This window comes from Pavona decussata, unplaced genomic scaffold (assembly GCF_977016875.1).
Source record: "Pavona decussata unplaced genomic scaffold, jaPavDecu1.1 SCAFFOLD_233, whole genome shotgun sequence".
Classification (NCBI taxonomy): Eukaryota; Metazoa; Cnidaria; class Anthozoa; order Scleractinia; family Agariciidae; genus Pavona; species Pavona decussata.
In genome coordinates this window covers 1,724,784-1,868,962 of record NW_028145638.1, presented here as the reverse complement: position 1 = coordinate 1,868,962, position 144,179 = coordinate 1,724,784, and the positions used below count along the sequence as shown (strand labels likewise).

Genomic DNA, 144,179 nt, shown 5'->3' with positions numbered 1-144,179 from the left:
TCGAAGGACTAGCAGGAAACGTATCCTTCAAATTGGTACATTCTGTTCACGAACTAAACAGTATGGCCGGACGGTTCTGACAAATAAAAAGCGCCTTTAGTCTGTACTTGAAAATGTCAGCTGTTTCCTCCTCGACCACAACCCACAGGTCCCTAAGGCTGACATTTCAGACTATCTTATCCTTTTCTAAATCTATCTCCATGGCTCCCCTCCCCCCTGGGGTGTAATCCCTTTCTCACTTATCTGACCTCCTCCGGGGCTGCCTTGCTCTCACTCCCATACATCCCCCCTTCAAGGGATTTTGTCATATATCTTATCTGGTCTGCCTCAGACTCATATCCCTGGGAAATTAAACCTTTTCTAATTGCCCTCTCGTAATGTACCTGTTCATCATTCTTAGACTGGTCCACCGATCGAATAACATTAACTGCAGTACCGAACACAGCTTCCGAAGCTTCCTGGATTTTCTCGCTCGACGCTCCTTCCCCACTGGCCTGTTTAAAAATCGCATCACCGGCGTTCTCGATGAAAGTCGAAACTTGTTTCTGTTCGGAGAAAAAGATATGAAAAGAAAACCAACACGTTTGGTGAAAAAGGTGCACGATCTAGTACTCCCTTTAAATCCATAGTAAAAAACCCATGTTAACTGAACGCCACTCAAATTGAAAGTTTTATGTTAAAACTGACATTCATTTGAGTGATCTGGTCACAGTTTGGAATATTAAAACATTATTGACTACAGCCTGTTATCTTCAGCCTAAAATTCTGGAGTTTCTTGAATTTCAAATATTTTTGAAATTTTTTGAGATCAAATGCGCGGGGTTTTTCGTAAGCAAATACTGTATTTCAGGCCTTGTCTGCTCCATTTCAAAATGACGGATTCCATCTTAGGTGAAATCAAAGGCCTCTCATTTTAGAATTAGTGAATTGTATTGTTAAGTTGAGGAAGAACTAAGCAATATTGGTTCTGGTTTTACGATGCTCAATCACAATCTTCCGTTAATGAGTTGTACTAAATTAATGTGTGTCTATGCATCATCATCATCTTCATTTTAACACGGTATCACAATCATTTACAAGTTTTCAAATTAAACCCTAAAATTTACTGAAAGTATTTCAGTCATTTCGTAAGTACGATTTAAAACTGCTTAAGCTACCCTGAACTCTTGCTTCGACACAGAGGACAGAGGACAGATCCTCTATAGTGAAGGCTTCATTTAACAATCTCCAAATTAGGTTTAGGAATACATGTGCAAATTAATTGATGAATTTCTCAAGTTGTAGGAGTGGACATCTGACACCTGATTCTTTAGTGAAAAGTGCAAGGTGAATGTTCTTGGTGAATGTTCTCGCCAGCATGAACCATTAATCTCTCCTACTTACAGTCATCTCGTTACTATTTTCCTCAGGGACAGCGGTGGCTGCGCTTATTGTGTTACACATTTGCGCCAAGTCCGCCGGGCTAGTTTGCTCCGTCACATCCGCGTTACTCACCACAGCTGTGACAAGCTTTGCCCTCAGCTAAATATAGATAGAGAGAACCGTAATTTGTTAGTATGGGTCTTAAAAATCGGAAGATAAAATCAGTAAATAAAAATATCCGAATACCTGCTCTTTAAATGACAACTATCGCCAAACAAAAACACGCATGCATGAAGAAGTAGAAAAAATTGGCCAATTTTTACCAGTTGCAATACATTCAATTCTTGCCACCCGAATCCAGAGGTAATTAATGTTAATTTCCATGTACTATTACGGTTATTGTCAACAAAAGTGAATCATAATCTTTACGTTCCCATCGATACAAATAAAGCGGTTTTCAATTTAGTGTCGAAAGTAATTTCGCGTTTGCTTTGGTTTTGCATTACTACGCTCTGTGATTGGTTAAGAAAACTCGCGCCACTTTCTCAAACAATGAGAATCCAAATCAAAACCAATCGTGTTTTCGCTGCACGCGTTTTCCCGCGCTTGGCGCCAGTTACATGTATTTGCTTTGAATTCTGATTGAATCCAGCCACTAACACTGACATTCTGCCACCACTAACTATTACACTAGATGCACCACTGCAACCATGCGTCTGCTACAGATTGAAACGTGAATTATCATTTCTACGAAATGGTCTCGGTTGTTTTCATTCCACTTCATTCCTTCAACTATAAGTTTGCCAAATCTGTATTGTGCGCTAGTTTTCTGAGTCAAAAAAAACCTTTAAGCGAGATCATAATTTGCAATAGCCGTGTAAACGTGAATTATAATTTGTGAGAATTTTTGCATTCGTTATTTATTCTATCTAGTTTCCATTTTATTCCTTTAAGAATAACTTTGCCAAATCTATAGTGTGCGTTAGTTTGCTAAGTCAAGAAAAGCCCCCTTGAAGCGAGGTCATAAAGATTGCATTGCCGTGTATGTGTGTACCTTTTTGCTTTCCTCTATGTCGTTTGCGCTTTTTTCTTCAGCCTTCTGTTCATTTAATACCGTTGCGATGGTGGCGACCACATTAGCGGTTTCCTTCACATTTCCGGAAGCAGCTAATTGGTCCAGGTCGTTAGCTTTGTCTTTAAGGTCTTCAACAGAGAATTTGACTTCTTTCACCTGAAAATAAACGATCATTTAATGCTACGTTAGATTTTTAGAGCAACATAAACAAAAACCCCACAGGCAAGGAGGCAGGGGGCAGGCGGTTGAAAGGGGGTGTCCGCATTTCTGTTCCCGTGGGAGGGGTGTGGGAATCCCATGTAAAAATGACGGGGCGAATATCGTCACTTAGATTGCTAATCGGGGAAAAAACATTTGACAAAACAAGCAAAATGAGGGACTTAACCATTCTTTAATTTGGTTCAAGAAATAGAGGAAAGCAAGTTCCTCTTGGCGAGTTTCAAGATAGTTGAACTTTTCATCCTTTTAAGTGACCGCGCGTTAATTATTTTTCTCACTTGTATCTACACATCATCCAAAGAACTTCTGCGGGAAAATGTTTCAATTTGCAGAAAACGCTATTTTTCACAAATTTTGAAATTTTGTATTTTTGCGGTCTCCCCGTGCCGCTTGCTAGGAAGACCGACAGACGCCATGTAACGTAGATTCAAAGGAAGTGAAAGGAAAATAGTGGGTGTTGGTATCTTGTTGGTGTATCTGCAATGTAATCGGCTGAAGAGAGCTTGTTTTACACAGGAAATGAGAAATTGAAAGCTAAGACGAAATTGAAATCTACGTCACAGCTCCAAGAAGACCCGAGAGAAGGCTAGGTCAAGTGGTGAGCTAAAATGGCGACAAATTTAAAGGTTTTCGAAAATCATTTAAAAGATTGCGTTTTATCCCAGTCCCAGTCCCATAATTTGTTCGCTGAACTTCTTTGTGTGACGTGTTGATTCAGGTGTGAAAAAAAATCACGGAGGGGCACTTAAAGATTTAGACGAGAATCAACCGAGTTTTTAGCTGAAAAATATCATCCGCTGTGAAAGATGACTGGTCAAAGGCGCCCGAAGTCCTGGAAGTATACGCTGTAATCTTGAAGTTTCAGTAATATTTCTCAGAGTTTCTCAGCTTAGAAAAATCTCGACAGCATATTAATTTTGTAAGCATAAGGTTATGATTGTCATTAATAATTCATAAGCCCATTGACCTATCAAATGGTCGATAAAACATCACGTGCAGTGGTTTTAAAACCCGATAAAACCTCCTCCTTATTAGTATGCGGTGTTTAATGTTTTTCTCGTATGCTAATTTCCAACGTTCACAAAAGCATCATTGTTATGTACTCTCTTGACACACGCTTTTCCAGGAAGCCGTTCAAAAAATTCGCAGCACGTGTTTTATCGGGTCTACAACAACTCGGCTGCGCCTCGTGGTTTTAAATCCCGATAAAACACTGCTGCTCGTGTTTTAAACATTACTTAAAAGAGGCGAGGATATTTTACTTCGTAGGGCCCAGCCTGTCGGGCGAGGATTGTAAGGATTTTATTATGGGTTATATCGTGTGATATGTATACTGTCGTTCAAATTTGTAACATGTGAGGTGTTTTAGAATAAATCAGTTTGGTATAAAAATAAACAACAACTTACCGTAACCTCGCTTTTGATGTCAAATTTCTTTGAGGCTCCCAGATTGTCGGTGACTGTCACGCAAAACTTAAACTTGTAACCGTATTTCTCAAGACCAGTTGGAAGGGAAAAGTTAGTGCGGGCGGAATCCAATCCAGATCCGAGAGATTCATACTTGGGCTGCCCTTCGTCATTTGTGTAGAAGAATTCGTATTGTAGAGGCTGGTCGTCGTCATGGAATCCTTTACACGAGACGTTAAAATATGGATCCAGTGGTTTACCTTCCGTTGGTTTTACTTCACAATGGCCTCTTGTTGGAGGTTCGTTCACTGTCACTTCGTACGTACTGCTTCCTTCAACTCCACCTTCGACACTCCCGAATAGAATAATCTTATAAATTCCCTCTACAAGAAAAATAAGAAATATTAAAGTAAGTGATAAAAGTGGTTTTAAACAAGAGCAAAGAAATTTAATAATGAATTTTATGCAGGCATACAGGAAGAGGCGAAACCTATTGGTTAACTATAGAGGGTCACCGGACTTGTTTTCCCTTAGGTTCAAGTCTTCCGCTCTTACCATTCGGATTTCGGTCGCCATCCTCCCGTGTTAAATCTTATGCCACGTTGGTAAAAGGCCCACTTTTCAACCTCCTGCCAGTTGGAATTTTTTAAAAATGTTATGTTCCATCAAGATAGAGGCTAGGACAAGAATGTTTTTCCCGACTATGCTACCCTCGATATCTCGAATGACGTCAAATAGGCTTGAGCAGTTTTCCAAGTCAAAGTTGGTGTATGCATGTTCAGACAGTAATTGATTATACATAATCATTCTGTAGTAAGAATAATAGGATTACGGTATCATATTGTGCACAAAGTATTTGTTAAATCTCATTTATATTTAAGTTGTGTTATCTCATGATCTCACCGTCCAATTAAAATGTAGATGTAGATATCAATTCCTTCAGAGTATTGTTGCGTACACTTCAACTGCGTTTTAACTGTTGCATATATAAATCAAACTGGTTTGTTATTTTTGTGTTATACACGGTTTTCATGGAACCAATTTTTTTGTAAATTGATGAAATTCCGTGTCTAAATGAAAATGTCCGTCTATCAGTCAGTCTGTCTGTCTGTTACTCTGTCTGTCTGCCGGCCTATCTGTCAGTCAGTCTGTCTGTCAGCTGTCTGTCTGTCAGTCTGTCTGTCAGGCAGTCTGTCTGTCTGCCGGTCTATCTGTCAGTCAGTCTGTCTGTCAGCTGTCTGTCTGTCAGTCTGTCTGTCAGGCAGTCTGTGTCAGTCTTTCTGCCTGACTGTGAGGCAGTCTGTCTATCTGTCTGTCTTGTCAGTCTGTCAGGCAGTCTGTCTGTTTGTCTGTCTGTCAGTCTTCTGTCAGGCAGTCTGTCTGTCTGTCAGTCTGTCTGCCTGTCTGTCTGTCTGTCTGTCTGTCTCTGTTGTATATTGTTTTTTACTCTCATCAACTCTCCTTAACACTCTCTCTCTCTCTCGTTTAGCACCAGCTTAACTAGCTTAATACCTTTGAAAAACCCGGGTTTGATGATCAAGCTTTTGCCATCGTTATTCGACACTTCGCTGGAATGGCTCGCAAACGTGCAGTCAGCATGTTCTGTAGGACAACGGGCTTCCCACCTGTATTTAATCCTCTTGTTGTGTTTAGATTTTCCTATGCCTTTTAATATAAATTTACTTGCCGGGTTCAATTTTGAGTCGCAGTTATATTTACACCTGAAATAAAAACAGAGGAAATAAAAATTTTGTTGGTTTTCCAGTATGCTGAATTACGATATAAAACTTCCTGTAAAGCCCAGAGGGGAAGCATAAAGAAAGAATGAATAACTACTTGATAGACATCCAAACTGCTTTTCTTACTGATTAGAATAAAGTGAACGGATGGATGAAAGGATTAATGAATGGATAGGCGGACTTATCCTGCAATGCAGGCGTATTTTTGGAGCGGGAGCGCTGAATAATCCTTCGTTGCTGTCATCTTGGGCGAGGAAGCGTGAGAGGGCTGGAGCGAGTCAAAAGTGACCCTAAGGGAGAGGACGACTGGCTGAGAAATAAAGGAGGGGGGAGGGGGAGAGGAGGGAAAAATACGCCTGCCCGCACTCATTGTTTGTTTGCAGAACCCGTACACTGGATAGACGGGGGCTCTGATTGGTGCGGTAGGTCACATATTGATTGATACCTGACAATCCAGGGCAGATCCGTCCGCATGTCATTTCATTCCAGCTCCACTACCACTGTGCTCAATGAAACCGTGTCTTTCAGAAATTGGAATATCACTTGAATTGAGCTCCGAACAAAAAGAAATAATTTTTTCACTGTTGTCGAGACAAGATGTATTGGTAGATTTTCCTACCGCCTTTGGAAAAAGCTCTACCTTTCCGTTGTTGGTTCGACTGAAGGGCATTCAAATTGATTTTATCGAACAAAAGTGCGGATGCGATCCTTGTCTGTCCGCTGAAAAGTGCTGTGAAGAAGCAACTTCAATGGGACTAACAAAATACGGATACCGACTAAAAAGATATTGAGGATGCAAAAAACCGTTTATCATTGCTTCAGCGGAGGAGTACTGTCCGTTTTTTCGATCGCTGAAAAAGATTGATACACCAGTTGACCAGCAGCTTTGTGTGATAACTGGGGACGACTCGCATACTGTTCAGTTGGACCGGGTAAAGGTTTGTATTCGCATAGCCCCGAATAAAACTTTGAACTGATCTGTGCTTGATATTCTGTATTTGACCTTTGCGGCGCACAGCGTGACACTTGTAAATCTTCTGAAAGCGAACGCAGAAAATTAACTTTACTAAATCTACTAATTTGACCGTCACACAGCAGCTTTATTCTTTCATGATTCTTTTTGTTTTGAGACAGAGACAACTTTCACTTTATTATGCTTGATTTCAAAGTAGAAACTTAGATCATGCGAAGTACGTGACATGACTACACAAGCTGTGATGAATGAAGCCGGAAATGCACTGATCAAGCGCAACTCTAAATAGGGGCGTTTGGCGATTACACAGGGTTTGCGGGCAGGCGTTTTTTTCGCTCTCATTTCCTGCCCCCGCCCCCCCCCCCCCCCCCCCTCAGCCTCCTTCAAATGCGCGAACTAAATTTATTATTCAGCGCTCGCCCATGAAAAACGCCGTTGATGGATGAATTGTACACCCCTCCCCCCTTCTCCTTCACAGCCAACCACAGCTACACCCTAGTTATATCAAAAAACTATAGACAACGTAAAATACTTACTCAAAGCTTAAAGTTGGGGGATCTCCTGGAAGAACCCGTATAAGCTGATCCGTGAACTTCGTCCGTTCCTCCTTAGCCATGACGAATCTAATCTCATAGGTAGTGTTTGGAGTCATTTGTGTTGTGTTTAACTCAATTTTCGTAAGACTAAAATTGAGTTGACCTGGGCCATATCCAAAACATCCACCAAGGTTCTCAGGTCCGTAACCAGCTGAGCTGTTGTAAGTTGTGTTTATCTGAGGTGGTGGGGTAGGAATGGGAGGAAGATTGGTCAGGTTCGTTGGCAGAGTGTAGTTTTTGTCGTCGCTTCTCTTGCAAAACCAGGCAAATTTGTAGTCGATGTTCAAAGTAGTCCCTTCATGTCCAGTAGTATCTGGGTCATGTGACTGACTGGCGTCTATTTTCACTGGTTCCTCATTACCCACAGTCCTCTCCGATCCTCCGCCAATAATCGCGACAAGCGGAGATTTGTTAATTTCTAAGTACCATGTCTTCTCGCTATAAAAGCCTGGTGCCTCCGTCATATTAATCATGAATCGTATTTCCAATGCCCTGCAGTAATTGAAAAATCGCGGTGGGAAAGTCAGTTCAGATCTAGTGGTGTTGATTTCCTTCAGCCGTGGTTCCTCTGCGATGGTTAGTTTAACTGGCTGATCACTATCGCACAACTTATAAATCTCCCATCTAAAGGCCGTTTTAAATTCAAAACATTTGATCTTGTTGTGTGTTTTGATATTAATCCTCTCTGAGCGTTTGAACTCCGTTCTGTTTTCGAGACCTTCTTTGAAGCCAGGAGCCGTGATGACTGGGAAAGTGCATTCACCTTTTCCAACCGCCACTTTAGATCTATCATCATTGATCACCTCGCAGGAGACGCGATTTCTGGCAGTGAGCTTAACATGATATTCATCAGGTTTATTGTAAGTGTGCCAAAACTTCTGAGACCTTGCTACTTCTTGGTTGTCTTGGGAGCAGTTTGTCTTAGTTGGTGACCCTGATTTGTAATATATCTTCTTTTCAGGTTTTTCGTTAAGGTCGATCTCAAAACAGGAATCCCTTCCTGTTTGATCCATTTTCAGAGTAAAGTTGACTGCTTTTTTTTGCACTGAGGGTCCGTTATTCGTTAATTCAACACCAAGAATGCTTTCCAGGAGAAGAATTTTCTCCAATTTATATTCCACGGTACTAACATCGTTTACCGCTGTGATTTTTACTGTTTTGTCTCCTGCATTGCTGAAATTATGCCTGCAACTCATCCCCACGCAAGAACTCTCATCATCAGGAAAAGTCCAGTTGAAAGTCACGTTTGTACCACTCGTGATAGAAGCGTTGAATTCGACCGCAAATTCCACGGGGAAGACATTTCTTTCAGGTTTAAACGACGGACAATGATCGCGGTCCACGTTTAAATCTGTGTGATTTGCGATTAATGTAAGTCCCTTGATTTCATCTTGGATAACAACCTCTACCATTCCAATGCCGTAACTTATTTCGTTATAGACCTTTACACTGGCAATATAAACACCACATTTGTTCGGGTAACTGTGATTTCTCATTCTGGTATTTTGCAAGAACCGCGTGGTGTTATCGCCGTGATCCCATCGATAGCTTAGTGGGCCAGATGGTGCGTATCCGGGAAATGAAACATTCATCATTACAACACTGTCCGAAGACTTCTTGGGTGAATTTGATGTCACTATGACAACGCTAACAGGATACTGAACAATGATTCGGCAAGTGTGGCTGATATTTTTTGGATTTCTATTGAAGAACGTCACGGTAATGTTGTATTCTCCTTCGCGCGAATAGGAGTGGTTTGCGGTCCAGCCCTCGTCTGGGAAATTTCGGTGGAAATAAATTCTGCGATCAATCGATTCGTCTCCAAAATCGAGCAAGCCGTTCATGTTGGTACCATTTGCAACTGACGCTGTCGCCGTAACAGATTCGTTCACTGGAACGTACAGTACCCCACTGCAAGGACCTCCTACTACTTTGGTCAAATTGCCACGCCCTATGGCAAGGCCGGCATCTTGTCCTGGTGTTTCGACGTAGACGGTTGTGTTAATCGTTTGGCTGTCGACCAGGTTGGTCGTATTAATGCTGACGAGGTATACACCGGGCTGGGAATAGTTATGTTTGCTTAAAGCCACAAACACGTCACTCACCGAAACGCTCTGATTAACGAGTTTAGAAATTCCGTCACCATAATCAATAACTATGGAAAGTTCGGAACCTTGAGTTAATCTCCAGCGGATTTCTGCTTCGGCGTGAACCGCAACAGTATGATTAAAACTCGTAAACTGAAACCCCTCGATCACATCCTGAACGTTAATCTCGGCGCAGTCAACAACAACTGAACTGATATCATTGGCGGCCATCAAGATGACGCTGTATCGCCCTGCCTTAGTGTAAGTGTGTGTGATAATTTTGTCGGTGGTATTAATTATTCTCCCGTCCTTAGTTTTAAGGGTATATCGCGCCATTTCTTCCCCTTGATGAGGCAAGATTGTAAAGTTGAAGGTCTGGTTGGTTTTAAGGATCTTTGGATAGTCCATTGCAACGCCATGAACTGCGAACTGTACGCTGAGATTTCCCATGATGGTCTCGCTATTCACCTTATTAGTAGCTGTGATTCGTATGTTGTACCAGCCCGGTAGGGTGAGGTTCTTTTTGTACATGGCAAAGAACCTTGCGGCTGGGGCTTTGGGGTCGGTCAAATTCGTTGCTTGAATGCTGCCATCGGGGTAAGTGATGGTGATGTTGAAGTCAAGATGTGATCCATTGAATAACATCCAGCCGATGCGAGCGGTAGTTCCGTTTTCTATGGCCATAAGTGAATCGTTCTTAAATTTCAACCCCGAGATCCTCTCTTGGACGACAATCGAACACCAGAGGGCCATCAATCCTATATTGTTTCCAGCTAGAACATGCACCCTCTTTTCACCAGTGCTTGCATAGACGTGCGTGATCCATGGTGTCACGCTCGTTGCGTTACTTTTGTCACCAAAATCCCAGATATACGTCACATTAGAACCTTGTTTTATACTGCCAGTCACGTTCACAGTCTCGGCAGACGGAAACACCTCGGGCAAATGTAACTGTAACTCTGTAATGGTCTCCTGGAGACAAATGGATTTGGTATAATTCATTCTTGTTTTCGAGTTTCCAAATGATAATAGCACGTTCTTGTGTCCATCGGTGTCATACACGTTTTCCAGTTTCGATTCAGAGTAGGTGGAATAGACCACTGCAATTGCAGGGACATGGAGAACTTGAGTGGGACTGTCTTCTGTCTTAGGAAGGCGATTTCCACGGAGAATTGAGGAATTGGTTCGGTTAACCACCGAACTGGAATAATGTAAGGAGGAACCTGCTAAACTGGTTTTCAGCGCTGCGGCCGGTCCAGAGGCGGGAAAACGGACACCGAAGACATCACCAGGTTGGAGTTCAGGACGTTGGCTTTTACTTTCGATTAAAAATCGCTTTAGGCCGTTTGTTGCATAAATCATAAGACCTGAAATCTTTTCATAGTCAAAATTTACGTAACCCAGCGTTTTGTTCTCGCAGCACGACATATTTTGCGCCGAACACCTTTCCCCGGAAAAGCTGAATGTCTTGTCACTGTCGCAGCTTTTGGCGGCGTTCTTTGAACACAAGGTAAAGTTGCTCATACAATTCTTTTGCCTATGACAATAGCTTTGATCGGGATCCACACACTTTGGTCGATAAACCTAGGGAGGATGATAATTAACGATTAGAATGTGAGCTCAAGTTTTCAAAAAGTGAATGGTATCTCTAGACAGACAAGTAGTCGAAGACAAAGAATTACTAATTAGAGTGGTTTTCAGTTGAGTGTCAAAAGTAATTTCGCGTCTGCTTTGGTTTAGCATTACTACGCTCTGTGATTGGTTAGCAAACCTCGCGCTGCTTTCTCAACCAGCTAGGAGCAAAATCAAAACCAATCCTGACTTGATCGCACGCGTTTACCTGCGCTTTGCACCGGTTACATGTATTTCAATTCGGATTGGTTGACTGTGTTGTTTACCTCTGCTATGGCTGACCAGAGTAACAAGGTTGGTTTTGGTTTTACGAAACTCAAATGAAACCGAACTATATAAATAAATATTCAGCATTAGGTTGACATAGGAGTACCTTGACTTCCAAGGCACCTCCCCTCTCAAGGTCCATTTCGAGTGCTACAACTTCTCCTTTACTTGACACATCCACTGCAGCCATCAGATACAAGCCGTCAGAGGTGATAGGTGATCCTACTTCACCAACCGCATTACCCACACTCATGACTGATGCGTCTGTGTAGTGAAAAAATGTTGCAATGCTGTTTGAAGCAATTACTTTCTGATGGGAGGAACTGGCTGACTGATCGAATGATCAAACACAAAGGTTTTGTTTTGGTTTTGATCAATGGCTGAGTTACTGACTGACTGACTCTCTTACTGGGTAGCTGACTGACTCACTGACTGACTGACTCTCTTGGTAGCTGACTGACTGACTGACTGACTGGCTGACTGACTGACTGACTGATTGACTGACTGACTGACCGACTGGCTCTTATTGGGAAGCTGACTGACTGACTAACTGACTCTTGCTGGCTGACTGATCTGACTGACTTATCGATGGACCTCTCTTCCTGGGTAGCTGACTGACTAACTAACTCTCTTGGTAGCTGACTGACTGACTGACTGACTGACTGACTAACTATTTCTCTTGATAGCTGACTGACTTACTGACTGACTGTCTCTTATTGGGTAGCTGACTGACTGACTGACTGACTGACTGACTCTTGCTGGCTGACTGATCTGACTGACTTATCGATGGACCTGCATATTACACAGCTGTACTGTTTCAAGGCTAGAGTCCATTGTTTCTGTTGTTTGTTCATTGCTCCGCTATTGTTTTTTTTTTGTTTTTTTTCAGCCCATCCTGTGAGAGTTGCGTAGTGCCCCTAATTTCCTGATCTTCGGTCTTTTTTAGACTAATGATTCATTACACATGTCTTAATCATCGTTGCGCTTACCAGGTAATGAGCCATTGACTGGAACTTTTCCGTCTTCGAACTGAACCAAAGCTTCCACATCAGATCCATAGCGGAACTTAACAGAGCAACTGACAGTGGAATTAGTGGGAGCACATGATGGGCAAAACACATCTAGTTCGGTTATATTGGAGACCGCTGTCACCTCGGTGGATGACTCGACCGCTGACCTATGACCAGTTTTCTCGTGTTTCACTGTCGCTCTTCCTAGGATGTTGTATGTTCCGGGTTGTAAAATTAACAGCGTGGCAAATGGTTGAGTCGTGTGATAAATGGAGCCGTCCCCGACCATAACTGTGTAGGACTCAACATCCTGATTAGCTGGTAAACTTGGAGTCAAGGTGATGTTGAAAACAGAGAGAGTTAAGACGGACGCATCAAAAGACAACGAAAGGCTCAGAGGTCGCACTTCAGATGATTTGTAAACGGAAATATGATTGTCATGGCCACCGCATTTTTGGTCCCCAGCGCCAAAGCAAGGTGCAGAACACATGTCTGAATGCCGCTCAGCCGCGGGTGTTGTTGAATTGGAGCAAAGGCATAGATTACCACGCTTGAGTGCTGCATACTTGAAGTACCAATAACCGCAACCATGCATACAGAGACCTGGCGTCATGTCACGTGGTTTGTAACCACCTGGGTTGAAAACAAAGGCTGGGGAGCTGGTGCTATCCTTGTAGCAACCCAAATAATTATAACGAACTGAAATGAAAATATAAGTAAAATACTTATTACTCTTTCATTTCTCTGAGTAATATCGACAACGACCCTGACAATGGAAAAACCTGGTCAGCGTTTGCCGTAAAATCTCACCCAACAACAAACTATACTGCTTTGTTCAAGCGTGACAGAATGGCATAAAAGTGGTTTTCCCAGCAAGCAGCTGGAGCACCTTAGCCCATAAAGACCTGATTTCCCATGATATAGCTCTGGTAATGCTTTCAATGCAGAGTTCTGATTGGTCAAATTATGTTATTTCCGTGTATTCTAATGCATCAAAAGTGATTGCTTGTGTTTAGGTTTATCGACACCGGCACTGATGAAAACACTGCGAAAAATGACGACATTCACTTTGTTTACTTCTCTAAGACAGCAATGCTTGCTCTGTATACTTTTAGACTGAGAAAAAATAGTGGCTGAACTAAAAAGCTCCGTGCTCGTTTCACACCTGCGCAATAACTTCGATCAGTTATTAGAATTTGCAATTTACAATTTAGATTTTCTTGTGTTGTTACTTTTGTAGGAAAGCGAAGTAAATATGACTACTACGTCTCTTACCTTGTTCACAAACGTATTTTTGCGGGGTAGCCGTGCAAGAAACTCTTTTCCAATCTCCACTGCTTTCCAGGACAACGCAAGGGCCATTTCCTGGTGACTGGCTTTTCCATTTCGTGTACGAGACTTTCGTGCCGTCCTTCCAGTAGAATGATCCACTGTCATCTTTTAGTCCAATCCACGCTTCCCCCGCTGCCAGAGTGTTAACAAAAGAATTCTCCTCCTCTGAGGTGATCTTCACCAAGTCCGCCCCTTCATTGACGCATGCGTCGCGGGCTGCATCTGCTGAGAGGCTCGTGGCATTCACCTTGTAGCAGGAGCCGTCGAAATATTCCCACCCTGTGGCACAGGTGTCGGGATCTGTGATCAAGATAGTAAATCTCATGAGTCAGGGATTACAAAATGTCCTCGAGTGCATTGCAGCCCATGACTGTGAACGTATGTCACATTTGAACCTGATTCAGAAGTGAGCATTCAAGCTCAATACAAATCTACCATTAGCTCAGTGGTGTGAGAATCAAACCATTTTGTGGAAGGTCGTGAGTTCGACAATGCACTGGACTAGGAAGGTGGCAATTGGATTAACCTCCAGCAGGGAAACCACAAAAAACATTTGGTCATCAGCCATCGAAGGGCGAAGCTTACAACGAATCGTTAACGGATGATTAGTTTTCTAAACAGTTATTTTATCAATCCTCATCTTAACAGTGTTTCCTTTTTGTTTTATTTTGATTGACAAATGTCGGATTTCTTCGATTAAGCACCAACGCTGCCAATTTACCAAAATGGAAATTTCAAGCTAGTTTAATGATCAAAAATTGGAAGAAAAAAAGACAAAAGTAAAACGAGAGCTCAAGGTGCTTGCAGAACCAATGTATGAGTAACGAGATACTAGTCAAATGTAATCTAAACCCAACGAACATTTTAAACTCACCGTCGCAGACATGAAGCTTTTTCATTCTCTCTTCAGTGATTTCCTCATCCCACACTGCCACATCCCTAATCGCAGCTTCAGCATACTTAGCATTTTCGCTATTAGGTTTGCCGATCGTAACTGAAGTGTGTGACACAGCTGTCGGCGTGACGGTTCTCCCATTTGGATCACGTAACACAATGGCCGTGTCCCCAACAATGACAGTGGTCAAACCGTTTGCTCTGCTCCAACTCAGCGCAAATGTTTGCCATGTATATTTTCTGTAAGAGTGTTTCACCTCCCAAACTTTTCCCTTGTCTTGAAGGGTGAAATGCATGGTATCATCGGCATAGTAGACATTTACTCCTGCAGAGGACAGGAGATATCCGGTGCCACTTCCCGAAACAGTCGCTTTGAAGCTTACAGAAATTCCGTACAGACACTTTGACAAGCGGCTGACACAGTTATCTGGAAAGTCTCCGAGGTTAATCCAGGTGGATGAGCCGTCAAGACCGAGCGCCAGCGGTGTGAAACCGAGTTTAGCAGGCGCTTTTTGAATTGTCCAGTGACCGTGGATCTTTCCAGTTGCAATCCCTTTCTTGTGTAGGTCTTGCACGAACATAGGAGGCTTGTCCAAGGGCCAGTACTGAGCTGCATCCTTATAGCATTGATCTGATCAAAATTAAAGTGGTTTTAAGAATTCAGTTCTGCAATCATGTTCATTATCCCCATCATCATCGTTATCATCGCCATTACACCACAATCACCCTCGTCACCTCCATCATCATAAGATGATTTCAATCCTTCTTTTCTTAAGCAAAAGCTAAATCTCTCAACGAAGTCCTCCGTAACCGCTGTTACTGTATTCTTTTAATATAAGACAAAAGACAGTTATAACCTTATTGAAAATTTACTTCTCTTTGATTTGCGTTTCCAGTCGGTTGCTAGAGGAATTTAACTTCAGCACTGATTGACGACTAAATTCTCCAGCCGCTACCAATCGAACAAGTGAAAAGAATAAAGACAATCATCATAATGGACGGCAAAAACTGTCCTCTGGTGATAAAACTCAGGACGAAAAGTTCGTTGATTGGTGTGATAAATTAATGTTTTGATCTTAGAGAGTAAAAGAATTATGCACAATTTACCTATTCGTCCACAAATGTGGAAAGTGGCCTCTTGGATCGTAGACAAGAAGACGTACTTTACTTTGATGGGGTCAGCATCTCTCCAAAACAGATGAACCTTTTTAAAAAAGAAACGTTACTCGTAAGATAGTCCAGGAAACTTTCAATCCAGGCCTCTATACTTAAGGTTACATAACAACAACTATATTTAAGTGTCTGACCCAGTGACCCGGGAGAGGGAGGTGGTTAATCCTCTGCATTAGCTAAATGGGTATGTGCGTGGTCAAGGGTTTAGTTGTTGAGCCGTTTTGGGCTGAAACTGAAAGGTATAGACTTTAACCATTTTGTTTGGAAAATCGGGAAATGGGTGTGAATCTTACAGGAACGGGTATAGGCTTTGACGTAATATATTAAACACGAGACAGTGTTTCATCACATATCAAACACCAGTTGAAAGCAGAGTATATTCGACGAACTTCGAGGTTTTTAATATTGTGATGAAATACTGTGACGAGTGTTTGATATAACTTCTCAAACAAACTGATTTTGATGGGGAAATTGAGGATGCAAAAACGAGGAGCTTTTCATCAGATATCCAAACACGTCATGATGCATGATTTCCTTTGTCTTTGGCTTTTGAGAAAGATTGTGCTGGCACAATGTTTGGCATAATTTGCCATTACGAGCATATTTTCATGATTTTTCCGAAAAAAAAATCACTGCTAGCATAATGGACATTTTTTATTTGGATGCTAAAACAAGTCATTTATTCTTTATGCCCGCACCTTTTGTGTATGATTCCCAAAAAGCTAACACCGATTTCAAGATTGTCCGTACTAGACCGGAAAGCAGCAAAATCAATTTTTTGCCAACTTTATATTTTATATGTAAATTGGGTAACGACAAGAAGAGACGCAGAGAGTAGGTGTGCGCGTCTCTTTTACAGCCATTCCAAGATGGCGTCCGGCTTGCAATGATGGTAGTTGCAGTTATGTAGAACTGGAGGAGGAAGCGAGAGCTGAAATAACCCGAGATTAGATCTTTGAGATTGACTGGTGGTAAATACGGAAAGAGGAGAAGACATAACCTAAAATAAAGAATGTAAGTTTACATGATCGCAAAGCGCAGTTTCCGAATCAAACCTTGTCATACGAAAGGGCGGGTTGTTTGGCAATGCATGTAAAGAACATTAAAAGCTTCGATGGATTATGGCTCTCACAATTAAAAGTACTACAGCAGCCTAAACGCTTCAACAAGTATACCTTTGCTGTTTTAAAAGACAAGATTCTCAAACTCGCTGTCTGGTTTTCATTACTTGACTTCCATCAAACTTTCAACTACCGTAATAAAGGAGAACATCGCGTGCAGTTACTTTGTATCGATAAACCTCCTTCTTATTAGTATGTGTTCTTTTATCATCTGATAAAACACTCCTCATTGGTATGCGTTGTTTTTCTCGTATGCCAATTTCCAACGTTCTCAAAAGCATAATTGTTATGAACTCTATTGACACACGCTTTTCCAGGAATGTTTGTGAAGCCGTTCAAAAAACTCTCAGCACGTGTTTTATCGGGTCTAATACCACTCGGCTGCGCCTCGTGGTTTTAATCCCGATAAAACACTGCAGCTCGTGTTTTAAACATTACATGATCATTTCCTTTATTCTTATGAGCTGTATGTTCGATCTGTAGTAATATTGTAAGGGGAATCTGGATGATGGTCACTATCTGTCCTTGAGGACCATACAACGCACAAATAAACTGTAGGAATACTTTTTGTTTTAGAGTTGAACATGCCTGACGCCACTTTACTAAACCAAGCTGGTTGCTTGGATTGGCACCGCGGTAAAGGGGTAAATTTTAATCGACAATATTTCAAGTTATGCAGCTTTGGGTCATGACTCTTCATTACCTTTTCACCAGAGCCAAATAATACTCGCTCCTTTTCTACTTCAATCCAAAATGATCGCATCTGGTTCTCTTTTACAGGCGAAGTGAGGTTAGTCGTTATCACGTCTGCACTCGCATTACTTTTAATTCGTCTTAACTTTATCACACTATTCTGCATTGAACCAATGACGATCTCGTAACGCGAGCTTGAGGCACGGGATTCGCTCGTGAGAAGCACGTGAACTTGGTCCCTGGCGTCGACCATGAACGGGAACTTGGTCCTTAGTAAGCGGTAACGCGATGATTCAGAATTGTTCCCCAGGTGAACAGCATCACAAAGTGTCTCTGAAAAACAATTTCAAATCATATTTGATTTCGGTTCTTTCTTTACTGTTGTCAAAAGTACAATAGTACAAATAAACTAAGGTGCCTTAAAAAGATGCACTGATGGTAAATCAGTTTCTAACAATGACTATCCCATCTCTAAGTTATTTTTGGCATTCATTCATTCGTTGTTTCTGTACATATCGCGTGCCTTTGTTTTCAAGATGGTTTCAATCTGTACCCGGTTTTAGCCTTTCAGGCCAAAATGGTTAAAGTCCATAGGCCATTTCAGACCACAATAGCTCAAAACCATACCCTTTGGCGCTGCACATACCTATATAGCTAATATAGGGGAGTACCACGCCGCCATCCCCCCAACTCGGAAAAATGGGCTAGCGTATTTATTCAATTAACCGTCCACCTTCGAATTAGCGACTACCCCGAAAGCTCAAAACGTTAATAAGTGCCCACCTTCGAATAAGCGTCCATCCCACCCCGTCCTAACAAAAAAACATTTCTGTACAAGCCCAGCGTGAAGTAAGAGGAGCGTCGTATTCCAAAATTGGTTTTAGATACGGTAGGCAATGAACGTTTATATTATTTATGTTAGATTTTGCACTTTGCTTTTTCTTGTTGAAGCGAAATAAACTTGTTATCCCTTGTTTCGTTTTTCTCTAAAATGTCTTCGCTTGCTGAAAATGTTCAGCCCACCCTCATGGGCCCAAAATTAAATAAGCGCCCAGGGTGGTTAATCGAATAATTACGGTAATTTTATGCATCGCTCATAAGAACTTACTCTGTGTACACAGTTCATTGTAGATCTCTATTTCCTGGATGCCGACTCCACCGCTAGAACCGTACACTGTCTGGACCGTAAACTTTATCCAGCTTGATTGGCGAGACAGAAATGTGAACTCTTCAAAATTGGAGTTATTTGCTGCCAATGTTATCTGCAAAACAGAACGTAACTGAATTAATGCGAGGACATCGCGGTTATGTACGCAGTTGAAAAGACTTGAACGGAATTATAATACTAGTCAAACGTAGACTTTTCATCGGCGTATAACTTGCTCTTGTACAACTAGCTGACACTTTGCACGTGTATATCATCACAGCAAGTACTGTTTAGTAGCTTTTCATTTGATTGTACGCACTTTGGCAAAATGGAATCAAGTTATTAACCCTTTCCACTCCCATGATCTGAGTGGTAATTCTCCTAACTGACTGCCATACATTTTTCTTTAAAGTTAGTTTACAGAATTTGGCGTTACATCAAACAAAACCACCTCGTTGATGATTTTCTTTAATCTCATCACCTGTCTAGTAGACAATGTATCGATAATGTAAAGAGAAATTACATATTGATCCCTCTTGAGAGTCAAAGAGTTTGGTTGTTCAAATGGAGGATAACTTACAATACTTATCGAACGGATAAGAGGTACTCTAGCTGATGCATTTTATCCAGCGGATAGCGACTTTTCCGCTGGATAAAGTTATCCGCTCTTTGAACAATTGGAGCCAGAACAACTGCTTTTGACCGGAACAAACCCCCGTGGTTGATGCCTTGGGACTTCCCCGCGCATTTTTTACAATTCTTTTGCATTCATATAAGTCTCACAAAACATCTACAGCGTGATAAGTTACATTGTAACAGTACATTTAATTTCCGTATTGCTTTTTTAAAATCAAGAAGGGGGATTTTAAACAGTAGAACAATCCCGATGCAGAAAAATATTTTTTTTTTATTTCTAGAAGATGAGCGGTTAGCGTTTCAGAGGCACTAATAATAATTATCAACTTAATAACAATTATTACTATCAAATATATATTGCGCACTTTCCATACAAGCAAGGAAATTATCAAACGCGCACAACAGTATGCATGACCAGTAGCTCAATTGCCCGTTCATAGAGGGACTGGATCCTAGTTTACACATTGTTCAAATTGCGTCATATGAGGAAATGAGCCCCCATCACCAGAAAGATCACATAAAAATTAGTAGGTTAACCAAGTTTGGTTAAGTTTCATGGCGTAGTAACCAGGCTGTGACCTGTCAAAGGTCGCCCAGACTTCATACAAATGTCTCTAATTCTGAGATGGCGTCCCTCAAATCCATACAAATTCTCTAATTTTTCCGATTTTTGAAAGCGTTCAACATGGTCGCAATCTAACGACAGAACCTCAAACTTGGTAAACCGACTAATTTTAATGTGATCTTCTTTCCATTTTTTCATGAGCTCCGATTCCCCAGTCTCCATTTGAATTCCGGAATGGGCAATAAACGTTGTTTCTCACCTTTTCATGTGAGCAGTCACTAAACTCCATCAAAAGTTCCTGGATCTGCCTTCCTGAAACCACGCTCTGCTGAATGCGCAATTTGTTCACAGTAAATATGGTGTGGAATCCAATTTGTATGTGTCCGCCGATAGCCCCGTTCGATCCTGATTCCCATCCAGCTGAAGAATTTCCATCAACTGCAAATTTGCAGTCCTTTGCACTATTGCTACTGGAAGACTGACTTATGCAGCTACCACCATATTTCTGAGCTGCGACGTTGAATGGGCTGCAAGTTGTGGAAGCTAGAAAAAAAAAAATAATAATAATAATACTTAATATTTGTATGGCGCAAATTAATATGTGCATATGATCAAATGCGCCTAAAAAAAAGATAAAGATAAATGTGTTTCAGTACATGAAAAAGCATTTCCTACGACCTTATCAAAACACAATGTTAGTTTCCTCTACGTAATTCCATACCTTTATTTAGGTATTGGCAATTTGGTAAATAAACAACAGTTTAAGGTAACTCTTGAATAGTGCAGGGGCCCCTTGTACAAACAGCAGCAAAGTGTAGCCGGATCTTTGTGTAGATCAGGATCAGTAATGTTGAATAAAACGTAAAATTAAATGCAAGGCTTATCAGACAGCTAAAATAATGTTATTGCCCAATATTTCGGTCGAACAACACTAACCTTCAGGGGCTGCAAAAAGCTATTCCCCCTGAAAAAGGTTAGCTTTGCCTAACCGAAATATTGGGCAATAAAATTATTTTAGCTGTCCGATCAGCCTTGCATTTGATTTTACGTTTTATACAAGTGTTTCCCTGTTATTTTGAAAATCTCCATTGAACAGAATTTGAAATTAAAAACAGAGAAAATACAAAAACGATTATTTGTTTACAGCAAAGCCAAGTCGGTTCGTCGCTGTCCGTTTTTGTGGTTTTTGTGGGGGGGAGGGGGGGGGCTTCAGGCCCATCGACAATTTAAGGTAGCTCTGAACCCCTGCCTACAAAAAATACAAAAAGTTTCGTCTTATTATGTTGCTCAGATCACAACTTTACAGATATAATGATCCATCAAATCAAAAGTGCTGGAAACCATTGTCAGCCACATACAGCGCTTCATGTATGTGACCATTTCAGAATTTCCTTTCCCTTAAAACTATTTTTTTAAACTTTATTACATGTGACCCTTTCGAAAAATCGGGTTGTTAACAAATCGACGGCATTTTTCTACGGTCTATTTAACAAATAGATTCAATGTTGCCGTGGGTCTGTTCAGTAATGGAACACAGATTACATCAAAACATTTGACGTACGTCTTCTGTAATCTATTACTGAACAGACACACGGCAACATAGAATCTATTTGTGTCATATGATAAAGAGGCAAAAGTTGTTAATGGTGACGTCATCTATGCGTCTGTCCTCCAATTGATCACAAGTAAGAGCCAATCAAAACGCGTGTAGTATTCAGCTTATTATAAACTCTTATAGACCACAAATGACGTCATAAATTGTTTAAAACTCAAGTAAGTGGTTTCACTGCCAAATTTTGAACCTTTTATGGACGGTGCCTACCCATGAATACCGAAGTATTTTGCGCGGTTTATGGCCATGCTGGAAAAGCAGATCTTAGAAACAAAAACTAGGGGTAAGCACGCATGTTTTAGAGATAATTAAGCAACAGTAATTCTAAAAAAGCGCCAAAATACAAAGCAACGTATGGCATTTTTTCCCAGATTGAAGCTTAAATCTCTCTAAAAAAATGCGTTGTTACCCCTTTTTCTTTTCGTATTCCAATAACCCTTGCCAAAATCTGCTTTTCCCGCGTAGTTATTAACCGCGCAAAATATCTCTGTTTTATCAGGCACTGCCAACGGAAACCCTACTTTCTCGGATCATCGCGAGATGCGCAGAACGTATGCGCAGTAACAATAGGAGGCACCGTCCTTATGACGTCATGACGTCAGCGCCCGGGAATTTTGACAGTCATTGTATATATACTTTCCCTTAAAACTTAACATTACCTAATGGCATATAGGAACAGTCGATTGAAATGATGGCTGAGACTTCAGCTGGACCTGAACCGTCAACTTTGAACATGTCTGTTTTCCAGTCCACGCTCTTAGTTCCCTTGTAGCCAATAAGAGCGTAAGCTGTGTTTGCAGAGACACTTGCAAAACTACTACCACCCAGGCCCTGAACCGCGCTTGATGGAAGCGTGTTGCCCCCGGTATTTGCAGTCTCTTGTACTGCAATCAGTACTATCGTGTCCTGGGGAAGGCCGTTAATGAAGGTTCCGAGCCCGTCGCATTCTCCTTGGCTCGAAGCGCAATCAAAGGCAGCTGAAGAGAGAAACCGACCTGAAAAACAGAAAGAAGACAGCCATTAGAACATTGATCAGGGGCACCCAACGGATCGTTTCGGTAAATTATCTGTTCGGAAGGCCCTTAATCCCCTACAATTTTCTAAAAATAATTTTCGCCTCGAACTTTCGTGATATGGGAAATTTAAGGACTGGTGTTTTCGGATTGATAAAAATGTCGTTTCGGGTACCGAAAAAAGGTCAGCTAAGATTTTGTGGAAGGAAATAAGACCTAAGTTTTTTGGGACATGGACAAAAATGCCCTAGTAATTTCGAAAAGACTCAAGCTCCCCTAGAATAACCGAACAGATTAAAATATTATAGCGCAGCTTCAAATGAATCTACAGAGCTTTAGAGGCACTCTAGATAGCCTAAAATAGCGTTCCAAAGGATCTGAGAGAAAACTCCCATTGGGTGCCCCTGATTGATAGGAGGTGGTCCTCTCGATAACTACTGCAGTGGACTCCATGGATTTTCCCTCCCTAGCCTACATCATAATAATGGAGAATAGCCTCCTGTGGTTGTATTTATTATACTGCAGAACATGATGTAAATTAGCTTTTGGGTCTATAAACGTCATCCTACGGTGTGTATGTAAAGCTTCAGAGCAGTTCATCTTTTCGGTGGTTATATTCAGTATGCGAAAGTGTGATCATTGAAATGGTACTATCCTCCGTACTGTACCAGTTTATTATGCTGTACAAGGTGGTTCTAACTTTTGAGTTTGCGGATGAAATCCTAAAGTGTAACTGCATTCAAATGAAAGCTACAGAGCAGTACTTTCCTGTGATGCTGTTTACAGTCAACTCCCTTTATTGCGGACACCCTTGGGACCGCGAGTTAGTGTCCTTAATAGCGAGAGTCCGTAATAGCGGAAATTTATTTCAGTCAAACGTCTGTACTTTATTTTTGCCGGGGATTTAGCTGCTGTACGTATTACCGTAATAGCCAGGTGTCCGCAAAGCGAGAGTTGACTGTATTATGCTGTACAAGGTGGTTCTACCTTTTGAGTCTGTGGAAGGAATCCTAAGGTGTGACCATTCAAATGAAAGCTACAGAGCAGTACTTTCCTGTGGTGCTGTTTATTATGCTATACGAGGTGGTTCTACATTTTGAGTCTGTGAATGAAATTCTAAAGTGTGACCATTCAAATGAAAACTATTGAACAGTTCCTGTAGTGCTTTATTACGTCCTACAAGATGGCTGTAACGTTTGAGTCCGTGGATGAAGCCCTAACGTCCGTCTCTTCAAATAAAGGCTCTTGAGCGATACTTTCCAGAGAGCGTTTTATCAGAGTTTTGATGCCGCTCAACGCGAAAACTACCGATATTTATTTTACGATGCTTTCGGCATCACGGTATCTTCAAAAATGAGTTTGCAAGATATTGCTTGGTAGAAACTGTCGTTTTCTTACCTGAGAGGGCATCAAAAACAGCCACGTTGAATCCCTTTGTCTGTGGAGCGTAGTTTTTTCCATTGACCACAATGTAAGATAAGCCATTCCCAGTTCTACCAGGATCGTTCTTCCCTTCAGATTTCACAGTGACATTTAAAGCCTTTATTACTCCTAAAGGAACAGAAGGTAACAGCGTTGTCCTGATTATGACCCATTATAAATTCATGTGGAATATAAAGCATTCAATGTATTTAGCTGTAAAAGTTCTTCCCCAATTAACACTTCAATTAACAGACCCATATGAGAGCACTAAAATTTCGAAACACGTACTTAGCTTGTTTAGCGCAGATAGCCCTTGATAGTGGCAGCTTGTTTGGAACAATCCAGGGATAGAACAAAAACCTTTTTGCGCGTGGTTTATGACTGTGTGGAAAAACAACATCTTAGCAAGGGCTATTGAAATCCAAAAACAAAATAAGGGTAACAACGCCGATGATTTTTCAGTGAAAATTAAGCTTCAATTGTGCATTTTAAAACATATTTTAATTATTGTACTTAATTATCTCTGAAAAAAGCGTGGTTCCTCCAATTTCTTTTTGGATTTCAATAGCCCTTGCTAAGATCTTCTCCTTCCGCATAGTCTTAAACTGCGCGCAAAAATACTTTTGTTCCCTGGTTTATTCCAAACAAGGCAGCACTACTGAAGGGCCGAACCAAACAATCGTTTTGGAATTTTTAGTGCCCCGAGCAAAAATACAAAGTTTCTCCGCATAGTCATAAACTGCAGCTGTCCAAAGTTACCTCTACATTAGGAGGTACCGTTCTTACGTAATTTGATCTAAATTTGTTCATGTTGTCCTTCAGCAGCATGGCTAAAAATATATAAAACTTTTCAATTGAGGCCTTAAACTGCTGTTTAAAAGTAAAAACTAAAATCCAAGCTTTCGCCGATCAACGGCATCATCAGGGATGAGAAATATATATAGCGCGCGCGGAATATTTTCTTATCCCTGATGATGCGGTTGATCGGCCAAAGCTTGGATTTTAGTTTTTACTTTTAAACAGCAGTTTAATGCCTCAATTGAACAGTTTTATATATTTTTGATCTAAATTTGTTTCGGGAATTCCCAAAAGTGGCACCTGATTCTGTTCCACCTTCCCCTTCCCCTTGACAATGACGCATCAAAACGCCCACGGTGAAAGATTTTGATGGCAGAATTTTTTTTTTTTTTTCAAATTTCTAAGAGCTATCGTTTCCAGTTGAAAACAACAAAAACTGAGAAATTAATCCAAGTTCGGAAAATTAAAATGATCTAAATTGGCAACCAGCTACACGCAAGGAAAGATAAAAATGTCTTAAACTTTGTTTTGTTACTAACATTTCAGTTGACATGGTAACATATTAGACATTTTAAGTCATAGCCAGCTCGGCGTTGGCTATCTATCTTCTCATATCCAACGCGCGCTCGTGGAATAATTCTTAATTATCCTTTAGAGGATGATTGAAGCGCTGCCGCCTTCTGTTTACGTCTCAAGTCTATCTATCAATGACTAATTTAGTGTCTATACAAGAAAGGATAACAGGCTGAGTCTCTCAAAGAGGAACCAAATTTCAAATTTTAAAGAATTGTGAGAGTGGTTTGCCTGAATTTGCTTTGAGTGACCAAGCTGCTCAAATTGAACGGGAACTGACTTTCGTGTATTTTGCAAGCGACTTAACTGAGCTGGATCGATTGAGGGAAACGAAACTTCCCTGAACGCATTTAAATGCAAATACAAAAAGAGTGGTCAAAAGAGCGCAACTCGACACAAGTTTTTAACTAGAGTTTTACGACTCCGTTTGCGGAGAACTTAAGCTTTTATGATTTCAGTGGAATGAGAACACCGACAGTAACTAAATTCCCGCACGAAATTGTTTCTGTCTTCAACTTAAATTTATTAATTAAACCTACTCAGCCTTTTTGGATAAACAAGTGTTTGTTTCGGAAAGAATAGAATCCAACAGGAACACGATCATTTTTGACATATTTTCCATTAACAAAGCAATAAGGACGTCCCATTAACACGTTTATTTATTTTGCCGTTTAAATAACGAGATCAGCACAGAAAATCCATTAGAATTATCACCTAGATTATTTCAGCAAATGATTGTGGCTCTGAAAATCTTTCTGTACGAGTTCAGTGCAAGCGTAGTTTTTACTTAAGCCAGTAATCATTAAGTGTTAATTCTAAAGAGATGGGAAATTAATATTTAATGCGAAAACAAAATTAATTCCCTTGTAGGCGCAGAATGTGAACTGTATTTGGACTTATAAGTGAAAAGTGGAAACTTGGAAATTTCGAAAAAACTTTCTGACATTAAGGCGCTGTTACACTAGGAAATTTTTCCTGCAACTTGTCTCCGGCGCATTTTTGTTGTGACAGAAGCCGCTCGAATCGTTGCCAAGTGTAAGGTGCCTTCAAATTTAAATGACTTGCATTTTTTTTGTTGCTGCAATCGTTGCGAAAAAGAAAAGTCGGTTCTACTTCGTGCAACGGTGACTGCAACAAAAACGTTGGGAAGCATGGTCATTGCTTGGTATCTTACACTACGCAACGATTCGTGTAACTTGTGTTGGAAAGGCGCAACAAAATTGCGGGACAAGTTGCAAGACAAATTGCCTAGTGTAACTGACAACGCCTTTATACAACAATCATATATCTTTAATGACAATTAGTGGCTCCGTAATAGCTTCGCAAAGTTCGTCTGTACTATATATAAGACTTCGTTAACGTAATCGTTTCTATTGTTACGTAGGTTTTAATTCCAGTTGTTATTTCGTATTGTTTCGCAAAAAATTACTCAGCGATATTCGTTAATCCACAAAAAGGATCCTCCCTTGTTATAAAATAATACAGAATTTCTCTGCAGAAAAGTAAAAGATGTAAGGAAAGTAGAAGATGTAAGGCATATAACACATCAGCTTCCAAAAGTTTAAGCCATCTCAAACGACATCAAACCGTTGAATATGGAATTCATCAACTGATATAACATGTTGCGATTTCGGTTTGCCGTTGTAATCAGTCTACGATGAAAAAATATTCTTCTTAGTTTTGCTAAATTTTTATTAAATTTACGACGGATAGAAGAATTATCCTTATTGTCTCTGTTACTGCCTGAAGGGATGCCTTCAAATAATTAGAAAAACTTGTGAAGTTTCGGTATTATGTTTTGCATAAAAATAATTGTTGTGTGTTCCGGGAGTTAATTGAAAATATCCGCAACAATTTTCAGGGGGGAACGTTGAGTTCCAACCGAAAATGATGATCAGCGAATTTCGGTGATATTTTGAAAAACGATGCTACTTATATATGGGAGCATCGCAGTTTGCAGGTTTCGCATCCTGTCTGCTAACAAAACTGCATAACGAATTACGAGAGTCACTAGCTGTACAGATCTTTTAAACCTCTCTTCACAATGTAACATTAAAATTAACAAAGCTTTGCTGATCGTCTGCTGGTTGCATAGTCAATAGCTTTTCTCTTCGAGCGTCGGAATTTTTAAAATTAGAAAAACTGCGAGTATAATAACTGTTGATTAACTAGAAATTTTAACCCTGAAAACACACCCCGTGATAACTGAGATCTCCATGTTTTTTTCAAATCAAATGACACTTACCAAGCGCTTAGTCGTTCTATGTAGGCATACATGTTTTAAATTGTCCAAAAAATTAAGTAGCAAACCTGTTGTACCAGAATGCTTTATCAAAACTGAACAACTAGAGGATGGGAAATTTGATATAGGCTATCAATTTTCTTTTTCTTGTTTTAAAATTCTGTTCGGAGTACAGTTACCCGAAGCAAATTATTGAAATGGTGTTGCACTGAAACAGAGGTACCCATTTTGGTGGATAGCTTTAAAATTGCCTCAGAATATTCGGATTTAAGCGTAAAAAGGTTCCACTGTTTTCTTCGGCAAAATGTTAGCTCAAAATTTCGAAACACTGGAAAACTAATGTCTTTCGTTTTGGGGGCAAATGTCGTTAAAAATGCAAATTGAAGAAAGCTTAAGGTCAGCTAGCATTTTCGTAAAAAAAACTAAACAGTTGGTAAATTCGGGCTCCCAAAATTTTCTGCAAGTTGAATTCTCAGCTAAAGCATTCGAACACATCCGTCTGTATTAGCTTAAATAAATATGTCTTTACTGAGGGCACAAAACGATTAGGGAACAATGTTGTTCCCGTATTTCTCAGCTTTGTGATTGCCAACAAGTCACTGCCAACGAATTTATAAAACCAAATTTGTTTCGTGTTTTCTTAAGATTTTAAAGAGTGTTCTCACAATCCAGGTTTCGTTGTATATTTTTCTAATTTTTGGGCGGCGACAAAATTGTTTCGTTCATTGTTTAATTGATAACTCCGAAAAAATTTCAAAAGCTTGCCTTTCGTGGCCTCACAAAACCGAATCCAGCGCAGGTGATTTGACAAACAATTTTTATTAGACCTTTGGATCTTCGTCAAAACATATTATAGTTGACAGAAATAAATTAGGTGGCTTTGAGAATCTCAACGAGTTGGCAGGTTATCAAACAACTACGTCATTAACAAAAAGTTTGCTCGAATCGGTTTTCTTATGAATACAGCCACACGTTGCAGCACTCTAGGGTACGTGCTTATTGTAAGTTCCTTCTTTCAGTTTTGCTTATTCAGGGGGAAACGAACAATATTAAAGCTGATTTTGGACGAAGTCTAGCATAGAAATTTGAAATTTAAGCGAAGTGTTGACATACAAAAGTCGAATTCGTGTGCATGGTCGTTTTTAATTTGCATTAATATGTCATATGAACTATCAGCCAGGTGGCATACGGAGATCGTTATAACCGTTAGTATCACAAAGCCGTCATTTCAATAAATCCCAATAACTCAAAAAAGAATTCACCTTATTCATGTTGAAGCCAAAACTAAAATCTACAGGTCTTTTTTTAAACAAAAATCCCCAACAAATACTGGAAAGTTGTTTGACAGAAGTTTGCTGCATAAATAATATAAAACATATCGCTTTCAATGTTTTGACATTCATTTCCAGATACAACTTCCGCAAATGTTTCACTCATGGAGCAGGGGAAGAGAAGATTACTTAGCAAAAACATTTTCATTTGAAATGTTCTGCAAAATCATCAGATTTAAAACAGTGGATTGTTCGCCGGAGGGAACAACACAGTTAGGCTATCGGTTGGATAAGTTTGCTATCTTGAATACTGAAGTATCAAGATTGAGAACAAATACTTAGTGATACAGGTAGATATGTTTATCGGCATATTATCAGAAAACTGTTAAGTTACATTATCAAACTCCCTAGTTAAAGTTATATATGTGTGTTACGGTATCACTGTCTACTTACAGAAACATTTCTATATTATAACTCGAGGGTAATAAATACGACCACCCCGCAAGCTGCCCTGAATATCTTCACGAGTTCAGTTGATCTAGTTTAGCAGAGAAACCATGAAACTCACTGTAATAACATCTTTGAATAGGTAAAATTTCATAGTTTAAAAGGTATTAGTTTTTTTCTTTTTTGTACTCGGTGTAGTCGAAGAAACAGCTCACTGAAGTATCATGATAACACCCGCATCTCAAGACCATATTGATATGTGGGATTCAGTTTCATTTACGCGAAAAATGGTTTCGTCCCAGCACAAGTTCGCCGACTTAAATTGTTTGAAAAAAGCCCACAGGCCACATCCAAAAAAACTAATATTTATTTTTTGTTTTTATTCCAGCGCATATTGCTTTTTATTCAAGTAACACGCAAGTTTTTGCAGACACGAGTTGCATTCGTCACGAAGTTAACGAAATAACCTTAGAGTAGAGGCGCCTGAAATCTTGTATAGCGAGTCTGCGCAAAAAATGCTGGAATATTCGCTATGATAGCGGAATTGATCAGTGGCTTTGTCACTACAGAGAGCAGATTAAGAAACTTTTGTACAATTGCTACCCTTCGGTGATCGATCTTCATAGTTTGAAAAAATACGGCTCAAATTGTCGGGTATTTTATTCACCTTGTCCGGTTTTGCATAATTTTTGAAAAAATGCGAAATAAATCTTGAGATATAAAGCTATGCGAATTCATTTATGCCTTAGAGTGGAATTAGTCTTTACTAAATTGCTTGGGTATTAAATAAAACCTAATTTTTTTCAATCGATTGAAGTGTCGCTGTGCTGCGGTATTATTGTTTGGCTTTAGTTTTTCCATGAAACAATCCTGATGAGAATCTCTACGTAAACATCTCCTTTTTTTGGTGTATCGTCTATCGTGAATCAATACCAAAAAAATGCCTTATCACCATTCGTTCCAAAATAAAGAACTCCAAACTTTTCATCAGAAAAGTCTCATCTAATTGCTACCTTTCTTAATCCTTTAATGCTGCATTGTTCAAGTATTAAACCTGGTGATATGCGCGAGAAAAGTTATCTAAAGATCAGTTAAAATGACATTTCAGACACTACTTTGTTGTCGAAGTATAAAACTGCGACTAGCTCTCGCGAACAACCTGGCGACCCTCGCAACGCGCTTGCATTAACTTGTATTGTATGGCGCTTGTTATGGCGGTTTCGTGCAGTTGTTATCGCAAAATGTGTATAACGGTGAAACTCACCTGAATAATCCGGCGACGAAGCATCACAATTCGCGAATGAGAAAGTGATGAACTGCAAACAAAACACTTCACAAATTAGAACCCTCATTTTCTCGACTGGTTAAAACAGAATTGACTTAAACATGGACAGAGTCACTGATGCAATAACTAGCAAACTCACGTTGGTAAAACTTGCCGCAAAAAGCAAAATTACAAAGTAACTTCCCACAGATGCGAAGTACATTTTTGTTCACACGGTCATATTTTTGCTGTAGAGCTTGTTCGTTAAAATAATCCTTATTCTTTTACGTCAATAAAAACGTGAGGAAGGCTAGCTTCGATTAAGTTCCTTCTCTTGTACACCTTTTTACAAGGGCATTAAAATTGTTATATATAAAGCTCCCGATACGTCAATTTGGGGAAATTTGATTGGTCAACGTATCATCAATATTTAAAGGTATTTTCTTTGCAATGCTGCCTATAACCAACATCTGCCTTTTCAAGCCAGATACAAAGGATCGAATTTATTTTTTTGGCTGGTAGGCAGTCTCGAAATCTCATGAAGTATTGATATTCCTCACGCGCAAAGCAAGAAACGGAACACAAATCGTCCAAAGTCCGTTTCTTAAAAATTTCCATTTGAAAAGTCTCAATAAAAAAAATAGTTTAAGGCTGATTATTCTAATTTTCAATCAACGGTTTTATTGACTCGGAGTATTTATTATCTATCTTGTAGTAAAATGGTGTAGAAAGTTTGGTAGTTGTTCTTTAGAATTCTATAAATACACGGACTGAATTAAGCCTGAGGGAAGACAAAAAGACTACTAAAAATTGATGTCTTGCTGAGTAAGTTGAAGGACCTTCCCCCAATATAAGGGTCTCTTTAAATTCACAAATGTAGAAGTAATTACACAGCCACGACAGCTTTGCATAATTTATAACCTTTAATATTTCACTGAAATTTTCAAAAAAAAAAAAAAGAGAGAAGCAATTCTTAATTCCAATCAGACTACCGATCAAGGTTTCAGTGACCTAATTTTAACTTATTGCTAATCATCGAAGCGTACCGAGTTAATTGGGATAGCTTTTCCGCAAGTTTGTGTAAGCGATAGGCAAAGATCGGTAACAGGGCCAATACATACATACTGCCAAATTCATGAAGGTTTTTTGTTTATACTTGCAAATACGTTTGTATGTTTTTTCTAAGCCTCTTCCAACTTCGCCAACAAAGTTGAAGTCCGAGCACAATATGGACGTCTCAATGACTGATAATCCGCTTGGTCCTGATGACTCCCCAGAATCGACGTTCAACTACGGTTTTTAAAGGATGAGGCGAATTGGTCGGGTCGTAACGGGACGGGACGCGACTTGATGACCCTCCGGTATTTCTTTGGCTTTCCTCCTCGAAAGAAAAAAGGCATACAAGGTCAAGCGATGTTTTTAGGCTCAGTAATTAAACAGCATGACATCAGAGCCGGGCCACTGAGAATCTATCAACAGCTTGATGCAAAACTGTCGTTTATAAGCGTATGTTTGTGCGCAGAGAAGTTTGCCCTGCTGACGACTTTTTTGTGTTTATTTTTTATGAGAAAAAGATTACCCTGTGAGCAGAATTTTCATCGATCTCATCCCTACAACAGTCTATTCCCCAGCAAGGGATATTCCTTATCTGCTTGTAGATTACGAGCCCTGTTTAACTTCAGAAATATCCATAACTCTAGGGAGAAATCCAGTACCAATTTACAAAATTAGCATCAGTATAAACAAGTAGAGATTGATCCAACATTTATTATTTCTCTGTTTCTTTCTTAGCTCACCTCGCGACGTATGAGTATTCCTGTTTTTCTGTAATTTATTTTTTTTACTTAAACCGGGCTTGCTGTCCGACATCGGCTTTAGACAAGGCCAGAGCGCTATTTGTAAAAAATGAACTACACCCCCAAGCTTACGCCGGGCTAGCCTGCTAGAGTAGATATCTTTTAATTCGCGGCCCTTGCTCGCGAGTATACCAAGCAGAAATTAAGGTCCCTGTCCTTGAAGGTGAGCAACTTTGAAAGACTTTTAAACATAATGCTCGAAAACTATACAGAAAAACAACATTTCGCCGTACTGCCGGAAAACAAAAATCTTGCAGCAGGAATGCTGTCCAAAAAACGTGACATGTTTAGTTCACGAGGCACAGAATGTTTACGTATTTTATGGAGGGTGTTAAAATATTTTTAAAAGTCCTTTTCATGCAAGCGGAACAATTTTTGATGTAAAGCAGCCTATTTAGGTTAGTATAAACTAAAATTATTTTGAAATATTTCCCTTTCCCTGGCTAAAAACTACTTTCCCTCAACCATCGAGGTTTTAACCCTAGGCCGGGCGTTTTTGCCTTCTGGGATCGGGTGAGGGGAATTCCACCCCTTCTCCATAACTTCACTAGTATAAAAGCTATGACAATGAGGCTTGGAGGATAGATAGTACGTCCAAAGATGTTTCCTTTGAGGTCCACAACGGGAAATGACGACGACACATGACGTCATAATTACGTCACGATTGCCATGGATCCGCCATCTTAGATTTCTGGTCCCAGTTGTTCAAAGCCTGATTAAGCTAATCCTGGATTAACGTAAACTTTGATTCGAGTTTAATCACTGATCAATAAAGATTCTTCCAAAAGATTTTTGCCCCTCAGTTTTGCCTTAGACTTTCTCTACCTTTAGCTTGAAATTAACCTTTAAAACCATTTTTTAACGAGCAAGATGAAAGCCTCGATTAACTTCTAATCGTAGATTAGCGTTGATCGACTTTCGAACAACCTGGCCCTGGATTTCCCCAAAACTTCAGGAAAGCAAGAAAATTGAACGAAAAGTAATCAAGACCAATAAGGAAACACCGATGTGAGCTAAAAACATAAAAGTTACAGTAAGAAAAGTAATTTTTCTTCATTTTAAAGAGGGATTTTCCATTTTGTGAAAAAAATGCCTGTCAAAAATTGGTTGCCATGGTAACATCAAAGTCAATGAACACTAATCGACCACATCAAATTTTTCCCCCCAAAAATATATTTCAAAGTTGTGAAATTTCATACCGTTTTCTCTATTATTATTAAAGTTATTCAGGTTCAAAATCTCCTCGGGTAGAATCCTCCTTCCACGCGTCTTGCAGTAACACGAGGAACGTTTTTTTTCCAAACCGAAATAATGGGCAATTTTTATATAAATATATTTTTCAGTCTTTATATCCAACTTTTCTAGTGTTTTCGTCGTTATGATACTGACGTAGTGAACAGCCTTAGTAGTTACTGTCTATAATTTATTATCTCAAGTATTTTACTGAAGATTCGGCATCTCTCAATGTTGTCTTGCTATGGTCTTGCCAAATTCGGCAGAGTTTTAGTTGTGTCCCGTTTTGCTAACTAATAAATATGTAACTGGCATAGAAAATAAGTTATTAGTTCTGTAAAATTAAATGCATGATAAAATATGTATGTTTGGGGCCGGAGTGTATCAGGTTAAAACTCATTTGGGATAGTAACCCCTTTATCCGTGTTTATGTCCCTAAAGCCAAAGTTTTTTTATAATTAACAGACGAAAAGATGGTCATTCGAGTAGCCGCGACAATACAGAAATAAGTTAAAATAACCGTTGGAAAAATACAAAAAGGGAAAAAACTTCATCACAGGTTAGGGCCTAATCGCACAAAAGGAGAAAACAAGGGTGTCAAAAAAGTTAAAATCTGTTATCATAATGGAAAACCAGGTGCGATTGTGTTTTATGCCCCAAAAAAATTTGTTCACCTCCAAACAAAGTTCAATGACGCCGTCGGTTACCTTCAAAGCAGACCAAAGTGATATTGAAATCTTGGGACACAATAGGCGATCGAGGGTGTTTTGATTCAAAAGTGATCTGGCAGGTGATTGGTAACAGATTTGCATGAAGTAGGCTTTCAGCAAAACGTGACCAGAAGGTCCCGGATTGCCATATTTGTGTGCACTATATGGAAGGACTGCCAGCCAAGCTCCTTCAAACGCCAGCTCCTACTCTCTGAACGCCGAAACTGCTGCAAGTGCAATTCAATCATCAAGATGTCGACCGTCCACTTCGTCAGCCGAACGAAAGAAAGCACACTACGTTACATGGACCAAACAGGAGGAAGAACTCCTATCTCAACTGTGGGCCGAAAAGCACGATCTATTGGAGAATCTTGTCTGAAATGTCAAGCGTCTTCTCCCCACCATCCCACAGGGAGCGCGCCCCCTGTTGGTTGGGAGGGGGAAGGAGACGGCTGACATTTCAGAGAGAACAGACGAAAACCGTATGGGGTGGATCACAGTAGGATGCCAGGTTTTTGGTATATCTTTCCCCCTAGTGCGGTTACGATTTTGAGACAAACGTTTTGTCTCTGGCCGATTTCACACGAAATTTGTCTAGACCAAAAATTCTCAAACAAATCTCTTTTTTACCATTAGTCCCTTAGTACAACGATGTTAGAAAGTTTTGTGTTCCCAACCTCGTTCCCAGGAACGTGAAGAGGAGAGACCTTGGGAACGAGGTTGTAGCACCCACGCAAGACTATGTCTTGGACCAATTGACTCCTTTTTCTACTGCGCATGCGTTCTGCGCATTTCGGGTTGGCCCGAGAAACTCGGGATGGTTCCGTCCGACTAAAACAAAGATATTTTTGCGCGGTTTATAACCATGCGAGAAAAGCAGATCTTAACAAATTAACATATTGTTATGTATTTTAAGGCTTTTTAAAATTATTGTTGCTTGTATCAATGTATATCTGAAAAATGCGCGGCTTTCCCTAATTTTGTTTTTGGATTCCAATAGCTATTCCCACATATTCATAAACTGCACAAAAATACTTTAATAACGTTGAGCCTCGGCTTAAAGGTGTAACCAGCAAACTGAACGCAAACTGTCAACAAATCAACTCAATTACAAAGAAACGTGGCGACAACACAACACAACAACGGAATCAACCTGATACAGCACATCACACTGATGACAGGGCACATATTTGAATAAAATGCTAGTTTATCTCGTACACAAAATATTTCTCAGCTTGAAATCGTCTCTAAGTGAAGAAATTTCAGTGACACAAGCCCGCAATGACTATTTTTAACCCGGGTTTTTTTGCTGGTGGTGAAATTCGATAGTCACAGAAATGAGTCAGCAAAATTAGAAATATGCAACAAATAGTTCAGTTGAATTGTTAAACTTATTGTGTTAACTTTCCCTCAAAAACAACAGTTAGGTTGGATTGGCCTCTGTTGCCTCTTAAATCCTCTATAAAAAGAAAAAAATTACTGGCAAACTATTGACAATAGAATTGAGTTCTGCTCTGAGGGTATGTTGACAAACAGGAGCGGTTTTCTCTTATATGACTGCTCCGCGCGTCTCGAACTTTCCGATGATTAGGCTGCGTCGCAAAAACGCCAGCTACGCAGGCGTGTGTACACTACAGCTTGCTAATGACGAAATTTAGTTATAGAAAAGCGTTATTTCTCATAAATTTCACTAAAATGTAGCAAACACTACTGAATTAACCTGAAATCTTCGACGAACAAACAAATTTATGACTTAAACCTGCCGAGGCACTGTTTGCTTATGGTAAGGTTCTGTCACGATTTCAGCGTCACATTTTTCAAACTTTATAACTTTTATACAGGGATAAAAACGTGTTCCGTAAACCTAAATATGAAATCTATACAAAATAGTACTGTACGAAAAAAGCCACAACGACGCAACGACGTTTCTCTCTTAGGAATAACGAAGATTTGTCGAACATCAACGAGACCACACGAAAGCTTACGAAAACGGCCACACTGAAATATGTGCTGACGTGGCGCCAGCAGATTCCGAGTAAAATGTTAGGATGTTGGCCTGCAACCACGAGATAATAAAAATTCGAAAAAAAGAAAGAAATAATATAGCGAAAAGCGTCATGATGCTGAAAGTCACTTGTAAAAGGCAGAGGTATGGAGATCTGAACTAAGTCTTCTTTTGACGCTGCCAGGATTTTGTAACTGGGTAAAGGTTATGCCCGAAACTTTTGTGGCTTACCACATCATGACATCAGTATAAATGGGATTTTTTCTTTGTTAGCGTTGGCGTTTTAACGAGTTTCAAGAGAGGAAACAGATGCAACGCTGACTTGAGGACGTCGTGTATCTAGTTCTACATTATGCGTTTAATTTGTTTATTCTTTTATCGTGATAATACTAAATTCGTGTATTATGGTACTGTTTTTTTGACCCAGTAAAACAGTCCTGAATAATTAATCCATTTTAAGCCTCGGTTGGTGCATAAAAGCTCCCGCGGTGAGCAAGTATGAGGAAAAATCTTGCCAAAATGTCTTCCGTTAAAAATAGTCCGTTCCTCTAAAAATAGTCCTTTTAGAACACACGTCAGGTCGGCTGAAGGTGGACCTGTCCAATGTTTTTGAATGACGCAAGTCGACCACTTTACCTCCAAAACCTAAGAGAACCAAAGTTATCCGTGATACAGCAGTATGTCCTTGTCTCTACTGCATTGTTTTCTAATATCGAGGCATGGATCCTCAGTTTGAAAAGCTCTATTTCAAATAATTTACTTTTTCCTATCATTAGAGATGTAACCTGTAGTTTTTAATCGAACCTAAGCTCGCCTAAATTGTTTCGTGCAGACACTTTTTCTGATATTTTTTTCTCCTTTTTTCGCCTAAAAGGTGGGTTTTCAAACAACAGGGGCGCGTTAATTAAATTAAATAAACATGAGGGGCATGATGGCATAAGCAATAACCTGATTAGCACGATTGTCAGTAACTGACAGTAACTTCCTTAATTTAAATTCAGATGAATCGACGCAGTGTTCATCCACCTGCTAACATTACTCATTTGTGGTTAAGTCAAGTTACGTAACTGAGTATCTGAAGTCAAAACGCTGCACAATTCTAGTACATTATGATGATTTAAACACATGAATCTCACGAATTTCCTTTATAGTTTGGGTTAAAACATTGCCATGATTTTGTAAATACTTTTGTTGGCTGAGTGAAAGTTTTCTTTCATTATTATTCAACACATTGTAACAATACCCAAATATGGCCATGGTGCACTGAATATTCGTCGTCCTTAGTAAACCGATATCTTGCGATATACGTATAATTTCGTGTACGCATGTGTGGGGGAGAAAAATGGCAAAATAAAGATCGTCTCCAGCTTTTCTGCAAGAAAACTGTGCTTTGTTTTTAATGTGTTGAATAATAAAACAATTATCCTACTCAATCTGATTTTAACCAACTCGGCCGCTAATTTCGCAGCATAATCCGGCGTAATTTATAATCTTTGTCTCTCGGTTAATGTACCAGAGAACCAGATAAACAATGGTGTTCATTATGTTTTCTTTTTGTCATGGTAACAAAGGGCCCTACAGGTACGCGTTTGCAATTACCTTAATAAACCGCAAAACATTCCGTGTCTTTTGCGTTGTTCGGTTGTACAAACGTGTGCAGTCTTAAAATGAAAATTGTAGCATGTGCGAAGAAATGGGAGACTCGCACGTGACAGGCTCGCGTGTGTGTCTCCACGTTTTTAGCGCTTCGTGAGCACACGCTTTTGATGCTTCGCTTCTCCCTTATTTAATTTTGAGAGAACAAGCGAGTGTTCTGCAGCTACAGTTTGTCCACTAATAGAATGCCCCAGAATCGTATCTTGTGAGAGAACCAAAGATATAAATACAGCCCTTAATCTCGCTCAATTTTGAGATGGATGGACAACCGATAGACCCATGATATTCGAGAAAACCAATCCTCCGTAAGCAGAAATGTGCTCCACCTTCTCGTTGCTGACAATAGTGAACTTACGTAACAGGACGGCTGAAGGAAGGGGACGGTGAAATTTCATTGTGTGACCAACATGACATCTTAGTACCCTCACATTTTTAGGCGATTTTCCATTAAAACTGGTGTTCTCAGATCTGTGACAATGTGAAGACCATGAGCGGTAGAAAAGTTACAATCTAGAGTCGTAAATACTTGGCCGTCACGTTGTTCACACAAACGCAATTTGCCGTTCCACTCCATCAGCCGTCCTGTTGCGTAAACTCGCTAATAAAACTAACAAAACTGCCCATTTTTTTTCACCTTCATTGTTAGTTTTTCGCAGCTCATCGGAAATCGCCAAAATTTTACAGGCCAGTTAGGACCAATTAGCAAGATGTTCGCGCATTCCTAACTCCGCAAAATAAATGGCAAATATACCAGCTAATGGAGATACATGGAGAAGCCAGCAAGGGGCAATATATTGAGACAGGAATACCGAGCAGCAAAGCCAAGATGATACAAATTTTAATACCCCTTAATAAGGTCCTTTTATAATGTTTGAAGACTTTTACGTGCATACTTGAATAAACCTCTTTATACAAGGAGACTATGGCATGACTCTGCTCATTGAATAGGTTAGAATTTATGGACAAACTTGTGTCCAACACTAAACCCAATGACTTAAGATGTAATGGCTCCCAGTATGCTTTTTATGATTTTGTTTGTATTATTTAAGCATATCTGCATACATGTTTGCCCCAAGAGCAAAATGTGCTCATCGTGGGGCTGGGAGGGAGGTTGGAGGGAGGGGGGGGGGGGTTTACACCTAATCTCGTACCCAGCTCTCCCCCAGATCGGGGTACGAGATTAGCTTACACCTAAACTCGTATTGCAAAATAAAATGATTCCAAGGTAGTTATGATATAAAAAGGGCACTGAACACAAAAAAGAAAAAAAAAAAGAAAAGAAAATAAAGGATTTAGGTTAGGGGCTGTTTACATGGGGGGAGGAAGATCCTAGAAGGCGAAAAACTCTTTGTTTGCTTTACAAGCAGAAATTTCGGTCGAAGTGGTTACCAAGTGGAGAAGGAAAAGGAGAATAACTGTCGGCCTTGAGCAGGTGAACGTCCGGCTGCCGCCATGTTTGTTCTTTTTGTTCCTAGTACTAGGATCTCAGTTCCAAGCGAAAGTAGTTTACATGGTGCTAGGATAGTCCTATCTCTCAGCTAGGAAGTTCCTATCTCTAGGAAGATTCTAGCGCTTAGTACAAATTTTCGCATGTAAACCGAATAGAGAAAAAATATAGCGCTGGGATGATCCGCCCTCTAGGATCTTCCTAGTGCTAGGATCTTCCTCCCTCCATGTAAACAGCCCCTTAGTTGTAACAAGAACTTGAAGACGGTTAGAGTCTCTTATAAATGCTGAACACGAGAGAAAAATGCAAAGTTTTCACTGTTGGTCAAATCAGAAGAGCCAAATAGAAAAAGTTCAATTTTTAGCCGGTCAGAATATCTAAACTATTTATCAGAAGCAATACGAGCAAACAGCAGTGAGCAAATCAGGCCTGAGGACAGCATAATTAGGACATTGCAGGAGGAAAGAAATGAATTTTTGCCTCATTATCATGGTCAAAATCACAAAGAGACGATCGAGGACTCGACTTTAAAGCACAAGCATCTGGTCGCCACCTGTCAAGAGTATAATCAAAAGGCGAAAAATACTCTGGAACATTGTAATCAAAAAAATTTCCAGGTTATAAGTAATAATTCATCGGATGTCCAGCTCATCGCGATCCGCCTTCCAGGTGTTGGACTCTGAGTAAAAACTCTTATCAGTAAAAACCAGCAACTGCGTTTTCAAGGACCAACGAGACAAAAAAGAAGTACCGGATCCTGTCGTACAGGATCTAATCAGCGACAAATTGTAGAACAAAATAATCCAAAAAACAGCAAGGCGGATTTCACCTGTTAAGAGCATAGGGCGAAAAGTACTCTGGAACATTGTAATGTTATGGTATTAAATGGCATCTAATTGTAACTGTTTTAAATTGTAACGTCTTTTGCCGCGGAGTCAGTTTCATAATACCCTGAAGACGAAGGGCCGTGCCTTTCGAAATATTGGAAAAATATATTTCCTTGCCTTGCCCCTTTTTGGATCAAAAGTGCTTATGCTCTTCAGTTAATTTATTTCTTTAACTCCTTCCATATATATCATATTTCGCATAATTATGCCATTCCGCAAACTTCTAAGATCCACACTCACCCGGATGCATGATCATAATTTACGTACTTTGGTACAACTAAGACAGGCACACATGTACACCTTCCTGACTTATTTACAATGTTCACGAGTTGTGGGACTGGGGCGAGTTACGCAAACTTTCGCTGAAACGAGGTTTGGAAAACAGTGAAGATGCAAACAAGATGGCGGGTGTTGATCCAGACGAGAAGAGACCGTATTCAGACTTGAGAGAAAAGCTCAACAAGAATTCTACATCTCACAGAGATCAGCTCTGGGAAAGTAGAAAGCGGACTCATAAGCAAATCTCTGGCTCACCTCGCCAACATTCAAAGTATGATAGAGACGTTGAGTTGCAGAAAGTCCATCAAGGAATTCGTCAGCGAATCTTGTTCGACAGAGAGGAATGCGAAAAAATTGAGGAAAAAATCGACGAAATTGTCCAGCTTGCAAACAAGGGCACCTACAGGAGTCGAACAGTTGATAGAGCTCCCTTGCGTGTTAAATATTTCTTTGGTGAGGGCTACACTTACGGGAAACAGTTAGCAGAAAGGGGTCCCGGGCAAGAAAAACTTTTTCCTCGAGGTGAAGTGGACGAAATTCCTGAGTGGATTTTCGAGTTGGTTGTTTCGCGTCTCGAAAAGGCTGGACTTGTGCCTAAGGGTTTTGTGAACAGTGCTGTAATAAACGACTATCAACCCGGGGGCTGTATAGTTTCACACATCGATCCTATACATATTTTCGATCGACCGATCGTGTCTTGCTCGTTCTTCAGTGAGTCGTCCCTGAGTTTTGGCTGCAAATTCACATTTAAACCTATCCGTACATCAACACCGGTCTTAACTCTCCCGCTTCCTCGTGGCTGCGTAACAACGTTAAGGTAAGTTTTATGCGTACTTTATGTCTTACTCATTAACGTTAAACTAAAACTAGGATGCGTGCATCAAAGTTTTAATTTGCAGTACTTATTTTGCAACATTAAAACTTCCTTTGCGACATTCGTATTTGCATTTCTGTTCCTGGTTGTGCAATTGAGATTCTGATTCTGTAAACAAGCATAAGACTGATTATTAAACGTACGTAAAAGCTATCATTTTTACTTTGTGAAATTCTATTTTTGTGAATTCAAGTTCTAAGCTTTTATTACCGTACCAAATATACCTTATATTTTAGACCTAGATGAGTACTGGGTGATCTAATATAAGTCTTACGTTGTCAGTTTTAACCACTTGAAATTAAAGTATTTTTTGTAGATTTTTCTGTGATTGTGCAGTGTTCTAGCAAGCTGCTACTCAAGTTTTCAAAAAACTATTTTTGCTGCAGTAGTCTAGCTTGTCTTGGGCCCTAGTTGATTATTATTAAAGATTTGCAGATTGAATATCTTTCAACTCTACCTGCAGCTGTGCAATCTATATGTATCTTCACTGTGTAAATTTATTTGTTTCTAGACCATATGGTTCAGTTGAAACAAGGCAACACTTTATGCACCAATGATAAATGACATTTTTTTGTATATTTGAACAATCAAGCCAAACCAGAGGAAATATTTATTTTTGTATATCTGAATTTGTAAATCAGGAACACATATTTTTGCCTGTGTTTGGCTTAAAAAGCAAGTTGGTACTGCGGTTCATGAAGTTGTTCGTGTAATAATAAAATTAATATACTGTTATGTATTTTATTTTGCCTCTGTGAAACTCTGGAAAAACATCAGCATACCAACCTAGAAATTGTTATTAGAATGCTCTGGGAAAATCGTTGAAGTAAACTTTCTACCAAACAGTGGGTGATTTGCCTGCCAACACACGTCTATAAAATTTGTCGACTTAAGAGAGCTCATGCCTACTATTTTGAAAGATGCTTTTGCCTACTCATATTATGGTCTGTATCAAAATTTGATATGACCACAATACAGGACACTATACCGCTATCACGGTTGAGCATTTTTTTTACTGCACTTTGAGAGCGATAAATTTTTATGGTCCATTATGTGACTGGAAATGAGAGTGGAAAATTAGGAGGAAAGTGGTCAAAGTGAGCACAGCTTTCATTGACATGATTTTACAACAGGCTACGTAATTTTATGCATAATCAAATCATGTTAATTAATGCATTATAAACACCTCAGATCTTAGGTTTAACAACACAGACTTCTTTTAAGTTCTTTTAATACAAATGTCTGAAATTTTAATGCCAGTAAGCTATGCATTTATCTCTATGGCCATTAAACCTTTGAGTTGATATACATGAAGCTTACATTACTTCCTTGTTGAATCGTAGTCGTCTCAAAATTGGCATGCAGTCTCTTTTGTTGTCTTTCTCAAACTCCCAGAATCTGACGCTTGTCTGTACATGTAATTGAAACGTGCCCTTGAATTTGAAAGATCTCATCAGTATGATTATCATATTCACACGTACCCTTCTAATTTTATTATTATTTGAAATATCAAATTTCATCAAGACAATTAACTGTCTAGCTGGGTTCTTTCCCTGCTATTGTCTACTTGACATTCCATTGGTATTGTAAGGTGACTAATGTGGGGCCCTCTTGAGCATTAACAAAAGCTCAGTTGAAAACATCATGATTTTTTTTATCTGTGGAGTGTATTGAACTTTGTAAGCCATTGTAAACCAATACAACATGGTATAAAATAAACACCAATAGGATTAAACTGAAACGGAAACCAATTCAGCCAAACGCCTTCTTAACTCTTTTGTTATTTGTCTTTTGTTTTGTTTTGTTTTTTCTGTAAAACAAACTAGTTAAATTAACAAACATTTGTTCCACAAAAATCTGATGAATGTTACTAATACTCATCATTGTTTCCATGCAACAAAGAATTGATTGTTGTTTTGAAAAACAGTAGGGTAAATAAATGTTTTGGCTAAACAAGTCTCTTTTTCAGTTTCAATAATAATTATAAAGTTTCAAATTGAATAGATGAGCTTAATTCTTTTAATGCTTACCCAAAGCAACAAGGAATTTATTGTTGTTTTGACCAGTATTGAGTTAATAAAAATTTTTGAAACATGGATTAATTTATTACCTGTATACTAAGAGTGTGTTAAGTTATGGAGAGAGTGTTAAGCTCACTTCGTGCTGGTAGAATTCAAAATAATCTGTGTTTGAAGCACTCACAGTATTTCATTTCTAAATCTTCACAAATTTAGTTAGTAAAGTTATTTTGATTTCTTATATCTCTTACAGTGGTTATGCTGCTGATGATATCACACACTGCATAAGACCGCAAGATGTGAAGGCAAGACGAGCTGTTATCATTGTCAGAAGGTTGGTATAATTTTTCCATGAAATTGTGTGACACGTCAGTACCTGTCTTTGGAGAGATTTAAAGCCAGTCTAAACAACTCAAATTAATGAGTAGTGTCTGTCTATTCACCATGTCAAAACCAGGCAGGGCAAAAATGTGTTCATAGAGGTTTCCAGCCTTTAAGGAAACCTCTGTGCAATGCTGCAAATTTGATCTGCCATCAGAACACTCTTAAAGGGTTAATTCCATACCTTAAAATAATGATTTTATAATTGTTAATCGAATGACACATGCTTTATGAGAAGTCGACATACTTGTGTTGAAAAAATACCCTCTAAAAACGCCAAGGGGACGTAGCCAGTTCCTAGAATTAACCCTGCATGCATTAGTCAGCCAAGAGTTTTGACTTTAAATTCACCTGAAGATTGATGTGGTTTTAGAGTACGTTCAGATGCACCGAGACTTCAACCACTGTCTGAGAATGGCAACCAGGAACAAGAAGAAGATAGTGACAGAGAGAGTGATGATCAGGATGAAGATGAGCCATCACTTGCCAAGAAGAAACGGGTGGTTTTAAAGCGAAACTTCAGACGTCCCAGCCATGAATCAAAGGAACATTCAGATCTACACACAGCATGACCATAACATTGCTCACTGTGGTTGTTATATTGACACAGCCACTATACTTCCTGAAAAAGGTTCAAACCTCAGCCAGTGGACTACATTATGTACATACCTACTAAAATTGCTATGCATACTTCAGGAGTTCCAGTTTGTATAGTGTAAGTCAATATTTGACATGCTTCATAAACTTTATAACCAACCTGGCTACCATTTTACAGTGCTACGAGCCTTACTGTGGGCACCCAACAACCTTTTTTTGCAAGTTAGCCAATCGGCTAACTTGTAAAAAAAAGTTTGTTGGGTGGCCACGTTAACGCGCCCATCTTGCCTCGTTCAAGGTAAAATATTCTTTTGATTTTTGAGCTTAAGAACAAGCTAAGAAGGGCTAATTTGAATACGGACAAGAGAATATTGAAATGGTAGCCATTTTGGAATAAGGTCTATGTGTTTTAAAGCGACAGTATCAGCCTGCTGAACATTTTACTTTTCAGATTTAACAGATGTAAATTGTTGTTGTTGTTTTTGTTTTCGTTAAGTCAGCACTATTTACTTCTCCGTAAATTCCTAGTTGAGCAGTGCCAGGTTGTTCAAATGCTGTCTGATTAATGCTCAAAACCCAAAAATGTTTCTGTGTCAGCAGAAACAAAGAAATGATTGTCAAGTTTGTAATAAATTATCACCCCAGTGCAATAAAACTGTCGATTAGTGCCTCTGGCCAGAGACAGAGTAGGCCAGTATGGATTGAACTTGAAAAATGTTAGGCTAATGTTTTTCAAGTTCTCGCATCTTTGTTTCCAAAATGGGTTAGAACAGATCACGAGTTGTTCCTCTTGAGAATTGAGTTGATTTCTTTCCTCTCGTCATTCTAGAATTATTTGGCAGTGGATTGAAGGTCTTATTTTATCATTTTTAACAAGAGATACTAAAAACCCCTTGATACTTCCCCTTTAATATGTGTAAGTGTTTAGCAATTTGGGAATTTGAGTCACCATAGTCATCACTACTCATTCGTGTACCAGGAATTGAACTGGGTGCAGTGGAATTGGAGGTCATGATTACTAAATTGAATTACTTTGGGAAAGAGGAGCAACTAATGATTTGGCCTTTTAAAAATTGTTTGAAATCAACTCCGCCTTGGCTTGCAGACTGTATATCACACAAGAAGTATAATTAATTCCATGTCCATTTTTGTGGTCTCAAGGCTTAAATTGGTAGAATTAGTTTGTTACTTGAATTTCCTTTAAGTTTCAAGAGCAATTGAAACAAAAAAGGAGTTGATGCTTGGGTGAATTCTTTTGTTTCGGTTCAAATGAAGAACAAAAGAAATCATTCCTCACTTGATTTGCTTCAGTTTTTTGTAAAAAGGTATTAGGTAAAGCCTTTACGTGCTGGTTACAGACTAAATTTCACATGCAATATCTAGTCTGATTTGGAGCAGTATTATTAGGATTTCAAGGTCAACTCATCACTTGTGTATGCCTCTCAAGTCCCCCATGAAGTCTGTTAATTGATCACAGGATATCCAGATGTGATTGGCTATATTCAAATTTAATTTTCATTGTGGTTGCAAGCTGGCAAATTCCTTTTCGATGGGAAGAATTTAAAAGATTGAGACATTTTGAGTGTTTCTCAAGTGCATCGTATATGCAGGATTGGCACATATCCAGTTTTGAAAAGGACCCATGCTATAAAGCCTCTCCCACCTTTTATATTGTAATAATTACTGGCAGATGAATTGATTGAGAAAGAAGGATGTGAACTGTGAACAGTGTGGAGTCATTATTTCAAGAAATGACCCAAGAATGTCAGTTTTGTGAAGTTGTAAAAACGATTTCTGTCGAATTGTATGGCAATTCAGTTGTAATAACTTTTACTTTTTGAGTTAATCGCTAGCAATCCACTGTACAGAAAAAGATGGCAGCTGGGCCCAGTTGTTCAAGGCCCGATTAAGCTAATCCTGGATTAACGTGAACTTTGATTGGAGTTTAATTACTAATCAATCAATAAAGATTCTCCAAAATGACTTTTGGCTCTCAGTTTTGACTTAGACTTTTCTTTACCTTTAGCTTGAAATTAGCCTTTAGAACCATTTTTAAAGAGCAAGATGAAAACCTTGATTAACATTTAATCATAGATTAGCATTTAATCATAGATTAGCATTAATCGGCTTTCGAACAACCCAGCCCTGGACGCTTTACTACAATTCCTTTTAACCTAACACAGTCAACAGGCATGTACATGTAGAAAGTCATATTTTTGCAAATTTTGTCTCTGCACTAACAACATTGTGGGTGTTAGGTTTTAAGTTCTGAGAACTTTTCTGTGCACTTATTTTTATGAGCATTTTTAGGGGTCTTGTATGCTGATCTGAATTATACTAGGTGAATTTACCAGTCTCCATCTTTTTCAGTACAGTAAGTTCATTATTTTATTACATCATGTCAAGTGTGATGAAGCACATGATTTTGACAACTTACTGTCTCCAATGAGATGACTGGCAACTTAATCAGCCCAAGATAAATATTCCTTTTCTGGGTCCATGTTTAAGCGATATTTGTAAATCTGTTGTTGTCATTGTTTTCTTTTGCCCATAACTGACTGTTTTTTCTCTTTCCATTTTGCCTGCAGCCTTGAATTCCGTAGTGAACACTCATTAATTTTCTTGACTTCTGTTTATGAAAATACCTTTGGTTACCAGTGAAAGTGGTGATGAAATTTAATCATTAGCAAAATGTTTATTTTAGAATAATTGTCAAAATTCTCGCACGCTGATTGGCTTGTACGTGTAGCTGTTGTCTATAAGAGTACAGACAATAAAAGTGACATCAGATGTAATGTGCCTGCTTTCTGAACAGAAAATAAGAGCCATTTCCGCTCGAACTTTTCCCATTTTGTTGTAAAAGAAACAAATCCACAGCAGTTTTCTATGGTCTATACTCTTATGTCCGATTTAGACGGTACAACTTTTGCTTACGACTGTCACATGTGATTTCTAGAGCGCGCACTGCTCACGTAATGCAAAAAATCACACACAACTCTCATCATTCAACATTGCCTATACGTACGATTGTCGGACACGACAGTCGTAAGGGAGTTGTAGGTTTGATTTACACAAGGCAATTCACGTGGTAGGTCTGTCGTAAGCTTGTCGCATGCGACAAATTCGTACCGTGTAAATCGCCCTTAATGGACCATAAAATGACGCCATAAAATGTTCAAAACGTGGCAGTGAAACTACTCACCATTCCACTTGAATTTGAACACTTTATGACATCATTTTATGGTCTCTAAGAGTATAGACCATTTAAAACTGCTGTCTTTAATTGGTAGCCAAGAGCATTTTCACGTAAACAGAAGTGAGTTCTGAAGTCAAATTTGAGCAAAACTTCAAAGGCAGCCCTTCAATTAAGCAGTCCAAGCTTGAACCAAATTTAGGTTAATAATTGGCCAGTTTGCACTGCTTACATCACACTATTTTCATGTTATTTTTATGGAATAATGTTCATATTCTGCTCTGAAGTAACTCTACTGATAGTACAGGCAAACAAGATACAGATTTGTTTTCCTACTTTTGTAATATTTAATCTCCTTTGACAATTCAAAGACTACATGTATTTGCTGCAGATAAATTAGCCACAAAGGCTCTTTCCAGGACTTTGTAGCCTTAGGTTGTGTTGTTAGCATATTGCTATTTTGAAACACATTGTAAATAGCTAATTTCGATAGGAATAATGAGTCTAACTCACCTTTCACCAACCCAACAAATTTGGCCTGGTGGGTTCTCTGATACAAATGGTTGTCGAGATTAATTGCTTGTATGGTTATTAGCATTGTTAGAGAGAAATCGGCCAAATCTGCGCTGTAAATATACATTGACCTATCTCATCGCTATTCTGAGATATTTTTGTAAGAAAGTTGAAAATTTTTCAGTGGAACTCCATCATTCCGGCCACCAAGTAAGTGGCCACGAAAATCTAGCAAAGTTAACGTGTTTGGGACCAAAATAAGGCAGCGCCAGTAGACCCTTCTCCAAAATGGTGGCCGAAAATTCAAATAATTTAAAATTAAAAACGTATACCAGCACTAGAAAGAGCACCTTTACTTTAGTAACCATGGAAAGTTTCAGCATATCAGGTGTAATATCAGCTGAGAAAATGTAAGACTCAAGACAGGTGCTGATGCGGAGCGGACGTGAATTGAATTGAAGTTGAAAAATGAAAAATTTACAGACGTTTGTATGACTGGGGGTATGACGTATACCCCCAGTCATACAAACGTCTGTAAATTTGTCAAATTTCATCTTACATTTCTTAAGCTGATATAACACCTAATATGCTGAAACTTTGCAAGTTTGCTAAAGTAAAGGTGCTCTTTCCAGTGCTGGTATCAGTTTTTCATTCAGTTCAATTTTAACTCATTCAAATCTGTTACCGCCATTTTGGAGAAGGGTCTTTTACGAGGTGCTGCAATAAGTGGTGGTCATAGAGTGGAGTTCCTCTGAAATATTCACTGGTCAGGATGAATTTGGAAATACTCTGATTTATGAAGAGTTAATTTGACTTGGATTCCACAAGTGCTTTTGATCAAGGCTATTAAATACAACTTGGCTGTCATGGTTGTGTATTATTGTCTTGGCTAGCCATTAGGGTGGTGGGAACTCTTAGAATTTAGGTTTTCAGGTGCTTTTGTTTGGGATTTTTTTTGTCTCTGCCAACTTTTCAAGTGCCAATCTCTGCAAAGACAGTACACCCTCTTACAAAGGTATTAGAATGGTTGTCAATTGAGTGTGGAAAGTAATTTCGCGTTTGCTTTGGTTTTGCATTTCTACGCTCTGTGATTGGTTGACAAAACTCGCGCCACTTTCTCAACCAATGAGATGTAAACAAGAACCAATCGTGCCTCGCTCGCACGCGTTTTCCCGCGCTTGGCGCCGGTTACCTGTATTTGCTTTGAATTCTGATTGGTGCATTGCGCCGTTTGCGCCTGTTGTGATTGGCCAGAGTAATTAGTATGGTTTCGGTTTTACGACACTCAATTTGAAAACCGCCCTATTTGTGCGGGTTATTAATGGCTACGCGGGGAAAACGGGTCTTTCCAAGGGCATGGAACGATTGGAATCCAAAAGGAAAATCAGATTGAGGATTACTAGGTATTTGTTGTGAGGTAAGCTTTGAAAAAACTTTTTTTTTCTAGATTAAATCTCAATTATCTCTGAAAAACGCGTGATTACCCTCAATCTTTATTTTAGATTCCAACAGCCCTTATAGTCGCAACCTGCGTAAAAAATTATTTTCATTAAGCGCCATTCTTAAAAAAATATAATCATCTCGTGAGGTGCAGAACGTATGGCACTAAAAAACGTCCTTAAACTTATTAGGTTTGCACTCCCTTCCAAACTTTTTTTTGCTACAATCGACCACTAATACAGAAGTACCTTTGTGCGGTTTATGACATTGCGAGAAAAGCAGATCTTAGCAAGGGCTATTGGAATCCAAAAGAAAATTGGGGGTAACCAGGCATTTTTCGGCAGAGATAACTAAGCAACAATATTTCTAAAAAGCGCCAAAATATAAAGCAATGTATGGCAGTTTTTCCTAAGCCGAAGAGTGAGTTGAAGCTTAATTATCTCTGAAAAATGCATGGTTATCCCCAATTTTCTTTTGGGATACCAAGAGCACTTGCTAAGTTCTGCTTTCTCCGCATAGTTTTAATCCGCACAAAAATATCCCTGTATTAGTGAGCACTACCCTAGGAAACTCGAGTATCTCGAGATGCGCAGAACGTATGCGCAGTAACAATAGTAGGTACCGTCCGATTCTCGACTCCAGAGCTCTTCCCTTTTGCGCATGACTGCGGCGCATGACGTAGTCAAAGCCGAGCGGTTCTGGGGTCGAGAATGTCACAGTCCTTAACCAGGAACACAATATAGGAATTACGTCACGGCTTTGCAGACAGCCGCCATCTTGGATTCATTAAGGACTTTCAGGTGATGATGATGATAAACTTTATTTCAGTGTCAAGTCTTCTAGCTGGCCATGTGAGGCCTACTAATAGGGGACACTAAATTACAATACTATCAGCACTAACCAATTGATATATAAAAAAATATTTGCTAAAGATAAAATTTACAAAATGCAATGCCAATGAAACGTAGTCTGATTTATCTTACAAAATAAGATCAGAGCACGAGATTGAGTACGAGTGCGACTTTCAAATTTCAAATCAGTCACGTCCTTAGAACTCTCGCTTCTTCCCGTTACGCGTTGTTTGCCAGCAGATAAGGAGACCCTAGAAAAAACATTGGTGTGACAAGTGATTATCGAAACCAAGCTAACTAATTGTAGATTTGAAAAGTCGAACTCGTCCTCCATCTCGTACTTGTAGTCAATTCTGAAGCTCCCTATTAATTTGACCACCACAAAGGGCCCCCCTAACAAGCATCAGTTATGTTAAAAGTTGTGGGGCGATCTGAATCCTTTTGCATCCTCGGAGACCCAGGGGCAGTTAGTCGGGTGGAAGGTGTTTTCGTGGGCAAAAGTTTACTGTAAGAACGGGAGAGCCCGTGGGTAATTACTCTTACCGAACCAGTTCTAGAAGCATTTGAACGCCCCGCTTTTGATTGGCCAGAAACATTTTCTGGCCAATCAAATTAACAAATCGACGGCAGTTTTCTATGGTCTATACTCTTATAGACCATAAAATGACGTCAAAAAATGTTCAAAACTCAAGTGGAGCCACGAGCCGCAGGCGAGTGGTTTCACTGCCAAGTTTTGGACATTTTATGGCGTCATTTTATGGTCTATAAGAGTATAGACCATAGAAAACTGCCGTCGATTTGTTTTTTACAATAACATGGAAAAAGTACGAGCGGAATTGGCTATTTTTTTCGTTGAGAAAGCGCGCGCGTTACATCTGACGCCATTTTTATAGTCTGTACTCTTATAGACAATAGCTACGAGCCAATCAGCGCGCGGGAATTTGGACAGTTATTGTAAAAAGCGGGGTCGAGAGAACAAAGGAACGAACAACAATGCTCCTAGACAAAAACACAATGGAGCTGCAAGTTATCAGGGTCTAGTCAGTAGTGAAAACAGAGCTTAGAACAAGTGTAGGCCTACTGAAAGTTGTTGGTGGTGTCTTGGACTCTCTGCAAGCAGGGGCCATTTTGAATAATAGTTGGGCAAGGTTGGCTGTCGCGAAGAATGAGACCGATTTTCCTTCGGAAACTGTCGAAACTGGTGGGAAAAATCCGAGGAATAAGCTATTTTACAGTTGCGTGCTTAGTGACCTGGCGTTGAATTGGAAGCGAGGCTGGGGTGCTCTTGTTTTGATACAAACCACACTGCTTTTCATGTGTAGATCATGCTGTTCTAATGCTAACTAGTTTGCATTTACATATGAAAAGCAGTGAGGTTTGTATCAAAACAAGCTCACCCCCAGTCTCGCTTCCAATCCAAGGCCAGGTTACTAAACACAAAATGTGAAATGGCCTATTCCGTACTTTACAACTTGGCTATAGACACCCGCGTTTACATTATTCCAAATGATTGCTATTTTGCAGAAAGACGTGAACGACAGCAAAGGTGATCAAACTTTATTCATGTTTGAAAAAGTTGGGCCAACGATTTCAAAGCGAAATCTCGACTCTAGAGCTCTTCCCTATTGCGCATGACCTTGGCGTATGACGTAGTCAAAGCCGAGCGGCTCTGGGGTCGAGAATGTTTCAAAGCGCTTCTCATTCTCGACCCCAGGGTCTGTCGGCTTGATGACGTAAGAGCTCTGGAATCGAGAATGAGCGCTTCTCATCACCGGACACATGCGCCTTGGGTAACATAGTTCCATTAACGACTGCCCGGAGTCCTTGTTCCCCTGGAAAGCGACTGCGTCCTGGCGGAGAGCGCGCTTTCCAATTTGGTGTGAGCAAGCCCTGCCCCTGGTGTGAGGCAGGAGAGCGAGATTGCTCTGGCGGCAATTCGTTCCGGTCTCTATTGAAGAAACCGGCGTGAATAATATTTCAAGAAGTACAAAACTTAATTCAAGTAATCATAACAACACGGTTCCTTTTTCCGCAAACCTACTTCATCCAGCGACTGAACTATCATCAGCCTCTAGCTATGAAACATCATTTTATTGAACAATTATTACGGGAACAAATAGAACAAAATATGTCCCCAACAACAAAGTTTACGGAAGTTATTTGAACATGAATGGTGGATATAAAGGATGGGTAAGTCATTAATATCTAATGAAGAAATAATTGCCTGTTTGTGCATTGACCCGCCTTGCATAGCTATAGTAGGTTACCCATTTGCAAGTATATTACCTTCTGGTTTATTTTTTGAGATTGCAATCTTCGAAGACTTCACAAGCATATTGCCTTTTCGTTTACATAGATGAATGTAGTCCGCGAGAGTCAGTACTCCCGGAAATCTAAGACAAAAAGATTGCCAATCAAATGCCTGAGATGCCATACTCTTGGTTACCTTTTGTGTGGATTTTTGTTCATAAGCTGGAAGCCACGATGGCGGAAAAACAAGACGTTTCCTGCCAGCCTTTATGCCAACTTTAAAACTTTTTTTTAGCTCGTGTTGCTTCTCATAAAGCGAATGAAAAATGGCCTCGGTTCGAGCTAGTAGGCCCCAACCATTATCGGAATGTGAAGTGTCACCTTCGTTAAACAAAATCAATTTATTTATTGTATTTATTGTTTCACTTAAACTTCTCATTTTCATTTTAGCTAATTTATTAATCAAGAAAGATGAAATGTGCAGCTGGACCTTCCGCACGTTATTGGATTTTTTTTTTTTCGCTTTTTCTTGCTTTAATTATCTGCCTATGGGGTTAGCCTGCCTGCTATTTTTACTTCGGAAACTACCTCTCTTTAGGAAAGTTTCAAGATTTCAATGAAGTTTGCGTTTTTCGCTAAAGCACTTGATGATACTCAAAGAGTTTGGTTTGCCTGCGTAAACGGCCACTAAAAATCATAGATTGGCATATGCGGCACGGTTAATTCTAGTTAGGTTACTATGAACTTCGACATATAAAAGCCGTGAAGTTCAGTATTTTTTTTTTACCTTTGAACTTGATAATAGAGGATCAAAAGTTGTGGTTAAAATTTCCTTTTTTCCGCAAGACCTTTTCCCACGCTAAGACACGCTTCAATGATGCAGTGTTTTTTTCTTTAAGGGGGTGGTCGCAGAAAGTTATACACAAAACGCAAACTGGTAAGCGTAAACAAGTCATGGTAATTACGCTTATGTGAAACGATCTGTAAACACGGATAACATTTTTCCTCCTTAGCCTTGTCAAAGTCAAGATTTTAGTAAAAAATTCTCAAGGGAAAATTTGAAAGTGAATGCGGACCACGGAAAGGAACCACTCAATGCTTTCATCATGAATCAGGCTTCAGTTATGAATTGGAAAAAGTCACGCTTTAGAATTTCATCCACAGAGTCAAAAGTTAGACTTATGGTGGCTTATTATGTGAGTTTGGGGATGAGAAATTTAAGGGGGCTACATTTTTGAGTCTTTTTGTACTTGCACACTAGTTTCAAGAAAAAAGGCCACAACTTCAGTTCACGCCAAAGTCTACTGGTTGCATTTGAATTAAATAATCCAAAATTAAATTTAAAAAATAACAACCTAACAACAATAATGCACCATAAATTTGGCCCTTTACCAATTATTGACTGATTTAAGGAAAATTCTCAAAAGGAGCTCGTGTTTGTAACAGCGCATGACAAAAATCTCACTTCAGTTGACTTTAGCGCGAGACACTCAAATTGGCCGGTTTGCCATTTCAGCAGCGAAACATTTTAAAAAATTGATTTAATTTTTTTGGAAAAGGGAAAACGTTGAGGATATTAACTGGTGAATCCTTCCGTTGTAAAACAACAGATAACCCAGTAACACTATATAATTAATTTGTGTGAAAATCAGATCAGTTCACCACTAAACATTTAATTTTTTTAAAAGCCCAAATTAAACGATCATATTGGATACCTAAGCCGTGAAAACACTGGTAGAGTTAACAAACTTTTGCGCAGCTTGTGTGTAAACACGCACGATCTTGCACACATATATCAATTACGTCAACATCACCAATATCTTAACTTTTATCGTTCAAAAAACATCACCAGCATTTGAGCAATGCCCTGATGAGAAGGTACTTAACATCCCAAGTTGATATGGCCAAGAGCCCGACCCTTTATTTTAATCAGTTATGTCTTTCCTTTTTACTTTAAATAGAAGCTGACGGCGCCCATTTGGAAACTTGATAGAAAGTGTCAAGGTTTTTTTTTATCCTACTGATGATGAAAAATATAAACAGCATCAGATGAAATTACTCCTTAAAAGCTTTCATTTAAATGGTTGTACTCGAGTTACTTGTCTACAGAACCTGAAGCTGGAACCACCTTGTGCAGCATAATAGACCCGGCCCGTGAACACCGCAAAGGAAATTACTGTTCCGTGTAGCTTTCATTGCGGTCACGCTTCAGCATTTCATCTTCACGAAATGAAAAGTAAATTTAGTTGGGACCATGTTGTTCAGCACATAAAAAGCCGTATCACGGGAAAGCACTGCTTAGTCATCATACTTAGGATTTCATCTATCCATTCGAGACTGATCTTGAATCACTTCGCCTGCGGCGGCACCACACCATAGTGTAACATGAGACTGGCTTTTGTACTGACTGCCTTCTGACAACTCGCTAAACTTTCCACCATTTAAAGACTCGAAGTTAAAACCACATTAGCCAAGTCGAGGTGCTTCTTCTGGCAATGAACTTTTCAGGGTCAGTTTCAATCGACTTTCTAGCCAGCTTGGGTTTTATATAGCAACGTGCCTCGCTCGTTGGCGTGTACAATACCCCACACTGGCCAAATATTAGACACTATATCGGAAGCCATTCTTTTCGGAAACTCGATGATTAATGGTCAATATACCGCTCAAAGTGTTTTTGTGGAAATACTTTCAAAGATGGAAAGAAGCGTGCGCGCTGTAACGATAAACTATGCTTGAGCGACATTAAATTAATCAAAAAACCATCGTTATCAATGTACCCGCGAAAGAAGAAGGTGAGCTTTAGCGATCTCGTTCACAAAATCCCCGAATCGGTTCGCCAGGAAGCGGATACCACCTCAGATGCCTTCGTCTGCCACTGCAAAGAGGTATTTAATTTTTTTTCCTGAATGAGGTTTAGTTTGCGAACTTATATATGCGTAGTAAAATAGATAGACAAGTCTACTTCACAACTGTCAATTTCCAGCTGTTGGATTGCCTGATCATGAAGAGGGAGAGTTGATTTCGCTTCCCGAATGAGTTTGTGGACTTTTAACATGAGTAATGACCCAGCAAATTGTTTCAATTGAAAATTATTTGAGGTAAATTATCGCCGGAGATTCGATCGCTCGACAGAGAACATCGAGCGATGCCTGTGGTTTAAAATCTAACCGGCGGCTGAAGTGGGCTGTTCATTGTGAAATGGTGAGTGCATTGAACGATATAAATGGTTGCTCGATCAGGTCGGCGCTTGAATACTGCGCTAAGCAGGAAAAGAAACAAACTTTACTGTTTGATAGTCTGGCCCGCAAATCACAAAGTTCCAAGTGAACCATCGCCCGTACTAACAAAACACTTTATTCAACCAATCATGTGTTTGCTAAATTGTCGAAAACGAAGCGGTTTGGTTCAGTACAAAACGCGGGAAAACGCCGGGAATCTTTGTTGTAAAATTTTCTGTCATATTAGTATCAGCCTCCTTGAAAATAAATTCATATATCGCGCTTCTGTCTTTGAAGTTCCTGTGTCGTGCACGAATATTTCTAGTGGAGGAAAGGAAACCAAGAAACGCGCAATATATCAGACTCGGCTGAGCTATTTAATCCATGGTAGATTTCCAGTATCGTCCCCATGGGAATACGCTAGTGGAAAAAAAAAAAAAAAAAAAAAAAAAAAAAAAAAAAGAGATTGTTTGGCACTGATCATAAGACAGCGTTTAACAAAATTATTCCACCCCAATAAAATTTCATAGTTATTGCATAAATAGCTATTTTATGCGGCAGACAAAGTGGTTTGCATTTGTTATTAGTTACGTTGGTCATGCCTCAATGAAATATTTTAATTTTCGGGAAAAAAAGTTAATTAATGACTCCTTCAGTTGCTATTTTTACGGACAGAAGCTTCTGGATGAATGAATATTAATTGGAGAGGTTGAAAATCGGAAAAAGGTTTAGTAACAATCGAGCAAAGTTGATGACACTGTACTATGACTCAATGCGAAAAGAATTTAAGGGTGACAGCAGTGGGCGCCAATTAGCACGAAATTGAATTGGTGACTTCATTTGTTCATTATTTTGAAATCCCATGGAGACTCGACAGCCTAACAATTACGAGTCGATTGTGCAATCCTAATAGACAACAACAATAAAAAATTACTTCGAACTGAAATAAACGATACGATTTATTTTTAACTGCGAAAAAGAAAGCTATTTGTGTTTATGTGTGGCCAGGCGAATTGGTGTGTTATCGATTGGCTGGCGCGGTTGCTAAGGCATTGTGAACCTGCACCGAAGCATAACTCAAAACACAGTGTCAGTCATTTACAACTATTTAGAGTCAAAATGACTGCTTTCTATAAATGGAAGGCGCTGGAAACAGAGCGTTAAACTTCCTTCTTTCAATCGAAGACGAAACTGACTTGTTGGAGGAAAACTCGAACTTTACACTACAGTATTGATGTCGAACACATTCGGAGTGGTAGGTTTCATGTTAAGTCTCGATATAGGAACCTCGAGGGAGTCGTGTTTCTTATGTCTGGGCCTGTCCTTAAGTAGTTTCAACCAGGAAATGTTTTGGTTTTTGCAGTATATTTGTCTTTACTCTGTCTTTGGTTTGTTTTAACTGCTAAGCCCTGGGTGGATTTTGAGCTAAACGTGCAATATTTTCGTTTTGTGCAATTCCTTTCGGAGATGTTTGTTCCTAACACACATGGATCATGTTTGTATGTACATTTCTTTATTGCAAGAGCTTAGAATCTTTGGGATGTTTGAAAGCAGCAAATGGTGCATATGATCCAGCTATATCTTGCTTTAGTAGTATGGGACGATTCTTTGCTATTCTTGTTTTAATTTGGAAATATTCGATCATTTGTGCGGGAATTTGACACCGATCGATATATACCGGAACAGCGTCGTTCAATTTCCTTTCGTCAAAATTAAACCCATTGCATTTTGACGCCGTATTTTCGAGAACCAATTTTATAACAGATTTGTGCAAATGACAAACAACTGCTTTCTTTTCGTGTCAATTTTACTCTTCAGACCTCGGAAACGATCGATTCATTCTTTTTTCTGCAGCATGCGCAAGGCAATGTGAGTGATCGAGATCAAAATTTTCGACATTTTCGGGGTGAGCTCAAGTGCATTCGAGTGTATTACTCAACGAAGCTTAAATAAAACCGAAGGCGCTAGGCTCTGGTGGAAACGCCTCCGAATCTAATGTTGTTATGTTTCGGTAACATATCATCTTTGAATAGAGCTATTTACTGCTCAAAGAGTTAGCTTTTTGCGTTGTATTGTTTTGTATATAAATATTAGCTAGCAATATATAATCGAATTGATGTAAAAGTTATCGCATTGTATTGCTTTCCCGATAATTTCATCAGTTTTAGGGTTCACGAAAGACTATCGCAGTTCGTTCTACTTTGTTTTTTATACGCTGACAATCTTCCATAGTTCGATTGTGTCTCAGTTGTGTCTCGAAATGGATTTGTGCTCCAAATCAATCTCTGTTATAGTTTGTTATGTGGTCGATACCCGCATGCAGATTAAACCTCTTCAATAAGTTTGTATTATTCAAGGTATTCACTGTACGTAACTAAAGCTTTATACTTATAGAATTATGCGAGGACCTCGCCTCTCAATTGATTCACACATGAAAAAAAATCTGACAACAGTTGTGAGTTTCTTATCGTAAACATTCATTATATTTATTTTATTGCACTGTCAATATTGAAATTCATCAAAGAGGGTCATGCAGTTGCTCCTAGAAAGATTATAGAGAAAGATGAAAACATTTTTAATAACACAAATCTCGACTGGTGTTTTTAGAGGCAAAACACCAAATTGTATCTGAAAAATAAACTTCCTTTTCAAGTAAAACAATAATAATTCAAATTGATAGACTTAGCCAAATACTTTATTGACTTATCTACATTCTTGTCATTTTTCACATGGACTTGTAACTGCAAATTTTAACATTTTCAGTGCTCAAGATGATTTCAGATTCATAAATTAATTTTGAGAAAAGTAATTTAGTCTTGGAGGCACTCTGTTGTGTATAGGATAGCTTATATGAACGTGAAACACCAAAATTAAGCATAAAATGAAAGTAATTAATTAAACTTGTAACTTATTTGCAAAGAAAATTGTTAAAATTCTGGATTTAGGGTACAGAGTGAAGCTGATTATAATGGTGTTAATTTGCTATTTACTTTTAATCTTGTCCTTACTGAGGAATTTGTAGAATTTTGTCTCACATTACAAGTTCTCTTGTTATCTGTTTGTGATATATAATAATATTATTATGAAAATCAGGGCATAATTTGTTAGTAGAAAATTCCAGAGATTTTGACGGTTAATTCCAAAAGACCCTATGGGTCAGTTATTAAAAGACGGTTAAGACGGTGTTTAACAGTATCATGTTCTAAGCCATTTTCAATTTTGCCAACAGCATATCTAGTAAACATTGTCTACTGCCCATGGTAACAAGGAGGCTTGCATCTTAGACTAGAAAACATTTACATGTATCTACTTATAAGCAGATTTGGAGGCGCGTTGATTGTCTTAAGCCGTGGCCTTAGTTAGACTCTGTTTAAATAACTGGCCCTATGTGTTTAAACTGACTCTGCCTCATTTGGACTCTTCTATTAATTCTGTATAAGGTAAGGTTTCCCAAGGCCAAAAATTATGTTGACAGGAGGCTGTGTGACAGATATAAAAGAAGTGAGAAATGCCACATGCTGAATGTTGCAATAATTATTATATGTACATACTGTCATATATTTTGTAAGACTGCAAAATGATTTTTTCACCTTTACTTCAAACAGTGAGCAGGGACCTTTACTTGGCTATTTTACACAAGGCTGTGCTAAAATATTTGAGTAAAGGACGGCTTTGGTTGAAGAAGTATTTGTTCTTTATTCGTCTGCGTACTAAAACCGAATTGCAATGTATTTTTTCTACATATCATACACGTTAAATTGCGCCACATTTTGTGTACACTGTATGTGTTGCTGATTTGGAGTGCGTGACTGTTTTCAGAAATTATAGGCATGCTTGAAATGCAAATAAACCCATTGGGTCTCAAAAACTCAAAATTTTTCCTGGGAGAGGCCTCCCAGACCCTCCCAGTAGGAGAGGGGTGACCGCCCTCCCACACCTACCCCAGCTTGGTGCTGTGTGCCAAGATGGTGTCTCCACTGCCATATTATGTCCCTGCTATTGGCACATTTGTCCCTGTTCAAAATATTAATAAAATCCCTAAGAAAGAGATAGAGAACTGCATGTTGCTAAACTGTGAATTCACGAGCCACAAAGGAAATACATGTACAGCATGAATTATTTTCTAATCTCCACCATTTCCTTGCTTAATATGGACTTTTCATTTGAAGACTGCGCAAGTTCATACGACAAACCCACACACAAAAAAGATACACACTGTTTTTCAGTCTAGCACACATGTACTGTGTGTTAGTCCATGCATATGCAGCCCTCACTAATGAATATTTCTATTTTCCAGGGATCGTTGGTTTGGTTTGATGGAAATGTGGGGTATTTGCTGCCTGGAAAATTGTTGTCATTTGTGGGAAAGGATGTCAAAGTACAACATGAGCTCACAGGAGATGTAAGGATTTATTTTGTTGCTATGTTTGTTAGTTAAGGATGATCAACATGCGATTTATTGGTCCAATTAATTTTGTCAGCCTAACCCTATTGGAGCAAGAATTATACTGTTTGATCTATGTGCTGATGAAGATTGCGCGTAGTATGACCAATATAATCAGCATTGCACTGATCACATTTGAAAAAAATTGCTTACAACACATTGATTGTTGACTAAAATTAATATTCTGCATGGGCAATTATTGACACCTTGAATGATGAATATTGAGACCTTGAATTTTCTGATGCTTTTTCCACCATAAATTAATTACTTCACCAACTGTCCTTTGTTATAACCTTGAAAATGGTGATGATGGCTTCGAAACGTCAGATTTTCTAGCTTATTTTCATCATTAATTGTATTTCAAAATGCTCTCTTGTAACATTGCATTAGAATTTGGAGGATTGTGGTTGTTCAAGTATTTACAATAATTTACTCTATTGTACATTTGCCCAATCTGAAGGTCAGAGTTACCAAGCTAGATCTCTTGTGGAATTAATTCCAGCTGTTATTCCTATACACAACAAACTTCTCTATTTGTTGTGTCTGTCTGCTTAGGCGAACTGTATGAGAAATCTGTTAACTTTTGGATAAACTGGTCACATCATAGGAGCGTACATGTAGTTCTATACACTTTGCTTCATAGCATCAAACCCAGGTTTCAAAAACAAAAACAAAGCAAAAAATATATAAGTTTTTGCCCATGTGGACAGGGCAGGGTGCAACTGATACCTGTTTATTTTATAAGGGTTGAGCTACCAGGGAAAGTTTGATGAGGATATTTTATACTAAATTAAATTAACAGCAAATGTACATGGTAAGTTAACAAGCTGTCTTAAGCTGCAGTCATGCTTATTGTCTGTGTGTGAGCATTCTAGTACAATTGGCATGGTTTGGGCTGCTCCTAATTTGGCAGTATTGAGTCAACTCTTGCCTTGTGGACAGACACCCTGATAATACAGACAGCAGCTAAATCCCTGGCAAAATAAATCACAGATGTTTGATCGAAATAAATTCCTGCTATTACGGACTCTCGCTATTAAGGATACTAACTCGCGATCCTTAGGATGTCAGCAATAAAGGAAGTTGACTGTATTCCTCCACTGAGTAAGTGTGACAAGTTCCTTGTTGTGCAGTCCTCATGTCTGGGTGGTGGAGATTGGACAGCAGTAGAGTTGCCATTATGGAGGTCGGCTGGTGACAGTGGAGGTCCTTGAATATTCCTGGCATCCATCTGCCATTTTGTTATCTAGATCAAACCTGTTGGTTAATAATATTTGTCTTTGGACAGCAATGCCCTGATTATTGCAGACTGCTGTCAAACGACACTCTACAACCCGATAAAAATGAAATGTGTTTGTTATTGACAGAAGTGTATTTTAAAGCTATTCTGTTTTATATTCTTAGATGCATGTTGTACGTACAAATACCATTCTTCCCAGGCAGGAGGTGGGCGTCCATGGGGTGGATGACATGATTAAGATGGAGTAAGTTAACTGACATTGTACAAAATATGTAGATATAGGTTAAATTCAGTGGAAAGTTTCTATTGAATGATTTTATAACTGGTTATTTTTAAAGTCAGTTTTTGATGAGTAACAAACAGTGAGGAAACTGTAAATAGTGTAGTTTGACCAAGGAGTCATGTCGTAAGGTGAGTGTAGTCCTGAGAAGGACTGTTTGAGGTGACATTGACATTCACCTATTAAAGCAGTCCTTCTCAGGACATTTAGGTTATAAAACAGTGAAAAATGGGGAGGTGTTTTACATGTAGTCACCTAATGATTAGCACTGTGGACTCTGAATGGAGTACAGTGTAGTCTGGATTCAAGGCATGGGTTAGGTCATCGGGTTGTTCTCTTGGATAAGACACTTTGCTCTCCCATTGCCTCTCTCCACCCAGGACTATAGATAAGTAGACAAATGCGAGGTAACTGGCATCCCATCCAGAGGGAGTAACTTTACTCCTAGTCATTTCATGCTGGGTACCCTGTAATGGACTAGCATCCCGGGCATCCAGGAAGGAGTAGCAATACACCCAATGCAAAAATGGCTGACATTTTAATAGTCTTATGTCTGTATTCAAATTAGCCTCACTAGCCTTGTCTAAGGTAAAATATTCTTTTGATATTTGAACTCAAGAACGAGGATAGTGAGGCCAATGTGAATGTAGACAAAAGAATATTAAAATGGCAGCATTTTACATTAGGTCTATACTCTTAGCCATTCCATGCTGGGTACCCTGTGATGGACTAGCATCCTGGGGATCCAGGAAAGAGTAGTAATACTCCTAGTCATTTTATGCTGGGTATCCTGGATGGACTGACATCCCATCCAAAGGAAGTAACAATACTCCTAGCCACTTTATGCTATAGAAACTGGGATAAGATCCTGTAGAAGTGGGCCACTTGGCACATGAGGGCTTTTCCTTGTTAGGTTAAGCTGACAGTCAAACATTCTTTTGTTCAAAAAGGCATTCAAAGTACATGTAAAAGAGTCAATTGCCTCTGTCATCTCTATGTCAATCTGCCAATAATAATATTGTAATAACAGGTATTGAAGCATTTCGGTAAATTGGTAGAGATAACATGACAGCCAACAGTCATTGATGTTGCTTTTCCAATGCCCACGTTAATTTTGTTAATACAGATAGTAGCCCCAATTTCATTCGCAAAAGGAGTAGAGTGTGTAATAAAATAATATTATGTACCAGTAGTAAGTTTTCATGTTGAAAATTACATGGTAATGTTATTTTTTTTTTCAATTTCAGTGACTTGCACGTGGGATCAATCTTGTACAACATTCGTAAAAGATACAGACAAGACCAGATATATGTAAGTTGTATTTTTGCAAAAGTTGATATTGATTTGGGAAAATTGTGAGTAGACATCTTGTGGCTCTTGACACACCCGCGTCTAGTTCTCCTTTGTTTAAAGGTTTTAGTTATTCAAAGAACGGATAGCTATTAATAGCAAATGAGACCTTATTTCACCAATAAAATATGGTGCCATTGTTCGTACCACTAGTTTATTCTTCTCCCTCCACATAAAGTCATCTCCTCTTTAAACAGCCAGCACCTGAAAGTCACAAATACTGTCTCGTCAAAATTCATTAGCGTTTTGTAATTATTATCTATTCCAGACCTACATTGGTAGTATTTTGGTTGCTGTAAATCCTTACATGCAATATGGCATTTATGGACCTGATGCAGTGCAGAGATATTCTGGAATTTCAACTGCTAACCAACCACCGTGAGTATATTGCAATGTATTAAACCCTTAGTAATTCCAGGGACACTTCTTGATCAAACACACTGGTCACGAGAAAAATGGTGACCAGCTGCTGGCCAAATTAAAAAGAGCAAGAAATGCTCACCAAAGATAGGTACATGTAGCTTTTATTAATAATAATGAATAATAATTTTGCCAAAGCCAGGGGCTGAAACAGTACAGGTGGTCAAGCAAATCCATTTTACAAGATGTGCTGCTAGGTTACAATTCCGGAGATAAATACAAATTATTACTTAACAAAGATACTATTAATATAACAAATTAAAACCAATCAAGCTTAACCCTAGAATACATGTAAATACAGTACAGTTACAAACTATTAATTAAATTGCAAACTTTTATTAATAACAAACTAAATGCAGTAGATGTATTTAAACATAATTTTTTATTCTCCCAACTGGTATCAGAGAAGGTCGTGAGAAGAATGTATACTGTACATGCTGATAGTTGGGCATACAGGGTTAAATTCCAAGTTCACATCAGTCTGCTAATTATAATAATTATTATAATGTGAATGCACCTGCATGTACCTACAGAGTTCTTGTGTTTGATTAGCCAAGTGAGGTGGAAGCTGTTTTATGTAATGTTTAAAACACGAGCAGCAGTGTTTTACTGAGTTTTAGACCCCATAAAACACATGCTGCGAGTTTTATGAACGGCTTCAAAAACATTCCTGGAAAAGCATGTGTCAAGAGAGTTCATAACAATAAATTGTCCTTTTGTGAACGTTGGAAATTAGCATACAAAAAAAACATTTAACACCTTAATAAGGAGGAGGTTTTATCAGCCGGGGTTTTAAAGCTACTGCACGTGATGTTATTGACCATTTGATAGGTCAATGGGCTTATGAATTATTAATGAGTTTTTGAAAGTACATTGTTGCACAGTACTGGTATTCAAAAATGTTTCCAATCTGATTTGTGAGTGGCATTATTGAGGAGGTCCCAATTAAACCCCGATCAATATATTTTGCAGGCATATTTATGCTCTTGGTAATGCTGCATACCAGTCCATGTTGCGAACAGAACACAAACAAGCTATCCTCATCAGTGGGGAGAGTGGTGCAGGTAAAACGGAATCCACAAGGCTACTTGTTGAATTCTTGGCAGCTGACAATCAGGGTGATGGAAACCTTATAACAAAACAGGTATGCATGCACTTGTTATACTGTAATATTGTAACTTTACATGTAGTTGTTGTATTACTGTACATAGTTAATGGTTAAATAGAAAATGTCTAGAGGCAAGCTTAGGGTGGATATGAAGGTGATTGGTCATGTTAGAACAAAGTAGCTTGTACAAATATAAATATATTTTTAAAATTTATTTAAATATTACGGCAACACAACTGAGTAACATTTTCATTACATATGCTGCTAAATAGAAATGGTTAATTTTAGAGTATTGGTACAATCTTGTAAACACAGGTTTTTGTTTTCTTTCAAAGATCGTAGAAGCAACCCCTTTGCTGGAATCATTTGGAAATGCCAAGACTGTGAAGAATGACAATTCAAGTAGATTTGGAAAGTACTTGGAAATTTATTACGACAGGTTTGTACATGCAGCTTGTTCTCTGTAATTTAAAACTAATTGGTTTTCCTTTGAATCTGTCATTTTGTCACATGGCAAGTTGCATTATTTTTGCACATCAGGTAAATGGCTGAGGAACAAAGTGACAGCATGTAGATGCAAGGCCTCAAAGCACTTACATGTAACAGGTTCTTGTTAGGAGCCAACAGCCAGCTATTTTTAACATCTATTCATGTAAATGTTAAGAAATATCATGAAAAAAAAACTGTCTCTGAAATTATTGAAACTGCTTTCAAAATTCATCGTATTTTGAAAAAAACTCGTCCTTGTTTGGGAATTTCCTTCCCATAAATAATGTAAAAACATCCAGCAGATAAATAAATATTACATTGAAAATCCATAAAGAAACTGCTCTTGGTTTGAGCATTTTCTTTTGTCAGAAACAATGCTGACTTCAAGCTCCGCCTTGTTTGGTTTCCATTCTTCCGGCGGCCATCTCGCTCCCATCATTCCCTGGGAGACTTTAGTAAGATGGTGTTCACCTGCTATTGCAAATTTATTACCTCCCTTAACAAATAATCTTAGCAAGAACCCTGATGTACGTACCTTCAGATAGAATGAGGGATGTGCTTACTACTATGCCTGTCCTCCACAAATAAATACATGATCTTTTGATTTAAGTGAACCAGCCAACCACCCTAAGTGTAACATAATCTTTTGATTAATATTATATATTTTGTAATTCATAAATTAAATAATTAAATTGAATTAATTTGTTTCTAGTCAAGGCAAGATAACTGGGGGAAGAATGTCAGAATATCTTCTGGAAAGATCAAGGCTTGTTGGACAGGTATTTTGAACAATAACTATGTTGAATTTCTTTTATTCATGTAAACGTTACAAAAATAATTATATTTTAAGAGATATAAGATTTTTCAGATGAAACATCAGACCTCAAATAAAAAAGGCCACAGAAATGCGTTTGAAATAACCCCTCTCATGTTTGGGGTGCCATTTACATGTATCACAAAAATAATGAATGATATAGTAATATAAATATCGAGAAGAACTTATATTATGTAATAAATATTCATTCCAGACCAAAATTACATTATGAATGAAAATTTATGTTATGAACATAAAAGATAAATATATTACTGTTCCAATAATGTAAATATATATGTTGTGAACACCAACAAAATATTTTTGTTCATAATACTGTATATTGTCGGTTTTATAACACCTTGATATTTTTATCATGTCCCTTGTAATTTTGGTCTGGTGCAAAGACAGATGGAAATTGCACTGAACATTTCTTGACAGTATAATTATGTAAGTCATATAAGAAATAATCTTTTCTAAAAGTGAAAACTATTTAACAAGAGCCATGTAACTATGCTACTCCAAGAAAATGCCATAAAATGCACTTGTTCTTTGGTGTGATGTCCATTTGCCTACCCAAATGATCCCACAATCTGTTACTTGTAGCAGTTTTCTCACAGTTTCTGGAGTGGGTAATGAGGAAGTGTTGTTTTTTTATTAACAGGCGGCTGGTGAAAGAAACTATCACATCTTTTACGAGATGCTGTGCGGATTGACGGATGAGCAAAAACAGAAATTAAGTCTCACAAGTGCTGAAGATTTTGCTTACCTTAACCAGGTATCGTTCTGTTGTAGATGTAGCTCTGTATGCTAAGTATAATAATTATTATTGCATTGTCTATTAGATCATTGTACTGTCAATTCCTTGTGATGATTGTGGTACCTAATTCTAAATTGTGTTGTTTGTGAGGTACATGTAAGGCAGTATTTATATGTGGCACACCACCTTATCAACTCTCAATCTATTTCCACTCTCTGTTCCCTAATGCCTTTAATGTTGAAATTATTTTGCATTGTTGGCTCTCATATTAATTTATGGACATCATCTTTATGTGTTTAGGGTAAAGCAAGTGTCATTCCAAACAGAAATGAAGAGGCTTACTTTCATCACGTTACAAAAGCCATGGATGTCCTCGGAATATCTGTAAGTTGTTGACCAGCAATTTGCTTTGTACAGAAAACAAATTATGTTGTAGCTGTTCTGTATCTTAATTATCAGGATGCAGTTTCTGACTGTTTTGCCTTAATTTCATTAAAAGAGAATATTTTTTTTAATATCAGTTATAAAACTGTGTTCTTGCAGGGAAGTGAAAAGGAGGCCATCTTCCACGTTTTGTCGCTCATTTTGCATCTGGGAAACATTGACTTTGGAAGGACAGAGGTTAGTGAACAACAAAAAAACTTGTAAAGACTTACTAACTGACAATGTGCGATACACCAACAAGATTCAAGAATTTGTTCATGATGCCATGAACAGGGGAGAGGTGGTGTAGCATTTTTGTAAGTTTACTTCTCTTGTGCAAGAAAGGGATGATGGCAGGAACCCCATGAGGTAGAAGGTTATGGGAGATGAAATTACATGCTGAGTGCAAGAACCCTTTTACTAAGGGGAAGTATTACAGGGATTTTTTTTACCTGTTGTGATGAAAATGGTGTGACAACACCTTCACTTAGTTACAAATATAATTCTAGAACATCACGAAAAAGAAATCAACTGAATTCTTGAAAGAAACAACTCATGACCTGCTGTAGTGCATATTGGAAATGAAAATGTGCAAACTTGGAAACGGTTGGTCTAACTCTTTTCAGGTTGTGGTCTATTCTATTCTTAAGTCTGTCTGTGGCCAGAAACACTCATTGGTAGTCTTATCACATTGGGGTGACAATCTACAACAAATTTGAGCAATGCTTTTCGGTTTCTGTTGATATAAAAAAAAAAAGACATTTTAGAGGTTTTGAATGATATGAACTGTTAGTAACACCAAATTCCTGTGATACTTCCCCTTTAAATGGTGGGTGAGAGAGAAAAAGGAGGGAACTGCAAGATTCAGGATGTGTACTGAAGTATGCAGGAATTTGATCTCTCCATCACTAGGTTCTCTGTATACAGTTTATCTGACCTTATTAAAGTCCTTCATTGCATTTGATTTCTAATATTATTAGGCCAGTGGACAAGAGGCTGCTGTGATCATGGGACAGACCCAAGTCAAGACTGCATCTGAGATGCTTGGTCTTGAAATGCAAGATCTTGTTGTACCACTGACTCACAAAGAAACAGTAAGTACAATGATTGACAAGTTATCTGAAATAATCAGGAAATGATTATTTGAGGCGAGTGCATACATGTACATGGGACAAATATTAAACTGAGTCCAGTCAATATGTAATGTAACATATTAAAAATTGATCAAGAGTTGAGAGTCAAAACATCAAGCAACCTTCCAGGGGGGGCGGTGACTCCCATATAAAAGTGACAAGGTGATCTCTAAAAGGTACAACAATCACCCCTGTCACTTTTGTATCCATGGGAGTTTCCCCCCCCCCACCCCCCAGGGTAAAAATGTGTTAAGTAACATGATGGTTTTAAGTTACTGTAAATGCTCGAATTAGCGCCCGGGGCACTTATTTAATTTGCTAAGGTGAGAGGGGGGGCGCTAATTCAAAGAGGTGGGCACTTATTTGAAGGGGGGCGCTTATTTTGTTTATCAATTTTTGCCTCAAAATGACACTATCTTTTATTTCTATTAAAAACCAAACTGCAACATAAAAATTCAAAACCCTTATAGAAAACTACTTTTTGCAAACTTGAAACGTTCTTAAGACTTTTTCATCAAAAAGAGGTGGGGAGTGGGGGTGCTTATTTGAAGGGAGGCACTTATTACAACTTTTGAGCCTTAGGAGGGGTGCTAATTTGAAGTGGGGCGCTTATTTGAAGCTGGGCGCTAATTCGAGCATTTACGGTATCTCAGATTGAGTTACATGTAACACGTGGATAAGCTGAACAGTACCTTTTTGTTATTGCAACTGTATGCATGTGCACTAGCAGAGTATTTTTAATCCAACTAACTACATGTATTTGTACATTAAAGACTGCAGGAGGATCTAAAGTTAGAAGTCCAAGATCAGTTGACCAAGCAACAGATGCCAGGTAAGGAACATCTGATCAAAGTCAAAACACAGATAATCTGATATTGTTATTAAGAAACAACTACTGCATCCTCTCCCAGGAAAACTGTTAATGCAAGATTGTCTTAATCTGTTTTATAGGGATGCCCTGGCCAAAGAAATCTACTCCCACCTGTTTGCGTGGCTGATCAGCAGAGTCAACGGAATTGTGTTCAAAGGCAAGCAGCAGTTGTCTATTGCTGTACTTGATATCTTTGGCTTTGAGGTAAGAGCCAATAGTAAGTGTTGTAAATATAGTAACTATGCATTAGCCATAACTAGATGAGTTTGAGGAAGGTGTCATCGAGGGAAGAGATACAGGAGGTAATGCATGGGAAGGAAGAGGCAAGGAATAATTATCTGATCATACATGTACATGTAATCAAAACACAGATAATCTGACAGTCTGACTCTTTTAAAGGTATTCATTTAAATTAAGTTTCTCCACAATAAATATTATTTGTTCAATTGCAGATTTCTTTCTATTAATAAAAACCATTAACAAACCACAGATAAAATCTATAATAATTATGGTGATAAAAATAATTATTTTTATTGATGTGCATTCTCTTTTTCTCCAACAAGGATTTTGAGAGGAACAGCTTTGAGCAACTTTGTATCAATTTTGCAAATGAGACTCTACAGTTCTTCTTCAACCAGTTTGTCTTCAGGATGGAGCAGGTAAGAGTGAAATGAAGTTCCCAGTATTATTGTATCCCTGTACTGCATGACTGTATCTATCTAGACAGCAGTCAGCTGTTATGGCCAGCAATTACATGTAGATGCACAGTGAAGATAGCTGGCTACAGCCATACTTAGAGATTGAACATGAAGTAGACATCCTGAAAGACATGCAATAGCAATGGAAGATTAGGCTTTCTTTAGTTCATGACTGACTTGTTTTCTTGTGTGGAGCTTGCTTCTCAAAAAGCTCAGCTACTGCCCTGCATATACTGAATGCGTAGTGCAAAATTAAACTTGATATGACTGCTGGAACCCCAAGCATTGTAAGTTTGAATGGCTTTAGGTTGACTCTTGTACCCATTAATGTTGACCAGAAGCAAGTATCAAATTGAATAAGATCTCAGGAGAATTTACTTGTTTTGATTATTTGTAGGATGAGTATGTTAGTGAACACATCCAATGGACAAATATGCCATTCTTTGATAACCAACCAAGGCTGGATCTGCTGGCCAAACCACCGTATGGGCTGATTCATATTCTGGCAGATGCTACAGGTTTTCCCAAGGTATGTGATAAGGGTCAGCACTAACATCATGGAGCAAAATTCCCATTTCTGTTTGTCATACATTTTGCTTTATTCATATTTCAAGAATCTATTCATTTGAGATTCTTTTACAAGACACCATTAAAGATGTTGTGATTAATTTGTTGATACACAGCAGTTTGTGTACATGTACTTGAATATTTCACTCATGTACAGGTATATGTATGTGGTCTTGAAACCACAAGGCTTTCTTTACATTTTGAGTCAAATATGTTGCCTGGAACTGCACAATTGTAACTCAGACTTGCTGTTTTGTGTGTGAACTGAACAAACAACAATCAAGATCTCTCATCAGCTATAACACTGCATAATTATAACAGCTATAACAGCTGGTACAGATTACAACCTTTATGCACATGTCTTACTTTTGCTTAGAATTACATGTAGCCTGTGTTTGCCAGTTTGCCAGTTGGAAGGAGGTATTTCATCACTGCAGGGAGAAGGGTGGAACATTGAGTGCTTACATTTCACATACTGAAAGGCTGAGGGAGCTTAAGTTGAAAGCCAGACTCATCCTTACTGTATTTTATTTACCCCAACCTTGGAATTCTGGATTACACTTTGTCCATACACTGTCATTCATTCAGAAAAAAAATGGAATTAATAATATTGGATTTGTTGTTTTTGGGTTTGGTGCTAACATCTTGGGTATTCATTTGGTTACAACAGGCAGATGATTATTCATTCCTGGACAAGTGTCATCACCATCATGAACAGAACAAATTTTATGGAAAACCAAAAACACCCAAACCAGAATTTGCTGTTAGCCATTATGCTGGCACAGTGTGGTACCAGGTAAGGCGGCGGGTGGTGTCTGTCAACTTAATTAGGATCTGAGCTAAATGAACTGTTTGATTTTATGAGGAGAGTTGATGCAGTAATTTGGCCACCAAAAAGAGTGCTAGTTAACATTGTTAGCCCTTAGCCAAGATTTGATTGCGGACATTTTTAGCATAAGCCCCTTTGTCAGGTGAAAGGCTTATGTTCACAATGTCAGCACTCAAATCTTGATAAAACCAAACATACATTTCTTCTCCCCACCGATGCAGCACCACAGTTTCTTTAGAAACTAACCGTCTTATCCATAATAGTTAAGGGGTCTGTCACTCAGTCAATCAGTCTGACAGTCTGAGTCAGTCAGACAGTCAACTTGAGTCAGTCAGTCAGTCAGTCAGTCAGACTGTCAACTTGACTCAGTCAGTCAGTCAGTCAGACTTGAGTCAGTCAGTCAGTCAGTCAGTCAGTCAGTCAGACAGTCAACTTGAGTCAGTCAGTCAGTCAGTCAGTCAACCAGTCAGACTGTCAACTTGAGTCAGTCAGTCAGTCAGTCAGTCAGTCAGTCAGTCAGTCAGTCAGTCAGCCAGACTGTCAACTTGAGTCAGTCAGTCAGTCAGTCTGAGCAAGACAGACTGTCAGTTTGAGTAAGTTAACCAGTCAATCAGTCAGTCAGTCAGTCAGTCAGTCAGACTGTCAACCTGAGTCAGTCAGTCAGCCAGTCAGTCTGAGCAAGACAGACTGTCAGTTTGAGTAAGTTAACCAGTCAGTCAGTCAGTCAGTCAGTCAGTCAGTCAGTCAGTCAGTCAGTCAGTCAGTCAGTCAGTTGTGTCAGTCACTCAGTTTGACAGTCAGTCAGTGAAAACAAAGTGTTTTCTAAAAGTTTGTCTTGAAGACAATTTTCACGTGGTTCTAAATTTTCACTATGTTACCAGGTGTCTGGATTCTTGGAAAAGAACAGAGATGGTCTCAGACCAGACCTTGAGGATCTGATTGCTAGTTGTCGTAATCAGGTAAGTGCCAAAATTTAAACTGCTTTGAATTTTTTAATGGCGTATTTTTCACATGACTGTATGCTCACACCTGTTTTCAATCAGTTTTCAGCTGTTCAGTTTTGGAATTACTATTAAACCTAACAATTCAATTCATTTATTTTTGATTGACCAGATGGGTTGATGTTAATGTAAGGGAACAGGCATTTGACGAGACTAGCTTGCCTTAAGATGTGCATGTGTGTGGATGGGGGAAGGTGTCAATTAAGTGTGTTCATTAGGTAATACAGTACTAATGATGCATGCTAGATATGTAACATTCATTTGCCAGCAGAAAATTCTCTTTCTACAGTGTATATTTGATTGAAGGTTGCAATTAAATGATATATATTTTTGTCTCTTGTAGTTCATGCAGGAACTCTTTCCAGAGCTGCAAAGTGCTGAATTAACAATCAAGGGTCTAAAACTTCCCTCTCAGCCTAAGAACTCTCTTAGATTGCCACTGGGCCAGAAAAAGAAGCCAACAGTGTGTGCGAAATTCAACGAGTCCCTCATCAAGCTTGTTGTGGCTATGAAAAGGTAAGTTTCTTTTCTGTCTTAACAATGGTCAATCCTTCCAGACCACATCTACTGTGTGAGCAATCCTTACGTAATTATTTTAGTTAGTGTTGAGTTATATCCATGGCACTGTTGTCCAAAAATATCCAGACTAAAATTAATTGAAGTTGAAAGCTCACCCAGTTCATATCCTTGAGTGGCCTAGCTAAGCTGCCACTCTGTTGCAGTATGCTAGGCAGTGCTCAGCTTTGGTCTAGACTTGTTTTATAAGTCAATCACTCCTGAACAGTTTTCTAATAATGGCAGTTTATCTAGAGAAGATATAATTATATTTATTTTGTACTATTTAATAGAGCTGGGTCCAGTTGTTCAAAGCCTGATTAAGCTAATCCTTGGCTAACGTGAACTTGGATTCGAGAAGATTATCTTCAAAAAGATTATAATTGTTCCTTAGTTTTGCCTAAGACTTTGCTTTACAATTAACTTAAAATAAATTAGCTTTTAAAAATATTTTTAATGAGCAAGATGAAAACCTCTGTTAATTTTTAATTGGGGATAAAGCGTTAATCAGCTTTTGAACAACAGGGACCTGGTATATAATAATGATTTTTAAGTGATCATATTTTGGGATCTTAATTTTACGAAGTAAATACAGTTGTTGATTCTTTTTCAATTCATTTTACAACTGACTGGAATAAGAAACTGTGGTAAAGTCTTGTGTAGTGCACCCTTTTATTGACTACCTTTTTTGCACTTGCTTCTCTCCCACTTCCAAGATCGATGTGCAGCATTCTTTCATAATGAACCTTCCAAGTAATCAATGTTTTCATTTTCTGAGTGTTGTATTACTATCAGTTACCGTTACCCACCTCAAATAGCCCCGCTAATTGTGGGTAGCTAAATTATATTGTAAAAGTGTGTACATAATTTTTTTTAATAAAATTGTTGTTGTTGTTGTTGTTGACTACTTCTTATAGTTTTCATCCTTTGATTTTTTTTTGCAGTTGTGATCCTTTCTTTGTCAGGTGTATAAAACCAAACAACACAAAGGTAAAACTAAGTAATATATTCATTTGTCAATTGTTCTATGTGTATCAGTCTTCAATCTAATGATTATTAAATTTTACTTGTTTGTACTGACTGTGTAAAACATTCTCTCAAGGTTGCGGGATTGTTTGACATTGCTCTCGTGGTTGAGCAGCTGAGGTATTGTGGAATAGTGGAAACTGTGAAGATCCGTAAAGCTGGTTATCCCATCAGATACACTTATGCAGACTTTATAAAGAGGTAGGAAGTCTGACAATCCTTATTTCATGCTAATAAAAGTGTCTTTCTTAATGATTGCTTTGTGTACTATGTTCTGTTGTGTTAAGAAATCCTCAAATATTTTTTTGTGATGTGTGACAAAGTTGTACATACATTATGATGATTGACTTGTCAGTACTGTAGTGGTGCAGTTGTCAACTGGCTAGTATGCCTGACTTTCCGTGTGTTGGGCCTTCAACCTTCTTTGGGTGCAACAGTATATGAATTTCCCTGTTCTGGAGTTCAATTGCAGACTGGAGATGAGTTTTAAATTTTCAAAACTTGAAGTCCATCACAAGAAAGATCACATTAAAATTAGTCAGTTTACCAAGTTTGGGGTTCAGTTGTGAGATTACAACCGTGTTGAAGGCTTTCAAAATTAAGCAAAATATTAGTCAGAGACTTTGTATGGAATTGGGGCATACCATCTCAGAATTAGAGACATTTGTATGGAATTTGGATGATCTTTGACAGGTCACACAGCCTGGTTACTATGCCATGAAACATAACCAAACTTGGTTAACCTACTAATTTTTATGTGATCTTTCCAGTGATGGGGTTCATTTCTTCATATGATGTAATTTGAAATATGTGTTATCTAGGGTCCAGTCCCTTACAACTTTAGAACAGGCAGTTCCTGTGAGCTGACTTTTTTCTCTGCACATTGTTTTAGGTATAAATGTCTGTCATCACAGCTTGACCTGAGCAGTCCTAATCCAAGGGAGAATGTTGCCAGAATACTCAGCATTATTATTGAGAGAGTTCAAGCTGAGAGCTATCAGTTTGGAAAAACAAAGGTATGCCATGTCTCTGGACACTCCATTTCCTTGCTTTTCAGCTGGGACACTATTGCTTATGAGCATCCTTACCTCTACTTCTACTGTAGCTAGAAGATGATAGGTTTGACTCATGTTGGAAAATCTTGGATTTCTTTTTTCTGAGTATGCCTGTGCTACTGTCTCATTCCTTATTACAATTTTGTTTCCATGGATATTACATTAACTTCTCAAACTCATTAATAATTCAAAAGCCAAAGACAAAGGAAATCATGCACCGTGACATGTTTGGATATCTGATGAAAAACTCCTCGTTTTTGCATCCTTAATTTCTCCTTCAAAATCAGTTTGTTTGAGAAGTTATATCAAACACTTGTCACAGTGTTTCATCACAGTATCAAAAACCTCGAAGTTCGTCAAAAATACTCCGCTATGCGTCGTATTTTTTAACTTTCTTCTTGGTGTTTGATATGTGATGAAACACTGTGTCTCGTGTTTGATATGTTACATGTTATTGTATTACAATTTGATAGCTGTTTTCCTTCTCTGAATCAAAAATTAATGTACTTTCTTTAAATTTATTGGTAACAGGTTTTTATGAAAGAGAACCTTCACAAAGCTTTAGAAGAATCCAGAATGGCCAAGCTCAACCGCATGGCTGTTGTCATTCAAGCGAGGGTGAGTTAGTTTGCATGACATGGTCCGCAAATCTAACAAGGATTTATATTCATCTTTATAAATGTAGATCAGCTCTCATTAAGGGCCGTAACCCATAAAACCTATAATTTATGGTTGTACACCCTTTAAAGAACCTTGAGAACCTTTGGAGCCTCTTCATTTTACTTGGAGAGCAATAAGATTATTATGGGTATTGAAGCTCATGAATGCTACATGTGGCTAAAACTCAAGGACAGCCCTGTTAATTATATACACGTACAGATTAGGCATGTGCATTGCAATTCAAATGCAAGTGACAACGATGTGCATGTCAAGCACAAGTAGACAAGACATGGTCAGGAACTCTTTCTTACCAGCATAGAAATTGATACATGCATGAATTGTACATGTAAATACCGTTAAGCAACTCTGGGTTGTCTCTGTGCATCACAATGAAATGGGTACGGGTGGCTGCGTAGGACAATCTAACAAATTATTCTGGGGGTCCAGAGGTGATGACTCTCTGATGGACTGTTAGCATCCCTTCCAGGGGGAGTATTATAATTAATGCTCCTAAAGTGCTTTTTGCCATCTGTGGACCTGCCATTGTTTTTCTTTAAATTGCCCTGATTGACAGAAACAGTCTTTATTGCAATACGGGTTAATAATCCTGTGATTTTCTTTGCAGATGCGTGGGTACTATGTGAATAGTAAGTACCTCAAGATGAAGAAAGCAGCCATTGTTATCCAGAGTAACACAAGGCGCATTCTGGAAAGGTATGAATTGTCTATTTCAAAAGTACTGTAGATAGCATTTCCTTTGTTCTCACAGAGTTATACAAACACAAGTTGAAATGTGGGGAGACATGATATGAACTGAACATGAAACTGTTGCCAAAAATTTTGTAAAAAATAATAAAATGTTTGTTACATATACTTGTTGAGACGTTGGTGCAGGGGTTAGCGTGTCGGACGGTGGACATTCGATGGGAAGACAGTTGATGGTTTTAGGCGAGGTTGGTCTCTACATTGCTGTGTTGTTTCGTAAGACAAGAAACTTTGCTCCACATTGTCTCTCTTCACCCAGGTATATAAATGGCTACAGGCGACGCACTGCTGGGGTAAACCCTACAATGGACTAGCATCCCATTTAGGGGAGAGTAGGAATACTCCTAGTTGCTGAAAGTCATGCTACAGAAACTGGGTTAAGCTCCGTCCGTGTGAGCCACTATTATAGGCTTATAGTCTGACTTTACCTACCTACTTACACAACCATGCAATTGGCTAAAAATGGCAAGTTTGCTGGCTTCTGAATTCTTTAAGCCGTTTGTAAACTTAAGCTCTTTAAAGTTAAGTTCTAAGGGTGTTGGGTTTCCATCTTGAAAATAAATCTCGTGCCAAGTGTAAAGAATTTCTGTCTCAGTACAATAGTTGCATGTCTGCTTTTTCACAACAATCTAGTTTAAACTTGATAGTAAAGGTGCTCCCTAAATCCTTTTGGTCAAGATGGCTGGGTATTGGCCTCAGGCCTGCATTCTTTGTTTACGTTTTTCTGAACTTTGATGCGTCTTGGTCCATAAAAATGCAAAATTAATAAGAAACAATTTGTCCAATATCCATCCGCCTTGACCGATATACAGTGTAGCTTGGTCAATAACCCATATAATTATTGTTATTGAACCTTTTAAATTAATAAATCGGATGTAACCTTAAAAACGTTATTTTTAGTAAATTTATTCAATATATATATCATAAAAGCAATACAGTGATGCCGCTAAGAGCCAGCTACCGGCAGATTTTGTCGTCTGAAAGATATCTTATCACTGGCTGAAATTTTGACAGAGCGCTAATACTTGAGGTTAATGTTTTAAAGGTGCCCAGTTCAAAAGAGCCAGCTGGGTTATTAATGAGCCTGCTGAGGTTTTTCATAGCTACATTCCTGGTCTATGCAGTTTAAATCCACTAAATGGAGATGCTAAAATAACAGAAATGTATGATGTGTTTTAAATAAGAGCTACTTAGTTTTTATGTAAATTAAAGTTAATTTTAACTCATCACCAAGAATCTGCAACCATTCGCTGCACAGTAAGTGATCTGCCAAGATCAGCTCAATTGCAAGCCAAATGTATTGCATGACAGGAACCTGCCCTGCAAGGACCTATGGAGTGCCCCATAGATCATGGACTGTCACAAACAAGACCACTGGGCATGACCACATTGGCTTGAGCCTAACTTTACCTAAATTACATTAAGCCACCTATTATTAGAACTATTAATATTTTGCATTATTTAGATAGTTGTAAATTAAATTAATACACTTGAATCATATGGAAGGCATATTATTAGCACGGTTGGTGTCATGGGCTTGTTAATAAATTTACATTAATCCTACAGAGCCACACCCTAAAATAAACCCTGGATTGAAGTGCTGTGTGCCATCTTTCTGACATCTTTTCTCTTTTGAAAGTTCAACTGTCTGGACAGTCAAAATGTATGAGCTTTGGGTGCAGACGTTCATACTTGAAACTGAAAATCAGAATTAGAAATTGACTTTAAAAGGTGCAAATTGCTGTTGACGAAGGTGTGAATTAACTTTGTGGTACCCTCTGCTTGTCTTCAGTGACACAATAAAGAAATATATGTACATTTATATAAATAAAAGCTGGCATTGTTTCAGAACTAGCATATGATTTTTAACTGTTGGACTGGTTATAAATTTGGCAGCTACATGATACAGCTGACTGTGTATGGTGAGTTAGCAAGAATTACATGTAATCTTGAAACACCTGGGTTACAATCATGGTTATTAAATATTGTTGTTACTGCCCAACAAGATTTGATGTTTTTCAGAATTTCTCCTTTTCACACCAGGCACCTTAAATACATGTAACCTTCATTTTTTTTTTATATCATCTCTTTCAGTTTTATACTGTCATTGAGATATAAATAAACCATCTAATCTAATTTATTCACACAGGAAGAAGTTCATGAAAGCTCGGAAAGGATTCATTCTTCTCCAGGCAATTTATCGGATGAAACACCAACGACAAGCATTTATCAAGGCGAGTTGCCATGTCTTTTACTCACAGCTGAATTTTTTATGTTAAGTGGTTAATTTGTTGACGTAAGCTTTATGTCAGGTTCATAATAAGCTTTTTACTTGGCAAGAGCTGCTGTGGTTACATGTTGGCAAAATTCACTAAAGTAAGTACTTCAAGCTGGGATATTTACTATTTAACATTTTTCACTTTTTATTATACCAATATTTAATACCCATATTTTGTCTGCAAATTTTGGATCAATAATTTATGAAATAGGTGTCTTAAAATAATATGGTCACTCAGTGCAGAGTCCAGTCGTAATGTTGGCTGTGATACCTCAGGCATTAGTGGTGATCAATGACAGTTAAACATATCAAAACTTTAATAAAGTATTTTGATTTACACTGACAACAACAGAGAAGACCTTTTTAGAGTAAATTCAGGACCTGAATTTTCTTGAATTCTATTGAAAGAAGACAGATTCTGGAAAGGAATGTGAATAAATTAATTAAAAATTACTTGCACAGTATCGAGAGTAGCTTGGAAAGTTCTGAGTATTGATTACTTAATCGTTTTGAAAAACACCCTTATATTGGGGTTTTTAATTTTTTTTATTTTATTGGTATTGGCCATGTTGAATTCTGAGCATTTCATTCAGACATTGAGTTCTGCATGTGAAGCAGTTAGTTTACTGTGTCAACAGTAGCTACTTCATAGCAGAGAGACCAGAGATAACTATTGGAGTGGTAGGCCTATACCGAGTACCTCCAGCTTGCATGTATTATGTGTGAATCTCATCATGGTGGTTCTTTAGACATCAGCATCACACATACAGGCGAATTCCTTACGTCCGACCTACACATCTCGGTTAGTAACCATTTCATAGCACCTTTCATGAATGCACAAGGTAAAATGCATGGATCTATTTTAAGAGGAGAAAAGTGCTAATTCAAATTATGCTAGCTGTGCGATTTGATTTGAATTTGAATTACAACAAGAGTTGTAAAATTTTCATCTGGTAGCACTCTTACTCTTAAATGTAATTATTTACCTGTGAATGAAAGAATAATGAAATGGGGCAAATCAATTGCTCACTCAATTTATCACTAGCTGGCTGAGATGTAATGTTTTTTATGTGAGCAATCACATCACCATTGACTCTGTCAGTCACGTACTTTATAATATTTGTGACTCACTTGTTTGTTCAACTTGGATGTCAAAGCTCCAGATATGTACTACACACATTTATAGACTTTGCAGGTTCATGACCAGTTAGGGGAAAGGTCTCTTGTTTAGCTTCTTCTTGTTGTAATTGTAATCATTATTAACTTTTATTTTGTGGCTATCAAGTGTAATTTATATGTATACCGGTATTTATTATTTTGACTTTGTTGTTAAATTGAGCAGTAAAAAAACTTATGTTTGGTATCTGCACAATATAAATCTTCAGAATTGTAATTAATTAGTCAGAATTAATCTTTAGAACAGCTCCCAATAATTGAAAGTTGTAGCACTTTAGAGGTTAAAAGTTACATAATGGAAAGTGGTCGACAAGTAGGTAAATTATGATCCTTCAGGTTTATTATAGTCGTGAGAACGATGGTTTGAGATAACATTGACTGATGTTTCGACATCCAGAAGTTATCGATCGTCAGAGTCAAGGGCAAGATATTGCTGCAGATGTGATGTACTTAATTAGTCATTTTGCAGAAATGCATTATTGTTCCTTGCTCAAGCTTAAATATGTTGTAATGCCTGTCCCAAATATAGTAAAAGTAGGAAAGAAAAACTCTTTGTTCAGGCACATTGTTGAGGAAAGAACTTACATTGGGCATTGTACATGAAATAGATCTTTCTTCAAAGATAAATTTCTTGTTTTGTTCTGGAGAGTAAAACATGTAGTTGAAAGGACCAACATTGGTTTTGCTTTAATTTTGTCTAATTAATATATTAATAATGCTTTGATTTAAATCTTTTAGACAAGTTTTATAAATTATTAATTCGTTTGCAATTTAAAGGATTGTAATGTGCATACGCACAAAAACAATGTTTCTTTTAAAATTGTATGTGATTTGTGTACTTAAATATTTCACTGCTACAGCGTGAAACCTACAGTTATGTTATTATAAATTATAAAACATTTTCAAATTAATCTGATGACAACACTCAGATTTACTCAAGTGTTGATATCAATATCATGTTACTCAATGCCAGATTGTTTTATTGACAGGAATTTTTGCAATAAATTATTGGCTGGCCAGCTTGATTTGTTTATGAATAACTCATGTTTTGTCAGTATTTTTGTTACTTAAGATAATATGAGAATATCAGTTAGTTCTTATTAATTTTTTAAACTCAGATACTTTGTGTATTTGTTAGAGTTTTTGTTTTGTTTTAGAAGAAGCTGTGCATACTGTTTATTATGATCTTCGTTTATTAAGAAATTAATATCAAGGCAACAAGTTTGGTTTTTGTTAAAAATGAATTTGGAATATTTTTTTCGGAGTATACTGTGTCCTGAAACTTAAGGCATTACTTGGTCAGGTGTAACCTTGATTTGTGTCATGATTTTAATCATATTTTCACTTCCATGGAATTAGAAATTGTTAAATTCATAACAAGAGCTTGATTAACATATTCAGAGGAATTGTGCTTGGTGATACATTTTAAAATTTTTGAGAATATTTTGTGGAGTTTTAACCTATGATCATCAAGATTCACTCTAAGGACTGTCAAGGCAAACAGAATACATGTATCATTTGAGAACTTCCTTCTAAAGGCTGTATTTGTGAGGTGTCTTCGCTCTACACTTCAGTGTAAATTACATGTAAGCACTTGGGAATGCAGATGCTGTGAAATGGGGGCACATCTTGTGACTCATTCGTGGACTGTGAATCACGAGGTAATGCTTTAAATAACAGTAAATTATATGATGCATGTACCACTACAGTGCTTTGAACTGGTTTTGTCAATGCACATTAGTTTTGAAAGGTTTGACTTGGTTACTCATCCTTGTGTTCAGATGTGTTTGTTTTTATTGATGTTTTTAGTCAATTGCAGGGTGTTAGTTTACTGATAATAAGTAACCTATTTCAAATGGTTATTACAAATGGGCAGTCTTGGGCATTCATATCAATTAAAGTTAGTAATTTATTTATTTATTTTTTTAAGTGCCCATCTTGTACACTTCAGGTTATTTGGAACTTGTAGTCAGTGACAGTCATGCAGCTCAATTTCAATTGTACTCGTTGCTGTCAGATATCAGATTTTCAAAAGTACTATAATTACTGTAATTTTAACAGTTAAAGAAAAAACATTAGAATTTGCTCTCAAAAAACAATTAACTAAAGAGTTCACATAAATTAACTCTGGAGAAATTATTTAATATATAAAGAATATTAATTTATTGATATTGGTCTGTGTGACTGAATGTTTTGATCTTGACTAAGGTTGTCTTATTGGCATTATTAGCAGTATTACATCAAGAACTGTTCAAATAGCTCTCTGACTACAAGGCCAATAAATAAATGCTTTTAGTCTGAAAATCTGTTTAATAGGCCCTATTCCTTTAATTACCAGTTAGTGACTGGTATCTACATGTAGCTTTTCCTGGCGTTTAACTATGTGATCTTGAAAACATTCAGGTTATGAGAGAATTTAGGAAATGATCACCATGGATAAAGTAGTTTTAATTAAATCTTCAAACTAGTTTTTAAGAGAAACTGTGATGCTGTATTTATGGAAGAGTGAATGCAAATATTTGATGGAGTTGTTAGCCAAGGGTAATTTAGCTGCTCCAAAGAGTTTCGAGAACTGGCATTTCAAGTGCTAGCTCTTCAGTTCAGCAGATTTGCTCTAATGAAGGGCTTACGCTCAAAACGTCAGCTCTCAAATCTCTTTACAGCAGTCCAATTGATAAAACCAAAATTTGGCTTTATCATATTTTTAATATTAATATTTTAGAGCTCCGTAACAAAAGAATATATGACGAACAGTTAGGAGAATTTTGATGTTGGAATATTACTCAGGCTAAAGGGTTAATTACTGTTTATATTTTTATAACATGCCATTTCAAACTTGGGAAAATGAACAATGCTTCAGAGGGAGAAAATAATAAATAGATATTATTGTGAGTTTTGGGTAAAAGGAAAAAAAGACCGGTCATAATCTGAGATATTTGGAAAGACAACAAACAAGATTCTTGTCCCTATGCAAACAAGATGTTTAGCTAAAGAATAGGAACAATTTGATTGCTTAATTTGCTTCAGAAGAAGAAAATAATTGTGAGTTTGGTTTGGGTTTGGGAAGTTCAGAGACCAGTTATTGAGAAATTATGTTTGGAAAGACAACAAACAAGATTCTTGCAAGCCCTAAGATATTTTATCTTATCTATCCTGTCTCTAAGATATTTTATCCTATCTATCCTGCCCCTAAGATATTTCATCCAAAGAATCTAGACTGGTTATAAAACTGCGTGGGTAACACGTGTAGTGTTTCTTTATAAAATATTATGCTTTAAAATAATAATTATGAGAAATTAACAAAACCACAATTTTAAGTATTTGCTAACTAATTTCCGCATTTCATTGATTTGTGCACTTGTGACTAAAAGCATTCTTCAAAACATTTATAAGTATTTGCTACAAATTTGTCAGGACTCATTAACTTTCATTTTATTATTTTCTGCTCCATTTATTTCTTGTCAAAATTATTTGAAATGTTTGATTAGCCAATCTGAGAAATTTTTATCCTTGGTGTGCTTGCTGAAAAAAATTAAGTAGACAGGATGAATTTGAGCACCGTGCATGTTTATACATGTTAATAAATCGAACTTTGTTTATTGAATGTTTGAATAAGGCCTGTCACTTTTACTGGTGGAGTCCATTGATTATTGATTTTGTTTTATCTTAGTAAGTTAGATTTTCAAAATTTTATGATTGCAGGTACATTAAAATGGTGTCAAAGATATGATGCAAAATCACATGTAGTCGTACAATGTATGTTTGTATTCACACATACTGGCTAAGATCACAGTTTTGCTTCAAGAAGAAAACTTCACACCTTTTTTGAATAAATTACATGCTGGTGATAATTGCTGTGCACATTAGCATACCTTACATTATTGTTTTACATGACTTCATCCGTTAAAATAACTCACCGTTATTGTTCAATATAGCCACTAATATTGGCTTATTTTTGACGGCATGAAGTTGAAAGTTGTATGAAGGTGGCTAGTTGCATGAATGAGATTGTTTTGTTGAATGTGGAATATTCCATCGGGAATTTTTAAATGGCTTTTAGATGAAAACAAATTGAGTGTATTTGAGCCAAAACAATAGGTGGAATCCTTTATGAATTCTAAAGTAAGTAAACCTCACACTTCTGCTTTGGTATATTAGCTCACTAATTGTTTATCTGTATAATACTTTTCTGTGAAGCCAAAGATTTCAGTTAGTAAACTAAGTATTTCGTACAGTTAAGCATGGTTGTGTTCCATAAAACAGAAGTCATCAGAAGTGACATTGTTTTCATGTGAACATCTCACCGAATATTCCAGTGTGTAATTCAGATGTCGTTTCACTGTTGTCGTGGTTAGCATTATAACAAAATACCATCAGTCTATAATATGGTGATACGGAATGTGTCAAATGCCAGCGAGGTATTTAGCATTTTAGAAGGATAATCTTGGTCTTGTATTTTTAGTCTTAGTTAATGAATGAATGATAACTTAATTCTGTGAGGGGAATTAAAAATCAGGTTGAAGTGCTATGTTTTGACAACACGTGTGACAGTCAAAGCTTGGTTCAATGAACCATAGCCTCATACTTGTTAAACTCTCCGTGACTGTTTAGTTTCAGTCTCATAGGATTTAGATATAATTTTTATTCCATCTAAGTCCAGTGCAATATGTTGCTTTTGTATATCAGGCAGTCAGATTTTTAAGATTTTATTATCAAGGGGAAAATTTCCATTTATTGGTTGTCTATACTTTTCTTAGAGTGAATGAATTCATAACAGTAGTTAAATACTGCATACTGCTGTACTTTACATTGCATGTACAGACATTTTTATGTGAAGGTCCTTTAGTATTTGTTCAATTGGGGCTAAGATCATAAATTATGTTAGTCTGCGAGCAAGCTCTCGCACTCTCCTCTTCCCTGAGAGCTTGCTTGCAGGCTAAAATTATGTGGTTTTCTCCTGCAATTAAACAAAAAAACATTGATTATGATGATTATTATCATCAGCATCTTCGTTTAACTTGTAATAAATAATTTATTATTGCTGCATGATTTAACTGCAAGTCATAAGAATTAAAAGCGAACAATTACCATTGAATAGAAATTTTCTGGAGGTGTTTTTGTACGGTATTATTTTCCCAACAATTACTGTAAGAAAAATGTAGAGATTAGCGAGGAAGATTTCTCTGTATAATTACTTTTGGGGATTACAGTGAAAATGCAAAAATTATGAACATTACTGAAATTTTTGGCTGATCAAATTGCAAGAACAAACCACAAAAAAAAAAAAACCATTACAGTTTGTGTTTTATTTGTCTTGAATCTGGTTAATTCTCTTTCCCAACACAATAAACATTCCAGAAACCATTCTAGTGTTCACACTATTCATAGTCACACTTTAAAGGATCAAACGTTTATTCACCAGCTACCTTTTAATTTTATTTATACTTTTTTGTTGTAAGATGTTCTCCTAGGGTTAATCCCATGGACCTTTTTTTAATGTGGCTTACTCATTTTCTCGTTCTTCTTCATTTCATTGGACTGATGGCTTTTATTGGTTACACATGGTTTTGAAGCTGTTTTTACACTAACTTGAATGTCATTCTGTAAATGCTATTTCATCTTGAAATCTTATACTAACTAAAGGTTGTTATTCGAAACAGATACGGAATGAGAGCCGCAAGAAAGCCACTGAGACACAGGCAGCGCCTCCACCCACTACACCCCCAGCAGAAGAGGCTGTGATTGTGAAAAATGCTTCTGAGGTAGCAATTAGTATCATTTTGTTGCCTTGTTTGAAGTAATGGGAATTGAATTAACTTACTAAAATTATGACCAGGACTTCAGACCTCCGTACTTGGCCATTAGTCTTAAGTGTAACATTGCCCGCGGGCAAGCATGCTTTCCATCTCGCTGCTTCTAAATTATGTTATTCAGTTTTACTTAGTTTTTTAGGTGTAAGGGGAGCACTGCATTTGGCTATTGCTGTAGCGGCTCCCCTGCCATTATTTGCTCTCTTTTGTTGTTATTTAATTGTCCATTATTCTTGTTTGTGTTGTAAATGTTGAAGCTAAATAAATAGAATAAAACTGTTTTGTCATTGGCCTACAGTTGTGCACATTACACGCTGTATCTGTTGTAGGTTAAAATGATTTCAATCTAGGTAAACTATATTTGTATTTACTATTTTCCTCAGATGTAAATTACCCAACCTTAACAAAGTTAAATACCAATCAACCTCGGTTGACATCATTTTGACCTGGATTCACTTTAACCTACAACATCTCCACTGGAAAGAATCTTTTGTGAAATGGGTCATATGTTTACTGGGATTTTCTGGTAACCCAAATTTGTGCATTCCAGGAATTAGGGAATGTAATATTTTTTGTCAACAACTTTCATTTTTGTTACCATAGGAAATTGAGAAACCGATTGTGACAGATGTCACCCATCTTGAGATTCCAGCAGACTTGGCGCTGGTGTTTGCCAACATCCAAGGTGAGAAGTCAATAATTAAATCTGAGCTAATTCTGAGCTGACACAAAATGCAAGATATATTCAGAATATGTGGATGGGGCCATTGCATCTCTGTCCAATCCACTTCAGTTTGAAGTAGTCACCAATATGTGGCCTACTGTCATGAGGATTTGCTGAACATGTTACATATAATTATACACTGTACAGACATAGTTTGTTTGTTATGCAGAAAACAGCTTATAGTTCGGCTCCTTTGAACTTGGTTTGTCATCCCTCCACCATGTCCATGGCCCGTGGTCCTAGTAGCTAATGGATTTGAGTGATATGTGCACACTTACTGTACTTTGGTTATAGATCTAAGAGCTGAAACAACACTAGACCAATCAAACACAATTGTTCGTTGTTTATTGTTTGCCATGTTGTCTTTTAACAGACAAAAGATTTACTGATCAAGTTACTGGGATTTACCTTTAAAATGTGTGTTGTTTATGAACTAAATAGATGAAAATTTCAGTGGCTTCCACAGAGTGGCTCTTTCATCCACTATTTCCAGGTTGAATTGGAATTTGGGATTGTTGGTTTTTGAAAAGAAAACGGGAGTACTTGGAGTACTTGGAGAAAAATCCTCGGAGAAGGGACAAGAGTAAATAAACAAACAAAAAACTCACCCCACATATGATAACAACACCAGGAATCAAACCTAGACCACATTGGTGGGAAGCAAGTACTCTCACCACTGCTTCATCCCAGCTCCTCATTTATAACGGAAAAAAATCTCACAGAGAATTTCTTATACTGTAAATCAGATATTAACACATTGATCAGTAATAATTATTATTTGTCTCATTAAACCAGGCTGGTCCTTGGCCCATGGAAACTCAGTTAAGGAAAGGACTGGAGATGTGATCAAGCATGATTATGCCATCTCAAAGTTACCAGAAGACATCAATGATTTTCCTTTCTCCAAGTTTGCCCAGGAACACTTTCAAGTATGTTAGTCGTCTCATGCACCCTTGTAAAATTCTTTGAGAAATTCCTCGGAATTTTTCTTAGCGAGAATTCCTAGGAATTAGAGGTGTGAATTTTCACGGTAAATTGGTAATTGAAATTCCAAGTTTAAAAAACGTGGTTTTAAAATCCCTAAAAATTGCCAGAAATTCCGACCTCAAATAAAACTTCTAGCTAAGGAATTCCAAGTTAATGTGTCCGGATGATTGATTAAATCACATTCAGTATATTAAACCCCTTGTAAAACTCCTGGAAACTCCAAGGATTTTCTGGGAAATATGCACTGAAGTAACTACTATTTCAGGGTTCGTACGTATACGGGTGGTGGAAAACCTGGAAAATCATGGAATTTAGGTGTAGGTCATGGAAAGTCATTGAAAATGATGTTTATTAAAAAGTACAAAATAACTTAGGTTTTTTTGTGAAGAAAATAGTAAAAACATACCCAAAAGGAAAGATGATTTCCAAGAAAATGGTCAAATTTAGGTCACGGAAAACTTGGAGAAGTCACGGAAAAAGACACGGAAAGTCATGGAATTTCAAGAGCTCAAAAGAGTACGAACCCTGTAATTAAAACAATAATAATAATAATAATAATAATAATAATAATAATAATAATAATAATAATAATAATAATAATAATAATCGAATGTTTGTATAGGATAACCCTTCAGTATAGAGTACTGTTATCAGCGGGGTCCTTGGTAACCAGCTGGGCATGTAATAGCACAATAATTTATTATATTTGAAGTGCTTTTCCTTGTGAGATTTCCAAAAGTGTAATGATCTAACACTACCACTTTTCCTTTGTAGAGTGAGCATCAATGGCGCATGCTAAGGTCTCCATTGAGAACCAGCTTGTTACATATCAAGTATTCAGACAGTGTGCTGGCCACCAGTCTCTTTCAGTTGGTAAGTGTCTGTTATTGTTGCATATTTCCTCGTGATATCACTTGAAACAATTTATTGGAATTTTATTTTTGTTTAGCCACAAGGTTTGCAGTTTCCTCTTGGGTAACTGACACTAATGTTGTTTCGAGAAATATATATGGAGGAATTGCTTTTTGCAGCTTCGTTGCCAGACTTATTACCGAAGGATTTGTCTTGGATGGCCAATAAAAATTGGTTTCTCGTCAGTGAAAACTCAGGGAGCTTCTTTTATCCTGATGAATGGCAAACCTGTTGTTAGATTTATTTGCTTACTCCTTCCACTTCACAGTGTATTTTGGTGACCCTTTTAAAAACTGAAGGAGAATTTTCCTACCCTTTCATAGACTTCAGGCTATGAAAGGGTAGTTTACCCTTTGTTTGGCAGAGCCCCAATATACCACCCCCCAACCCCCACCAGGATACAATTATTCAATGGTTTGTCTTCTTCATTTACCGTAGGTTATGCGGTTCATGGATGATGAATCTATTACTGGTCCCAAAGAGTTTGCTGTTGGAAACTATTTGGCCCAAATGGTGAGTTTACCTAATTGACTGTAATAATGGTTGTTCCACAAAATCCTTTCCAGAATTCCAAGTCTTCGAGCGCAATCTGCACCACGTTGACTAACTTTCTCATAGTATTGAGCAGAAATATGCTTAAATCACATTTGTGGGTGTCGTTGGGACCTTGTTTTAAAATTTCTGCCTCAAAGAAGTTTTTTACTCATGTGGGAGGTGAAATTGTACTGCATGTTTGCGTGATAGTTTGGATCTTGACTGAGAGTCTACTTGAGAGAGGTCAACCATCTGTGTACAGGAAGTATCTGTTAGCAGTGGTTTGACGTCACTACATTGAAAGAAACTCTTAACATTCCACCTATTTTGAGCAACTCTTTTAAATGACCAATTGTCCCATTAAGCCTAAGTAATACAAGTAACATTTTCTTGCAATTTGTCATGCACCAAATGTTGCGTTGCAAGTTGCGATTGTTCGTTGCGCATATTGTCACTTCCATGCGCAACAAACTTTCATGTTGCAGAAAGCAGAGGCCGTTTCTACTTTTCAGAACCTCGAAATTTGTTGCGCACGCAGTTAGCAACAGCTAGGGCAACAGACAGTCGCCACTTGCAACAAAACATTTGCTGTGTGACAGGTTGCACAGAAATGTTACCTGTATTGCTTCACCTTAATACACATTTTTTTTTCAGTCAAATCAATTAATTAGGTGACACCTTTTCACCATTTTGGGAGGTCCCATAATAGAAATTGCGATGATTTCTGCTATAAAATGGTTTACCTTTAGTACTTTCCTACAAGTTGGATATGAGTTGATAGCTTCACAACCAATAACTATTGCTGAAAATAATGTACATACAATTTTTTTGTCTCTTCAGGGAATCTTTAGGCCTGAACTACGTGAAGAAATGTATTGCCATCTTTGTAACCAAACTTGGGGAAACCATTCTGATGTAAGCAATGAGAGGGGCTGGCTTCTGTTGGCTTTGTTTCTGTGCTGTTTTGCGCCCTCGTCAAGACTCTACAATCATCTTGTAAAGTAAGTTGGCATCTTATGCTATCGATAGGTAGCTCGATAGCCTAGACTTGCATGATATCAACATACTTTTAACCCCTAATGTCAAAGAACAAATTCTCCTATCTTGTCCCCATACTTTCCTTATTAAAGAATTGGGGAGAAGTTATTAAAATATCAAGAAAATTCACCTTGTGTGATCATATCCTTAACTCTCATGACCTCAGTGGTTGACTAAGAATTGATATTACAAGGAGAAATTTGATACTGATCACTGTTAGGGATTGAAGGGTTATTGATTGGTCCCTGTTGGGGTTTTTTTTCCCTGAAAGTATCCATTTAGTGTCCTGATTATAGTTAAACCTAAGTGCTGTTATTTCCTTTTATCTCAGGTATGCTTCTGATCAGGCCTTCAATGGCTTCAAGAGTTATTGCCAGCATAAGCTACTGTGCTGGGATACGGATGGGTCTGCTGTGGCTCGCTCTCACCCTCCTTCTCTTCTGGAGTGGCAAGCGGCGAAAGTGAAGGCCAACATGGCCGCCGAGTGTCACTTTCCTGACGGTATGTGATATATAATGGGCAGCTTAAGCAGTGACGACTCTCAAAGGTCTTGACATTCATGTAGCTTTTGTTTGCAACGACCAATTCGTAGTTTGCAGTTAAGACGCGTTGTCTTGATTTAAAGGACATTACGTCCAGGGTGTTGTCGAAATCCACCCATAATTTGTAAAATCCCGGTAGTTTGAGAATCGTGTCTTTCTTAGTATCTGGTTGAATGATGCCGGTCTCAACGAAAGTCGGCTCAAAACTGTTTTCCTGTTTTGTAGGGGAGAGGAGAACAGCGGAAGTTGAGTCTTGCACCACAGGAGAACAGTTCGCTGGATTGATACTCAAGGACAGGTTAATAAAACTTCTAGAACTTTTGCTATGAGCATTTAATAATGGAGCGGTTTTCAATTGAGTGTCGAAAGTAATGTCGTGTTTGCTTTAAGTTTTGCGTTACTGCGCTCTGTGATTGGTTAGCACAACTCGCACTAGTTTCTCAGCCAATAAGAAATCAATCATGATTTGCTCGCACGCGTTTTCCCGCGCTTGGCATGTCTGGAATTCTGATTGGTTCATTCTCCTGTTTGCTTTTTGTGATGATATCACCACTCTAAAACGGAAACAGTCTTTATGTTCTGTAAACATTAAACCAAAAAATACAACACAGTTTTAACTTTAATATTGTGATACTTTCTTCGTTCTCAATGCAACAGCACATACACAAACGGGATGATATTGGTTGTCGGCACTGAAATAGCCTTCAAATATTCAAGTGAGCGGTCACGTGAATAGTATCGAAAGGGATCGAAACTCGGTTATATCGGGTACGTGGTATCGATATCCGCCCAACTTTAGCTTCTGCATAGTTTTCTTCTTTAGTGTCAATCATTCAATAGACCCTTCTCCAAAATGGCGGCCGAAAATTCACGTAAGTTTAAATTAAAAATGTATACCAGCACTAGAAAGAGCACTTTTACTTAAGTAACCTTGCAAAGTTTCAGCATATCAGATGCAATATCAGCTGAGAAAATGTAAGTTGAAAATTTGACAAATTTACAGACGTTTGTATGACTGGGGGTATGACGTATACCCCCAGTCATACAAACGTCGGTAAATTTGGCGAATTTCATCGTACATTTCCTAAGCTGATATAACACCTAATATGCTGAAGCTTTGCAAGGTTACTAAAGTAAAGGTGCTCTTTCCAGTGCTGGATCAGTTTTCCATTCAGTTCAATTTTAACTCATTCAAATCTGTGTCCGCCATTTTGGAGAAGGGTCTATTACTAACTGAGATACTGAGATGACCAAGTAATAATTTAAGCTTTCTTTGTTTGCTTTTGTTTTGATGTTATTAGGGGAGTGGAGGATCCCAAAGGTTGGAGCGTTGATCTTGAGTGCAATGACTGGAATTCTTCTCTTAGCGGCAAGGATTACGTTCTTGATCTTATTTCTGAACTGGAGTACCCGCCAGCCTTCCCTCTATCTCAGTCGTCGTCACTATTAACTGTGAAACCAGGACATAATGTCTCAGAGAGCCAACTAAAGACGCTGTCCAAGTAAGTGATTGCTCAACATCTTAATTCTCCAAACTACTTCCATTCTTTGCTTTCAAATTTGGTTTTGAGAATTCGGTGGTGCATCAAAACCAGTTCCTTCAATTGGCATGTTTGTTTGTTAACCTGTTTGCGTTTTGTTGTTGTTATCTTGTCGACTGATAGCTTGGCAAGACTTGATAAGGCAAAGAGAAATTTGACGTGTATTGGGGGTGTTCCACGCTGCGTATTTGTAGAAGACAAAATAAAGCAAACAAACACCAACAGGGGCTTGATGGCGTGGAAGTAAAATTAGCCTTGCTCAAAGAACCTTTAGGCTGGCAACGTTCAGTTTGTGGTATTCTATTTGTTGAGTTGACTGGACAATTTCGCAAAGTAATGTTAAGAGTAAGGAAGGCAGACTCCAGGCCTTCGTATGTGACTACACGAGTAGAGCAATCATATTGTACAGTAATTCCTTTCTCCAATCAAAATTCTGGAAAACATTCCTCAGTGGCAAAAAGATCTGAACTGACTTAGATATTTTGTGGGGCATAGCTGTCCTAGAACTTTTTCCATAAATTTCCATCGACTTCTTTTTCTGTGCGCTAGCAGAGTTTTTGTAGACAATTGCTTGGTAGCTTAAAAAGCGCAGTTGCTCTGTGGTCCTGTATCTAAATTGAAATTTGCGGAAATCATGTGACGATAGATCTTTTTTTTTAAGTATTGTTATTGCACTGTGTCCTCACCGTTGTTTTTATGAAGAAAAACAACCTTGGAACGGTTTGGTCTAAAATGTTTTTCATTTTCTTTTAGCCTTCATACGCAACAACCTCGTGGAAAAAGCGTAGCCGAAATCGCGTACAAATTTTCTTTCGCTGATCATCAACAAAACGTATCATCGCCAGTGCATGTGCAGCGGGAAGATGCTTTAAGTGCTGCTACGTCCGCCAGACTTGCACAGGCAAGCCAACATACCCCACATGTAGAGGATGGACTGGTACAGAGAACGCGTCTTTCAAGTGCTTCTGGTCCACCCCCTATTAGTCAAGTGTTTGTACCACCACCTCCCCCACCTCCACCAGCATTTGTTCCACCACCCCCTCCCCCACCGCCTCCAGTGTTACCGCCGCCTCAGGGAGTGGTGCTGAGAAGACCAACCAAGAAAGGAGACAAGAAGAAGAGGGATAGTGGACCCCAGCTGTCGATGGCTGAAGTTGTGGCGCAGGCGAAGAAGATGCGGGAGGCTCGCGAGCGTGTTATGTCGGCTGGCAGCTCCGCGTCGGCAACTCAAGAAAGTAGCGAGGATCCGTTTGAGTCCGCGATACAGGCCCGTGTGGTACAGCTGAAGAGCAGGCGCGTTGATGTTCAACAGGCACCGCGGCAGGAGGAAGATAGTGAGCTGGTGAGAGAGATGCGGCGTAAAGCACAGCGAGCCAGTCGGGCATTTGTTGAAACGCACGTCAGTATTGAGGACGGTGAGTTGCCAGCCGAAAATGAGAGAAAATTCTCGAGAGCTTTCTCTTCCTCTTCTTCGAGCAGGGATACTGGAGACAATGATTCTTTACAATCACTGGAAAACACTGAAAAACTAGAATCACCAAAGGAGGTGAATGATTTTGTAGACAGTCTGTTTGACCCCGTGCTTTCACAAGGAGTGGAGGGTTTGTCGAATGAGTTAGCGCTCCAGGGAGCTTTGAAAGGCGGTGGAGGAGTGAATCAGCCGAACACAACAGCGGCTAACTCGTCAGCTGCAGGAACTTTAACCACGACAGCAGCAATGAATGGTCATCCTGCGGGCCAAGGGAATGGTTATCCTGTTGCAGCGGGCCAAGGGAATGGGTATGCTGTGGCACCGGGTCAAGGGAATGGGTATCCTGTTGCACCGGGTCAAGGGAATATGTTTCCTGGACTTATACAAGGAAATAGTTATCCAGGAATGATTCCAGGTGGGATGTTCTATGGCCTTCCACAAACTAATGGACCTCTGTTTCCGGCAACTAACATGGATGCTGCGATGCTAGCTGCCCAACAGCAGATTCTTATTGAGCGGCTGATAGCGCAACAGGCCATGCTTCAGCAGCAACAGACTGTAGCCTCTCAGAAGCAGCAGGAGCAGCTGTTGCTACTGGCGCAGCAGCAGCAGGCTCAGCTGGAGCAGATGCAGCACATCCTTGCTGCTTCCAGTCAACAGGCTCTTTCCCCTGCAAGTCAGAATCAGGCCGGTGCATCTGCGTACGTTCAAGTGTCAGACTCTGCGCAGTCGTCTACATCTGCTGTTTCAAGTGTTCCTGTGAACGGTCATGTCGCTGTTGAAAATGGAAATACTGCAATCGGTGTTCCGTCCCCTCCTCCAGAATTTTCAGACATTAATCATTCTGAGAGTAACTCACCACAAGTGCCTGTCCCACCTCGTACGTCCTCCCTCCTTCCACCCCCGCCTCCATTCCCAAGCATCCAGGAGCAAACCATTACTGTCACAGAAGCGTTTCCACCTCCTCCATCCCCCATTGCCGAAAGCAGCGGTGCAGTAGATAGTGTAGATGCGCCTCAGAGGCCAGAGCTTCAGAGGCGGTCAACTGATAAAGTGGCGCTGGCTGTAGCTGCTTTGGAGTTGAAGTCAGATGAGGTTCGCTCCCCTGGACCCACCTCGCCTATCAAACGTGGAGAGAGTTTTACCTTCGAGACTCCTGTAAAAGAGAAACCAGGGTTTCACAAAAGAACTTCGTCTTCCATGGGTTTTGTGTTATTGTCGGACAAACAGAACAACACTGTTCTTCATCCACGATGTACGGGACCTTACTTGTCGTACAACAATGTGAAGTGGAAATTCAACATTCGTAAAGAGGTAAGGTGAAGCTCACCCAATGATTGGTCAGTAATGTATTAAGAGTAGCAACCAGAGTGCTACTGGGAAAATATTGGTGCACTACAGGATTTCATCCACAGACTCAAAATGTGGTAGAATAACCTTGAACTGTATTACTCAAACCCAAACAATTCATGAAGAAAAAACAAGAAATCCCTACAGTGATGGAGGTTTGGCTATGTCATTCTAATTACCATAAAATTTGGTGAACGCTCCAAGAATTATCAATGACTTGAGAAGCTATATCAAACACTGAAAATAGTGGTTCATCATGAATTCAAACAGGTCTTAATCGATTAACCCTTTAATTCTCCTATCTTGTCCCCATACTTTCTTATAAAAGTACTGGGGAGAAGTTATTTAAACATGAAAAAAATTCACCTTGATGATCATATCCTCAACTCTCATGACCTCAGGGGTTGAGTAAGCATTGATATTACAAGGAGAAATTTGATGCTGATCACTGTTAGGGCTTAAAGGGTTGAAGAACACTCGGCTCTACCGCGTATTTTCAACTTACTTCTCGAATTTTGGATATCGGATGAACACACTTCGTCGCGTTGTCCTTCGTCGCAATGTCCTTCTCCTTTGTACACATGAAACTTCTCATTGTTTTCGTTCATTCTTTTTACGTTTCAGGTCTTCATGGCAGAAGAGAAAGTAAACAACAATCTGGTTCAACGGTTGATATTCTTACAGGTTAGGGATTTAAAGTTCTCACTGGCTCTGATTTGGTACCGGTACCCCAAGAGAACTTCGTTCTTTTTACGCCCCCATTGCTAGCAAAATTTCGTTTTAATTAGTGAATGTCACGCTCGGTAGCCAACAGTTGGTGTGTCCTAGTGAGGGAGGTGCTCTGGCACAGAATCTCAACCCCCCCCCCCCCCCCCCCTTTCGACTTTTTTTCTCGGATTGTTCTTTTCCCTTTGGCGGTTTCTTGGAAATTTTGCTCAGTGCTGAAGGAAGTGAGCCCTCGCTAATCCCCCTTGTTATCGTATTAGTTTATTAAACGTATGTATATGAGCTAATCCTAGTGCTGATGAGCAGTTACAGCGTAATAAGGAAAGGGCATTTTCAAGGCATTCCTCAAGCCTTTCTGAGATGTCTCTCTTTCAGTTTTTCCTTTCTTCTGTGTGTTGTTGTGCTCCTTGAATCTCACACCAAAACTTCCACCTTCTGTTCGTATTTTGTTTGTGCTCGTCTGAAGTATTTTTGTTTTACCTTGCAGATCGTTCGGGATTCGTACTCTCATTGTTGTTGTAAAATGTCCAACGAGGACTGTCAACGAATGCAGCTTTTACTGCGTAAGTGCTACAGTCGCCTATTTTCGCTATTTTCCCAGATAGTTTGACAATATAATAAGTTACAGGTCTCATTGAAGTTGTTGTACGTTTTGCAGAAAAGTACGGTATCACCCCGGAGAGGCCACACTCCAGTTTTCCAGTGGAAGGCATCGTGATTGAGGCAGCCAGACAACTTCCGCTGTACTTCAGCAGATTCTTTGTTGTCAAGGTAAGTCATGCTTTCAGTGTGTGTGCGCAGTATTTTTCTTATGAATGTGGCAAAAGTATTCCCAGCAATCGCTTGTGACCAGTCTTAAACGGACATAATCACAATTCAAATACCGAAAACATGCAAATTTGCCTAGCGTGGGAAGACTTGCAATCGATGCCAAATACAGGAAAACGTGCAACCGGTGCCAAACGCGGGAAAATGTGCAACCGGTGCCAAGCGCGGAAAAACGTGCAACCAGTGCCAATGCAGGAAAACGTGCAACCGATGCCAAGCGCGGGAAAACGTGCAACCGGTGCCAAGCGCGGGAAAACGTGCAACCGATGCCAAACGCGGGAAAACGTGCAACCGATGCTAAACGCGGGAAAATGTACAACTGGTGCCAAGCGCGGGAAAATGTGCAACCGATGCCAAACGCGGGAAAACGTGCAACCGATGCCAAACGCGGGAAAATGTACAACCGGTGCCAAGCGCGGGAAAATGTGCAACCGATGCCAAACGCGGGAAAACGTGTGACGGGTGCCAAGCACGTGTAAATCAAGCTTCATTGACTTTGTTCTTGCGGTGACTGATTAAAAGAACCCGTGTGTTTTCTTTTTATTGTTTAGCGCACGTTTAAAGGGTTATCTGATTATCAAGCTAAAACGCCTTGTTCGAGACGTAACACGGTTATTATTTCATTTGTGTGTTTGTTTTTTTTTGTAGGGTCAGAATGACATGCCAGACGTCCATTACCTTGCTGTTTCTGAACAAGGCGTCAAATTAGTGAAAAGAGAGAAGATCACAGATGAACTGGAAATCTTGAGAAACATTCCGTAAGTAACGCTGCATTTCTATGTTTAATTTGTCCGGATAAGTACTTCCAGCTTCCACTATTCTGTAAGCACGAAGATACTCGGAGACCATAGAATTCGTAGGTTGATTTCGGAACGAGTTGTGTGCCGTAGAGTCCCAGCGCCATTCCACTCTAGAAAATGAAACACTTGGTGTTATGTATTATCTGTAACTGTATTTATGTTTGGAATTGTAACATAGCACGAAATCTTGTAACATCGACTTGTTTTCTTCGCGCGACCACCTGTGCCATTTAAAGCCTGGTTTACACGTACGACGCAAGCATAACCTACGTGTAAACCGGTGCGACGCAAGCATAAACGCCTTGTGCTTGCGCTTGTGTTTATGCTTGCGTCGTTCCGGTTTACACGTTCGACGCAACGATGCAAGCATAAGCATCGTTCCATTCTCTTGCGCTTGTGCTTGCGTCGTTGCGTCGTACGTGTAAACCGGGACGACGCAAGCATAAGCACAAGCGCAAGGAAAGGAAGTTGAAAAACAGTGACAAGTTGTCAGCGTACATTCTAGTTACTCATGCGTTGCCATTTTCCGCCATGTTGAAATCAAATCTCGCGCCAAAAGGCAGCCCGGCCGCGCGCGATTGCGCCAAATTTTCTATGCCGTGCTTCTGCGCTTGCGTGTGTCATCTTATGCTTATGCTTATCGTACGTGTAAACATCCTTGTGCTTGTGCTTATGCTTATTCTTGGGTCGTACGTGTAAACCAGGCTTAAGCCCCTGGGTTCGGCATCTCATTGTAATTTCTAGTCTGCACTATAGTTATTATTATTGTACCGTTCGATTTCCGTGCCACTCCAAGCAACAGATAACAGGTAACGTGCTCGGCACATGACAGGCAGTTTATTACTCCGGTATCTGCTCGATATCGACTGGGCTGCATGGCACAAAAATTGACCCGGTATATTGTGAACATAGACTTACAGAGAAAGATTCTTTTCCCCAAAGCCGGGGAGACGTTTTCACGTGGCTCATGTTTTATTATCTCTTGTGACTCGTAACTTTCCAGGTACAGTGAGCTGGTCAAGTCGAAGGCAGTAAAAGACAAACTGACTCTTACACTAACAAAGGACGTCAAAGTTGTTCTTCATGCTGTCCGGGTTAGTTTGATTGATTGACTTTTGGGGGGGCCTTCACTGTTTTTTCTTAAGGGAACTGGTCATAAAAGGTTTGTTCGAACAAGACCCACCTTGTCTGAGGTAGGGGGGTTATCGAAGACACCATCTATCTCATGAACATTACCGAAAAAATTTATTGGCTTTAAAATTTGAGTTGACACGGAAATGCTCAGCTAGAAAGATAGATTAACAGGAAAAGTGAGGTTTGGATCTCATTGTCATTTTTTCTGCTGGATGGATTGGTGGCTATGTAATAAAGACGCCATCTTCTGAGGTTGAGGAAGGGGGATGCAGGCAGAGGCCACCATCTTTTTGTGGTTTGTTGGGTCCAGTTCGAGTATAGTAGTTTTGGCCACTTGCCCAACAGGTTTTGTTAGCAATTGTGGTTCTTAGCCTTGTATGTCAAAATTATCAATTACCAATTCGACAAAAAAAACAACAACAGAACTTTGTTTTTGCTTTCAGGCTACAGAAGTGAAGCAGATTATCGACACATATTTGAGACATTTGGAAAAGGTATTGGAAGCTTGGGTATTGAATAATAGGGCCATTTATACCAGAGAAATAATCCGCGGCTGACCTAAGTTGTGTCACCGTATAAATAAGTGGAAAAATTACATTTATGTTGCGGCTAAGCAAGCCTAGCCTTTGCGTAGGCAGCACATTTCCATGTACTTCGCGGTTCAGCTAAACCACGCCTCAATTTCTCTCGTGTAAACGGTCCTAATATTAGAGAGATTTAAAATCGCGGTTACGGCAACCGACAAACGTGACATTCGCGTTTATGTTTTCTTGAAAAAATGAGTACATAGATGAGAATAGTGCAAAAATAATTCTGGGTTTTGATGCTTACACAAAACTACTCGATTTTAGTGGGAGACTGAAGACAGCGAGCGGCAACTAAAGGGTAAACATGGTCACGTGGTCATTTTTGCCATAAACGTAATAGGCCATTTCCGAGTTACTTTTAACCTCATTATGAAAGCGAGGCTAAGTGCAAAGCTTTTATTATGAAAATTAGTTTTCATTCATATGCAAACAAAACTAATTTTCGTATGAAAAGATTTGCAGTTAGCCTCACTTTCATAATGGGATTCACAGCAACTCGGAAACGGCCTATTTGTTAATGGGCACGCGTGGGGATTTTATCCTCAGATCCCAAACGTTGAACGTCATTGTACAACATAACAAACAGCATCACCACCGCAATAACATACTGCTCAACATCTTTCATTCGAGTAGTCACACTGTAGGATTTCATCCACTGACTCGAAATACAGTAATTGACCCAGGAAATTTTTAACTTTCTTTCATTTTCTATTTTTTTCAGGAAGTGAAGTACGTACGAGCTTTGTACGATCACGTGTCACCCGAACCTTCACTGCTTAACTTCAAGAAGGGTGACGTGATTAAGATCGTTCACAAAGAGGATCTGCAAGAGGGTTGGGTATATGGCATCTTCAACAACCATGGCGGATACTTTCCTGATGAGTTTGTGACGCACATTCAAGAGGTATAGTGCTGATTTGATCGAGGTTGTTGGTTTGTAAGAAATCTGGAATGTTGATAGCCTGACTGTGAGACGGTCCAGTGGGATCCGCTTTCTCTCTCAGAGTAGAGGGAGAGTTAGCCTGCGAACGCAGACGTATTTCCGGCTGTCGGCAGCCCAAAATACGTCTGCGTTCGCAGGCTGAGGGAGAGTGGACGATCTCGGACCCATTGAAGGAGCAAGCCACCATGTCAAAGACGAGAGTTCAAACTCAGCGATAGCTTGGGAGAGCTAGTTCCGTTGTCAAATGAAAGCAAACGTTTAAATTGTTTCAGTTTCTCAGCGGGTAAAAGTCAATTTAGCTTGCGCGATAGACAGTGATAGTGCGCAGTGTTGCCGGTCAATCGACTACGAAGAATCAAAGTTATCTAGTTATCGCACGACTTTCTTCGGTCTGTATTCTTCTTCCACTTGTTGTGGTAGCGTAACTTTGTCTGTTTCTTTCTATTTCTTCATCTTGTCTTGTTCTTGTAAGCTGTTCAAACCCAGACTGAATGGCAGAGTACTCATTGCTCTCGACAGACGTCCGCAATCTGCTTCCGCTTCTTCTTCTGTCTCTCAAACTTCAGTATGTAGTCTTCCTTGTCATCATTCTTGTCACATTCCAATAGTTATACTCCAACTATACCTTACTTGTATTCAGCTTACGTGAGTTTGCAGGTCTCTGCTATGCGACACAGGCCTCGTGTCTTCCCGCGCCGCACAGGCCAAATTTTTCCCGCGTTTTTTACTAGTAACACGCGTTGCCACATTTCTCGCTTTCCACGGGTGATGTGTTTTCCCGCGCGTGTCGCTAGCTGTTGGTTTTCCCGCGCCTGGCAACGCCTGGCACATGTTGTTCACTGTAACCACTGGTTACTTGATTTTTCGTGCCTACCACAATCTACGTGCTGTTGTACCGCACTTATCACGTGCTGTTTGTTTCCTCGCTCCTTCCACTAGCTCAGTCTTTTCCGATTCCCGTTCTGTCTGTTTTTACCGCGGTGGGCGTTTCCACGCTTATATGTTTTATTACTCGATCTTTAGGATCCTCAAGCTGTTCGACCCAGCAATCTGAAGAAAGCTGCTTCTGTCGGAAGCTTAATGAATCTTGACCCGAATCTGCCTTTCCCAGGAGAGCCACGCAGTCGGGCGGGCAGTGTCAAGTCTACCAAGTCTGACAAGTCGGAAGATAACTCCGGTAAATACTCCATGATGGAGTTTGCCATGAAATTCTTCAGATTTGGAAGGTAAGTAATTCACTTTGCACTATTATCTTTGGAAGCATAACATTCTAAAATTGCTCTTTTTCACCTGAAAGAATGGCCTCATGCACACTGGTGCAATTTCAAAAATTCTATGTTTCAGTTCCTTTTACCTTTTCACGCATTTGCGGACAAAAACAGCTTGAATTGCAAAGACTGCGTTTTTTACCGTTGACAAGGATATGTCTTCAAGATTGGGTGTTTTCACGTTTTCAAGAAATTCTACTCTTGACACTGTTTTCAGAAAGTAGCGTTTTAGATGTGAAACCATGTGAACGGAACATAAAACAGCAGAGAAAAAAGTGCCGCGAAAATACATGTGTGTTGACTGGGCCCTCAGACCGTGTTTGCCTGAAAACGGTACTGTTGTCACTTCTACCAGATAACGCAACTCGTCCGATTTCATCCTCTTGTTATCCGCTCACAAACTCACAATATGACCAGCTCCCAGTTGGCTTGACAGCTCAGTTGGTAGAGCACTGCACTGGCATCGCAGAGGTCATGGGTTCGAATATCGTTCAAGCCTGTATTTTTTTTTTTCGGCCTTTCTTTTCGCAGCTGTTTAAGTTGCATGAATAACTGCGAGGGTCTTTCTTCTATTAACCCGCAGTTCAAATATATTTTTCGTAGATTGATATTCATATGTTATCCGTCTATTAACAATGATTTCGAGGGCGGTTCATTTGGAAATGTCGTCTTCCTTCAAGTACCGTTATCACACCGTGAGCATTTACCTGCCTTTAGTTCTAAAACGGCCATTGGCACGTCAATTCAGCTTTGTTTTCTTTTCTGTCCTCAGGGAGGCTGTGGTCCGTGGAGAGGATGGGACCATCAGGGGTACGGTGAAGGTGAAAGGAACTTTGAGCCGTTCATCAAAATGTACGTAATTTTACTATATTACTGGTAGTCTGTTGCAACTGATTAACCCTTGAAAGAAATGTGATGTTATATTTTAAGCCTGGGCCCAGTTGCTCGAAGCATGGTTAGCGCTAACCCGGGTTAAATACCATGACAACCTATAGGTTTTAATACCTCTTAACCAATGGTTAGCGCTAACCATGCTTCGAGCAACTCAGCCCTGGTGAATAAAGGATAGATCTATTTCTTTCAGTAAGTGACACAGAGCATATGCGTCACTGACTGTGTCCTTTGTCATTGGCTAAAAAATACATCTATTACTTAAACCTTTTCCTTTCTTGAAAGCAAGATCTGTCAAACAGAAAGATGGCACTGATGTGAAGTGTTTATTAATCCACATCGCAGGAAAAGGCAGGACGTCTGTCACACATGAACCTAGGCAATGACCTACAAGCAGTTGCTAAAAGGTTGAGATACTCTCAGCCTTGTTCCTATTTCCTTCAAATAACGCACTCCTCTTAAAAGGGCAATGAAAAATGTGATACACTTCAAGACCTCCCCCCCCCCCCCCCCTTCCCCCTTTCAATGTTGAGGCTTGCTTGGTTGAATGTCATTACAAATTTCGTTCAACATTGATGGGGGGGGGGGGGGGGAGGGGCAAGTGCTACAATGGTGAGTGTCTAAAAAGTACCCAGTAACAGAGTGTCGCAACTCTTGTGCTTGTAGCTCGCGCGCGCTGCGTCGCTTTGAAACTGGTTTGCGGGAGCTGGCTACGGGTTTACCTCCTGCTAGCGATTTTTCCCTGTGGTTTGACTGTTTCACGTTCGAGGAAAACTCAGTGCGCTTAACTACATGACCTAGTTTAAAAGTTACCATCTTTCCCTTTTTCACTCTTTTATAATAACTCTTTTTGTTTTCGCATATAGCGAGTCACAAAAAGGAGAAGTCCGCTGGTTGGACTTGGAGTGGATTAGCTGAATTAGTCAAGTACAGCAGGGTGAGTTGACCTCAGATAAAAACTTGCATTGTTTTTTCAGTCATCTTGAGAGCAAAGCAACCCGCCAATCAGTGGTTTATTAGTGCATAAAATCACGCGGGAACCGCAGTTGGTTTCATGTGATATCAACTGAAAGAACTTACAGTTTTTGTCATAAAAAGAAAGAACAGAACACAACAACAAGAAATTGAAAGCGCTCGTAAAACAACTTCAGGAGTGTCAAAAAACAAATTGAGTCTCGTTTCTTGTCCCTATACTTTTCTTATAAAAGTACTGGGGAGAAGTTAAATATCAAGATAATTCACCTTGGGTGATCATATCAAATAATTCTCGTGACCTCAGGGTTGAATAAGCATTAATATTACAAGGAGAAATTTAATGCTGATCACTGTTAGGGCCAAAAGAGTTAAAAACACTTAGCAACAGAATATTAATGGCTCTTTTGTTGTATTTTTTTGTCCAGACCCCTCTTCAAGCATCATTGTTAATGTTTGAATCCACGCAGTTGAGCAAATATTCTGTGGAAACGTTTCAGCGTAAGTATTCTACGATGTAACGTGTATCAACTGTACAGTCTGCAGTTACATCTTTTTAGTCATGGCCATAAAAACTTGATGTGCAATGTTTTGTTTTTTCTCGTTGCAGTTATCATGAAGTTCATGGGAGACTTGCCTTTGTCCAAACATCAGAAGGAGACGGATCTGGTGTTCAGTCTGTTGAAGGTTTGTGATCCGGCGCCAGTCGATTTTTTTTTCTTAGCGCCGATTAACACAAGATGTAGCTCCGTATATTCAGGAGTTTTTGCAGACGTTTGTATGAAGTTGCCCGCCTTCTTACAAACTTCTATAAAATTTTCAAACTTCAAATTTAACAGACAAGACCCCAATCATGGCATTTTTGTTTTTACTAATTTTAAGGTGCTCTCTTCAGCAGTGTCGATGTTCTATTGTTACCTGGGCTAAATCAATTTTACATTACCGTTATAGAGGAGAATTGCTTCGGGCTTTAGGTCATTTTTGGCAACTTATCCCTAGTGTTGCCTTAGCTGCTCGTTTATCGACAGTCTTCCCTTATTTATATCTGTTTCTCGTTTTCAGATGTGCCGTGAAATTCCTGATCTGAGCGACGAGGTTTATTGCCAACTTATCAAACAAGTCACCAGCAATAAAAGTCCAAAACCGTAAGTCGAGCGAGTTATCTTTTGGCTTAATTAACTCTTAAAAGGATTTTGAACTGAAGTAATTACAGGGTTCCGTACACGGTCATGGACTGGAAAGTCATGGAATTTGAAATTTGAATTCCAGTGGCCCGTTTCTCGAAAGTCCCGATAACTTACCGGGCCCGAGAACTGTCTTTTGATGTTTCTTAACAGAAGTCAATTTTTGTTAGCTTTGAATACAAAATTTTAAAATCTTATAATTCTGTGAAAACATTGGCTAAAGACCATGTCTGTAATCGCTGTGTTATCGGCGAGAATCGGGCCCCAGGCCCGGAAAAGTCATGAAAATTATTGAAGGTTTATAGTTATTTGTATTCTTGTTGTAGCGAGAGTGCAGGTCGTGGCTGGCGTCTCCTGATTATCATCACAGCTTACATTAAATGCACGGAGCGTTTTGAACCTTACTTGGTCCACTTCTTACAGAGCACGGCGAGTGACCCCAAAAGAGAGTTTCATGGTAAGCAGAGCATTTTGTTCAATTGTGTCGAAAGTAATTCGCTTTTGCTTTACTAAGTTCAATGATTGATGAGCAAAACTCGCGCCACTTTCTCACCAAAATGAGAAGCAAACCCAAAACCAATTGTGATTTGTCCGCACGCTTTTTCCCGCCCTTTGCGCCGGCTTTGAATTCTGATTGGTTCAGTGCACTGTTGCGTCTGTTGTGATGGGCCAGAGTTATTATCCAGGTTTTAGTTTTACGACAGTCAGTTGAAAACCGCTCTACGGTTGATAAAAGTTGATTACTAACTAGTCACGTTTACAGCAAACGTGAACGACAAATTAATAAACAAATTAATTAATTAATTAATTTATTTATTAATTAATTAAAAAACCCACAAGATGATTTTTTCGACATTTTCAATGTTTGCCGGCGGGTTTCAACGTAAGAGGAACCAAAGTGTTGGGTTTTGATTGGCTTAGCGGTCATGGTATATGAGCCATTATACCATGCCCGAGAAGTAGCGACCATAAATTGCTGTCTGGTTGCTCTTGAAAAGGAAATCAGCAAGGCCTACCAATATTACTTGATTGTTTTTATCCACTCACGCTTGTTGGATATGAGATGATTATAGCCAACTCGGCGCTACGTGCCTCGTTGGCTATCTATCATCTCATATCCAACGCGCGCTCGTGGAACAATTGTTAATTCCACAACAGACGTTTTCCGTTTGTTGTAGAATGCGATGCTTATTGTTAATCTCTGTGTTGACTGTGATATACGGTAATGTTTTAGCTTCTCAAATGTGAAGTTATTCTTCGTGTTTAAGGTGCCGCTGCTACTTGCGAGATGAATTTAATGAAGACATTCAAGTATGGTGGAAGAAAGACCCCTCCCAGTAAAGACGAACTCAACCAGCTTGTGGTATGTCACACATCTTGAGCGTTTTAAGAATGTGATGAAAGAATTTTAATCCATTTTATGACGGATTGAAAACCTTGCATCATTCCTTGATGTTTTCTGGTGTAACTCTCATTCAAAGAATTAAACTAGTAATTTTCTCCTTTTTTTTTCTGTTTTGCTAACAGCAAGGACGACAAACCAAACGACAGGTTTTCCTTCTTCCCGGATGTACTCGAATGTTAAAGGTTCAAACCAGCTCAGTAAGTATTCAGAGATCTCAAATTTTACTTTCAGGTACATTTTTTTGTTGCTAAGCTTTAAGAAATTTGTAGGGAGGAGTTCAGAGCCACCTTAACTGTTCGAAAATGTAAGGTGGTTCTGAACCCCGCCCTACAATGTTTGGTAAACTTTTTTTGAAGTTGTATCTGAACATGCTGATCACAGTTCCATAATAAAATCAAAGGCTCCTGTGAGCCAACTCGTGAATACAGAGGTGAATAGTGGTAACCGCAAAGCAGTACTTGCATCAAACTACGCTACAAGGATTCGTGGACGCCATGCGGGAATGAAGTGTGACCTAAAAGGTATAAAACATTGTTCGCATTGTGTTTGGTTGGCCCAGGACTCGAAATATAAATAGTATTTAAAAATGGGAGTTACCTTATAGCCGCTTATAGCTAGAATAAGCGTTGTTTTAACGGCCATACTGTTGCAACATAGTGTAAGAGTAAAAACCAAATCATTGGCTCTAGGAGTGAAAGATTCGTTGTTTGTTTTAGACTGGATATGATGTGATCAAGGAGATATGTGGTGATATGGATTTGATGTCAGAAAGCCACTACAAGGAATACGGACTGTTCACCTACATGGAAGGACGTAAGTGTTTGAACGACGCTCTGATATAGCAAAAAACACTGAAGGATCTCAGCGTATTTGGTGGTTTCGTACCGTTTACACTACGTCAATGAAACAGGACAGTTCCGCGGATTTTGGAGACAAATTTTTAGTATCTGTTTTAGAGTTTGGATGCAGTGCACCATTCCTGACCGTGTTTCATTTGCGTGTGTAAACGATCAAAACGAATCCAGAATCAAAAGAAAAATACGTTAAGGACTACACATCTCGGGATGGTATGGAAAATTCGGTTTCCTTGAGTACGGTATTTCCTAATACAGAAGTACTTTTGCACTGTTTATAACTGTGCGGCAAAAGCAGATCTCAACAAGGGCTGTGGGAATCCAAAATGAAAATTGGGGTAACCACGTATTTTTCAGGGATTCTTAGGCTTTAATTTGGAAAGCAATTCCATACGTATTATTATATGAAATAAATGCGATGGTATATTTATGTCATTGCGCATATACCACACATCGACATTCAAATTCTAGCAGTATGCAGGATGTTTTTCCCATGAACCTAGTTTAATGGCCTTCGCTCCCACGAGTCTCCTGTAGCTCAATGGTAGAGCATCCGAACTAGTAATCGGAAGGTCTTAGGTTGGACTCCTGATAAGAGCACTCGGATTTCCTTTTTCCGAGTATGCCTGTATTGCTGACTGAATAATACATCACTCTCATATTGTTATTTATTTTCAAGCTTTTTAGAATTATTGTTGCTTGATGATCGTTGAAAAATGCGTAGTTACCCCCCAATTTTCTTTTTGGATTCCAATAACCCTTGCTAAGATCTTAAACTTTGCAAAAATGCCTCTGTATGAGAAAGCACCACCCTTAACTTTTTCCTCTAGTGTAAACTTAGCGTCACCAGCCCCGTCCTAGAAAGTTGTTTGTTTAACGGTTATTGTTTATGACTATACGGGAAAAGCAGATCTTAGCAAGAGCTATTGGAATCCAAAAAGAAAATTGGGGGTAACCACGCATTTTTCAGAGATAATTAAACATTAATATCTCTAAAAAACGCCAAAATATAAAGCAATATATGGGAATATGGGATTTTTTCCTAAATTGAAGCTTAATTATCTCTTAAAAATGCATGGTTACCCCCAATTTTTTTTAGATACCAAAAGCATTTGGTAAGTTGTGCTTTCTCCATATAGTTTTAAACCGCGCAAAAATATTCCTGTATTAGTAGGCACCACCCACAGGAAACCCACGTACCTCGCGATGCGCAGAACGTATGCGCGGTAACAATAGAAGGCACCGTCCTTAACTGAATTCTCTTTGTTGTAGAAAATATGATGGTTCCAGTTCAGACTACAGATTATATCATGGATGTAGTGAGCGCAATGGAGAGGCAGGCCATCAAGTTCAGCTTATGTTTCCGCCGCGTGTTATGGCTGCAGGGCCTGAGACTAGACAACGAGCTGCTGGTCAGCGTCATCTACTATCAGGTAAGACTGGTCAGACAGGTTTGGATCTGGTTTCTCAAACTCATTAACAGTTCGCGAAGAGAAAACAAATGAAATCACTACCGTGAAGGAGCGGGGTTGGAAATGTGATCTTAATTATCATAACATTTGGTGAATTTTGTTTTGAATTTCTTCAAGAATTGTTAATGGATTGAAAAGCTATATCAAACACTCGAAAGAGTGTTTGATCCGATTTCCAAACACCTCGAAGTTGATTTTTGAAAAGAACTTGGCTGCGCCTCGTTTTTCCATGGAAAACCCGGAAATTCCAGTTGGAAAATCAAATGGGATGCATCATTCCATTTGGAGTAGTTCTGAAATTACGGGCTTCTGGTCAAAGTGATGCATTTTTATTACTGCTTTTGGGATTTACAGCTGATGTTCATACATTTTGCATGTTATCCATCTTCTGTTAAGACAAGCTAAATCATTTCGTATTTATGCTGAAAATTTCCATGTTGGTGGTTTGCGTAAATGGTAAGCACCCCAGATGAAACACTCGTCCTCGCGTTTGGTACATTACTTGAATTTGGAAAATTTCACACAGAAAAATGGAAAACAGAAAACAAACAATGCACTATTAACAGGTGGTGAGACAAGGGCCGAGATGGAGGCAGGAATAGAGAGACCGAGTTCACGAGCGTTGCGAATTTCCGAAAACCAATGAAAATCTCGCGGTGTATTCCCAAATGTTTGGAAATTTCCTACCTGAAATTTCTGTTCCACTCGCTGTTTTTAATAAGAGATGAGATGACTAGTAAAACATACTTTCCACTAAAAAGTACCTCTTGTTTGTATTAGGGTGTGTCATCTCATACTGTTGTACATCAATCACACAATCAGCGACATTGACGAAGTGTAGGTCTTTATAAAACTTGTCTTTCTCTTGATCTCGTTGTAGGTACTGCCGGATTACATGGCCGGATATCTGTTAGCAACGCATGGGCGATCATTTAATGATGCTCAGGTAATGTGATATATTAACCTTTTAACCCCTAATATCAAAGAACAAATTCTCCTATCTTGTCCCCATACTTTTCTGATAAAAGTACAGGGGAGAAGTTCTGAAAATATCAAGAAAATTCGCCTCGGGTGATCATATTTTTAATTCTCAGGACCTCAGTGATTGAATAAGAATTGATATTACAAGGAGAGATTTGATGCTGGTCACTGTTAGGGCTTACAGGGTTAAGCATTTTTTTATTTATTATGCTCTCAGTCTAACTTCATTGGTACTGATTTTTTTTTTTGTCCTCTTCAGTTTCAGAATCAGATGGCGGAACTGGGTGCGCTCCAGTACAGAGCACGCGATGAAACCATTCCTCCAGCAAACCTGTATGTCCTCTATTTCGTGTTGTTTCTGTGTGGTTATGATTCTTTGAAAAGTTTGCTGTTGTTTATTCGTGTTGACGAGACTCAAAATGGCTGATTTTGAGCTTTGTGTTTAACTCTCGTCCAGAGTAGGAATCACTGACCTTGTATCGTGAAAATGGTTGCGACAACACCTTCACTTAGTTACAAAATAATTCTAGAACATCAAGAAAAAGAAATCAACTGAATTCTTGAAAGGAACAACTCATGACCTTCTCTGGTGTATTTTGGAAACGAAAATGCGAGAACTTGAAAAGAGTTAGCCTAACTTTTTTCAAGTTGCAGTCCATTCTAACCCAGTCCATCTGTGGCCAGAGACACTCATCGATAGTCTTACACTGGGGTGATAATTAACATCAAATTTGAGCAATACTTTTAAATTTCTTTTGATAATTAAACGTTTTGGAATGGAGATTTTGATAAAACACCAAATTCCCTTGATACTTCCCCTTTAACTTTGTGTTTTTGTTGTGATTCAGTGCTGAAGTGGACACTTTGATTCCAAGAGGAATGTGTGAAAGGCTACGGCCGCAACAGTGGATGATGCTCGTACAAGATCACTTCCGGAGTTGTCACACACTCACGCCTCATCAGTCACGCCGAAGGTTTCTTGGTACGTTTACCTTTACGATCAAAAATCGGGTGGGAGACGAGGGTCTGCAGTCCCAGCTTCCCGCCACCTGTTCAACCACCCCCCCCCCCCCCCCTCCACCCCCCTCGCACTCTACTTAAAGGGGCAGTGTAACCAATTTTAGTGTAACTTTACTTTGAATGGCCCAAAACCATATTTGAATCGGTGGAATCGTTAAAATAATGGTTCAGTGTTATTCACAATAACCCTACTAGTGCACAGAAACTTGTATTAATTATCTTTGGCTGCGGATGGCTAGGATGGTAATGGATTGCAACTTGAAATCATTAGCCAGTTTTTTTCAAGTTCTACCTGTGTATTTTGGAGAAGTCGCTAAAAACTGGTCACATTTCGTTCTTCCTGGGAGAATTCAATTGATATTTTCTTCCTGGTGCTCTAAGAACAATTTCATGTTAGCAAAACGGTTCTTTGTCAAATATTTGCGTAGTTTTGGTTAAAAAACAGCAAAATCGTCGTGACAATGCCCCTTTAAGACATTTTCGCTGATTTCGTCTGTAAGATAATTAAATTTTGAGCCGTTACAAGCACATTTAGTAAGATGAGATGTTGTGTGATTTTCACAGCACCACCAAGGCAAAGATATTTTGTTTGTTGACATTGTATTTTGACACATTTTCCCTTTGCAGAAACCGTAACCAAGTGGCCTTATTTTGGATCAACCTTCTTTGAAGTAAAGGTGAGTTTCGTGTGATCCAAAAGAAGTCAATCCACGTTTGCTGTGCAATGTGTCAAAACAGGTGCCAGACCATGAAAGATCTAAGTTCACTGAATGGATCATACCATCTGAAACTTGGAGCGCATTCCATTTAACCAAAAGGTTCGATTTTGAGTCCGGAAACTTCCCACGTCAAATGGAAAGGCATCTTACTGTCTAGACGAAGACCCTCTTTTTCAGTTTCAAACTTGCAAACTTAACCATGTAGTCCCTAATATCAGAGAACAAATTCTCCTATCTTCTCCCCATACTTTTCTTGTAAAATACTAGGGAGAAGTTATTAAAATATCAAGAAAATTCTCCTTGGGTGATCAAATCCTTAATTTTCCTGACTTTAATAAGCAATACAAGGAGAAATTTGATGCTGATCACTGTTAGGGCTTAAAGGGGTAATGGTAGATCAGAAAACTTATGTGATGGCGCACGAAAACTTGTGGTCCCTTGTCTGTCTTCTTCATGTGTTTGATTGCGTATTTCTTTGTTTTCAGAAATGCAGTCACCCGTCTGTAGGAGGAGACTGTGTTCTAGCAGTCAACAGAACTGGAGTTCATTTCTTGAGTCATTCAGCGGTAAGTGAAGAAACATTGGCCTGCCGTGTAAAGGTGGATTTCCACCGTCGCGTATGGATGTACACTGGGCTGGTTTTACGTACGTAAACAAAATAAGAAGCGACGTATGAACGGCTTGCGTAAACGTCAAAAGTTGAACGCTGTTGAACTTTTTACATTTACGCACGCGGCTCATCCATCGCTTCTTATCTTATTTACGAACGTAAAGCCAGCTAAATCTACGTCTGCACGTATGTAAAATTTACGCGACAGTGGAAATCCACCTAGTTGGGCACAAATCGATTTTGAGGCGGCAATGCGACTTTTTAGTGACGGTTGAGCTTCACGACTTCCAATACGGAAGGTCACACTATTGAAAGTTCAGTTTATCTCCTAGCTATCATAGCTATTTGTGTGTTTTAATTCAAAGAGCATGCTCTCTGTATCAGGCTTGGAATACCTGACAATCCATTGCAAGAAGCAGATTATCTGTACAGACAATTTCATCCTGTCACACAGAATGGCTGGTATGAACATTAACCCTGTATTAAACTCGCTGTTGATTATTTCTTATAGCAAACTTTACTGAGCGAGCACTTCGTCAGTATAATCTCCACTCGACTTTTAATCTCGGACAAGAAGAGACAGTTCTTAGATCTGAAGATTGGAAATGCCATGATGCAGAAGGTTACGAGGATGGAGACAACACAGGTATTTGGAGTATACTAAAATTTTCACCCATTCTGTTCTTTTCCGTCGTAAGGCTGGACAACGTGAGCATTAGCATGGAAGATAGTGCGGACAGCAATGACATAAGCATACGTACAAACACAGGAAAAACTAGCAGAGTTTCTCCTTTTGGTGTCCTCTCTAGGAATGAGCGTAACGTGAGCCAAGGATAAACACGTGTGAGCTTGCGTGACAGGATGGCTGTAGTAATTGTCGTTGTGTTACCAGCGTGACAGTTAAATACTGCTAGTTATTTTCGTGTCGTTAGTGGTCAAAATGCGTTCACAATCAAGTGGTCAGGATTTAGGATTTCCTCCACAGACTCAATAGTTAGAACCAACCTTTAGTAATAAACAGTATCACAAGAGGCTTGCCCATGCCTGGTAGTTTTTCGTTGGATGACGTAAGTTGCGGTTCCATCCACTGACTCATAGTTGGAACCATGCGACCTGAGAGCTATTTAAAGTAACTTTTATTGTAACTCTTTCTTTTAGGCCAAAGAAATTTCCAATCTCGTTTACAAATACGTGGCCTTGCACTCGTCCGCAAAACAAGAGGGCCAGGGCCTGGCAGTCGTGCTCAGAAACAACCAAGAGGTCCAAAGAATGTGAGTTCCTACGAAGATAGGCCTTTGGGACCCTACCAATGTTGGCACCTACCGAGAGTGGGCCTTTATGACCCTGAAACTTTAAGAATCGTAGTAACACCGCGAATATGGTGTGAAGCTCGCGGGTTGGAGTCGTATATTTCTCACAACTGGGAGTTCATAGATTTTTGCATCGTGTAACCGAAGCTGACAGATTCCACTCTGTCTATCCCACACGGGAAGGTCAATTTCGAGAAGGAAATTTAAAAGGTATCAATATATCCGCTCAAAATTAGTGGACAGTGAAAAAGCTTCCTGTCGCATCCGTTTGTTATCAAATGTGTAAATAAATTTGTATTGAAAATAAATTATAATAATGTGGCCTTCCGGATATTTTTTCCCGCAACCGAGAGGTCGGAAGGTGTTTTAAGGTAGGCGGGTAACAAGAATAGTGATGTATAATAACCAAGTATTAATCCTCGAATTTATTTCATAGTTTATTGATAAGTTAACCAATTTACCGTAGGTGTTTTTTGGGAAATTGTAAAAATAGATTGCAATGTCGCCGGACGATAAGTGTGTAATTTCGTTAATTGTTTAAGACTAGTGTCGTCACGGCCGCTGTTTGGTCGTCGCGCTGAGATAAGTTGCGTGACAACCAGACGAACGTGTGTGAACGGAAAATATGGAAATGTTTGCTATCGCTCTTTTCACGTGAAGGTGAAAGGTGTTTTGGTTGCCTTTTTTTTACATTTTTTGCTAGGATTAAACACTATTTTGTATCTAAAAGTTGTCTGATTTCCAATTTACTGAAATCAATTTGATTGTAGCAGATGAAAATGTTTTTCATGACATAGTTGATTAACATGAACGAAAAGGTTCCTACTTTTGTATTTTGGAGTTTGAACAAATGAAATGTCATACGTGCATTCTTTGTAATTCATGGTACACGTAAACCTCGAAGGCGATATTCTATCTCGCCCCCTCCTCCTCTGAATGTATGAAGTCACTTTTTAAAGAGTTTCGAGTTTTCCATAGAAAGGTAGGATGGACTACAGTAAGGATTCGCTAATTCATGGACAAGATTGTTTCCACAATGCAATACTGAATTAAAAGCACAAATTTGGATTAAAGTAACTATTGACAAAAATTTGTATTATGGTTTGGTGGCATTGAATTAGCTCATAAACAAGCTCAAAGAGACTAACTTTTGTAATTAAATTAAGAGGGATTTAATTGATATAACCCTTGGAAAGAACTACTTTTGCTTAGTAACCCGTAGGGTCTAAATGATTTTTCCAACTTTTGCAGAAGTTACTGTAGTAACTTTAGTTTGTGTGAATGTGTTTGGGTTAAATTTAGATGCTACTTTTTTGTAAGAATATAGAGAGCCCATTTCCCAGAGCGTGCAACTACCATTTGTGTCACGAGGCGTTTTCACAGACCTGTAGCTATTTTTAGATTGAATTTCCCGCGAATGAGCCCCGCTAACCAATCAACATAAAGAACAACAACTTGTGATCGATTTTTTTTCTTTTTCCTTATCGTGTTCCTGTTTGAGACACATACACACTGGAACTTACATTTTTGCAGGAAAAAGTAATCTAAAACCTATCTAAAAATAGAAACGTTGTGACTTAATCTAAGTATGGGAGCTAGTTGCATTCTCTAGGTTATGGTCTCCTGGGATATTATATGAGTTAACCCATGTTATCGGCACCCCGAGGGTAATGTTACAATTCGATGAGTTGTAGTTTGTAGGAATTTTTTTCCTCACAAGAGTAAATTATTATTACTATTGTTATCATATGCATTGCAATTTGAAATAATACAAGACATGAAAATTTAGCTGTCACCATCTGTAGGGTGACAGCAGTGGTTCCTTTAAGTAGTGAATATTAGTTTAAATAGATTGCAGAAGATATTCGGAATTGTAGTAATTTGTGGAATCTAACAATTTAAAAAATAGAATGTTAACTGCACAAATGCAACCATTTAGTGGTACATGTATTTACTCAAATGTGTTTACCCTAATTATTTTTCAAATAAACTTCAATGAATTTGTCCGCATTTTGTTTGCAAAGTTCTATTATTAGTTAAGTCACTGTAAAGAATGACCAATTCTTTAATTTCATACGTAGACATTAAACGCAATTTACGGAAGTGCCTTGGTTGCAATCTTTGATTATTGTGACAGTCCATTTCCAGCGCCCCTCACAAGTAATGCGACCAATTTAGACCATACGTTGGACCGCGGTCTATGTCGTATGCGACTCCTGTAGCTTGTGCTGCTCCCGTCAGGAAAAAAAATCGTATACAACTCTCGTCATTCTTCCACAATGGCTACGCCTTCCATTGTCGTACATGTGTCGTGCGCGACAAATTGAACGCCCCCCACCCCCACTCCAGAAACTATGGGAAGTTCTGGGGAATTGTGGGATCCTTAAGAGGTTGGGAGACCCGAGACTCTTTAAGTGTATATGACAGAATTTTTTCCCTTTGCTTGATCAAATGTTGAAAATCGGAAAGAATTCCATGTCAATTTTTCCTTCCCCGCGTTTGAGGCGTGTAAAGGCGTCAAATTTCACTTCCGATTGGGTGCAATACCGTGCAGGACGGGAGACTGGGGTTAGTAGAGCTGTGACGTCACTACAAGAACGCTTTATATTTTGCATCCTATGCCGGATTAGGACTGGAACTCAATCCGAAGAGACGGGAAAAGTCGCTTAAAAGGTAAAAACCCACGCGGTTTCAAAAAAAAAAAAAGGAAAAAAAAGGACGCTCGTAGGCGCAAGTACTGGTCAGATAGACAACAATCGGCACAATCAAGTGAAGGCCAAGAAACATCAAGTTCATGATATGAACACAAAGGGAAAGCCAGAATCAAGGACCAATACTATCAGAGACAGAGTTTCATAGCAATTATTGTATCATTTCCGGTTAGTTTGACTTCACAGAAAAGTACAAGAATAAAATCCTTAGATTCCCCTGCGAGTTGTGTGCTCTGTATCCAAAACACTCGCGGTTTCTCTATTCCTCAGTTGCGTCATTCTGATTGGTCAAAAATTCCATTTATATTTACGTCCACACAGTTTTCTTCCTCTGCACACTAAAAACAACCGAGGAATGGAGAAATGTTCCTGTATTGACGTCACACTTATACTATCCCCAGTCTCCCATCTTGCTCGGTAATGGAAGAGAAATTTGACACTTTTATACGTCTCAAACGTAGGGAAAAAATTGAAACGAATTTTGTGTTTCGATTTTCCTACGAGATCAACATGAAGATTTGATCAAACAAATAAAAAAAATTGTCATATGCACTTTAAAATGGCACTGGCAAACGGAGATAGCTATGAAGGAAACATCTTTTTTAGGTCAATCATACTCAACAACAGCTACACTACCCCCAAGAAAAATGCACTTGGAAATAAATTGCCACCTTCACTCGCACCAGTCTAATTTCTGGGTTCTCGTAGGTTTGTGGTCAGGATGTGACATACAAAAAAAAGTCGTACGTGCTTTCCATTAAGCCAAAATCTTCGGAAACTTCGGTATGAAGTCAAATGTATAGGTCCTTTTCTTCTCAGTCTGACCGGAATATTTATGATCACCTTTGGAGGTGGTCCTTTTTAATTGGTTGGACCTAAATTTTCCTTTTCATTTTCCAATTTTTTGTTCCCAGTACCGCTCTCCTGTCAAATGCCCATCATGGCCGACATGCGGACGTCAGCACTGAGTTGTCCACTAATGCTCAATTTGCGAGTATAGAACAAGATGCACTGATGCTGATACTGATGCACCCATGTTCGACGATTGCCGGTAAGTGTCTGTGCTAGGAAAACATGCTGAAAATTCGTTCAGTGTTGTGGTAATTCTTTAAACATTGGGCACAAACTACACAAGGGAAGTGTAGCCTCAAAATGGCCAAGCACGCGATTTAAATCCCTGATAATAAAGCAGGAAGCGGCATCTAAAACTCACAAGTCGCGACATTCCCGTCCAACCACATTAAAGGTTTCAGATTCCTCCGAATCTTCACAGAGCATCGTAACAATTTTATTGCATTACGTTGTCCATTATGGTTTGAGGAAACCACCGAGCGGGAGAATGGGGAAGAAAGAACCGGCATTCAATTCGGTCGCTTCAAGCGGAAAATGTCGTTCCATTTCTCACCTGTTGGTCCAGGCGGTCTCATATAATGGAAAAGCACCCCAGGTATTCACTCTTCCCAGAACAACCCGCGCACGTCACACGTTACTAATACTCAACTTTTCCTCGACAACGGACGAATGCAACCGCCGTAGATTCGTGTTTTCGGTCAGTTATTTCTGAGCGCGAAAAGGTTCGGAATATCAAAGGGAGGGCTATTATTGACTGATAACCAGGAACTTAACGCGCGCTGGATCGTACGGGAAATATCCACTCACCCTGCCTTTTACCTTTTTACTTCGTTAATCGAAATTCTGGAAAGGGAAATGAGGTTAATAAATTCCCAACCACCCCTCTCCCGAGGATTGTCAGTTTACGAATCGACTTGGCTGCTTCGTTTATGAGATGCCAGCCCACCACTTGAACCAAAAATAAACGTCGTATTGCTTTCATGAGAAGTATCTGATATCTGCCAACATTTTCTGACTCAAAGGCGTGGGGTTTATGCCTGGGAGTACCAGGGTTTTCGAAGACTACACGACTTTATCCGGAGACTTCCGAAGACGCCTGAAATTTTTACGAAGACCTTCCGAATAATTCTGAAGTTCTAAGAAATTGATTATCCCTTGTACGGACCTTCAAAAATCAGAGATTTCGGTGAAAGTATCGTCATTTACTCATTTTACATCAACTTTTCGTTTCTCGCATAAGTTTGAGTTTACATATTTTTGGAAAGTGTGTCAATTAAGGCTGTAACATCCTCGGAGACCCAGGGGCAGTTAGTCGGGTAGCAGGGATTGGGCGAAAGTTTTATTGTAAGAACGAGACGAGCCCCTGGGCAATTACTCTTACCGAAACAGTTCCAGAAGCGTTGGAATTCTCCGCTTTTGATTGGGCAGAAAAACAATATTTTTCTGCCCAATCAGCGAAGAGGGCCAGCCGGGCGACTCTGATGCCTTCTTACACGAAGTTGTTTTCCTCAGTTGCGTGGGCCTTTCAAGGGCAAGATTCGCGACGAGAGTTTTACAAAAAAAATTCAACGAAGTCGAGGAAATCGCAAACTTTAACATGGCCACAGGTAAACAAACACTCACCGAGAAATTTCACGGCGGACTTACCGAAGGTATCGTAGTATCGTAAGTTTTTATAGCTAATACGCGATTTCTCCAGTGGAGAAATGAACACACTTGAACAAGTGGTGACTATTGGACATGACTGCCCCTCCCATCCCTCCCTCCCCCCACCAAAATCCCCACCCCGGGGTAGTTGTTTACACCTTGAACGAGCCAATGGAAACGCACACATCTCTTTTTTATATCTTGTAGTTATCAATTTTATTTTAATTTTAATTAGTTTAGTTTATTTTTTTGATCCTAATAAAATAGACAGATCTGTGTGAGGTGGTACTACCTCAAGCAGTTTATACATTTAACTAGTAATAATCAAAGATCAGGGAGTGCGTTCGATGATCTCGATCCCAAGTTGGTGTTGATGTCATCCACCCCTGCAAAATCTGCAGGGGGTGCCAGATACGCGTCCCAAGATCCATTGCCCCATACAATCTCGACTCCAAACGCAATTAGGAGTGCGCTCTTTCTAAGTCGAACGCAATAAGGCGGACAGTTGTCAAAATTCTAAGTGACGATAATTTTAAAGTAAATCGAAAGTAATGCACTCTCAACTCTTTCGTTATTAAAGGAAAGTTCCATACGTGCGGTCACAATGAAAGACGTTTTTACTTGGTTTAAACAGTTTCTCGCGCGCTGGAATCCCAGAAGTTTTAACAATTCACTATTATAATACCATCTTGTTCTCTATTATTTGGATTTTCCTTTTAACTCTCCTGGGCCCGGTTGTTCCAAAGCCGATTAACGGTAATCCACGATTAAAAGTTAGCCGAGGTTTTCAGCTCGTTCGTTAAAATTGTTTTTAAACTCATGTTAAGCTAGTGGTAAAGAAAAGTCAACGGCAAAACTAAGGGGCAAAAATCTTTTTCAAAAATTTTTATTGTTGTGTAATTAAACTCGAACCAAAGTTCTTGTTAACCCAGGATTAGCTTAATCGGGCTTTGAACAACAGGGCCCAGATTCAGATAACAGCAATGACGAATTAACCTTGAACAATACCTTACTCGGATTATTCCATTCTTGGCAGCCACTAAAATGTAGTCCTCAATCTAGAACTAGTGGTTCCTGTTCTCATTTGCGTTTCTTGGAAACTGCAGTAGGTCAGAACGCACCCGAGATTAAAAAAACAAAACAAAACAATGTCCTTATAGTGCAACGAACTCAACCGGGGCCAACGAAAAAACCGACACTTTGAAATTTACAGAAATGTTCTCGTTTTTGATTGGTTTACAGACTACCAAAGCCAGACTCCTTTGTTGTAAACGTGACCTGTGATTGGCTGATCAATGTTGGGTGGCTCCGGTTGAGTTCGTTGCACTGTAAAACTTATGCACGACACCACGACCACCAGCATCATTATTCTTTTCAACGAGGAGGTCGCTTCTTTTCAAACTTAAAAACGTAAAAATTTAGGAACTAAAAAGATCTACTTCGGTTGGCATTACAGCTGAAGATTAACAGTTTTTTAGCAGTTTCTTTTGATCTACATTGGTTGGTAGTAAAGCTGAAGATAAACAGTTACAATGTATTTTCAGCAATTTCTTTTTCAGTTGAGGCCAAGATCGTTTATTTTAGGGAGAATTGCTCCTACTGGGACAGGAAAAAGGGTACTTTCTTTCAAAGCTGCAAGCAAATATATGGTTCTGCCATTCAGTGGTAAGCAGCTTAGGAATTGTACACCATGTCTAAACCATTAACACGAGCAAGGACAGATTTGGCAGCAACTTTCAGAGAAGGCGGTGAAAGAGGCTGAAAATTTGAAAGGCTTGCACATATTTTCTCCTTGTCCTCACTGTTAAGTTGCCATGACAGACAAACCAAGTATGCAGCAAGATTCTCTGATAATGCTAGTTCTTGGTTTTCCTTGATTGAAAGCATGTGCACAAGAGAGAAGATCCCAAGCTTTTGTACGGATTTCGAACCTGGCCATTTGAAATTCGCTCCATGGCTCGCCATCTCGCAGCCATGAATTTTCAACGCTGGAGCATCACTTGTTTTAAATGCCTCGTGCGTTGTGTCAAACTTTAAAGACAAGCCATTTTCAGTAGTTTCAGCAGCAAGCTCACCTCCCAGTTCTTTACGTCTACACATTATATGTTGAGACATTTTTTCAAAGCATGGTGAGGAATCACAACTTCTTGAATTTGTTACATCATCACCAAGAGTGCATTCCATCTGTGTCATGGTGCTTGTGCCCTCCTCACAGGGCACAACCTGGGAAGCCTGTTGATGCGATGTAGAACTTTGAGATTGCTCATTTCCAAGAAAACACTCGCCCTCACTTTGCAGTGTTTTGCAACTTAAGTCATTGTTTTCGTAACCATGGAGATAGTCACCATGGTTACAACCATCCAATTCACTATCAAGGGAACTTTTCTTTCCTGCTGCAAAAGCAAGATGCACCAATGGTACCATTGTCATCCATACAAACGAAGTTTCCTCCTCCCAACTAGAGATCTCTCTGGGAACGTGCTTCTCCAGGAACATGTCAATGAGTCTGTCTATAACAACACAAGTGTCTGCGTCCAGCTTGATCAGAGGAGCCGAAAGCATCCTGGCCAGGAATAGACAACAGTAGTACCTGACATACAGTGAAGAGACAAATCAATCCATCAGTGTTCTGCAAAAATGGTGAGCAACAAGATTTCACATTGATATGTTATTTGCTTCATGATTGATTTAAAGTAAAGTAAAGTAGAGTAGAGTAGAGTAGAGTAGAGTTGAGTTGAGTAGAGTAGAGTAGAGTAGAGTAGAGTAGAGTAGAGTAGAGTAGAGTAGAGTAGAGTAGAGTAGAGTAGAGTAGAGTAGAGTAGAGTAGAGTAGAGTAGAGTAGAGTAGAGTAGAGTAGAGTAGAGTAAAGTAAAGTAAAGTAAAGTAGATAAGAGTAGAGTAGAGTAGATAAGAGTAGAGTAGAGTAGAGTAGAGTAGATACGAGTAGAGTAGAGTAGAGTAGGGTAGAGTAGAGTAGAGTAGAGTAGAGTAGAGTAGAGTAGAGTTGAGTTGAGTTGAGTAGAGCAAAGTAAAGTAAAGTAGATAAGAGTAGAGTAGAGTAGAGTAGAGTAGAGTAGAGTAGAGTAGAGTAGAGTAGAGTAGAGTAGAGTAGAGTAGAGTAGAGTAGAGTAGAGTAGAGTAGAGTAGAGTAGAGAAAAGTAAAGTGACTTATTTAATGCCAATGATACAGGGAGTGCTTGCACTATCTCCCGAGCCACAGACTCACGGTAAAATGCTGACGACAGGGGAAAATTGGAGTACCTGGAGAAAAATCTCTTGGAGTGGATTAGAACCATCAACTAACTCAACCCACTAATGGCACCAAGTCTGGGAATCAAACCCAGGCCACATTGGTGGCAGACAAGTGCTCTCACCACTGTGCCATCCCTGCTCTGGGAGTCTGTTGTACACACACAATGATTATAAAGGCAATGAGATGGCAAATAAATAGTCCATTTCCGAATTGCTTTGAACCTCATTATGAAAGATAGGCATCATGCGGAGCTTTTCACATGAAAATTAGTTTTGTTTGCATATCAATGAAAACCAATTTTTCATGACAAAAACTTTGCACAAAGCCTCCCTTTCAAAACTAGATTCAAAGAAACTCATAAATGGACTATTGCCCTAAGTTATGTAGTAGTAGGGGTAGTGGATGGGCAATAATTCATGAATGTTTTATTTTATTTTATTTATTTATTATTAACAATCAAAAGTACAAATTAATAGTAGGACATACAGTTACACTGTACATGTACCAACTATTGAAATAGCAATTCACAACTTTGTGGAAAGGTGAGATTTGGCATTTTTTCGTGCAAGTGCAAGACTCTGAAGAACAGCCCCCCTGCAAAATTGTTGCATGTTTTTCAGTTGACAGTTCACTGACAGTCAGCCAACAATTTTCCACGTTCTTAGGTTTGCACAAGAAATCAAGATTTCAACACTGCTCTGCGAAAAAAATTAGATAGTCCGACCCATGAAATTTAATTTACTAAAATTAACAAGACATTTAATTTTTGGAAAACACCATCTAATTGCAAGCCCAAGAAAGTAAACTGCACCTGGCTTGTCACAAGCAATCTATTTAAATTTCTACCTTAAAGGTGTATTGCCTTCCTTGTCAAACAGAAGGTGTCTTGTGATGTCAATTGCTTTTGACAGTGCTCCACATTCGACCAGTGACCATGCGGATTTGACATTAAATGTGCAGTAAAACAGAGTGTTAGAAGCCACCTGGCTTGAGAACAGTGAATAGTCTGCAGGTTCTGAAAGACGTCTGTCTACCATGAAGAGTATCTTGTCAATCAATGCCGACATTTTGGACACTTCCTCTTGGGTGGTGGAATCACTCTCCACTAATCTAAAAGAAAATGTAGGTTAATTTGTTACTTTTTGTGATAAAACTAGCAAAATTTAAGGGAAGGGTTTCATGCTTCAGTGCATGAATCAATTTGAAAATACTTTTTTTCACCCTGGCCTACTGTGATGCAAGCTCATTTAATTAAATTATTTGTTTATAAACCATTCAGGATCAAGCTGATAGCAAAATACATGTACTTGATTTCACTACAAGACCAAATTCAAAACTCTAACTTTAACTGTAACCAGAACATGATGAATTCTCCTGTCGATACGACAGATGAGTAGGCAGACAAGTCATTTGCCGAGGTGGGTCCTCATGTGGGAATGAAGACCAATTCGTGATGCACACGAACGGCCACAGATGCTGCATGAGAATGAGGCCACAGAAGCGGGGTGTTGTTTCCTCCTCTCTTTCTTTGCCAGGATCGCAGCTGCTCTGTTGACTTCAAAGTGTTTTGTGCCTTGAGTGCACTGGTATGTCCAAAGAGCTCTGTCAAAGGTAGTTGCTTCCCAAGAGTTCACATCAATGTTGCAGCTCTTGAGGTTTGCCTTTAGGTTCGCCTTCAGTCTAAGATCAGACTTTGATCTTAGATATATTAAGTGAAAAATCATAGTCGGTACTATACTTGTTCAGACTTGTTCTATGAATGTGATTTTATTAGGCAACAAGTCAAAGAAGGGGTGGGGGGGCTTATTAGCGGAGATACTTATAAAGGAATACCATACCTTTTTTTGTGGGGGGCATGTTTTCTTGAAGGTGGGCCTATATGCAGAAGGGAGGGGCTTACACAATGTAATTGGGGAGGGGAGGGGGGGGGGGGCTTAGACACAGAATAAAATTTTTGTTTACAAGTTCAAAAGATAGGCCTATAACTGAGAGGGCTTATAAGCGGGAGGGCTTATCAGGAAGATTTTACAGTATTTTATTTTCAACTCACCCTCCACAGCATCCAATAGCTGTCTCATTTACGCCAACAATCATACTAGCTATGTCATGACTGTTGCTATTGTCAAGAGGCTTTGGATGAAGTAGGAGAGCATCTATTGTCAAGGGTAGGACACCCTTTGACAACACAAACTTTCGATCCTCAGGTGTCTCCGCAAAGTTCCACAAGAAGCTGAGACAACAAAGTTGAAGCACAAGTTGTCCTTGATTGAAGTGATGTCTCAGTTGATCTAAAATCAGGTTGTCATCTGCCATATTACCATGGCTGTTGATCAAAATCATACACATGAAAACCATCAGTGGCCTATGCTCCAAAAAGGTCAGTAAAAATTCCAAAAAATCTCTTGCTTTTTAGCTATAAATGGTGGCCTTAAAAAGAGCAGAAGGTTTGCCTAAGGGTATGAGGACAACATTCACTTGAATTCCGCTTCTCCAAACTGCAAGCCGAAGAAGCTCCAACCTCATTCACAAATTATACTAATTTACACAACACGACATTTAAATGATTCAATGTGTCAAAGCTGTCAAAAATTACCTATCTTACCAATCAGAAAAGGATACCAGAACCTGGTATCATGGAACAGCAGCATCAAAAGAATCTGCACAGGCTCCCTCCCTTTCCCTTTCTTTCTCGTGTCCAGACTACGCTCGGCTTGCGGATTCAGTTTTTCTTTATCCTATGCCCCACTTGGGAGCATGTTCACAGGCTACTTTGGTGTGGGATGTAGAGTCAACTCCCTTTATTGCGGACACCCTCAGGACCGCGAGTTAATGTCCTTAATAGCGAGAGGCTGTAACAGTGGGAATTTATTTCAGTCAAATGTCTCTAATTTATTTTTGCCGGGGATTTAGCTGCTGTCCATATTATCAGGGTGTCCATAGCAGCGAGGTGTCCGCAAGGCAAGAGTTGACTGTACACAGAATGCACCCTGGAGTAATTGAATGAATAATATTGGTCTATGAGAATGATTTATTATTCAGTACATGTAAGTAACACAGGCATACTCAGAAAAAATCTGCGTGCTCCTATCAGGAGTCGAAGACCTTCTGATTACTAGTTCGGATGCTCTACCACTGAGCTACAGGAGACTTGTGGGAGCTAAGGCCATTAATTTTACTAGGTTCATGGGACAAACATCCTGCATACTGCTAGGATTGGAATGTCATGTGTGACATATACGCAATGGAATTGGTTTAGTCTGTCAAGGCCCTTTGAGGATTTATCTACACCAGCTTAATTTACAAAACAAGAACTCACGCAACATCTCCAGGACGTTCAATCGAGTAAAGCTGCCGTGAAAATTTGAACACCTCTAGGAATGCGTCAAACCCTCCTTCCTGTACAAAATAGTGCCTTTGAGCAACGGATCTCCGACATTTCCATGGGAAGAAAAATGATGCGAGTCCCTCTACTGCGTACACTAAACGATCGTAGAACCTCCACAGCACGCCAGAATGGTCCTCTATACTGGGCAGCTCTCTCTGTAGATTTTCCACGATCTCGTGAGCAGCCACCTTTAGCACATCGAGTAGTTCACTAATTCCAGGAATATCCGCCACAGCGAGAAACTGAAGGTGAAAACAGTCGCCTGCTCGAAAGTACAACCTGCTTAGCTGCATGCTATCGTCTGCTAACGGCTGTCCCTGGTAAAAGAGTTTCTGATCGCAAACAGGCGCTTGAATAGCATCTTGTAACGCGTACTTCACATCTCTGATGCTTTTGGTATCGAAGTCAGAGAGGGTTAATCTCGTTCGGCCAGTTTCTCTTTCGTTTTCACAGCTATAATAAACGTAGAATTCCATGTCGATTTGTGCATAGGCTTAATCGATTCCAGGATTGTTCATTGTAGTACTTTACCAAACCTTACAGAGGGACAGACAGTTCCGCCATGTTGACAAATACACACTTCCCACTACACTTTGCACACTGCAGTACACAACCTGCCTCATCCCCAGGGCATCTGGGGCGAGCTTGTTTCTGTTTCGTATTAAAAAACTAAAATCGTTTCATAATTTACATATTCCCAAAATAAAATAGCAAAAATAAAAATAAAAAAAGCCTGGTGAAGCCCCTTAAAGGTGATAAAAATTACTACTAAAACGTTGGCAACACGAACCATTTGTATATGTCACGCAAACACATTACGCTACATCACGCAAACTTCAGGTGGCGTCACGCTAATGGGTAACACAGCACAGTAACATGTCAAGAAGTTTTTAAAAGCTGTTCTTGTTTCAATCCCTGCACTTTTCCAAGATCACTTTTGCGTGTGTTAATATATTCATAATTTAAGACTTCAATCTAGTTCTTACCCGTAGCCTGGGATCAAAGTTCACTTTCTCGTGGCTAGGAACGCCGGGAAGTGTTTTCACGGAGGAAGATGGCGCTTCGAGTAGCTTGCTTTGTCCTTCATGTGTAATCAGGCGATATTTTCTCCTACTTTTTTATGTCCACGGACGTTGATCAAGTAGGAACATGTTTTCAACGGAAATGTGTGGGGTGAACATTCTTCAAGATATAAAAAAATTTCCGTGCTGAACTCATACTATCCATAGCTAGCCGGCTGAAAACAAGGCGGAAAAAATCTGGGAAGTCGTGTGGAGATGGATCTCTGTGTTATTTTGACGTGCTTGGATTCAGGTAAAACTGATCGCATCAAAATTACTGTAAAGGAATGGAACAGTCTGTGTGTTAAAGAACTAAAGGATATTTTACAGGACGAGATTCAGGTCCCCTCCAGTGATCAAATGCTGTTTTATCAAGGGAGAGCGCTCAATGACGATTTATTTCCACTCAAAAAACTCTATCTACGTCAAGGCGACGATCTTTCAGTGAAGTGCACTGCGCAAGGTAATCTTTCAGATATGAAAAGTCTTCTGCAAGAGATCAAGCACTTTTCGGACGCAATAACGTGCCAGGATCAAATCGAATTATTGACGGTTTGTTTGAAGAAGGATAACTATCTGCCGTATGATTATATAGTCCGGGCTTTGGAAAATCTGTCTTTCTCCTTCTTTATTCCGTGGAAAAATGCTCAATCAGTGGTACACCGTCATTACTTTGTGCAAGAAGGTGGTTTTGATGCGTTTATGGAGGTATTGAAGTTTGCTGGTAAGAGGTACAGAATAGAAGACAAACCAAATTCAAGGTATTAAGCTAGATACATGTAAATTTGTAAAGCCCCCCTTCCCGGGCCCCCTCCCTTTCCCAGTCAGCCCAGGGGGAGGGGGAGTGTATTCCCATATAACAGCTATATGGGTATGTACCGCTATGAAGGGTATGGTTTTCAAGCAGTTAACTTTGGGATAGGGTATAGAAATCAGAGAGTATTGGTATCATTTTCCAGCAAACTGATCAATAATTATTGCTTGGAGAATTTACTCTAGACTAGGGGCGCTTTCCATTTGTCAGGACTTTCCAGCCAGACCGGTGAGTTTGTAAACGGCATGTACCAATTTGAAGGATAAAATTTTGTCCTAGTCCTTCGAATTTCTTTAAAAATAGCACGCATTATTTTCAGAGTGATTATATTTAAAATTTTGCAGCACCATTCCTTCAAAATGACACATTTGATTTACAGGCTGGACGGTGTGGCCAGTGGAAAGCACTCTAGGTTTCCCGGGAATTGACACTAAAAAACTTGTTTTAGTTATTGTTGTACACAGAAGATTTTTTTTTGGCTGGAATGTGATAGTGACTGAGTTTCTGGAAAAAAGCAAGTGTGGGATAGGGTAGTGATTTTTGGTCTTTAGTCCAGTATAGGGTTGCAAAATACAACTGAGCTTGGTCTGGTTTGGTGAAAGGGTTTCAGAGTCTTAGCGGCACACCGCCACAGGCCAATTCCAGACATGATTTACAATTTCCTTTTCACCATAAGGTTTGGTTGTTAGGCCTGACATTCCAATAGATTTCACGCAAGAAGAGAGAATTTCTTGAGAAAAAAAAAGATCATTAGATGGTGAAGAAAGCACATATTATAATTTAAAATGAAAGGACATGCCCCTTCTTGTTGCCATAGCTACAAATATTTTTCTATTTTCAGCTTCCCCTAATTCTTTCTCCCTCCTCTCCCTCCCCCCCTCTGTTAAAGCTATCTCCCCTTTCTTTCCTAGTTCCTCCAATATTTTTCCTATTAGGGGCTTTAATTAAGCCCTTGTCAAACGGCACATGATAGTCAATGATAGTTGATGATAGTTAAAACTCACGCCCTCATTTGACCACCAACTATCATGCACTATCATCGACTATCATTCTCTTTAAGCGTGTTCAAATTCTTCATTATATAGTTGATGATAGTTTTTCCTCATTCAACCACGCACATGATAGTCGATGATAGTTTTTCGGTCACCCGTTTTCTCCACAAGTGCTCTCTAGATTCATTTTCCATTTAGTTCTTCTAACAACTGAAGGAAAACCAAGCAGGTTCCTGCTCACTTTCGCTGCAAAAAGTTCATCCATACAAAGTTTTGTTTGTGATGTTTAGACTCGGCAGGTGCCTGACACTAGAAACTCACAGCAAACTCTGGTCGGCTATCACGAGTTTCTTTGAGCCGTTTGACCACCTGCTTGATAGCTGATAATAGTAAACCTGCCAACTCTCACGCATTATGCGTGAGTCATACGCCTGTGGACTAAAGACATCGATCTCACGCATCAAGGACAATTTCTCACGCCTGACTCACAAATCCGGACGAGAAGTCTTCGGATAATCGTCGGAAATCTTCGGAAGTGGCTTAGACGTTTTCGGAAAACCCGGTCACAATGAGACAAAAATCTCACGCGTTTGACTCAGAAAAAGTTGGCAGGTATGTAATAGTTGATGATGGTTTGACTATCATTAACTATCATTGACTGCCATGCGCCATTTGACCAGGGCTTTATTTTGAGGTTTGGTACTGCACTAACTTAACTTAATTCTTATGGGTGTACTGTATCTCTAATAATGTAAACTTAGATCGCATTTATGGACAAAATTAATGTCCATGACTTGTATATTTTCACACAAGATGAACAACATTTGTTTATAATTACATGCTTTACATTTTTCTAGAAAATTATCTGGAAAATATAAAGCAAATGAATCCGAAACACTGACAGAGATACTCAAGGAGCTAAACAATGAACAGATGATTCTACAGATGCATTGTTTGAGCCTGCTGTGGAATTTCTCAGAGACTTTCCATGATCGAAGGCTGGTGCTACAAAAGGGAGGGCTGCAGTTAGTCCTCAAGGCTTTGATGTTAGACCCAAATGAGTACACACTTGGCTTACACAATGGGGATGAATACTATGAAGTCGCTGGCATTAATGAAACAGCTGTTGGATGCCTTGTTCAGTAAGCTAACTAACACCTTTTACTGATTGGGATTACATTTTTACTCACAATCCTCACACTCAGCAAAATTAATTTCCTAAATGACAGACCGTTGCAATAATTATCTACATACAACTTAAGAAACCAAGAAAAGATGACAAGAAGCAAAATTCAGGCTTGCAGGGGATTTAAACCCATAACCCTGAGCAACATTTGGCTTTTGCTTAGACGAAAGCAAAATGCAATCTTTCTATATTTAGTATTTGACAGGAAAATGTCAAGCTTACAAGTCTGAAAAATTTGTGAGACTGCCTTGTATTTTTAGAGAAGCTCCAACAAGCCTTACCAAAACAATGGTCCTTACATGGAATCTTCCCTGTCTTTTCAGTTACTCTTCTTCAAAGTCGATATTATGGTCAATATATGATTATGAAATTTTATCATTCTGTTGCCCAGAACTGTTATCCCATTCAATCTGTCATTCTGAAAGGAAATAAATGTAACTTGTGTGGTTTCTTAATTTAATGGAGTTTTCATAATTATTATGAAAACTCCACGGGTAAATCTCATGCGCCCTCTCCTCACAAATTCCCATAGCAGCCAAGAACAATGAGAGGTGGCTGCATTCATGGACTACAGTCAACTCTCTCATAGTGACCATTTCTCATAAGCGACCACCTCCCGTAAGCGACCACTTCCTAAACAACCGTTTTGGTTCTCAGTTAAATACTGTTTCAAGAGCACTCTCGTAAGCGACCACCACTCAAATTTCTTAAGGGACCGCAACCACTTTTAAGGCCAGAAATTTGGGATATTCTTTTGTTTTTTGTTTCCGGTAAACGACCACTCAACATAATCACGTATGATCGTTAGTAAATAATTTCTTTGAACTAACAAAAGTTCAATTTTTAATGACGCTACCCCGGACTGCTGACAGATAATAACAGTGGTCTGTTCCAAAATGTTATACAAAGTTTCATCATAAGAATGAATAGATTGTCCAGGCACTATTCAACTTGAAATATGCCAGTGGTTTCAATCTTTTCCTTAATAGAAATGTTATTGTCTCCATAGAAAATGTAACTATTTGCCTAATTTTAGCTGATAGGGTAATATTTTTATGTAATTTTAATGACATAAAATAAGCCTAATACTAGATTGATTGATTAATCAGTCTAGTATTAGGCTCATTTTGTTGATCTTTTCCGTAAGCGACCACCTCCTGTAAGCAACCACTTTGTCGTACCCCAAGGGTAGCCGCTTACGAAAGAGTTGACTGTATTTTATTCGGCCCCTAACTTCTACCAGTGTGTTTGAGAAAATACAGTATGATAAACAAGGATAACTTAGACACTGATTACTATTGGCATGGGGCTTAAAGAGTTCAAGCCTTTAGGCTCAATTTGCAAAACTTAAGGGCATTCAATTGCAAAATGAGCATACATGTACCTTCATTGAATTATAGAGTTATTTTCTAGTTGACACACCGGATTTAATCTCTTTTATTATCTTTTTATTATTATAAGTCTCTTAATCAGGACTTCATGGATTATTCTTTCCCAAGCCCTCTTTTAAGAGTGAAGTAAAGGAAAGGAAAGCAAAGCAAAGCAAAGCACAGCAAAAGTTTATTGAACTTCCCACTCTAAGGGTTTTTCAGACCCAACGTACACAAGCATATAAATAATTCATAAGTTTAAAATATCTATAAAATATCTAAGTGTTAATATCATAATAAAATATAAAAACGTCAATAGTTAACTCTCCTAGCTGACAAGAGAAGTGCTTTTTATCCTGCAGATATGCAGAGTTTCCCGATTGTCAAGAAGTTATTGCCAGGAATCCTGAAACTGTTGGTAAACTCATGTTGATGGTGGCCAACCAGTTCCAAACAGACGGACCATACAGTCACACAACATACAATAAATACTCAGCCCAGATTGCTGCAAACACTTTGTTCTGCTGTGCATGCAGTGTACAAACTCCAAAGGTGCTGGTTGAGTCTGGTATGCACAAGAGAATGATTAACCTTATGAACCTGTGGCCAGTCGGTGACTTGGCACTCAGGTGAGTCGGTTAATATTTCTTATTTCTTGTAAATGTGTTGTTAGTAATTCGTCTTAAAGACGCCATTATTATTATTATTATTATTATTATTATTATTATTATTATTATTATTGAGTTATTCAGTGGTATTAAAAGGGAAGTATCATGCAAATTTGATGTCATTTCACAACCCCAAAATGTTTGTCTGTCAACAGAAACAAAAAAAAAAATTGTCTAGTTTTGTTATAAATTATTATCCCAGTGCAAAAAAATGGGATTAGTTCCTCCGGCCAGAGACAAGAGCTGGTCGGAAAGGATTGAAACTTGGAAAATGTCCTGGGTTAACATTTTTCAGGTTGTTGCACGTTTGTTTCCAAAATTTGCTACAACAGATCACAATAATTTATTTGTTCCTTTCAGGAATGGAGTTGATTTGTTTCCTCTCCTTGTTTTAGTATAATTTTATTATTATTATTTTGTAGCTAAGTGAAGGTCTTATTTCACCATTTTTAGTAAAAGAGCTTTTAAAAGAACTTCATGACACTTCCCCGTTAATTTTAAAAAGGAGGTTTAGGTGACATGACCAGTGGTTAGGGCCCTAGACTTTTCCCCAAACAGGGCTGTCAACTCTCCCGGATAATCCGGGAGTCTCCAGATTTTGAACCGTATCTCCCGGTCTCCAGATTTAAGTCTGTAATCTCCAGATTTTGAGCCGTATATTCTGGTCTCCATATTTATGTCTGTAATCTCCTGGAAAATTGACGAAGTTTGCTATTTGTCGTAGACTCGACTTTCTAACAAGAAAATTTGAAATGTTTATATAGTGTTGTTTCTGTTACTGTTTCATGTAGGCCCCCCCCCCCCCCTCTCACTGAACCCCCATGAATATGGCCTTGATGCGAAGCTTTGTAAGGGGCTTTGTTATTGCTGGTCGGGGAAGTCATATTCTCCATATTTGAAGACGTGTGAGGTTGACAGCCCTGCCAAGGTTCAAGTCAGGTTCATGGCCTCTCTGAGCACTTTGAATTTTTTCACTGACAGTAGTCTGTGTTCAAATCCCAGGCCACACCATATCAGGTCAGCCTTGCACAAACTGTCATTTTTAAAGTGTTTGTGCTCCATTTGTAACTTACATTACTTCCTTTATTTAGTGTCTACAGTTACATGTAGCATAATGCAGGGTGCTATATACTTTGACAGTTTAATAATGAATTGAAAGTACCAAAAGGACGTACATGTAAAAGCAGCAATTTTTCTAACAATCTTAATGAAGAGAACAAGACTTCTAATTTTGCACTATATATTGTTCATCAATGTAATTCCATCCTTAAACTGACGATGGCACAGGAGTTGCCAAAACATGTCTTTCAAATTTAAAAGTCTTGTTCTCTTCATTAAGGTTGAATTCAAAGTGATTTACTTTGATGTGTTTTGTTTCCTACTGTCCTCTCTCACTCTCTGTCTTGTGAAATGGGCTTAAAAAGGGAAGAAAGAGTTTTGTTCCCTGCAAACAGTGGATTAGAGCCATTTGACCCAATCATCAGTTGAAGAACAGCAGTAGATGGTGAAAACATCAAATATATCAAAAAAAAAAAAAAAAAAAATACTGGGGGCTTATAACCAGGGCACCAGTAACAGAAGTATTGTGTGCAGTTCCAGAAAAAATCCAAACTTACCCCTTGGAAGGTCATCAGAGATTCCTAGGGGGAGGGGGGTCTTAAAAGTCATAATTTTAGAAGTAAAGTATGAAACTAAACTGGAATTTCCTGGGGGGATTGTGGAGGGGGGATACAAAAAAAAAACCTTCCATGGGGGTAGTATGGAATTTTCTGGAACTCCACATTTTGAGGTCATTTTTTTGGGTATTTGTGACGGCCCTTGTAATGAATTTTGCAGGAGATTTGAATAATCGCATAAATCAATTGAATTTTCATCTTCTTTTGCCATAGTTACTACTGTACTCTGTTTCTGGCCAGAACAAGAGCATCACCTCTGGTTTGGATGGACCCTCACACAGCAGATTGCATTGATAAGATCATTGCCTCTTTCTTGGCCAAGAACAAACCCAATGATATTTCGACTTGGGAAGAAAACCACAATTATGTGTGGGTCAGTATGATTCCATTTGTTAGCCTGGCATTTTCAGGCCAGCAAGCCAAGGAAACAGATGTCTCTTCAGTGCGAAGCGATTGCAACAAGCATGAAGAACTTGAAAATTCTGCGATTTGTGAATGCTTAAGGATGTCTGAGAGTTGTCAAGCCATTGTGCTGGCAAGTCAGGATGAAGCGGATGGCCCAAGTCTGCTTACTGCAGAGGAGGATGTCATCATAGCAAAGAATGATAATATTATCAAGGGCAACCATGAATCCTTTAAGACAACTGTTGACATCAAGAATCAAATACAAGGATCTGGAAATTCAAATTCATCTTGTGTTGACATACCAAGTGCTCAACTGTATAGTGTAGCAGAAGACAGAACAGGAGTAATGCTTGGGTCAATACAAACTCAAAAGCTTGGGTTACTTACACTGCTACACATGTTGAACTCAAGTGGAAATCGGCAGCTTGTTGAAGATGAACATTTGCTGCCATATCTTGACTGTTTGTGCTGGCACATTAGTCCTGATGATGGTAGACTGTTAAAAGCAGAGTTGAGAAAATACTGGTCTCCAAAACCAGCTACTCTTGCAGCAATTTGCAAGACAAGCTTAGCTTTTGCCTGTGGCTTTGAAGCAGTTCTGAAAATGTGATCACCTTCAGCATATTAACTCTGTTTTCAAGGGGTTGTGATCTCACAATTTTTATTTTTATTTTCTAGACTCAACAAAAATTTCTTCTTGACTATCACTGCATTTTAGTTAATTATGGATTGGTGATTTCAAATAGTCAAATAACGTGCCCAGTCATTAAACAGGAAGTTCCGGTATAAAAGGGGCCCAGCCTGGCCATTCTTACCTTTAGCTGACAATCAAGCGTCAGAGCGTAAACAACTGACAAACAACATGTGGCTTTTTCTACGGCCCTTACCGATAAAATTGACTTAGGTAGTTTTCAGAATAAAAAATAAGTTGAAGTTGTTATCTTATTTTGCTGTGGTGATATTATGAAGGTTTGAGGCATATTTTTTTTGAGAAGACGCTCAAGTCAGCAACTTGTCACAAGTGAATGGCGTCTACATTTGCATTTCACACCCTCAAAGGTGTGATATGAAGGAGGGGCTTGCCCTTTTATAGCGGAACTTCTTTTTTAAGGGAGTTTATTGTAAATCAGCTTCTGGGTGGGGAAACCTACGACTGTTGTAGTTAGGTTTTTAATTCAAAATAAGCAATCTAACCAAGAAAAGTACAGTTAAAAATTAGGTTGTATTGGGGTCAGGTTAGATTTGGGAGTCTACCAAGATGGTCACTTAATGCTCAGTTTGTGTTATGAAGAGTCTCTTGTTTTTCTCTGGGATAGTAGAATGAGCAAAACACACACGAGCAGGCGAAAATAACTTTACACTGCATCTCCTCATGCTTACGTGCAATCATCTAACAAAAATAAGAGAATACTCGTAGGCTGTGCCTCTGTAGTACAGATAATGTTGTGCTACATAGTGGCAATGTGCATTTAGCAATGTGTAGATTTGGTTGTATAAATGCAGTTTTAATACTTAATTACTAATAAGACTTAACCTTAAATCCAGACAAGTGATTACTGTATTATAAAATTAAAACTTGATTATTTACTGATTTTAACAAGTACTGGTAAATTTTTTTTGGAATTTTAATATAAACTGCGAACCTGAATTGTTAATGTTTAATTTATTTCAAAGTTGACCTCAAATTGGAAGAGCTACGTAGTGTAATTACTGCTGCATTATAAAAATAAAGAGCTTGACTATTTTACAAATCTTACAACGACTTTCAGTGTTGTATTCATAGCCGGGAATTACCCGTTCCGAAGGTCATTAAGGGATTAGGTCCTAGTTGACACATTGTTTAAAATGCATCATATGAAATAATGAACCCTATTACCAGAAAGATCATATAAAAATTAGTACGTTTGGCAAATTCGGTTATGTTTCATTGCGCAGTAACCAGGCTGTGACCTGTCAGAAGTCACCCAAATTTCATCCAAATGTCTCTAATTCTGAGATGGCGTCCCCGATTTCCGATTTTTGAAAGCCTTCTACATGGTTGCCATCAAAGACAGAACCTCAAACTTGGTAAACTGACTAATTTTAATGTGATCTTTCTTGTGCTTCTGATACTCTTCGCTTTGTTTTATTTTGTGTTTGCTCAAAGTATATCTCCGAGATTTTTGTTGCGTTTCTGTCACAGAAAAGAAAATTCTGTTCAACAGCTTTTCTGCGATTGATTGGTCACACCCTAGAATTCCATCCTTAAGCTCAAATAAAGTGATTCCAGGAGTCCACGCTCCTGGTGATTTATTTATTTATTGTTTTATTTTTATTTTTCTTTCTTTCTTTCTTTCCTTTTTTTAAGGGGGGTGGGCGAGATCTACCGCAGATGTCCAACCTATGTGTATAGACTGTATAGTAGATTAACTGAAATCAAGTTATTAAACGGGGTTCGTAAGTTACGTCATTAGACCGTTATGGCTTGTTGTTTTGCAGCGGACGATTCTAACGTCCACCAACATAAGCGCACGTGCAACGGAACGGAAAGCACGTGCATTTTGCCAGTTTGAAAATTTTAAATTTTCTCGCTATCCCTGCGAGCGGAGCCTAGCTCTCGGCACTAGTGCTTGCAGGTTGCAAGTTATATTTAGTGTTTTCCACAGCAAACTAAGTTTCTTTTCGAGTTTCCATTTTTCTGCTTTTCCTTACGTCCCTGAACTACAGTTTTCATTATTTCTTGTCATTTCCATTCAATCGTTGTACGTTTTTACTGTCTTTGTAATCTGCATTTCTTATCATGCAATTTGAATTGCAAATATACTGCGAAATTCATCTTTAATTCATCTCTCATCTTCACGCACATGGTGCCGTTCGCAAAGTTAACCTTCCAGTTTCTAAATCCTTGTTTCTGAGCTTTTATGGAGTATTATCTATACTAATGAACCTCAAGGCGACAGGAAAACGCTGGGGGACTACAAAACTCACTGAAGATAAAACGACGCAGAGAGCAAGGCTTTGACGTTCATCAATGGTGGATTAACGAAGATGAAACTTCAAAGAACGTTCGGCATTTTAAGACAGGTGAATTATCTACGATTTATTATCTTTTTGTGAGTTAAACTTGGAATGAAAGTCAAGTTTCAAGTATGAAATTAGTTGAATTTTCGTCGTCGGTCATTTGTTTCGCTAAAAGTTGTTTAACTTTGCTTCAATAATATTAATTTAAAGCAGAAGATGAGTCCTGATTTTGTTTAAGTTTATAAGAAAGTGACAGCCAGGCGATTTTAGTTTCTTTCTGACAAAATGATTGCTTGTTTGTTTAGTGTTTTTGTTTTTCCGGTCAAAGAATATTTTGAACTTGTTCAACAATATTCTAATTGTCCATGATGTAACATTTTTAAAACTGTTCTACATTTGCTAAACACAGGTCGTAACATTTATTAATTGATCAACGTACAACTGAGTTCTAAACCGTTTGTCCTTAGCTTTTGGGTCATAATTAATGTATGGGGAAGTACGAAAATCCTGCCAAATAAACAAGAATTAGGACCGGCCCCAGTTGTTCAAAGAGTGGTTACTTTATTTATCCCCTCTTGGGTAGTGATTTATCCAAGATGAACAACTGGAGCCTGGTGATTGAAAAAATCTAGATTAAAGTTTGCCAAAGGCTCAATCCATTTTGAGGTGGGGGGCTTGGGGGAGGGGGAGCAGAAAGGGGTGGGGAGAGGGGTGCAAATCTGTCCTCATGGACTTTGGACGTCTAGATACAAGTAAAAACTACTCCAAACATATTTTAGGTATGATCTGCCACTGTTCATTTACAGCTTATTCAATCAACGTTGACGGATTTCAAAGCCTAAGTTTAAGCGACAAGACCGAAAGGTAGCATGGGTAACAGTAAATCACGTAGTTTGGCTGCAGTTTTACGATTGGCAGAGCGATGGGACGGAAGAAAATACCACTAAAATTTTCCCTGGTGATTTATTTTCTGTAGGGGTCAACTGTAGCTGAGTAATGAATTTCCCACATCACTTGCGGTCTTGTCGGGTAGGCTTTCGGAAATAGCAGTATGCTATGAAATGGAATGTTACCATGGAAGTTACAAGCCATTCTTTGACAAGCAGGGTATTGAACAGTCTAAATAAAAATTCTTAACTTATTTCGTTTTTAGTCTACATTAATATTCTTTAATTACCTTTTGGTCAATTTTGGTGGATTCCAAGATGGCCCACATTTTGAAATAGTAGCTGGCATCATCCCAGTGTCAAAGGACGTGATTAGTTCTCAGTTAAGAACATCAAACAAAGCAATCTTGAAAATGTTGTCCTTTAAAATTCGTTGCATAGTTGTAATCTAGTTGGGGGGGGGGGGGGGTAACAGTGCTGGAGGGAGGAATCCACCCTACTCCCTTCCCCCCAAGGTCTAAGAAAATCTCAAAAAGCTCCGTTGATAGTCTTTAATCCCATCAGCTTATACCTAAATTATGTTCTCAATTGTCAGGATGAACGTTTACAAGAGGTTCCAGGATTTCAATGGAGCTAGCAGCATATTACCAACCCTGTTTTCTTAGTGCAACTCACAAGTTATCTCGTCAGCACAAATGGTATGCATCAGCAATGTCAAATGATCCTACATTTGAAGGTGATTAATGCAGGATGAAATTATGGAGATTTTAAGCAAAGTAAGTGATACCTTACTTTATATTCTCTAAGGTAGTGGTTATGTTAGCAACTAAGAAGCCTTGATTTCAATCAGCGTAATCGAAACTTTTCTGTTGTTATCAGTTAGTGATATAACCAATCTCAAATTCCGGCAAAAATATGCATGGAGCTGCCAAATGTTAGGAGTTTGGACGAAATATGGTTTGGGATGTTGCTATCCATTCAGCAGTTTCAGAGCTTTCTTATACAGGATGGGTATGCCCATTTAGAAGTCAAAAAGAAAATGACTACAGCGATAACTCTGCGGTCTTTCCATAGCAGTAAAATGTCCTGTCCAACATATTAATCGCACGTGCTTTTAATTTTAGGGCAAACAGTGAATGCAACAGAACGGAGTTTAATCAGAAGTACAATTTAAAGAGCAAGATAAATCATTGTTGACAAAAATTGTAAGTATTTTAATTGCTTGGCATGAGTGACAGAATAACTGGGCCATTAAAACAGCAATTAATTATTTCATTTGTTACCTGCCACCAAACAGGGTAAGGTTACTAGGCCTTGTCTTGTACTAAACTATATCTCTTGAGGGTGTATTCAATATTTAGTATCAATGCCTGAAAAGACCAAGTATTTATACCAGTTCACCAATCTGCATGGGTTAAATAAGAACATCATTCCACTGGTTGAGAGACGGAACCAAATGAACTGAGAGAGGTTGCCGTGAAAGAACTATTGGGCCATTTAAACGGTAATTAGTTATTTAATTTGTTACCTGCCACCAAACAGGGTAAGATTGTCGCTTGTTGGTGCTTGATAGCTTGTCTTATATCTAGTAGGGGGTAGTCAGCATTTAGCACCATTGCCTGAAAAGACCACTGTACTGATCTGGGTTAATTAAGAACATCATTTTACTGGCTGAGCGAATGAACCTAGAGGGGATTGCCGTAGACTCCTTAACCTGTTGACGTTATCTTACTTTATGAATGCGCCACGCAAATTCCATTGACATCGGAAGCTGACTGAGCCAACTCTATTTCAGACGCATTCCGAGGTGACACTACTGTTTCACTTGGCGTGCATAACCGCTGGGTAATATATCCCAATTAAAGTGAAGATAAAACCTGAACTCAATGGAGCTGCCATAGGCGCCGTTAAATTATCTTTTCTGACGCACAAATTCCACTGAAATTAAAAGCTGGGTGAGTGTAAGAAGCTTTCCTAAGCGACACAGCTGATTCTTTTGACGTGCATTACAACTGGACAGTCTACACCAGTTAACCTCTGCACTATATTAATCAAACCTACGTTTAATTTTAAGGGCAACATTGAGCATGATGCATCGGATTGTGGTTAAAAGAAGGAAGTTCAAGACAAAGCGAAAGAAAAAGCGTTAATCACAGAAGGTGAGTTCCCCTTTCTGTTGTTTATTTAGATTGCTTGTTTTAGGGTATTAAAAATGTTAATTGCCGTTTATGGTTTAGGTATCAAATGCCAAATGTCGTTAAAAAGAACTTCCGCTCTTCAAACAAATTGACGTTAAATTGTTGGAAATGGTGTCTAAATTTCAAAGCTTCAGTGAAAAAATGGAGATAGCATTTTACTGTTCCAAAAATTGGATTTTATTATCGCGTATTTTTGCTTTTAAATGTTCTGCGCGCCGCCAATTTCTGACTCTATGACGTCATACGGTTTCTTCCTGACAAAAGTGGCAACCGTATGACGTCATAAAACCCAAAATGACGGCACGCAGGAAATTTGTATATGTAAGCGCATGAGGCCGAGTAGAATTAAGGATTAATTTTCACGCGTATTTTCAGAGTTTTCCCAAATTTGCGACGAGAGCAATTGCGAAAACTTTGAAAATACAAGTGAAAATTAATCCTTAATTCCACGAGGACTCAATGCGATAACGAGTTTATAACATAGAGGGCAAAATTTCTTAAAACCATCGAGGCACTTCGTAAAACAGTCAGTCCTGGAGTAAAAATACTCGTCCGTAAGCAAAGCAAACAAACAAATTATTTTTTCGTTTCGTAGTGTACAAAACAGACAAAACTGACGAGAAAATTGATTGTTATACACATGTAATTAAGAGAAAATACAAGTTTAAAATTCAGAGGCAAACTAACAACGATGAAACTAAATATTAGGCATCAATTAATTGATTCACCTGCTTCAAAATCGCACGAACACAGATCCATAAATATATCAAACGGTGGATCCAAAGAAGGAACTTGCAGAGTAATTTCTTCCAATGAATTTGACCTGTTCCTTCCTCCCATCAAAAGGACACTGTTATGTTCGGTTATCGTTCGTTGGAAGAAGCCGTAGCGAGGTCAAAGCACTTGGTCATGATCATCATGACTGATTCCAGTTTTTCAAACAATAAAAATCCGATCCAAGTGTTTAGCGTTTGGCACGAATAATACCTTTTGCTGTTTCTAGTAAGACACTTTAATTCATCTTAAGGAATTTCCTTTCTAGCTGCAGCACTTGATTTCCATGTATTTTGGCACAAACAACCCGGCTTATTAAAAAATTCAAACTCCTAAGAACCTAAACGACCTGAAAGAACTTGTTGTTGTTGGGCACAAAATGAAGAACCAACTAAATTTAGAAATGCCGTGCGTAGCCAACCAGGAGCGAGTATTTCCGTCTCTCGACCAATCAAGAGTGAGTAATTTTGCCCTCGGTGAAAGGAAAATTAAGAAAAAAATTCCCTCTGTTTCGACCAATCAGAATTCATTAGTTTACCCGGTATGTTATAAATGCAAGAAAATGGGCGATAATCATATTCAACTTCTAGAACAGTAAAATGTTATCTCCACTTAAATTTAGCAATTTGTTTGGAGGAGTAGATGTTCCCTTCATCAAACGCTCCAACTTTGTTGCGCGCGATATTGTGCCAATTGTGCCTCAGTGTTTACACCGTGTGTCTCGACCCCAAGAAAAATGAGGAAATTTTTATAATTTTCGAAATCTTGTTAGTATGAAGCATCATGTAATTTAAAAATGAAATTTAAAACTAACAAAATAGAATTGAATTGAAGTTTGAAATGAGGAGCCCCTAAGGCGCAGCGAGTGAAGTTCGACTCGCTCGACAATTTTTCGAGCATCAAATGGTATTACTGTTTGCTATTCAGGTAAACTTGGGATAAATCGTCTAAACTATGCTCCGAAATTCAGAAAATAAGTGTTTGTTTCAATTAAGTGCCGTTCCTTCAACATTATTAGGCAAAATTTTTTGCGAAAGTTCTTGAACGAGAGTTCTCAGTCTACGTAGCAGTCGTTTTCTTCCAAGCGGGCGTGAGAAGAGAATTTGAAAGTTACTGGAGAGAAGGAGCAAAATGGACATGGGAGAGGGGAGGGGAGGGGAGGGGAGGGGAGAGGAAGGGAAGAACTCCCCAAATCACTCAAACCAGGCTTGTAAATTTTTCGCGGGAAAAAATACTACGGCATTCGAGTGTAAAAATTGTTTTTTTGTCGAGAAGTGTGTCGAGTGAACGACCGAAAGTACGGGATAGAGTTCATGCAACCCTACTTGTGTGTTTTGAACAGCTACTCAAAGTAATATGATGACAGTTTTGATCTGCGAATGAATTGCCTAAGGCGTCCTGTGGCCCGTTTCTCGAAAGTCCCGGTTCCTTACCGACCCCGATAAGTATATTTTTAAATGTTTTTTCGCTGTTTACACAGTGATTACAGACATGGTACTTGGCCGATGTTTTCACAGAATTATAAGATTTTAAAATTTAGTATTCAAAGCTAACAAAAATTGACTTACCAAAATCACTTATCGGGCCCCAGGTAAGTTACCGGGACTTTCGAGAAACGGGCCCCTGAAACGTACCCTAATACCTTTTAGATTTCAGCCAAGTAGTTACACTAGGCTTTTTTGTCTTCTGGGCCGGGGGGGATTCGCTCCCCCCACCTCCATAGCTTCGCAAATATAAGAGCAATGACAAAGGGGGATTGGGGGATAGATAGTTCGCTGAAGGGTGTTTCCTTGGAAGTCCGCAAAGGGAAATGATGGAGCCATATGACGTCATAATTAAGTCATGATTACCAAATGGCGGCCATCTTGGATTTCTGGATTTCCCCAAAACTTCAGGAAAGCGCCGAAATCGAACTAAAAGTAATCAAAACCAACAAAGGAACACTAATATGAGCTAAAAGCATAAAAGTTACGGCAAGAAAAGTAATTTTTCTTCATTTTAAAAAGGAATTTTCCATTTTCTGGAAAACTGCTTGTCAAAAATTGGTTGCCATGGTAACATCAAAGTCAATGAATACTAACCGGCCACATCAAAGTTTTTCCAGATAAGTTTCTGAAAAAGTACTCAAAGGTCATGCCGTTTCCTTTAATATGAAAAAAGCGTGTCTATACTCGGTAACAAAAAAAAAGTAACAAAACCACCAGCGACCAAATATTCGTAGAGCTCTATATCTACTCCTAAAGCACAGATTTCGTCGGAGTTTGTAGATTTTAAAGTTATCCCATTTATGACTTCGTCAAATTTTGCTATAGAAAATGTTTAATTTTTGACTAGGAACTTGCAGTTCTGTTTACTCTTAGTTTTTAGGTCTATTTTTTGCCTGACCGAAATATTGGGCAAACGTATTCCAGTGATAGCTGCAAGATCTGCCTTGTATCTTGAAAGTTACTTAATGAATAAAATCAAGGACAGTTTGCCAGTCATTCCTAAAACTAACACAGCGACATAATTTGGGTTTGTCAGGCTGAGGACATTTTGTGATTGAACGTCGTTCGAAAAGTTTTATTTCAAAAGTCGCAATTTGACAATGATGACGTCATTATTTCCGATCGCTTACCATCTTCATATCGCTGTAAAACCGAGACACGGAATAACATTGCGCACAATTGGTTAGAGTTCATTTTCCGGTGAGCATAAGAATTCGAAGGCTTCTCTCTCTTCCTTTCTTGAAGGACAAACGAGGAGTATGCCGTTAGATTTTGGGAACCAAGCTGTACAAGCCATTGAAAACATCCCACATACCCTTTAATACCCCTACGCTAACCGAGAACTAAACATGAACAATGTCCTTATTGGGTTTCCAGGGTTTATCCATAGCTGCCCATATTTAAATGTAATTTGGCCGTTCGCCTACCAAAGCACGTAGCAAAATCAAGTATTAAAGTACATTCAGTTGCATCCCTGCTAAGCAAAAAGTAAATAGTATATCCAAGAGACCAGTTTTTTTTAATATTTTTAGTCACAACATCGAAAGATTTTGAACCTTGAATGGCTGACCTTGTAGACTGAACCTATTTAACTTAAGGTGATAAAAATGTAACTTTCTAATTGCAGATTTTGCTTAATTTTCAGGGCGCCTTGAAGATGACAAGTCTTGACAACACAAGCATGGGAACAAGAGCAAGTCAAGCACTTTTTTATTCAAGGTAGAACATAAGTATTAATTCTTTTTCAAAAGCCGACTAAAATCGAACTTTATTTCTTCGGTGAAAAGAATTTTCTGTACACGCGAAGACGCACTGTATCAAAAGGCTTCGATTATCGTTTAATTTTTCACGTGAATTCTCAACACATTTTTGTATTTGTTATCGATTTCAACAAATTTCACTCTTCGGTTAGCCACATTTCCTGGATTTCGTGACAGTACAGAGAGAAATGTTGTTTTCGGTGTCAAGAAACTATTAATTTTATAGCTGAGGCATGTTTGCTTTAAGGAGGCTCCCAACAGCTTCTCTGGCATTGGGGTGGATCTTTTCAAATCAATATTTCGCATGGAAGACTTGCTTCGATTACCATCATACTTCACCTAGAATAAAATTGTATGCTTTTGTTGGTTTCCAAGCAGCGGCTGTTACCATAGCAACGGTGACATAAAGCACTTCATTTTAAATAACGTCGATTATCACGAAATCTAGTCCGACACTTTACAACAAAACTCTACCGGATTTAAACTACTCAACCTAGACAACTTGCGGGCGAAACTAGAAAAAAAAATCTGTAAGAGCGTTTTCAAGTCACTAAAGAATCATTAGTTGTTGCCGGATTTTTTGTCAATATCGCAAGAAAAATAAAACTTATAACTTCTCATTTCTGTCCAAAGGTCTTTTATCACAGCAAAACATTCTAAAAGTACCTTGAGGTTCTTAGGTGGCTGCGATGTCAAATTGTTTGCGTTTTAAAACGGCTAAAATAAGTCGAAAAGCTTGTAGTTTGCATAAATCAAAATATTTCAGAAATTCCCTGAGGCGTTAGAATAATAATTTGTTTTGATGTTTGAGCAAGTTTTAGGTTTAAGAACCATTTTGGGTGTTAGATAAGACGGCTGAAACTCGGTCAAGTTTGATTCAGTCGCTATTCTCTTTCTCTGAAAATGAGTTTTATTTTATTTTTCCTGGTCCACTTCACTGCTATTCTCGCCCAATCAATATTTATGCACACCACGCTTGTGTCAACTCACGGGTTTATCATTCACGCCTTACAATAAAACGTCTTGTGATATCAACAACAACAACAATAGCAGTAAGAAACGTTTTTAACTTCTCAGTGACCTTGGTGTAGTAGACGCTAATCGAAACAAGCCTTCCATGTGAAATATTAATTTCGAAAAGATCCACCCCAATGCCAGAAAAGCTGTTGAGAGCCTCCTTAATTTAAAATTATTGCAATTATCTACAGGTTTGGTCAACTTCAGAACTTTGAAATTCTCTAAGTCTTTTTGGTTTTGTCGGGTTTTAAAAATATTTTTTCTTTTGAACAATGACTTGATATATATATAAAACAAATTCATGCCAAGCGATCGTAAGCAAAATTCTGCGTGTCAATGTAAACTGGATTCGAATTTTCTCGCAAGCCTTTTTCTTGAAGTTTAATTTCAAATTTTAGTGTACAGCCGAATTTGATGGAAAAAATCGTGAAAAGTTGTATTCACCGGTGAATATAGTCAGTTTTAAACATTTCAAATATACTTTTTGCTTATTTTTTAGCGGTCCA

At 38.9% G+C, this 144,179-nt stretch overlaps 5 protein-coding genes and 1 long non-coding RNA gene across 8 annotated transcripts in view; 4 read left to right on the top strand and 2 right to left on the bottom strand.

Moving 5' to 3' along the window:
* LOC146458324 (polycystin-1-like) overlaps positions 1–30,896 on the bottom strand; it is a 46,661-nt gene extending 15,765 nt beyond the window's left edge. Inside the window, exons 1-18 of the mRNA XM_085090581.1 lie at positions 30,731–30,896; positions 30,571–30,622; positions 23,952–24,104; positions 22,200–22,535; positions 20,188–20,471; positions 18,689–18,842; positions 17,591–17,913; positions 15,701–15,797; positions 14,574–15,224; positions 13,643–13,999; positions 12,347–13,066; positions 11,464–11,621; positions 7,312–11,042; positions 5,576–5,784; positions 4,064–4,446; positions 2,417–2,593; positions 1,384–1,521; positions 384–545 (exon numbers count right to left, since the gene is read on the bottom strand). Coding sequence (XP_084946707.1) covers positions 384–545; positions 1,384–1,521; positions 2,417–2,593; positions 4,064–4,446; positions 5,576–5,784; positions 7,312–11,042; positions 11,464–11,621; positions 12,347–13,066; positions 13,643–13,999; positions 14,574–15,224; positions 15,701–15,797; positions 17,591–17,913; positions 18,689–18,842; positions 20,188–20,471; positions 22,200–22,535; positions 23,952–24,104; positions 30,571–30,622; positions 30,731–30,793 — 8,148 coding nt within the window. The 5' untranslated portion in view covers positions 30,794–30,896. The remainder of the gene's footprint in view (positions 1–383; positions 546–1,383; positions 1,522–2,416; positions 2,594–4,063; positions 4,447–5,575; positions 5,785–7,311; positions 11,043–11,463; positions 11,622–12,346; positions 13,067–13,642; positions 14,000–14,573; positions 15,225–15,700; positions 15,798–17,590; positions 17,914–18,688; positions 18,843–20,187; positions 20,472–22,199; positions 22,536–23,951; positions 24,105–30,570; positions 30,623–30,730) is intronic.
* A 9,850-nt stretch (positions 30,897–40,746) lies between these two features.
* Positions 40,747–47,303, top strand: LOC146458323 (RNA demethylase ALKBH5-like). The gene is made up of 3 exons (XM_085090697.1): positions 40,747–41,460; positions 43,789–43,869; positions 44,290–47,303. The coding sequence occupies exons 1-3, from the start codon at positions 40,766–40,768 to the stop codon at positions 44,486–44,488; spliced, it is 975 nt and encodes a 324-aa protein (XP_084946823.1). The 5' UTR covers positions 40,747–40,765; the 3' UTR covers positions 44,489–47,303.
* An 8,144-nt stretch (positions 47,304–55,447) lies between these two features.
* On the top strand, positions 55,448–114,633 carry LOC146458322 (unconventional myosin-XV-like). 3 transcript variants are annotated; one of them, XM_085090584.1, is made up of 60 exons: positions 55,448–55,645; positions 60,276–60,380; positions 61,827–61,906; positions 63,190–63,253; positions 63,561–63,670; positions 64,685–64,856; positions 65,156–65,259; positions 66,022–66,088; positions 66,785–66,898; positions 67,181–67,264; positions 67,424–67,501; positions 68,284–68,397; positions 69,210–69,268; positions 69,388–69,511; positions 69,871–69,966; positions 70,403–70,534; positions 71,243–71,368; positions 72,283–72,360; positions 72,746–72,918; positions 73,902–73,947; positions 74,060–74,184; positions 74,876–74,999; positions 75,570–75,656; positions 76,324–76,412; positions 78,613–78,697; positions 85,578–85,679; positions 86,331–86,412; positions 87,247–87,380; positions 88,213–88,311; positions 88,789–88,863; positions 89,725–89,885; positions 90,254–90,423; positions 90,690–90,762; positions 91,766–91,966; positions 92,759–94,790; positions 95,451–95,510; positions 96,040–96,115; positions 96,211–96,323; positions 97,029–97,138; positions 98,184–98,274; positions 98,758–98,808; positions 99,623–99,805; positions 100,868–101,070; positions 101,885–101,964; positions 102,870–102,940; positions 103,404–103,476; positions 103,586–103,662; positions 104,038–104,120; positions 104,486–104,616; positions 105,428–105,522; positions 105,687–105,761; positions 106,281–106,377; positions 107,691–107,851; positions 108,771–108,836; positions 109,131–109,204; positions 109,720–109,853; positions 110,519–110,568; positions 111,096–111,176; positions 111,732–111,866; positions 112,379–114,633. In XM_085090584.1, exons 1-60 carry the CDS (start codon positions 55,532–55,534, stop codon positions 112,493–112,495), a joined length of 8,166 nt encoding a protein of 2,721 aa, XP_084946710.1. In that variant the 5' UTR covers positions 55,448–55,531; the 3' UTR covers positions 112,496–114,633. The 3 variants fall into 3 exon arrangements, with proteins under 3 accessions (XP_084946710.1, XP_084946709.1, XP_084946711.1); XM_085090583.1 differs by having other exon boundaries at positions 85,578–85,685; XM_085090585.1 differs by lacking the exon at positions 55,448–55,645 and adding an exon at positions 57,030–57,233 and having other exon boundaries at positions 85,578–85,685.
* Positions 114,634–117,946: 3,313 nt separating this feature from the next.
* Positions 117,947–125,217, bottom strand: LOC146458321 (uncharacterized). Its single transcript, XM_085090590.1, has 4 exons — positions 124,310–125,217; positions 123,044–123,316; positions 121,840–122,103; positions 117,947–120,330 (listed from the first exon to the last, which is right to left on the bottom strand). The coding sequence occupies exons 1-4, from the start codon at positions 124,852–124,854 to the stop codon at positions 119,415–119,417; spliced, it is 1,998 nt and encodes a 665-aa protein (XP_084946716.1). The 5' UTR covers positions 124,855–125,217; the 3' UTR covers positions 117,947–119,414.
* Positions 125,218–125,533: 316 nt separating this feature from the next.
* Positions 125,534–134,621, top strand: LOC146458320 (uncharacterized). The gene is made up of 4 exons (XM_085090592.1): positions 125,534–126,200; positions 128,103–128,387; positions 130,164–130,430; positions 132,359–134,621. The coding sequence occupies exons 1-4, from the start codon at positions 125,656–125,658 to the stop codon at positions 133,158–133,160; spliced, it is 1,899 nt and encodes a 632-aa protein (XP_084946718.1). The 5' UTR covers positions 125,534–125,655; the 3' UTR covers positions 133,161–134,621.
* A 742-nt stretch (positions 134,622–135,363) lies between these two features.
* LOC146458319 (uncharacterized) overlaps positions 135,364–144,179 on the top strand; it is a 9,502-nt gene continuing 686 nt past the window's right edge. The window contains exons 1-5 of the long non-coding RNA XR_014858249.1: positions 135,364–135,613; positions 137,033–137,213; positions 137,562–137,642; positions 138,512–138,596; positions 142,542–144,179. The exon at positions 142,542–144,179 is cut by the window's right edge and continues 686 nt beyond it. This is a non-coding gene — a long non-coding RNA (uncharacterized LOC146458319). The remainder of the gene's footprint in view (positions 135,614–137,032; positions 137,214–137,561; positions 137,643–138,511; positions 138,597–142,541) is intronic.

Bases quoted from the DNA above. Each gene is read 5' to 3' on its own strand.
- LOC146458321 (XM_085090590.1), bottom strand. From the start codon at position 124,854: ATGGAATTCTACGTTTATTATAGCTGTGAAAACGAAAGAGAAACTGGC. The intron at 122,104-123,043 runs GTGAGTTGAAAA...ATTTTCTTTTAG, and splicing joins GCTATTGGATGCTGTGGAGG to ATTAGTGGAGAGTGATTCCA. The intron at 120,331-121,839 runs GTAGAAATTTAA...ACTGTATGTCAG, and splicing joins GAAGGCAATACACCTTTAAG to GTACTACTGTTGTCTATTCC.
- LOC146458320 (XM_085090592.1), top strand. From the start codon at position 125,656: ATGGATCTCTGTGTTATTTTGACGTGCTTGGATTCAGGTAAAACTGAT. The intron at 128,388-130,163 runs GTAAGCTAACTA...TTTATCCTGCAG, and splicing joins GCTGTTGGATGCCTTGTTCA to ATATGCAGAGTTTCCCGATT. The intron at 130,431-132,358 runs GTGAGTCGGTTA...CTTTTGCCATAG, and splicing joins GTCGGTGACTTGGCACTCAG to TTACTACTGTACTCTGTTTC.
- LOC146458323 (XM_085090697.1), top strand. From the start codon at position 40,766: ATGGCGGGTGTTGATCCAGACGAGAAGAGACCGTATTCAGACTTGAGA. The intron at 41,461-43,788 runs GTAAGTTTTATG...TATCTCTTACAG, and splicing joins GGCTGCGTAACAACGTTAAG to TGGTTATGCTGCTGATGATA. The intron at 43,870-44,289 runs GTTGGTATAATT...ATGTGGTTTTAG, and splicing joins GCTGTTATCATTGTCAGAAG to AGTACGTTCAGATGCACCGA.
- LOC146458322 (XM_085090583.1), top strand. From the start codon at position 55,532: ATGTACCCGCGAAAGAAGAAGGTGAGCTTTAGCGATCTCGTTCACAAA. The intron at 69,967-70,402 runs GTAAGAGTGAAA...GATTATTTGTAG, and splicing joins TTGTCTTCAGGATGGAGCAG to GATGAGTATGTTAGTGAACA. The intron at 111,867-112,378 runs GTATTTGGAGTA...TCTTTCTTTTAG, and splicing joins CGAGGATGGAGACAACACAG to GCCAAAGAAATTTCCAATCT.